The sequence below is a fragment of the Bos javanicus genome, chromosome 22 (assembly GCF_032452875.1).
Source record: "Bos javanicus breed banteng chromosome 22, ARS-OSU_banteng_1.0, whole genome shotgun sequence".
Classification (NCBI taxonomy): domain Eukaryota; kingdom Metazoa; phylum Chordata; class Mammalia; order Artiodactyla; family Bovidae; genus Bos; species Bos javanicus.
In genome coordinates, this window is record NC_083889.1 from 2,683,933 (window position 1) to 2,805,828 (window position 121,896).

A 121,896-nucleotide genomic window follows, 5' to 3' on the forward strand; every position below is an offset into this window, starting at 1 on the left:
AGAACCATTTAAAAAGGACTGCTCTAAGAAAGATAATAAAAAACCTCCAAAAATCTGCTCTCCCTGCCGTAGAGGAATGCATTGGGCCAAAGATTGTAAATCTAAATTTGACGTTGAAGGGAAACCTATTCTGGGAAACTCCAAGCAGGGGACCCCCCAGGTCCCCTTCAACAAAAACCAGGGGCAAATTCCATCTTCTCCCTCAAACCCTCAACATCCAGCAGTTCTGCTGTCGATATACCAGCCCTAGATGACCTTCGCCTTTACCCTCAAGCAGATCCCTCTAGAATACCTGCCGGACTTTTTGGACCCCTGCCCCCACAAACCTTGTCTTTTACTTGGCCAATCTAGTTTGACTTCTAAAGGAATTACTGTTCACCCTGGAGTAATTGATTCATATTATTCAAATTATGATGTCATCTCAGAATTTATGGCAATTCAAAAAGGTGGATAAAATCGCTCAATTACTTCTTGTACCTTACATTTCTATTAACTCCTCTAATGATGTACAGACAGGCGGATTTGGCAGTACAGATCAAAAACAGTCCTTTTGGACATCATTAGTATCTGGATTTGCCTGACTGACTATAAATATCAAAATTAATGGTAAAAGATTTTCTGGTCTCCTCAACACTGGATCTGATATTACTATTATTTCCAAACATTCATGGCCCAAATCCTGGCCTGCACAAAAAATTTATTACCAAGATGCAGGGATTTCTCAAATGAAAGTACAAGAGGTTTATCAGAGTACTCAAATTTATCCATGTGAGGGACCAGAAGGCCAACCTGCAGCATTAAGACCTTATATGAAAGATGCACCCTTTAATCTAATAGGAAAGGACTTACTTATGCAATGGCAAACTCAGATATACATTCCACATTTTTCCTAGGGGCCACTGCTCATTTAACAAACAATACAATTATTAAAATAATTTGGAAGAATGACGAGCCTTTGGACAGAGCAGTGGCCGTTCATGAAAGAGAAATTACAGGCGGCTAAGGAACTTATAGATAGAATTAAACTATATTGAGAATTAAAGCATTCTAGGATTAAAGCAACTAGAATTAAAGCATATTGAGAAAGCTTGTTCTCCCTGGAACTCTCCTATTTTTGTTATAAAAAACAAATCTAACAAATGGCATCTCCTAACAGACCTTAGAAAAGTTAATGCATCTATGAAACCTATGGGTGCATTACAACCAGGAATCCCATCACCTATCACTATTCCTCAAAATTGGCACATTATTATTATTGATTTACAAGATTGCTTTTTTAATATACCTTTACACCCTTTAGACTGAGAGAGATTCGCTTTCTCTCTCCCTTATCCTAATCATATTGAACCTCATAAACAGTATCAATGGACTGTACTGCCACAAAGGATGATGAATTCTCCCGCCATGTGTCAGTACTATGTAGCTAAAGCCTTTGGGCCTAACTTTCTTGTTATTTCCTAACTTTCTTGTTATTCACTATATGGATGATACATTGTTTTCAGCTCCATCTATCTTAGAAACTCAACATGTTTGATATAGCTCAACTATGCTTTAAAAACTCTGGATTAATCATTGCCCCTGAAAAAATTCAAATCTCTACACCTTACCATTACTTGGGGTTTGTTGTTAACAGACAACATATTACTCTCCAACTAACTCAGTTCCATACTGATAAATTATCAACCTTAAATGATTTTCAAAAGCATTTAGGTGATATAAATTGGTTTAGATCTTCTTTCAGTTCAGTTCAGTTCAGTCGTGCAGTCGTGTCCAACTCTTTGTGACCCCATGAATCGCAGCACACCAGGCCTCCCTGTCCATCACCAACTCCCAGAGTTCACTCAGACTCACGTCCATCGAGTCAGTGATGCCATCCAGCCATCTTATCCTGTCGTCCCCTTCCCCTCTTGCCCCCAATCCCTCCCAGCATCAGAGTCTTTTCCAATGAGTCAACTCTTTGCACAAGGTGGCCAAAGTACTGGAGTTTCAGCTTTAGCATCATTCCCTCCAAAGAAATCCCAGGGCTGATCTCCTTCAGAATGGACTGGTTGGATCTCCTTGCAGTCCAAGGGACTCTCAAGAGTCTTCTCCAACACCACAGTTCAAAAGCATCAATTCTTCAGTGCTCAGCTTTCTTCACAGTCCAACTCTCACATCCATACACGACCACTGGAAAAACCATAGCCTTGACTAGATGGACCTTTGTTGGCAAAGTAATGTCTCTGCTTTCAAATATGCTATCTAGGTTGGTCATAACTTTTCTTCCAAGGAGTAAGCGTCTTTTAATTTCATGGCTACAGTCACCATCTGCAGTGATTTTGGAGCCCCCAAAAATAAAGTCTGACACTGTTTCCACTGTTTCCCCATCTATTTCCCATGAAGTGATGGGACCAGATGCCATGATCTTCGTTTTCTGAATGTTGAGTTTTAAGCCAACTGGATAACCTATTTAATACTTTAAAAGAGATCCTGATTTAAATAGCCCTCGTTCACTTTCTCAAGAGGCACGAGAGGAATTCTATTTAGTGCAAAATAAATTACAAAAACAATTTCTTACTTGCATCAAACTAGATTTACCTCTAGAATTATTTATACTCCCCTCTCTTCATTCTCCCATGGACTTCTTGCTCAACAAGAAAACCCAGTAGAATGGATCTATACCCATTTTGGAGGAATAAAGTCACTTACACCCTACCTCGATTTAATTGCTCTAATCATTATCAATGGAAGAAATAGGATTAAAACTGTAATTGGCTCTTATCCTCATAAAATTGTAATACCTATCAATAAACCTCAATTTGAGAGCACATTACAAACTTCTACCAATTTCCAAATAGCTTTTCTGGAATATTTTGGAGAAATTTCACTTCATTATCCTTCTGGTAAGCTGTGGAATTTCTTCAAAAATACTAAATTTATTATTTCTCGCATTATCAGCTCACAGACTATACCACAAGCTGAGGTTTTTAGTATAGATGGGACTGAAAATGCCAAAGCTTCATTCTGGTCTCTTAATGAATATAAAGTCTTTTATACTAAATTTCATTCTGCGCAACAAAATGAATTATATGCTCTTATTCAAGTTATTTGCCTATATCCTTACCCCGTTAATATAGTCTCTGACTCTATATATTCAGTTTTTGTATTAAAAATATATAGAAACCTCCACCATAAATTCCAATCAACCTATTATTCAACAACTCTTTTTTCGAACTACAACCTGTTGTTAGAAACTGCAATTCTCCCATTTATATTACATATATTCGAACACATTCTTGCCTTCCCGGCCCCATGACTCATGGTAATGAGCAGGCTGATAAACTGGTTTCCTTTGCTACTCCGGAGGAACAGCATGCTCTGTTGCATAACAATGCTGGCTCCCTACACCAGCTATGGAAAATCCCATACCGCCAGGCTAAAGAAAGTATTAGTAATTGCTCTACTTGTAGACCTCTACATCTTCGACCCATTGCACAAGGTATTAATCCTCGCGGTTTGCAACCTAATGAACTATGGCATATGGATGTAACTCATTGCCCTGAACTTTCTCCGTTTTCTTTCTTGCATGTCTGTATCGACACTAATTCTTCTTTTATTTGGGCCACACCTTTTCGTGATGAGGCTACACAACACGTTATAACTCACTTATTAGCTTGTTTTGCTGTAATGGGGACTCCTAGTTCTATAAAAACAAACAATGGCCCTGCCTGTATTTCTAGACACCTTAAACAATTTTTACAATGTTTTTCTATTAAACATAGTACAGGTATTCCTTATAATCCACAGGCACAAGTCATAGTCGAACGAGGACATCACACACTAAAGTTGCAAATAAAAAAATTTAAAAAGGGAGAATACACAGGTACACTACTGTCTTCCTTATGTAAAGCAGACTTTACTAGATTCCAACATAAGATATTTTCTAAACCTATAACTATTGTTAATACAGCTTTATTTGTTTTAATTTTTTTTTAACATACCACAGGGAGATATCTTAATAAGAGCAGAAAAGCATTTCGAGGAATTGAAGGACACTTCTCTTTCTCTGCCCATTTGGTACCAAGACGGGTTAACAAAACAATGGAAATCTGGAAAACTAATCTTACAGGGAGAGGGGTATGCTTGTATTTCCCCAGATGGATCCAACGAACTCACATGGCTTCCTCTTCAGAAGATTCGACTCAAGGGGGCCCCCAGCCTTCAAAATAGAGAGGAAACAACAAAAACCCCAGGAGGAAGAAATTCCAATATGGGCCATGGTGACTCTAAAGATCTCCAGGAAGCACCACCCTCGGTGGCATCAACCTTATGATCTCCCCACTTGAGGACAAATAAAAACCCTTACTAATTGAGCTGAAAATTTGGTCTTTCAGCAGGGAATGCCTTGGAGTCCTGAATACATTTTCCTGGCAATGCTCAGTCTGCTTGCCTGTGCCTCCCCCGTTCGAGCTCCAACTAATCATACTTCCTGGGCTTACATACCCAACCCCCTCTACTACAGGTGGTCGAATGGAAGGAGAGAGGACCAACCATTTCAACTAATGACTCTATACATATGCCTTCTCCCTGGAGCATTAAAGGGCCCTCACATCCTGAAGAAGAAGGAAAACTAATTAATATTTCTCTAGGTTATGAAGTCCTTCCTTTGTGCATGGGCCCAGCAGAATTATAGCATAAACGTTAGCCAACAAACTTGGGCTTTCACCTTGCTTCCCAAAAAGGATTTTCGGACGTTGTTTGGATTATTTACTGCCCTTTCTTTTGTCTGTGAACCATGTTTATACTGCTGAGACTTTAGGGAAAGAACAAAGAACATTATGCAAAGGGTTTACTTATAAGAACTTTACATATACTCCTGTTCTTTGGGACAAAATGGCAAGCCAAATCAGGAAAATTAATGTTTGTGGCTAATCATATGATTGTCGATTGGGGACCCCATGGTATGTGGTTATCTAACTGCTCAGATGATGTTAACAGCACTGTGTGTGACTATGCTACTCAAGTGGCATGGAAGATTAATGACGCTATGATAGAGCATTACCATGCAAAGGACTTCTTGGGTGGCTTGACAGTGGATTAGCCCCCACCTCGTCCTAGGATAGTCCTCGATAAAAGAGTGGGCCTGAACAATGGGACATTTGGAAACTTCCTGCGAGCACCAAAGAACCTGGGAATTGTACCGGATACTTCACAGGGACCAGTCGTGGTCATATTAACTATTTCTTTCGCTATAATCAATCATATTTTATACAGGCTTGTGTCCCACTTCCTTTTGTTATAGCCATAGGAAATTTACAATTTAATAAGACTTTATGTTCTGTAACCTGTATTAATTGCAAACTATATACTTGTCTTAACTCCTCTGTTTATTTAAGAAATGATTCCCTTTTGATTCTTTGATCTCGATGCAATTTGTGGTTACCAATAAGTCGTTGTGGTTACCACCTACCCTGGGAAGCAGGTCCCGTGGCTGGACTTGCTTCCAGATTATTTACTAAACTGCTCCAATGACCTAAATGATTCGTCGGATGGCCGATTCTTGGCATTTTGGGGTTAATAGCTACTTGCACCACTGCTGCTGTTGCCAGCCCTGCTTTACATACCTCGATTCAAGCACATAATTTTATCCAAAATTGGATTGGAGATGCTCATGATATGTGGGCTACTCAGGCTCAGGTAGATGAGGATATTCAAGAGGAAATACAGGAACTAAAAACAGCCATCAAATGGGTCGGAGATCAATTAATAGATTTGCAAAAACAAGTGATACTAAAATGTGATTGGAATTCTACTCAATTTTGTGTTACTCCTGTTCATTTTAATCATAGTGCCTACAACTGGGAACAAATCAAATTTCATTTACAAAACATACATGATAATGCCTCTCTGAATGCACAATTACTGCAAAAGGAAATCTTTGAAACCTTTTCTAAACGTCTGCCCTCTTCTACTAACTTGGAAACTTTAGCTCAACAACTAGCTGGTCAATTATCTGGGCTAGACCCATGAGGATGGTTTCAAAGCATTACACACAGCATGGGGTCTGGAACTGTAACTCTGGTGATTGTCTTGGTAACTATATTTGTTGTTTATCATTGCCTTTCTATAAGGTTGATTAATACTAAACAAACTCAATTGGGCAGGACCTTTTTTACAAATATAATAAAATAGGGGGAATTGTCAGGAAGCATTTAACAGGAGGCTTCCTGTGTACAGTTTTGGACTTGTCATAAATCCTCTGTTCCTTATTAATTCCTGAATATTCAGGAATTAAGAGGAGTGGCAAACCGTTCCCAGGGCTGAGGAATGCATGCATTTCCTTCGTGAGTTTTTCCATGTGGTGATAAGTAACTATTTACGACCCTCTTCCTTTTTATGAACTATATGGTAAAAGTGATTGTTTACAACCCTCTCTCTTTGATATGGATTGCCTTATGTTTCCTTAGTAATTTATAAGTCTGGACTTTTGATCTTTATCTTTGCTGAATACATCCACACTATGTTGAATAAAACACCCTTGTTCCATCAGAGCTTGGGTCCCCGTGTCTTTCTTTTTCTCTCTCTTTCTTTCTCTCTCTCCCAGGCTAATTCTTTGGAGCACAGAAGCCCACTGAGCTCACTTTCTTGCCGGGACTTGCAAGACCCTCACGAGAGGGTGCTTTGTGCCCACGTGAAGCAGTGCAGGCCCCGTGTCAAGGGCTTTATTGGTTTTCTGCTTAAACCAAGGAATATCAGCCTTTCTCTCTCTCTTTTACATTCTTATCGTTGACTCTGGATGACCAGGTTCCAGTCTATTAAAGGACCTCAACAGCCCGTGACCTTGCCAATAAAATTGACAATATTGAACTTTAAATAAATCTCTCTTACAAAATACCATGAACAAAGTTCAAAGAGAAGTGACAGATTTGGAGAAAACATATATAGACACATATGTAAATACAACATGGATCAATATCCAAATTATACAGAGGATTTCTACAAATCAGTAAAGATAAACCACATAAGAAGATAATAGAAAAGAAATATAAGCAAGCCTTTTACAGAGGTGAAAACACGAATGACTAAGAAAAGATGCTAAGTGAAAAAGTGGAGTCGCTCAGTCGTGTCAGACTCTTGGTGACCCCATGGACTCTAGCCCACCAGGCTCCGCCGTCCATGGGATTTTCCAGGCAAGAGTACTGGAATGGGTTGCCATTTCCTTCTCCAGGGGATCTTCCCAACCCACAGATCGAATCCATATCTCCCGCATTGTAGGCAGACCCTTTACCATCTGAGCCACCAGGAAAGTCCTGTTGGGTTATCTTCTTGTGGTTTTAATGTTTATTTTCCAATATGTTTAAAGTATCTTTTCAAATGCTTATGGATTATTTGTTTATCCTTATTTGAAAAGATGCTAAAGCTCACTAGTAATCAGAGAATTTCAAATTACAATCAATTAAAGAGCATTCTTCACCTATCAGATTGATAAAATTTTAAAACCTGACAATATCAAGTGTCAGCGATAATGTGAAGGAGGGGAACTGAAATCTCTACAGACATTCTGAGGCCAACTCAGCAGAGTATATTGAAACAAAAAAAAAACACGTGCCTCTGTGACCCAGTAATTCCACTTCTCATTAACCTCCTTTGTTCCCGTGCAAAATGAAGCATTCTTTTTCACTTAGTGAAAGAGTGTTTTGTAACTCACGTAATCGACAAAGATTGCATCCACAATATACAAGTAAATCTTTCAAATCATTAAGAAAAATAAAGGCAACCCAATAAAAATATGCAGAAGACAACTGAACAGCATTTCACAAATAAGGATAAATAATCCATAAGCATACGAAAAGATACTTTAAAGATATTGGAAAATAAACATTAAAACCACAAGAAGATAACCCTACTTCCCAAGCAGAAAGCCAGAAATAAACTGACCCCAAATTTAATAATACCAGTGGTTGGAAAGAATGTGGAACAAAAAGTACTCTCATAAACCAAAAGGAATCATTTTGATATCATCAAAAGTATTGACAAAGTCACATGTTTTCCTACATTTTTTATCAGTTAAATAAAATTAAATACTATCACAAATAAAATTTGCTATCAGTTAAATACAATTTTTTATTAAATAATATCTTACCAGTTGAACTCCAGTCATAACCTAAAATTTTTGGTAGGCAGTTATTGTTTTTAATATATTAATAAATGTATATGTTTTGTGCAATTATTATATAAGGAACTACATTTAAAGTTACAAGAGTTATACACCATTATTGATAAGCATGAAAAAATATAAACAACCAAAACAGTTATTAATAACGGAGGTGCTAAGCAAAATGTGCACGCATGTGTGCTAAAGTGACTTCAGACATTTCCAATTCTTTGTGACCCCGTGGACTATAGCCTGTCAGGCTCCTCTGTCTATGGGATTGTCCAGGCAAGAACTCTGTAGTGGGTTGCCATGCCCACCTCCAGAGGATCTTCCTGATCCAGGGATCGAACCCGCATCTACTATGTCTCCTGCATTGGCAGGCAGGTCCTTTACATTATTAAAAGCATGGGGGTAGATTTGTGTGTATTCACATGAACAGGTCTCCAGATAAAGATGCAGAGTGAAAAAGAACAAGGTAGAACTTTATCTGCATGGAAGACTGAGTTAAATGAATATACCAAACAATAGTATAAATTGTTATGAATTCGTAGGTAATGGCACGTAAACACAAAGACTAAGGTCTGGAAGCACATTTTCAGAGCTGCTCACAGGGGCAACCCAGAGAGTGTTGAGGGTGGGACAGAAACCAAAGCATGATAAAAAGAGCTGCAGTCCCACCTGTAACATTTTAATTTTGATCATGAAAATACATTTTTGTAAAAAGTAAAAACAATTTTTAAAATAAACCACAAAATTTTTTACTCCAAAATTTTTGAAGAGATAAATTACAATGAGTGGGATTTCCTTGGTGATCCATTGGTTAAGACTTCACCTTTCAATGTAGGGGGTGTGGGTTCTAGCCCTAGCTGGGAAGCTAAGATCCCACTACATGCCTAGGGGTCAAAAAATCCAAAAGATAAAACAGAAGCAATATTGTAACAAATTCAATAAAGACTCAAAAAAAAAAAGATAAATTACCATTATTAATAAGATGAGATACCCACATTATACTTTTAAGTGAACAAAATACATTTTAGGTCAGTATGTCCAGCACAACTTTGTTTGGGTAAAGAGAAAAAGAAAACGTGTTGTGTACATACATGGAAAATACATGGAAAGGGAAAGACCCCTGCAAACTGATTGTGATTACTTTGTGAGGAAGGGGAGAAACATGTTTCTGCACGGTTTCAGTGTTTGTAATGAGTGTACATTTTTCTCACAATTAAAAATCTAATTTAAAAAGTTAATCAGGGTTGGCCTACATGATTATGAAACATCCTAAATTTCACACCTTAACCATGGCCTATTTCCAATCTCACTTTTGTTTAGAAGGTGGAAACATTTTTATCTAAGAGATTGGTTTAAAGTTCACACATTAAGTCAACAGAGGACAGCCTCCTTTCATGCAGTTACTCTTGTCTAGGGTTAAGGAAAATGTCCCAAAAGGAACACATCGTGTTTTATTATCATCATTGGTTTGTGATTCTTGGGGCAAAGGATGTTGAACTAAATAATCTGGACCAAATTTTAGGCAAGAATTTGTTGATTCAAACCAAATTATGTATGAGAACTGGAAGAGACTGTACTCATTGTTCAATGACATTTTTTATTAACAGAAGGATAAGTGTATAAATGGATGCTGTTACCATCCCACACCTTTGTGCACAAAAAGAAAAAGATTTTACAAAAAGTGTCTGCCTTGATGGTATCAACAAACATGGTAGGAAGAGCTTCTTCCTTCAATCACTTCCTGTCTGTCACTTTTCTTTCTAGGCGTCAGGTTTAAATTTGGAACATGCAAGAAGCAGTGAATTTATCTCAAGCTAAGGAGGAAAAAAGGGAAGAATGAAGCCAGACTACCCATCACAAAACAAAATATAATTTCATATACAAGGTAATATAACTTCTCCTAATGAAAAAAGCTATTACGCTATAAGGGGAGGTAATATACACCATGACAATGAGAGCCATAAACAATATGGTTCTGGTGGCATATGAATTGTTAGACTGTGATTTGAAGATGGATTTGAGACTTCCGTGGTGGCTCAGACGGTAAAGCATCTGCCTACAATGCAGGAGACCCGGGTTTGATCCCTGGTTGGGGAAGATCCTCTGGAGAAGGAAATGGCAACTCACTCCAGTACTCTTGCCTGGAAAATCCCATGGGAGGAGCCTGGTAGGCTGCAGTCCATGGGGTCCCAAAGAGTCGGACACGACTGAGCGACTTCACTTCACTTTGGGAACAACTGACACTGAAAGGCTATAAAACAAAAATGATGAAAAGTGATGAATTCCAAAATCAGGATAAGTCAAAGCGAAATGCCAAGAGCAAAATTAATGTAAGAACCTCCAGAGAGAAAGATGAAAAATGAAACAATATTCTAACAGAAAACAAGAAGTACAATAGCACTGATTAAATCATGATTAGTATAAAGATTCACTGATACTAAAATGAAGTTCCTTCTTCACTAATATTTGAAGGAAAGGAAAAAAACAGATGCCCTATTAAACCCTACTGATGACTGGCCCAGAGAGCAGTGCACTGCAAAAAGAATTCTCTCTTTGCATGTGTGTTTACTGCCCCTGGGTCTCCCAGCTGTGTTAGTCACTCAATCGTGCCCAACTCTTTGAGACTCTATGGACTGTAGCCCGCCAGACTCCACTGTCCATGGAATTCCCTGGCAAGAATACTGGAGTGGGTTGCCATTTCCTCCTCCAGAGCATCTTCCTGACCCAGAGATCAAACCTAGGTCTCCCTCATTGCAAGCAGATTCTTTACCATCTGAGCCACCAGGAAAGCCCAGATCTCCCAGGACAGAGCCAATATACTTAGCTTTAATTGTAATATAATTGCCACAGTAAAAATACACAAACCTTAATTGTACAGCACAATTTTTACATTTGTATCCAGCCATGTAACCATTACCCAGATCAAGCTTTACAATATTCCATCACCTTAGAAGATTTTCTTATGACCTTTTCCAGTCAATTCCTCTTTCCCTGGAGGAAGCCAGCCTCTCCTACAACTCCTATCATCATAGCCTAATTTGCATGTTCTTGAACTTAATATGGGCTTCCCAGGTAGCACTAGTGGTAAAGAACCCACCCGCCAATGCAGGTAGACGTAGAAGACACAGGTTCAATCCCTAGATCAGGAAGATCCCCAGGAGGAGAGCATGGCAACCCACTCCAGTGTTCTTGCCTGGATAATCTCATGGACAGAGGAGACTGGTGGGCTACAGTCCATAGGGCCGCAAAGAGTTGGACACAGCTGAAGTGACTTGGCATGAACTTAATATATATAGATGGAATAATACAGTATGTAGTTACATAATCAGTAGAAGGAGCCCGTTAGCATTTTCTTCATTCTGCCTAGAAATCTCCATAGTCAAGCCCATGACTATTTCAAGTACCCCTTCTATTTCTCAAGTCTCCATCACATCAGATCAGATCAGATCAGTCAGCTCAGTCATGTCCGACTCTTTGTGACCCCATGAATCGCAGCACACCAGGCCTCCCTGTCCATCACCAACTCATGGAGTTCACTCAGACTCACGTCCATCGAGTCAGTGATGCCATCCAGCCATCTTATCCTGTCGTCCCCTTCCCCTCTTGCCCCCAATCCCTCCCAGCATCAGAGTCTTTTCCAATGAGTCAACTCCTCGCATGAGGTGGCCAAAGTACTGGAGTCTCAGCTTTAGCATCATTCCTTCCAAAGAAATCCCAGGGCTGATCTCCTTCAGAATGGACTGGTTGGATCTCCTTGCAGTCCAAGGGACTCTCAAGAGTCTTCTCCAACACCACAGTTCAAAAGCATCTATTCTTTGGCACTCAGCCATCTTCACAGTCCAACTCTCACATCCATACATGACCACAGGAAAAACCATAGCCTTGACTAGACGAACCTTTGTTGGCAAAGTAATGTCTCTGCTTTTGTATATACTATCTAGGTTGGTCATAACTTTCCTTCTAAGGAGTAAGCATCTTTTAATTTCCTGGCTGCAGTCACCATCCGCAGTGATTTTGGAGCCCAGAAAAATAAAGTCTAACACTGTTTCCACTGTTTCCCCATCTATTTCCCATGAAGTGATGGGACTGGATGCCATGATCTTCATTTTCTGAATGTTGTGCTTTAAGCCAACTTTTTCACTCTCCACTTTCACTTTCATCAAGAGGCTTTTGAGTTCCTCTTCACTTTCTGCCATAAGGGTGGTGTCATCTGCATATCTGAGGTTATTGATATTTCTCCCCCAAATCTTGATTCCAGCTTGTGTTTCTTCCAGTCCAGTGTTTTTCATGATGTACTCTGCATATAAGTTAAATAAACAGGGTGACATACAGCCTTGACGAACTCCTTTTCCTATTTGGAACCAGTCTGTTGTTCCATGTCCAATTCTAACTGTTGCTTCCTGACCTGCATACAAATTTCTCAAGAGGCAGATCAGGTGGTCTGGTATTCCCATCTCTTTCAGAATTTTCCACAGTTGATTGTGATCCACACAGTCAAAGGCTTTGGCATAGTCAATAAAGCAGAAATAGATGTTTCTCTGGAACTCTCTTGCTTTTTCAATGACCCAGCGGATGTTGGCAATCTGATCTCTGGTTCCCCTGCCTTTTCTAAAACCAGCTTGAACATCAGGAAGTTCACGGTTCACATATTGCTGAAGCCTGGCTTGGAGAATTTTGAGCATTACTTTACTAGCGTGTAAGATGAGTGCAATTGTGCGGTAGTTTGAGCATTTGTTGGCATTGCCTTTCTTTGGGATTGGAATGAAAACTGACTTTTTCCAGTCCTGTAGCCACTGCTGAGTTTTCCAAATTTGCTGGCATATTGAGTGCAGCACTTTCACAGCATCATCTTTCAGGATTTGGAATAGCTCAACTGGAATTCCACCACCTCCACTAGCTTTGTTCGTAGTGATGCTTTCTAAGGCCCACTTGACTTCACATTCCAGGATGTCTGGCTCTAGGTGAGTGATCACACCATTGTGATTATCTGAGTCATGAAGATCTTTTTTGTACAGTTCTTCTGTGTATTCTTGCCATCTGTTCTTAATATCTTCTGCTTCTGTTAGGTCCATACAATTTCTGTCCTTTATCGAGCCCATCTTTGCATGAAATGTTCCTTTGGTATCTCTGATTTTCTTGAAGAGATCTCTAGTCTTTCCCATTCTGTTGTTTTCCTCTATTTCTTTGCATTGATCATTGAGGAAGGCTTTCTTATCTCTTCCTGCTATTCTTTGGAACTCTGCATTCAGATGTTTGTATCTTTCCTTTTCTCCTTTACTTTTCACTTCTCTTCTTTTCACAGCTATTTGTAAGGCCTCCCTAGACAGCCATTTTGCTTTTTTGCATTTCTTTTCTATGGGGATGGTCTTGATCCCTGTCTCGTGTACAATGTCACGAACCTCCTTCCATAGCTCATCAGGCACTCTATCTATCAGATCTAGGCCCTTAAATCTATTTCTCACTTCCACTGTATAATCATAAGGGATTTGATTTAGGTCATACCTGAATGGTCTAGTGGTTTTCCTACTTTCTTCAATTTCAGTCTGAATTTGGCAATAAGGAGTTCATGGTCTGAGCCACAGTCAGCTCTTGGTCTTGTTTTTGCTGACTGTATAGAGCATCTCCATCTTTGGCTGCAAAGAATATAATCAATCTAATTTTGCTGTTGACCATCTGGTCATGTCCATGTATAGAGTCCTCTTTTGTGTTGTTGGAAGAGAGTGTTTGTTATGACCAATGCATTTTCTTGGCAAAACTCTATTAGTCTTTGCCCTGCTTCATTCTGTATTCCAAGGCCAAATTTGCCTGTTACTCCAGGTGTTTCTTGACTTCCTACTTTTGCATTCCAGTCCCCTATAATGAAAAGGACACCTTTTTTGGGTGTTAGTTCTAAAAGGTCTTAAGTCTCCATAGGCAACAAAATTGCCCAACTGTGAGCCAATACAGAACAGGTTCCCTTCTTCCCCATATTTAAATAGCACTTCCTTTGTGGTCATAGGAATCCTCAGCAGTGGCCTCTTGAGGAGTTTGAATTTACATTTATAATACTCTTTTCTTGAATATTTATTCACTTATTTGGCTGCACTGGGTTTTTGTTGTGTTGTGAGAAACTCTAGTTTTGTCGAGAGGGCTCCAGAGCACACAGGCTTCAGGAGTTGTGGTGCTTGGGCTTAGTTGCTCTGCAACATATGGGATTTTAGTTCCACAGCCTGGGATCAAACCCATGCCCCCTGCATTACAAGGAAGATTCTTAAGCACTGGACCACAGGGAAGTTCCACATTTATAATATTCTTGAAACACTACCAGCATCCAGCCACTGCCCATCCCAAAACCAATGTCACATATTTAAGAGTTGGGTTATGGAGCACCCCCTTTCCAGATACCATTTGCACCAAATTGTAATGGCTTCAAATAATAGTTAGTAAGTACACTCATTTTGTTGGTGGGGCATTGGGCGGGGCTCTCCAGAATGACTCTTCTGCTCCCTGTGACACTGGCTGAGGTCACTCAGTGGTATTCAGTTGTGGCAAGTGGGTTGGTTTGGAGGGTCCAAGACAACGTCACTGGGTGTCTGAAGCATTCTAGTGGGATGGCTGGAAGTCTGGGCTTAACTGCAGGGCCCACACAGGATTTTTCCAGCATGATCTCAGGACATCACACTTCTGAGACAGCACATCAGCATTCCCAGAAAGTGTGTCCCATTACACACTAAGCTTCTTCTGACCTGACCTTGAAGTCAATGGCACACGGTGCCATTTCTGCCACATTCTCACAGCCCTGAGTGAGTGATAGGACCTGGGAGGTAAACAAGAGGTATGGTTCACTGTGGGATCATCTTTGGAGGCTTGGCAGCGTGTATGGAACAAAAGTAGGATGTCGCGTGAAGACTAAGGAGAATCGTCATAATGTCACTGTTCTTTATTCAACTAGCGAATAAGCATGTTCTATTTTTTAACTATTATGTGTCTTCTCTGTGTTTGTAGTCTTAAGTCATTATTCAACATTTCTGTATTTTATTTGCCATATTTGTTATACTTCATAAATTGTTGTGATGCTTTAATTGAGATTATCAAGTGCTTGGGGCTTCTTTCTGGTGGCTTGGTGGTAAAAGAATCCATCTTCAGTGCAGGAGATGCAGGTTCAATCCCTGGGTCAATAAGATTGCCTAGAGAAGGAAATGGCAGCCCGCTCCAGTATTCTTGCCTGGAGAATCCACAGACAAAGGAGTCTGGTGGGCTACAGTCTATGGGGTCACAAGAATAGGACATGACTCGGCAACTAAACCATCGTAAAATATTCAGCTGAGTGTCTAGCACATAGTAAATATTAGGCATAATAATATAACTATTTAATGTTAATAGTCTCTGTTCCTATAAGAATCCAACTGCAAAGGAATTGTTTATAACAAATGGTAAACACACACACACACAAACTAATGATCTATTAGCCAAGGTGATTTTATTTTATTGTTGAACCTCAGATATCTATAAATCCTTTTTGTTCCATGCCACACAGCTTGCAGGATCTTAGTTCTCTGACTAGGAATTGAATCCAGGCCCTCAGCAGTGAAAACACCCTGTCCTGACAATTGGAGTGCCAGGGAACTCCCTATGAATCCAATTTTTAAATGCCAAGCAGAAAACTGGAAGGGCATTGACACATGTCAATACTGACTTTTACTCCTAAATCTCTAGGTGGCTCTGTTATATCTTAAGATGATTCTGGAGCGTATCCCCAAAGCTAGGAATGATGAGGTGCGTATTATCTTCCACAAGAACCTCTCTTGCTTAGATTGCTCCAAAGAATGAGAGAGATCACCTGCTTCACGTCCCAGAGCATCATTCTGTCTCAGAACCAACTCTGAGTTTAAAAGAAACTTCAGAGTTACCATATATTTTTTTCCCAAATTAGAAGGACTATAGACATTAAGGCTGGCAAATGTATGGCTCTAGTGAACACACTTGGAGTTGGTGAAAACATTCCAAATCTTAAACGTGAAGATCTGAGGTTTCCCATACCCCAAACTCCCCCCGCTTTCAACCCGCTTGTGTTTTCTCTCAGTTAGGTCTGCAGACCGGCTGCAGCAGGGCTGATATAAGTCCCCGAGGACCGAGCGCTCTCCCTCTTCGGAAGGCAGGCCCAGCGAAGATGATGCTGACTTTGCTGGAATCTCATTTACAAGAACAAGTTTCTGGCCTTGGTCACATCTCACTTTCTTCTTTTCAACTGATTTTCTCCCAAATATTGCTGTTGGAAGGTTGCCAAATCACCGGTGATGCTGCCAGAGCTGAAGTTAGATGTTGCCTGGTTAACTCAGGCCTCCAAGAAGGTCAAAATCAGCTTGAGAACAAGAGTGTCCTGTATCTAAGGGGGACATGGTGATAAATGATGGCCATTCTGATTTTCACAATGGCAAGTGCGTTGGTGTGGGGTTGGGAACTTAGATCAGGGAAGAAGAATGAAATATGAAATTAACCATCCCACTTGTAGTGATGCAACACGGTATGCTACTAGTAGGCTGGTTGGAAATATTGAAATACTCTGCTACTTCATCCAAAGCCAATCAGTGGTATTTGGTTTTTAACTCATTTTCCTGCTACCTCAAACCCTCATGGCTTGACATTTGTTTGCATGGTATTATAAACAAGCCAAGAAAGAAGTAATTGGAGCTCTGTATTTACAGCGAAAGTGAAAGTCAGTCAGTAGGGTCCAATTATTTGTGACCCCATGGACTATACAGTCCACAGAATTCTCTAGGCCAGAATACTGGAGTGGGTAGCCTTTCCCTTCTCCAGGGGATCTTCCCAACCCAGGAATTGAATCCAGGTCTCCCACACTGCAGACAGATTCTTTACCAGCTGAGCCACCAGGGAAGCCCCAAAATACTGGAGTGGGTAGCCTATCCCTTCTCCAGCAGATCTTTCAGACTGAGGAATCAAACGAGGGTCTCCTGCATTGCAGGCAGATTCTTTACCAACTGAGCTACTAGAGAAGCCCACAGACACTTAGAAAAAGGTTGCTGATCTGAGGTCTGCAGGCTCATCTGAGTGTCCACACAGAACAGGCCTGAAGATGATTTCAACCACTCTTTGGAAGAAAGAAGAAAGCACAGGGGATGGAAGAGACAGCTTCTGAATGAGGAAAGTAAATTTGTGTTCATTTTCAGCACTTGGGTTTTTATAAGGTTTTTAGGTTGCTGCTGATGCTGCTAAGTCGCTTCAGTCGTGTCCAACTCTGTGCGACCCCATAGACGGCAGCCCACCAGGCTTCCCCGTCCCTGGGATTCTCCAGGCAAGAACACTGGAGTGGGTTGCCATTTCCTTCTCCAATGCATGAAAGTGAAAAGTGAAAGTGAAGTCACTCAGTCGTGTCCAACTCTAGCGACCCCATGGACTGCAGCCTACCAGGCTCCTCCGTCCATGGAATTTTCCAGGCAAAAGTACTGGAGTGGGGTGCCATTGCCTTTTCCAAAGGTTTTTAGGTTATTAATGATCAATTGTACCACTTTAGCATAGGGGCTAAAGCTAAGACTGCTCTAGGACTAAAGAACATTACCTCTCTTGATGACCTAAAATTTGAACATGTATTTATACTTCGTAAAGAATGAGGTTGAATGTCTCCGATGTTTCAGTGGTTAAGAATCTACCTGCCAGTGCACAGGACACAGGTTCATCCCTGTGTCAGCCACGATATTTACAGATCAAAACTAACACCTCACTAGGAGAGAAAAATTAAAACCCCAGAGAGACGGAGAGCCAGACTTTAAGTTAACAGATCTCATGATTAGGGTCAGAAAGCAGCAGTAAAATCAACTATGACAATTATAACCATGGTTATTGTTATTAGTTTAAGTTATTCCAATTCCAATCCCAAAGAAAGGCAATGCCAAAGAATGCGCAAACTACCGCACAATTGCACTCATCTCACACGCTAGAAAAGTAACGCACAAAATTCTCCAAGCCAGGCTTCAGCAATACGTGAACCGTGAACTTCCAGATGTTCAAGCTGGTTTTAGAAAAGGCAGAGGAACCAGAGATCAAATTGCCAACATCTCCTGGATCATCAAAAAAGCAAGAGAGTTCCAGAAAAACACCTATTTCTGCTTTACTGACTATGCCAAAGCCTTTGACTGTGTGGATCACAATAAACCATAGAAAATTCTGAAAGAGATGGGAATACCAGACCACCTGACCTGCCTCTTGAGAAATCTGTATGCAGGTCAGGAAGCAACAGTTAGAATTGGACATGGAACAACAGACTGGTTCCAAATAGGAAAAGGAGTACGTCAAGGCTCTATATTGTCACCCTGCTTATGTAACTTCTATGCAGAGTACATCATGAGAAATGCTGGACTGGATGAAGCAAAAGCTGGAATCAAGATTTGGGGGAGAAATATCAATAACTTCAGATATGCAGATGATACCACCCTTATGGCAGAAAGTGAAGAAGAACTAAAGAGTCTCTTGATGAAAGTGAAACAGGAGAGTGAAAAAGTTGGTTTAGGGCTCAACATTCAGAAAACTAAGACCATGGCATCCGGTCCCATCACTTCATGGCAAACAGATGGGGAAAGAGTGGAAACAGTATCAGACTTTATTTTTGGGGCTCCAAAATCACGGCAGATGGTGATTGCAGCCATGAAATTAAAAGACACTTACTCCTTGGAAGGAAAGTTATGACCAACCTAGACAGCATATTCAAAAGCAGAGACATTACTTTGCCAACAAAAGTACGTCTAGTCAAGGCTATGGTTTTTCCAGTGGTCATGTATAGATGTGAGAGTTGGACTATGAAGAAAGCTGAGCACCGAAGAATTGATGCTTCTGAACTGTGCTGTTGGAGAAGACTCTTGAGAGTCCCTTGGACTGCAAGGGGATCCAACCAGTCCATCCTAAAGGAAATCAGTCCTGAGTGTTTATTGGAAGGACTGATGTTGAAGCTGAAACTCTAATACTTTGGCCACCTGATGCGGACAACTGATTCATTGGAAAAGACTCATGCTGGGAAAAATTGAAGGCAGGAGAAGGGGATGATAGAGGATGAGATGGCTGGATGGCATTACTGACTCAATGGACATGAGTTTGAGTGAACTCTTGGAGTTGGTGATGGACAGGGAGGCCTGGCGTGCTGCAGTCCATGAGGTCGCAAAGAGTTGGACATGGCTGAGCGACTGAACTGAACTGAACCAGTGGGCTCAGAAGGCTCAATTTCAGAGGACAGATCTAAAATTTCCACTTTTGTCTTACTGAAGTTACAACCATCATTAAAATCTGATAAACAGTTCTGTTCCCTTTTCTAATTCCATGAAAGACTAATTCATGCATAAAAAGCTCTATTCCATTCACTCCTTTGTAAAGAAATAGATGCATCAATCCACTTAGGAAACAAATCTTGTTACACACGGAAGATCAATTGTTTTATGAAACAAAACTAAAAGTGTAAATGCGGTTAACATTTTAAAGATATGTCAATTGAAAGTATGCCTTGAACTCATTTGACCAAGTATTTTTTTCTGTCTTTTGAAATCACACCTGTTTCAAGACATGCACTCTCTTCCTCTATCTGGTAAGCACAAGGTGTGGGAACTTGTGCAATAGATAATTAATCTCTATTGCTATCTATAGTTTCATAGTTAACACTGTCTTAGCAGAAGTGTGAAAACACATTCACACCTTTGAAAATGGATGATTAACTAATCAAATGACAATATGAATGTTAGACAGAATTACAGAAATGACTGCAAGGCAGAGCTATTTATGATTGCAACCTTCTATTTGATTTTGAAGGGTGGATTGTGCAGTATAATCTGTGCTCCTCAAACATATAAACAGATTCTCAACTTTTCAATTGCATGACTCCTCAAAAAAGAAGGAAGAAAGTTGCAGATTCTTCCCTAATTAGGCATTTTTCCAGTTTTACAGAGAAATAATTGACGTATATCACTGTATAAGTTTGGGATTTCCCTGTAGCTCGGACAGTAAAGATTCTGCCTGCAATAGAGGAGAGCTAGGTTTGATTCCTCAGAGAAGGCAATGGCAACCCACTCCAGTATTCTTACCTGGAAAATCCCATGGACAGAGGAGCCTGGTAGGCTGCAATCCATAGGGTCGCTAAGAGTCGGACATGACTCGGTGACTTCACTTTCACTTTTCACTTTCATGCATTGGAGAAGGAAATGGCAACCTACTCCAGTGTTCTTGCCTGGAGAATCCCAGGGACGGGGGGCCTGGTGGGCTGCCGTCTATGGGGTCATACAGAGTTGGACATGACTGAAGCAACTTAGCAGCAGCAGCAGCAGGTTTGACCCCTGGGTCAGGAAGATCTCCTGGAGAAGGGAATGGCAACCCACTCCAGTATTCTTGCCTGGAGAATCCCATGGACAGAGGAGCCTGGCAGACTACAGACTGTGGGGTCGCAAAGAGTCAGAGACGACTGAGTGACTAACACTACCACTATTACGACTGGAAAAGTTAAAGGTGTACAGCAGGATGGTTTACATATATTGATTTACATATATTGTGATGACCACAATAGGCTCAGCTTAACATCCAACATCCATCTTCTCATATAGATACAATAAAAGAAAGGGAAAAAAATTCTCCTTGTGATGTGAATTCTTAGGATTTACTCTAAACAGTTTTCCTATATGTCATACAGCAGTGTAGCTTAGTCATCATATTGTATATTATGTCCCTAGTACTTACTTATATTGTAACTGGAGGTTTGCATATTTGACCACATTTATCCAATTCTCTCTCCTCTCACCCTCCACCTATGAAATCCATAAGCCTGATTCCTTTGCTATAATTTTGTTTCCTTGTCTTTTTCTGACTTATTTCACTTCGTATGATGTCTTCAAGTTCTGTCTGTGTTTCTGTGAATGGTAACATTTCTTCATTTTTAATAAATGAATAAAATTCCATTGCAAATATATGTCACAACATCTTTATCCATTAATCCATCGATGAATACTTGGGTGACTTCCATGTCTTAGCTATTGTAAATAATGTTGCTATGAATTTGGAAATTCAGATATCTTTCTGAGTTATTGCTTTCATTCCTTTTGAATATATTTTCAAAGTGGAATTGCTGATCCTATGGTTCAGTTCAGTTCAGTCTCTCAGTTGTGTCCAACTCTTTGCAGCCCCATGAACCACAGCATGCCAGGTCTTCCTGTCCATCACCAACTTCCAGAATCCACCCAAACCCATGTCCATCGAGTCCATGATGCAATCCAACCATCTCATCTTCTGTCATCCCCTTCTCCTCCTGCCCTCAACCTCTCCCAGCATCAGGGTCTTTTCAAATGAGTCAGCTCTTCTCATTAGGTTGCCAAAGTATTGGGGTTTCAGCTTCAACATCAGTCCTTCCAATAAAACACTCAGGACTGATCTCCTTTAGGATGGACTTGTTGGATCTCCTTGCAGTCCAAGGGACTCTCAAGAGTCTTCTCCAACAGCACAATTCAAAAGCATCAGTTCTTCGGTGCTCAGCTTTCTTTGTAGTCCAACTCTCACATCCATACATGACCACTGGAAAAACCATAGCCTTGACTAGATGGACCTTTGTTGGCAAAGTAATGTCTCTGTTTTTGAATATGCTATCTAGGCTGGTCATAACTTTCCTTCTAAGGAGTAAGTGTCTCTTAATTTCATGGCTGCAATCACCATCTGCCGTGATTTTGGAGCCCAGAAAAATAAAATCTGACACTGTTTCCACTGTTTCCCTGTCTATTTCCCATGAAATGATGGGACTGGATGCCATGATCTTCATTTTCTGAATGTTGAGCCCTAAACCAACTTTTTCACTCTCCTGTTTCACTTTCATCAAGAGACTCTTTAGTTCTTCTTCACTTTCTGCCATAAGGGTGGTGTCATCTGCATATCTGAGGTTATTGATATTTCTCCCGGCAATCTTGATTCCAGCTTGTGCTTCCTCCAGCCCAGCGTTTCTCATGATGTACTCTGCATAGAAATTAAATAAGCAGGGTGACAATATAGAGCCTTGACGTATTCCTTTTCCTATTTGGAACCAGTCTGTTGTTCCATGTCCAGTTCTAACTGTTGCTTCCTGACCTGCATACAGATTTCTCAAGAGGCAGGTCAGGTGGTCTGGTATTCCCATCTCTTCAGAATTTTCCACAGTTTATTGTGATCCATATAGTCAAAGACTTTGGCATAGTCAATGAAGCAGAAATAGGTGTTTTTCTGAAACTCTCTTGCTTTTTCGATGATCCAGTGGATGCTGGCAATTTGATCTCTGGTTCCTCTGCCTTTTCGAAATCCAGCTTGAACATCTGGAAGTTCATGGTTCAAGTATTGCTGAAGCCTGGCTTGGAGAATTTTGAGCATTACTTCACTAGCATGTGAGATGAGTGCAATTGTGTGGTAGTTTGAGCATTCGTTGGCATTGCCTTTCTTTGGGATTGGAATGAAAACTGACCTTTTCCAGTCCTGTTGCCACTGCTGAGTTTTCCAAATTTGTTGACATATTGAGTGCAGCACTTTCACAGCATCATCTTTCAGGATTTGAAAGAGCTCAACTGGAATTCCATCACCTCTCCTAGTTTTGTTCGTAGTGATGCTTCCTAAGGGCCACATGACTTCACATTCCAGGATGTCTGGCTCTAGGTGAGTGATCACACCATCATGATTATCTGAGTCATGAAGATCTTCATGCTCAGCAAATGACACTGAGATAATTGAGTAATCACATGTAAAATAATAAAATGAAGATTTTATTTTAACAGATTAAACGTTACACCACTCACAATAATTAGCTTGAAATGCATTAAAGACTTGAGTGTAAGATGTGAAACCATAAAACTCTTAGAAGAAAACAAAGATAAAGCCCCTTGACATGGGTTTTGGTTAGGAATTTTTAGATTTGACACCTAAAGTACAAGCAACAAGATAAAAAATAAACAAGTATAACTACACCAAAGTAAAAGGCTTCTGTGTAGCAAAAGAAACCATTATCAAAGTAAAAAGACAGCCTATAGACTGGGAAAAAATATCTGCAAAGCATATATCTGATAAAGTGTTAATATGCAAAATATTAATATATAAAGAACATAGAACTCAACAGCAAAAGACCCAAATGACCCAGTTTAAAAAATGGACAAAGAACCTGGAATAGACATTTCTCCAAAGAAGATACACAAAAGGTCATCAGGCAATACATGAAAAGATGTTTAATGTCACTAGTCGTTAGAAAAAAAGCAAGTTAAAGCCACAAGGATGTATTTCCTTATGCCTGTAAGAATGACTGTCATCAAAAATGCAAGTGGTAACAAATGCTGATGTGAAAGTGGAGAAAACCTCGTACACTGTTGGTGGGGATGTAAAATTGATACAGCCAACATGGAAAACAGCAGGGAGGATCTTGAAAGAATCAAAAGCAGAGCTACCATAAGCATTTTAAAATACAAGAGATCAAGAAGATTAGCTATAGTTCAGGATCATAAGCAGGGAAGAGCCAAGAAAGGAGAAGCACATTTTTCTCCTGTGGCCTTAGTCATTTCTATTTAAAATACAGACTACTCTGAATAAGCAATGCAACATCCAGTCTACCTCAGCAATTTCTTTTTTGATAGTCAGATGAATAGAAATCCAAATTGAGAGATAGGTTTCATGACTTCATTGTTTTGGTAATTTTCTAAGTGTGTCTGTGTTCTCTTTAAGAAATGATAGTTGGGAAAATGCTGTAACACTTTAGGAGGAATATGGATCTAATAATTGAAGCTTTAAGACCAGAATTTCATGTTCATCGTAGTAAAAGCGTCTAGATAAAAAGTATCTATCTATATTTACATTTAAAGCCAAAGTGCATATTTGGGGCACATGACACTTACTGATTCATAGTGTGGTGTTTGAAAAACACATTAACCCTCCTGAAATGCCTTAAAATCCGGCTGCATGACTCCACCCAAATTAGCCAAGTGCTGTATGATAAGCAGACATCCTTTTCTACAGAATCAATGCTAAACAGTAAACGATGAGACAAAAGGTATTATAAAAGTTTCATTTTCATAGAAACACTTCATTTTTTCAATTTATCTTATTGAAGTACAGTTGACTTACAATTTTGTGTTGATTTCTGCTGTACAGCAAAGTGACTCAGTTAGTCATACATGTATTCTGTTTCATATTCTTTCCCATTATGATAAAATAGTGAATATAGTTCCCTGTGCTGTACATAGGACCTTGTTAGTCATCCATCCTATATTTAATAGCTTGTGTCTGCTAATCATAAATACCCAGTCCTTCCCTCCTGCACACTAATCTCACATTGTAAATGTCAATTTCTCTCAGAAACTTTTCTGGGCTGCCCACCTCCAGCCTCTCTCCAAGCTAGGCTGGATCAGGCAGCCCTCTTGTGCACATACAACCCAGTCCCCATAAGGCCCCACCACCTCTCAAGAGCATCATGATTATTAAAAACTCACTTGCAGACATAAGCATCTTGAAAGTTACAAGCAATGTTTTATTCACCCTGGATCATCAACACCTGTGTTGATGCCCAGGGTATTAACAAGAGACTCAACAGAACTGAGAGAATTTACACTTTCAAATAAATCCTGACCTTTAACACGATTTCTTTAGCCAATGATCAGCTTACAGTGTGGCTACACAAACCAGGCATGCCTGTCATAAATGGACGGTTCTGGGCTGGACTTTCTCCATTGGGCAATCATGTAAGATCTACCTACCCCTCTGAAGTCCTGTATGTCTTCCCACTGCTTTGCTCTAATGACTACCGGAGCCAGACTCATCTATGGGCCATGAACAGAGACCGAGACACCTCATGTGTACAGTGAGGGGCTTCACTGGGCTGTTCTCCATTTGTAAGTAATTCAGTGAAATTCTTTTCCTTTCCTTTCTTTATTTTTTGAATTTGAGTCCTTGACTATCTTATCAAAATGATGAGAAAATGTGATAGATCTCCATCAGTTTTTTGCTTGTTTTTTAGTAGATCGGGTAAAAAGTTTGGTGTTGAAGAGAAGGTGGACAGTAAAATGAAACTGAAGCTTTCAGATCACTGTGGACTTCATGATAATTAGTCTTTGTTATCCTCTTTTAAAACAAATAACTATCAATGTCACATCTATGAGAAATGTGATTAAATTTGTGATGAAAAATTATATCTTAGAGTTCTCTGATGACTTTCATCAATATGTCACATTAGTATGTTGTGTTTTTTTTTAAATCCCCACATGTTCAATAAATGATTAAATTCATTTTTTAAAAACATGTAAATAAGATGATGAACAATTAAAAGCACAAAAAGCTGTTAAAGGAGAGGAGAATAACAGATGTATCAGGGACCTGAGAATGAGTTAATTTTTCAGACTTAGCAATTAAAATACTGCAAGTTTCCTGGCAGCTAAGACATGATGGGAAATTCACCAGGTAACTTACCTCTGGTCTCATAAAAGAATACCTACAGACTTGTTCTTTCCTAAACAGACTCTTTTCCCATTTCAACTAAGCCATAGACAAAATTTAACAAAAATATTATACAAATCTCAATATACTTTGTATCTTCTGAGTCATTGCCATAGTGTTAATTTATAGAGCTTCAGGTTAATGGGGAGTTTGGGTCATTGCTACTGCTACTGCTACTGCTGCTGCTAAGTCGCTTCAGTCGTGTCCGACTCTGTGCGACCCCATAGATGGCAGCCCACCAGGCTCTGCTGTCCCTGGGATTCTCCAGGCAAGAACACTGCAGTGGGTGGCCATTTCCTTCTCCAATGCATGAAAGTGAAAAGTGAAAGTGAGGTCACTCAGTCGTGTCCGACTCTTAGCGAACTCATGGACTGCAGCCTACCAGGCTCCTCCATCCATGGGATTTTCCAGGCAAGAGTGCTGGAGTGGGGTGCCATTGCCTTCTCTGAGTTTGGGTCACAGGACTCATTAAATCTTATGACCCTGAGACAATAGGAATAAATAGAAATAAATGCAAGTTTATTTTCTTCTTAATCAACAGATTAAACTTATAATATCCAATCATTAATAGATATCAATGAGGAAGCATTCACTAGTAGAATGTATCACAGTAAAAACCATTTTCTAAACTGACCTGTAATAAAAGTCTTTTGACATTTTCCATTTATTAAATATAATATAAAGAAAGCTGAGCACCAAAGAATTGATGCTTCCAAACTGTGCTGTTGGAGAAGACTCTTGAGAGTCCCTTGGACTGCAAGGAGATCAAACCAGTCAATCCTAAAGGAAATAAGTCCTGAATATTCATTGGAAGGAATGATGCTGAAGCTGAAACTCCAATACTTTGACCACCTCATGTGAAGAACTGACTCACTGGAAAAGACCCTGATGCTGGGAAAGATTGAAGGCAGGAGAAGAAGGGGATGACAGAGGATGAGATGGTTGGATGGCATCACCAACTCGATGGAGATGAGTTTGAGTAAACTCTGGGAGTTGGTGATGGACAGGGAAGCCTGGCGTGCTGCAATCCATGGGTTTGCAAAGAGTCGGACACAACTGAGTGACTGAACTGAATTTATTAAATCTGGTGATTGTAAAGGGTTTACATATTGTATTTTCTACTTATAACATGTTATAATAAAAATAAATGTAAAGTGATGAAAATACAAACATTGAAGGATCTTTTTTTTTATGATCTTTGTATGAGTGAAGAAAAAACTTGGGAAAATCGTCAGTTCTCAATGTTCAGATTACAGGGGAAGTGGCAAAAAGTGTTAATCAGGGATGACCTCTAGAACACTAGTGATACTTTGAATTTGTGGAGTCAAATTGGGTTTCTAAAGAAGGGGGTTTAATCATAAGAAAGTGTCTTACACAGAAAACAAAGTATCTCCGAATGGTTTAAGACAGAAAACAAATTATCTCTGAATGTTTCACCCTTTCTTTAAAGAGCAACTGCTTTTTTGAAATCGCCTATAAATAAAATAATCTGGGGCCCCAGAGGGACAGAGTTAAGTGGGAAGGAGTGGGATTATAAATTCAGATCAGGCCAGAGGTAGGCCTAGTGATTTGGAAATTATCCTGTGGAAAATCTAGGGTCATTAAACAGGTTGCAGGAAGCAGTGACGTGATGAGATAGAAGATGGTTTTACAAGGTATCATGTAGTTGAGGTGCACAGAATGATGGAGAAGAAAGCCTGCAGGTCTGAAGTAGTTGGGAGGATACAGAATAGTGTGGGTAGGAAGGGGTATGGATCTGCACAAAGACACTGACTGTGAAGAAAGAAAGACTCATGGTTTTACAGACAGTTACACAATGTAATTTGGATTTAGGGAGTGAAATGCAGAACACTGATTCAAAAGGACAGGCTGAGTTCTGAGAACATTGGTTGAAATAGGAATGACAGAAGGTAAGTCTTTTCTAAGGTGCTGAGTTAGAGGTATTTAAAAGACATCAAGACTGTTCTGTAGAGAGCTGAGGATACAAGCCTGAAACTTGAGAAATTAAAACTCAAGTAATATTTGGGACACTTCACAAAAAAATGCACCAGTTGCATCCTGAGAATGGATCAGTTTTCTAAGAGGAAGGCCACAGTGAAGGCTAGAGCTCTCAGATTGAACATAATGGGAAAGCCAAAGATTTTTAAATGGTAGGGGATTAGTCAAAGAACCAAAAAAGAGCAGAATTCATGGGAGAAGTAGGTGAGGATAGTATCAATCTTATTCTGAGAAAAGCTTTCTAAGAGAACAGATGGGCGTTGGAGTGTGGGCAATAGTGTTAGATGCTTGAGAGAGGTTGAAATTGCCTCCACACATTTTTGTGGAAGCAAAACTTTAATCATTTCCTATTTGTCTCATCCCTTGATGGTGAACTGCCTCTTAGGGAACATGATTCTGTTCTGCATGGTGGAAAATGCACCTCCACCCACCATGGTCAGAACTCCAGGGTCAGAACTCCCCCTGCTCACCTGGAATAGCCTTTCTAGAACACCTGCTGTGGCTAACTGGGTACTTATGAGTTTTGACATTCTTCTCTGACCACTACAAGAGCAACTCACTCTTTTGCTGAGAGAGTCAATTCCTAGGTAGGTTGATAAGAAGTTCAGGATCCCCGAGGAGGAGAAAGGGGTCCGGAGCCCTCGAGAAAGAGAAAGGGGTCAGGGGCTCTTAAGAAGAGAAGGACAAATGCTTTTTCTACATTGCTTTGTCTTAGTCAATATAACAGTGTATCTTGCTCGTGGACATGTTTCTCCTTCACAAAACCTTCTGACTAATCTTGTTATCTTAAGACATATATTGTGGGAGAAGGTCTGGTCAGACCTTTCTGTTGTTAGTTCTAATCTTGTAAATTTGAGATATATGTTGTGGGAGTGGGTCTGGTAGAAGTATATAAGGCCTTGATTAGAGTAGTGAGTCGGAGAAGGCAATGGCACCCCACTCCAGTACTCTTGCCGGGAAAATCCCATGGGCGGAGGAGCCTGGTGGGCTGCAGTCCATGGGGTCGCTAGGAGTCGGATATGACTCAGCGACTTCACTTTCACGCATTGGAGAAGGAAGTGGCCACCCACTGCAGTGTTCTTGCCTGGAGAATCCCAGGGATGGAGGAGCCTGGTGGGCTGCCGTCTATGGGGTCACACAGAGTCGGACATGACTGAAGCGACTTAGCAGCAGCAGCAGCAGACTAGTGAGTGGGGGCACTCTCTGTCCCCCTTCTCATGTCTATGTCAGAAGCTTTCTCTGGCCCTTTACATACTTAAAAAAAAAAAAAATCTCTACTACACAAAAGCTCTTAAGTGGTTAAGTCTGGTCCCTGGTCCCAAGGCTAAAATCTTTTTCTTTGGAGATCACGAATCAGACACTGTTCAATGTAAGCTATCACTGCCCAGAAAATATGATGACTTATGGCCATTTCTATTTCCTAAGAGTAAACTCTTTGATGCCCACAGTATTTCTGGGATTCAGAGAGTGTTAAAGTAATATTGTAGGACGCTTCAGTTCAGTTCAGTCGCTCAGTTGTGTGCGACTCTTTGCAACCCCATAGACTGCAGCATGCCAGGCCTTCCTGTCCATCACCAACTCCTGGAGTTTACTCAAACTCATGTCCATCAAGTCAGTGATGCCATCCAACCATCTCATCCTCTGTCATCCCCTTCTCAACTTGCCTTCAATCTTTCCCAGCATCAGGGTCTTTTCCAATGAGTCAGTTCTTCACATCAGGTGGCCAAAGGATTGGAGTTTCAGGTTCAGCATCAGTCCTTCCAATGAACAGCCAAGACTGATCTCCTTTAGGATGGACTCCTAAAGGTTGGTTCTCCCTGAAGTCCAAGGGACTCTCAGGAGTCTTCTCCAATACCACAGTTCAGAAGCGTCAATTCTTAGATGCTCAGCTTTCTTTATAGTCCACCTCTCACATCCATACATGACTACTGGAAAAACCATAGAATTGACTAGATGGTCTTTTGTTGGCAAAGTAATATCTCTGCTTTTTAATAAGCTGTCTAGGTTGGTCATAACTTTTCTTCCAAGCAGCAAGTGTCTTTTAATTTCATGGCTGCAATCACCATCTGCAGTGATTTTAGAGTTCAAAAAAATAAATAAATAAATAAAGTCAGACATTGTTTCCATTGTTTCCCCATCTATTTGCCATGAAGTGATGGGACCAGATGCCATGATCTCAGTTTTCTAAATATTGAGTTTTAAGCCAACTTTTTCACTCTCCTCTTTCACTTTCATCAAGAGACTCTTCAGTTCTTCTTCACTTTCTGCCATAAAGGTGGTGTCATCTGTATATCTGAGGTTATTGATATTTCTCCCGGAAATCTTGATTCCAGCTTTTGCTTCATCCAGTCCAGCATTTCTCATGATGTACTCTGCATAGAAGTTAAATAAGCAGGGTGACAATATACAGCTTTGACATACTCCTTTCCCGATTTGGAACCAGTCTGTTGTTCCATGTCCAGTTCTAACTGTTGCTTCTTGACCTGCATACAGATTTACCAGAAGGCAGGTAAGGTGGTCTGGTATTCACATCTCTTGAAGAATTTTCCACAGTTTGTTGTGATCCAGATAATCAAAGGCTTTGGTGTAGTCAATAAAGCAGAAGTAGATGTTTTTCTGGAACTCTCTTGCTTTTTCAATGATCCAGTGGTTGTTGGCAATTTGATCTCTGGTTTCTCTGCCTTTCTGAAATCCAGCTTAAACATCTAGAAGTTCACAGTTCATGTACTGTTGAAGCCTTGCTTGGAGAATTTTGAGCATTACTTTGCTAGCGTGTGAGATGAGTGCAATTGTGCAGTAGTTTGAGCATTCTTTGGCATTGCCTTTCTTTGGGATTGGAATGAAAACTGACCTTTTCCAGTCCTGTGGCCACTGCTGAGTTTTCCAAATTTGCTGGCATATTGAGTGTAGCACTTTCACAGCATCATCTTTTAGGATTTGAAAAAACTCAACTGGAATTCCATCACCTCCACTAGCTTTGTTCGTAGTGATGCTAAGGCCCACTTGACTTCACATTCCAGGATGTCTGGCTCTAGGTGAGTGATCACACCATTGTGATTATCTGGGTCATGAAGATCTTTTTTGTTTGATTCTTCTGTGTATTCTTGCCACCTCTTCTTAATATCTTCTGCTTCTGTTAGGTCCACAGCATTTCTGTCCTTTATTGTGACCATCTTTGCATGAAAAGTGCCCTTGGTATCTCTAATTTTCTTGAAAAGATCTCTAATCTCTATTGTAGAACATCTAACATTTACTGACCACCAAGTACATGCCATACATTGGCTAGTATTTCCATAATGGTTTCTTTATGTGATATTGACAATACTGCACATTGGACATTGTTGGGAATTATTGTTTCTCATTTTTCAGAGGAGCCTCCTAAGGTTGTTCTATACTCCTTGAAATGGAAGGCATTATCTCCATTCCTTTGAAACTGAAAAAATGGTCTACTCTTGGACCAAAAGATCAAAGAATGAAAGTCAGAAAAGCATCAACACTAGAGAATAATGCTAATCAGGCCGTATATCACCCATTGTTCTTGCTTGTTACCAATAATTATTTGAAACTACAAATTATATGAAATTTCATCTAGTTGCAATAAAAAATGACCTCATTATGTAGTACCATAATTTCTGAGAGTAAGGAATGTTTTGTGCTGTTAATTCCATTGTCCTGGTTAAAACTGTTAATTTGAAATTTGACATAGTGGCTTAGCTGTCATCTCTTGCATCTAGTTTACAAAAGTTCACAGTTTCCTGTTTTAAACCTATTTAGCTTATGGGAGAAATATACTATAATTTATATTTAAACTCAACCTACAAAACAAAATGAATCTACAAATTCAAGAAGTTGTTTTTGATCCTGAAAGTAAACAGGATATGCACTTTTTCATAATTAATATTTCCTATAATTGGGATTCTATGTACTTCCGGTATAATTAAGGAAGAGTTGGGTCATTCACATCTTCTGAAAATCTAGCTTATGTTGCCCTCTTAATGGTAAATTGAAGAGACTATCATTAGCAGTATTTCATAGGTAGGTTGTAATTGACTATTTTTTAAAATTTTTCAGCCCAGAGTTTTTCCCCTTTTATGATTTCTGAGTGTAATAAGAACGAGTTTGAAGCAGAAGTATAGTAGATGATGTCAAAGCCTTTGTCCCAGGCAAACTCAAAGAGTTTGAGTCAAAGAATGAATAGAAGAATGAGTTGCGAAATGGTTAAATAATGACTGAAGATCAGTGGGAAGCGTTGACTGGTGAGCACTAGGGAAAAGGGTAGTAGGAGAGGGAGATCAATCAGGATTACAGTCGCCACAGCTGGAAGCGCCTTTTGTCTAGGATTGTAGCCGGGTTCAAGGAGCCAAAAACCAGATTAAGGAAAGTGTCTGAGCTCTTCTGGCAGCAAGTAGAGGCAGCAAGTAGAGGCAGCAAGTAAGGAGACAGCTGGACAACCTAGTCTGAACTTCAAGAAAGAAGTGTGTGAGCCAGAGACTGATGGAGGGAGCCCCAGCCACAAGCACGATTTTCATTTTATTTAAAATTTTAAAATTTTTATTTGGCTGCTCTGGGTCTTCGTTGCTGCAGGCAGGCTTTTTCTGATTGCAGTGAGCAAGGGCTGCTCTCTAGTTGCAGTGGCTTTTCTTGTGGAGCACGAGATCTGAAGAGCAGGCTCAGTAGTTGTGGCGCTAGGGCTTGGTTGCCCCAAAGCAGATGAAATCTTCCCTGACCAGGGATCGAACACATGTCCTCTGCATTGGCAGACAGGCTCCCAACCACTGGACTACCAGGGAAGTCCTATACATTTCATTTTAAAATGCAAATAATGAGAATCGCCCCCTCATCATTTATTTATTCAGCAATTATTTATTGAGCACATGCCAGGTACTAAACAAAAAAATGCTAAGCTCAGAGGCTATAATAGATATTAAAAACAGACAGGGTCCTTCACATTTTGGACCTTATGATATACAGAGGGGTGGGCAATAATGAAGGAATTGCACATATTTGTGTTGATTTGCAATTACGATGAGTGCTTCTGCTTTTCCCCAAAGAGAGATGCCTCACCCCGCAATGCCCGGTCCCAGGGTAGTGAAAAGTGTGTGAAAGTGTGAGTCGCTCAGTCATGTCCGACTCTTTGCGATCCCATGGACTGTAGCCTGCCAGGCTCCTCTATCCATGGAATTGTCCAGTCAAGAATACTGGAGTGGGTTGCCATTCCCTTCTCCAGGAGGTCTTCCTGACCCAGGGATCGAACCCGTGTCTCCTGCATTGCTGGCTGATTCTTCACTAGCAAAGTTTGGTCCATGCAAAAGGACCCTGTCCCTCCAATTCAGGACAATCCAGAAGGGCCATCCCAGCTCAGACCTCATGGAGTTGGTTAAGTTCTTGTTATGCCTACACCTCAGCTCAGTTTCCCCCTCTGCCTAAATCTGTTTCTTTCTCTTCTGCTCCCAAAGTAATGACCACCAGAGCACTCCTGTGTGCTAATCTCCACCTCAGAAATTGCTTCCCAGGGACCCCAGCCATAGGAGCAGGTTGTATGAGATGAACATAAACATGCTCTGAAACCCAGGGTACTTTAGCTGAACCCGGAAACTGGCTACGAGCTCCACCGCTCATCTGCCTGCTCACACACTAGGAGAGAGCGGGCATAGAACCAGGATGGACGGCTGATTACCCTGCTCACTGTCCTGACATGGACCACTCACAGATCTCGTCTTGAGCCTTCAGTAAGTCCAGTGTTCAAATGTGCTGAGACATGGCCTGAAATTGGAAGAAATGAAAACATCATTTGCCCCTTTCAAGTTACTGATCCAGAGCTTGAGTCTGTTGAAAATAAGAAGACTATGACAGTCACAGAAATAGACAGAGATGGACAGGATAAATAGCCTAGAAATGGATTCTAGGTTGGAAAGAGCTGAAAAGGAAAAGAGAGATTCTGGGAAAATGGGTTAGTTATTTGGAAAAAGAAGTCAACTTAGATACTCAATTCCTACTGCAATAAGATGAAATAAAGAGGGAGAAAAGAAATAGATGTAAAATAAATATACATTTTTTAACATACAGAAAACAGAAGAAATATAGAGGAGTAAAAGAAAAACAAAAATTATAACAAACAAGTGCCAAAAACCAAACAGAACAAGTCTTTATATAGAAAGATGATAAAATCTATAGAAAAAATAGTAACACCCAACTTTTAAATGTGAAAGAATATGGATAATCCATAGTAAAAAGCCTATCAAGCATACATGTATTTATTATTGTTAATGAGAGTCAATAAGTTGTAACAATATACCTGTTTGTATCAATTTAGCAAATATATTTAAAATGACTATACCTATTGTTCATAATTTATCCATAGCAATTGGCACAACAATTCCCCTACTTTCTAGAAATTATCCTTCAGAAATAAGCAGAGCTAGAGATGAAAGCTTTATTTTTAGAGTGTTTACCTCCATGTTAATTTTAAAAGAAAAACGAGAAACAACCTAAAACTTTGACACTAGATAAGCAGTGAAATAAAGGACGGTATGCACATTCAAGTCATGTAGCGGTAAAAAATTCACATGCCAACGCAGGAGACGCAAGAGACACTGGGTTCCATCCCTGGGTTGGGAAGATCCCCAAGAGTAGGAAATGGCAAACTAGTATTCTTGCTTGGAGAATCCCGCGGACAGAGGAGCCTGGTGGGCTATAGTCCATGAGGTCACAAAGAGTTGGACACAACTGAGCGCATGTGTACACACACACACACGCACATGTACACACGTGCACACACACACGTGCGTGCACACACACACATAAATTCAGGTCACAACAGGAAAGAGCAGGCAAAGAGCGGGCTAATGACAGTAGTCTGTTTTTTCTGCTTGGATTTTTATGTATTTCTGGTGTCATTTTGCAGTGAGGGAGAATTTGATGGTTTGGGAGAGGGTGACAGACGTTCACACAACAGCAGAGAAGTTAAGAATGTAAACTCAGGGCCTTTCCTGGTGGTCCAATGGTTAAGAATCTGCCTTGCGATGCAGAGGATGTGGGTTTGATCCCTGGTCGGGGAACTAAGATCCCATATGCCTGGAGCAACTAAGCCTGCCTGAGACGATTAGAGAGTCCCTGAGCCGCATGGAACAGCCCCACGTGACACGATGAAGATCCCCTGTACCACGACTAAGACCTGCTGCAGCCAAATAAATATTTAATGAAGAATATTTTCTAAAAGAAGAATATTTAATATTTAGTAAACTCTGGGTTAGATTTCCATGGGTTCCCATTCAGTTCTGCTGCTTTACAATCTTATTCTGTGGGCAGTGAGGGAACCAATGCTGGCTTCTGTATTAATTAGGACAATGAACTTGAAATAGCTTTAAAAAAAAGTAGGAAGCAATCAGCAAGTGCTTCTGTAGCCTAGTGAAAAAGTGAAAGTAAAAGGCGCTCAGTTGTGTCCAACTCTTTGTGACCCCATGGACTACAGAGTCCATGGAATTCTCTAGGCCAGACTACTGGAGTGGGTAGCCTATACCTTTTCCAGTGGGTCTTCCTGACCAGGAATCAAACCAGGATCTCCTGCATTGCAGGCGGATTCTTTACCAGCTGAGCTATCAGGGAAGCCCTTTCCTAGCCTAGGTCACATGCAAGTGGATTGTCTTGGAGTATAATCCTAGAAGCAGGAATGAGAGGGAAGAATGGGGCTGGGAAGGATACTACATGGACCCACACTACAGGTCACTGGGACTGGATCCCTCAGGGCCTTCAGAACTGTCTGCCCAGGAAATAGGAAGCAGGACATATCACACACTAGATCCCACCGCTCTCGATCAAGCCGGCCCCCAAGCACTAACTCCTCCTGCACGTCAGGTGGTGTGTGTGACAGCTGAGGGAGCCCTCGGGTACCCACTCCAAGGTGTCAAAGGAGCACGTGAGTCACACCTGGTGCACTTAGGTTGCTCCTACGTGGTGATGGTTGAAACCTACAAAGCACTGGTGTCCACATGTAGGGGATAGGGCTCAGAGGGATACCAGACATGCCCCATACATGAGACTTTGGTGACTCAAAGAAGAGCGAGGACCCAGAAAGGCAGGAATAGAGCTGAATCCAATGAAACTAACCAGAAGTTCCAGTCCATCTGGACCTTCTCATTCTCGAATCTCTGTATCTCATTGGCTGAAGAGACATCACTTTTTCTCTGCATGATAGAAAACTTGTCTTTTAACGACTTCTACATTTTGCATCTTACAGTTTCATCCTCAGAAAATAAACTAATAGCATTAGACCCACATCTAAAATGTCCCAGGGCAAAGCATCACTGACCTACTTAAGGTCAGGCATCTTAAAGAAAGGTGTCATGTCAGGACATGAAAGTGAAAGTGTTAATTGCTCAGTCATGTCCAACTGTTTGCAACTCAATGGGCTATAGCCCACCAGGCTCCTCTGTCCATGGGATTCTCTAGGCAAGAATACTGGAGTGGGTTGCCATTTCTTCTCCAGGGAATCTTCCTAACCCAGGGATCAAACCTGGGTCTCCCACATTGCAGGCAGATTCTTTACCACCTGGGGCATAAAGTCCTCAAAATTAAAATTAATTTCTCCCTCCTCCTGGCTCCCACATTGTCTTCTCTCATGTTGGACTGTAATAATTTGCTTATGTGTTTGTCTCTCTCCCTCTGGACTTCAGAGTTCCTTGAGAGTAGGGACTTCATCTTCTTTCTGTTTGTTTTCCCAGGATCCAGCATGGTACATGGCACATAGTAGGTCCTCCGGTTTGGGGGAGAAGCAGATAATGAATTCAGCAAGTTTGTCCTCTGAAAGGCTAAAAGCACAGACATTTGTTGTAGGTCACGAAGGTTCTCACTGCTTATTCCTTGGAAATAAGCAAAGGATCCCAGAGATGTGTCCAGTGCAGCTAACTAGGATGCTGCTGACATTTCAGACTCACTGGACAACAACAAGCTCTACTCTTGTTTGCTTGTCAAGTTTGTCCACTCCTGTAAAAATCTCTATGGAGGATGATAGCATCTGTGGGAGATCGAGGTAAGAGATTTCCAGTGTAAGTCAAGTTGTAGTGTTATCTTTATTATGATCTTTATTATCATCATTTCTTTTAGGAAGAAGAGTCTCTGACCCCGGAGAAAACTGTGGTCTGTCTCATAGGAGGCCACCTGAAAAACAGTACACAGTAAAAACAAAACACAAAATACAGAAAGCCTTCTGCAGAGGTGAGAGGTGATTTTTTCACACTTTTTTTTCTCACCTGATAAGTGATAGGGCACACTGTTAAATCTCCTTTGAAGGGTGTTTCACATAATCTTGATTTAAACATACCATTACCTAGATTTCAGTCCCAAAGGCAGAGTAGTTCTGAGCTACTCTATCAAAAAACAAACAAACAAACAAAAACCAAAAACCAGAATATAGTGCAATAATAGTTCAAAAGAACAGTTTTTTAAAAACTACTTTTAATAGTAACAATAGCTAGAATTCGGGAACAGCCTACTTTGTGCCAGAAAGCATCAGTGACATTTGATACAGGTCATCTAACGTTCACATCAGTCATGTGGGGATGGTGTTATTGAGAAAACTGAGACTCAAGAGAAGAATTATTTATTAAATGGAGATTAGATACAGGAGGGGAGACAGGTAGGTCTTTTCAGCATATGAATGAGTCTCCCAGCTTTCAAGGTGAACAAGAGCCAGATATGAAAGACTTCACATTGTATTATGTCATTGATTAAAATTCAAAAGGCTTTCCCTGGTGCTAAGTTGGTAAAGAAACTGCCTGTAATGCAGGAGACGTGCATTTGATCCCTGGGTCAGGAAGATCCCCTGAAGAAGGAAATGGCAACCCACTCCAGTATTCTTGCCTGGGAAATCCCATGGACAGAGGAGCCTGGTGGGCTATAGCCCATGGGGTCACCGAGAGTCAGACATGACTTAGTGACTAAACAACAACAACAGAGTTCAAAAGCAGGCAAAACTAATAAATCCTCATAGAAGTCATGAGAGTAGTTAGCTTTGTGGGGTGAGTCTGGATACGAAGGGTTATCAGGGAACCCTCTAGATGACTACAAGTGTTTTATATCTTGACGTGGATGGTGGTTCAAAAGCATGGACACATGTTAAAAAGTCATTCATCTGCACAAGTATCTGTGCCCTTTTCTATATATAAGTTGTACCTCTTAAAACGTTAAAAAGAGAAGGGGGAAAGGAATTAGAGTTCAGCTCTGTTTAGTTCCAAAGGCTCTCTTTTTCCACTATACACTATTTCCACAATGTTTCAAAAGTTTATGTTCAACATAGACTGTGGGATATTGCACAGAAAAGTCTCACAGATACTTTAATAAACTATTGCAAATAAGCTTATGTGACAGAAATTGCAGAGTACAGGAGTGGTTGTGATAGGATAATACAGCAGCTAGGACTGGTTTAGAAAGAGTTTTGTGAGCCTTGTTCAAGCAAAGTGTTTTATTTATATGGGGAACCACTGAGGAATTTGATATGACAAGCTTTATGATCATATTGCCATTGATGGTGAGATGGATGAGAGACGAAGGATGGAAGGGTGCAGGAAAGGTCAGGGAGCAGAGAGTGGGTTGGAAAGCTATGGTCATTGTCTCTGTCGTTGGGCTGCGAATGGCAACGGTGTGGTTTAGAAGAAACAAACTTCCTTTTAGCGGACATTGTGAGTGACTGGATGTGGGCAATGAAGTTTCCCAATGGCTCAGTGGTAAAAAGTCCTCCTGCAATGCATGAGACACAGGAGACATGGGTTGGATCTGTGGCTTGGGAACATCCCCTGGAGGAAGGGCATGGCAACCCACTCCAGTATTCTTGCCTGGAGAATTCCATGGACAGAGGAGCCTGGTGGGCTACAGTCCCTTGAGTGGCAGAGTTGGTCATGACCGAAACAACTGAACAGAACACACAACACAAAGATGGGGTGGACAGGAGCTCTGGTATGACTTGGTGGGCTAATTCCAAGTAAAGGGGGCTCTACTCACCTAGAGCCAGACATCCTGGAATGTGAAGTCAAGTGGGCCTGAAAAAGCATCACTACAAACAAAACTAGGGGAGGTGATGGAATTCTAGCTGAGCTATTTCATATCCTAAAGATAATGCTGTGATAGTGCTTCACTCAATATGCCAGCAAATTTGGAAAGCTCAGCAGTGGCCACAGGACTGGAAAAGGTCAGTTTTCATTCCAATCCCAAAGAAAGGCAAAGCCAAAGAATGTCCAAACTACCACACAATTGCACTCATTCCACATGCTAGCAAAGTAATGCTCAAAACCCTTTAAGTTACGCTTCAATAGTACGTGAACTGAGAACTTCCAGATGTACAAGCTGGATTTAGAAAAGGCAGAGGAACCAGAGATCAAATTGCCAATATCCACTGGATCATAGAAAAAGCTAAAGAATTCCAGTAAAACATCTACTTCTGCTTCATTGACTATGCTTCATTGACTGTGTGAATCACAACAAACTGTGGAAAATTCTCAAAGAGATGGGAATACCAGACCACCTTAACCACCTCGCATGAAACCTGTATGTAGGTTAGGAACCGACAGTTAGAACTGGACATGGAACAGCGGACTGGTTCCCAATTGGGAAGGAAGTATACAAAGCTGTATATTATCATCCTGCTTATTTAACTTATATGCAGAGTACATCATAAGGAACACTGGGCTGGATGAAGCACAAGCTGGAATCAAGATTGCGGGGGAGAAATATCAATAACCTCAGATATGTAGATGACAAAACCCTTATGGCAGAAAGTGAAGAGGAACTAAAGAGCCTTTTGATGAAAGTGAAAGAAGAGAATGAAAAACCAGGCTTAAAACTCAACATTAAAAAAATGAAGATCATGGCATCCAGTCACATCACTGTATGGCAAATAGATGGGGAAATGGTGGAAACAGTGACAGACTATTTTTGGGGGGCTCCAAAATCACTGTGGATGGTGACTGCAGCCATGAAATTAAAAGACGCTTGCTCCTTGGAAGAAAAGGTATGACAAACCTAGAGAGAGTATTAAAAAGCAGAGACATTGCTTGGTTGACAAAGGTCTGTATGGTCAAAGCTATGGTTTTTCCAGTAGTCATGTATGGATGTGAGAGCCGGACAATAAAAAAGGCTGAAGAATTGATGCCTTCGAACTGTGGTATTGGAAAAGACTCTTGAGAGTCCCTTGGATAGCAAGGAGATCAAACCAGTCAGTTCTAAAGGAAATCAACCTGAATATTCACTGAAAGAACTTTTGCTGAAACTGAAGCTCCAATACTTTGGCCACCTCATGCAAAGAGCCAACACAGGAAAGACTGTGATGCTGGGAAAGACTGAAGGCAGGAGAAGGGGACAACAGAGTATAAAATGGTTGGATGGCATTACCAATTCAATGGACATGAGTTTGAACAAGTTTCAGATGATGAAGGTCAGGGAAGCCTGGCATGCTGCAGTCCATGGGGTCACAAAGGGTCGGACACAGCTGAGCGACTGAACACCAACAGTGACGAGCAACCATCAGGGAGACAGGGACAAAGTGCAGTCCTCTGGGCAGAGGCTGACGCTTGACAGCTCGTTGAGGCTCCAGGCAAGTAACTTGGGGTTCAGGGAAGAGCTAGAATGTTGTCATGGGCTTAATAGTGTATCCCCAATTCATATGTTGAAGTCCTGACCCCCAGGACCTCAGAATGTGACTTTATTTGGAGATAGGGTCTTTTAGAAGGTAATTAAGTTAAAAGAAGGTCATTAGGGTAGGCCCTAGCCCAGTACAACTGATCTTCTGATAAGAAAAGGAAACGTGGACACACATACACACTGCGAGAAGACCATGTGGAGAGATGGGGAGCAGACAGCATCAACATGCTCGGACAAGCAGCCCGGAAGACTTGCCAAAACCTTGGATGCTGATCCTGGACTGCTTGCCTCCAGTTGTAAGAACACAAGTGTCTGTGGTTTAAGCCACCCCGCATGTGGTACTTTGTAATGGCAACCCTGGCAAACAAGCACAGATGTCATCCTGGACTTCAGGCCATTAAAATCACAGAAGGCACAGCCGTGGGCACCGGGGGCTAAATCACAGTTCAGAACGCAGGCAGGGCTTCTAGCCAAGAAGTGGTTCCAAAGTCCATCTACTGGTAGGGATGGGGCTGTTAACATTCCCCTGAATTTAATTCTTGTTGGTACAAAGACTGGGCAGAGCAGAGCCACAGGTGGATTAAAGGTATGGTCTTTCATGGAATCAACCTAAATGTCCATCGATAGATGAATGAAAAAAGAAGATGAGGTACATATACACAGTGGAATATTACTCAGCCATTCAAAAAAAATGCCACTGGCAGCAACGTCGATGGACCAAGAGATAGATTATCATATTAAGTGAAGTCAGAATGTCACATGATATCACTAATATGTGGAGTCTAAAATAGGACACAAACAAACATATGCACAAAACAGGAACAGACTCACAGAAAGAACAGACTTGTGGTTGCCAAGAGGGAGAGGGCTGGGGGAGGAATAGAGTGGGAGGCTGGGGTTAGCAAAAGAAAACTATTACACATAGGATGGATATACAACAAGGTCCTACTGTATCCATCCATGGATCCTCAAGGCAAGAACACTGGAGTAGGTTGCCATTCCCTTTTCCAGGAGATCTTCCCGCCCCAGGGATTGAACCTGGGTCTACTGTATTGCAGGCAGATTTTTTACCATCTGAGCCACCAGGGAAGCCATTGTATAGCACAGGGAATATATTCAATATCCTATGATAAGTCAAAATGGAAAAGAATACAAATAAAGAAAACATTCACTTCACTGTACAGCAGAAATTAACACCACATTGTAAATCAACTATACTTCAGTAAAAAATAAATCACACACACAAAAACTGTAGAGTTTTTAATTTCAATGATAGGCAGAGTTAGAAGCAAGCTGGGGCTGACTAGCCATTTCAATTTCAAAAAATAATGAGATATCAACTCTGAGCAAAAAGGGATGCTAGATCCAGTCAGAACTGACTTGATAAACAAATATTTGTTTACATTTGCACATTCTTTGGATACTAGACCAAAAAATAAGTATACAGGGGCTTCCCTAGTGGTCCAGTGGTTAAGGATCTGCCTGCCAACACAGGGGACACGGGTTCGATCCCTAGTACATGGAGGATTCCACATACTGTGGAGCAACCAAGGCCCTGTGCCACAGCTACTGAGCCCGCCCACCATAGAGCCTGTGCTCTGCAACAAGAGAAGCCCCTGCAATGAGAAGCCTGCACCACAACCAAGAGAATAGTTTCCCCACTCGCTGCAACTACAGAAAGCTTGTGTGTAGCAACAAAGACTCAGCACAGCCAAAAAAAACACAAAACCCCAAATAAATATATGCATAGCATACCTACACACGTATTCCATCTACATACTACACATCTCACATGCTCTGTCGTGGGTCAGCCTGTCTTTGCTCCCTGGGGTCCTCCATCTTCCTCCTAACTTCCTCTCTGTCTCATTATGGCTCCCTAGTAATGAGGGTCAAGGGCAGATCACTTGAAGCATAAATCACCATGACTTTCTCATTGGTCTGTACACACCTAGAAAACCTTCTGGACTCCTTTCTGTTAAATACAATAGGAAGTCTAGATCCTCCCTTTATAATTACTCTCTGAGTCACCCTTTCTTGGTACATTTCACATATCCCAGTTTCAGTTATCTGATTCTGCCTCAACAGTTGCGATAGCTTCCTGACTCTTCTGCTCACCTCTTGGCTCTCTAAATCTGTCCTACAGAAAATCTTTGAAAAACAGCACTTTGACCACAATGCCATTTTCTATTATACTTGTTAGCCTTCAGCTGCTTATAGCAACACATTCAGCACCCTCTGTCTAATGCTTAAGGCTTTGGGAATCTGTTTTGTTTTTTCCCGTCTTATTTATACCCATCCTCACTTCCCCACATTCATCGAGGTGGTTTCAGGCATTGCCCACCCTGATGCCCGCAGAGCATTCATGAGTATCCCTGTGCTTTTGCTCCTGTGTGTCTCTCCCTTCCCCGTCTTTTCCACGTCACACTGTCCTTCAAGAACATCTCGAACCCCAGAGGTGTCTGCTCCTTCTTCTCCTAGCATGATAAGCCTTCTTCTCTGCTTACCTGTGTTACCCATCTTTCAAAGTCAACCTTAATTTATCCTCATCTTTGACATCTTTCCTAACCACCCCGACACTCAGACCTTGGTGACAGCAACCGTGGGGCCATTAGGGTCTGATGTCTGAAACCCACTGATCAGTGATCCGTGGCTGACCGGTGGCTGAACCCCACTGATCGGTGGCTGACAGTTGCAGCTCATTCCCAGGACGATGGGCCCTCCTCCCTCTTCTACTCCTGGGGCAGAGAGCCCCTCAGTCCCAAATTGTGTATTCATAGTGTGATTGCTTACAAAGTTCCTTCGGTTTTGAATTGTCAATTACATTTCTATGATTTAACTTAAAAAAAAAAAATGACTTCTCTTTCCCAGGCAGACTGTAAAGACTTTGTCCCCAGACGACCTAGTTTCATGTGAGGGAGGAGATGGAATATACTGTCTGGTACCAGGCAGTGAGGTGCTGTTTTTGCCAGTACTTCTCATAGTGTAATGGTCCAGCTGTCTGCTGCAGAACTACAAGCCTTATATTGCCCAGCTTTAAGCCCTAAGAAAGAGCCTGGAGTTGGTAACAGAGGCATCAATGGTTTAATGGACAGGGGGGTCTTACACGTCTGAAGAAGGGCCCTGGACCAACGTCCCACTGTCTGGACAGTGGGCAGGATGTGGTGGCAGTCTTCGCTCCCCAGGGACAGGGGGATATTGTCAGTTCTAGAAATAATGGATGTCAAGCTGGCTCTTGGTTACCATGGAAACTAGCAGAGGGGCACGCCCTTCACCGTTCCTTGTATTAGAACAATTACAAGCTGGGGCAGGAGCAAGTACATAGCAAGGTCAGAGTAGCTGCAGGTGAAGCTGGTGCTGGTTGGGCAGGGGATGTAGAGAGCAAGAGAACAGTCATTTTGTGTGGCCTGACCATACACTGTTTTATGGGGCACACAAAAACCATGATTTTACAGATATTCTTGCTTCAGTTCAGTTCAGTCTCTCAGTTGTGTCCAACTCTTTGCAACTCCATGAATCACAAGCACGCCAGGCCTCCCTGTCCATCACCAACTCCCGGAGTTCACTCAAACTCATGTCCATCGAGTGGGTGATGCCATCCAGCCATCTCATCCTCTGTCATCCCCTTCTCCTCCTGCCCCCAATCCCTCCCAGCACTACGGTCTTTTCCAATGAGTCAACTCTTCACGTGAGGTGGCCAAAGTATTGGAATTTCAGCTTCAGCATCAGTCCTTCCAAGGGACTCTCAAGAGTCTTCTCCAACACCACAGTTCAAAAGCATCATTTCTTTGGCACTCAGCTTTCTTCACAGTCCAACTCTCACATCCATACATGACCACTGGAAAAACAATAGCCTTGACTAGACGGACCTTTGTTGGCAAAGTAATATCTCTGCTTTTCAATATGCTATCTAGGTTGGTCATAACTTTCCTTCCAAGGAGTAAGTGTCTTTTAATATCAGGGCTACAATCACCATCTGCAGTGATTTTGGAGCCCCAAAAAATAAAGTCTGACACTGTTCTTGCTTAGCATAAGGCTAAAGTAGGGAGTGTCCATTTAAGGTATTTTTAAAAATTCACTTTATTTAAATAAAAAATTAATAATGGTTCAAGTGATAGTTATGGCAAAAACTATGGAAGTGGGACACGAATGACTGAAAGAGTGTTAGATGGTATATTTATTTCTCACAACAACCTTGCAAATTAGAAACAAAAGTCCGGAGAAACGTTGGGACTTAGCCAACCTAGAAAGCGAATAGGTCATGAAACAGGATTCAGGTGAAGGTACTTATGTCTCTGACTAATGCTCTCCAAGGTTCCCCCTTTACCAGGATGCTTTTTTTTGTATAAGGAATTTTTCGTTCAACTACTGACGTGTGTGACTGACTCATATTGTTTTTTACCCCACCTCATCTCCTCAAAAATATTTACTTCCTAAATTAAATCCTTCCCCTCCAGAATGAATTTGGTGTGTTTTTAAACACACTTATAAAACATACAGGGAACAGGGCCCGATTTCCTGCCTGGCTGAGTAAAACAGTAATTCTCCAGCTTGGCACCTCACCCTGCAGCTGTGATAAGGGCCGTTATGCCCAAATAGGCCCTTAAACGGAAGACCTGCTGAGCAGAGACCCACTTTCCCAGCCCTGCTCCACCTCGTCAGCTTCTCTGCCAACTGACCAGGCGGAAACAGCAGCAGGGGAGGAGGGCCTGCAGGTAGGTGGGGAGGGGATCGTTTTTTTTGAAAGCCTTAAATCCCTCACAGGGAAGAAGCAGCTGCTCCTCGTTTTTCCAACATCTGTCCCATCTGTCCCCCTGCGCACCCCACCCTTCGGGGGCTGGAGTTAGCTACATGTAAGCATAAGAAGGGGGCCTTTCTGAAGGCTGCTTGGTGAATGGGTATGGGCATCATTGTTACCCTGAAAGTTTCTACTGAGAAGGGGGCAGTTGGGGTTCTTGAGGACGATGGCTATCACCTTCCTTCATTTTTCTCACACATTTAACAGCTTCAGTCGACAGAGTGGGGATTTGTAGCATCATCCAAGGGTATCATTTCACAGGACAGAAGTGCCCCTTGAGCCCACTTCCTACTTGTAACCTCCAGGAGAGGCATAGGCTTCCGATGGGGGCGGGGGCGGGAGCAAGATGCTGCATATAGTACAGTTGCTGCACCGCCTCGAAGAACTGCTCGCCGCATTTCGCAGCGCACTGCTCCTCACCAACACTGTGCTTTTTCAGAATTAGAGATTTCATTTTTATCCAGTTGTTTCCCCCTAGAATTCAGAACCGAGGCTGGAACCTGGCAGGCCTGACACAGACACTTCTGAATCAACGAACGTTAACGAAGTGCAAACAAAGGAGCAGGCTGGCTTCTCAGGTTCGAAGGCAGGAATGCAGAGAAAGGGTTGGGATTGAATGGAGTCGTCCGGGGGTGTGGATGCCCGCCCGCAACCTCAAAGACCCAGGCGGGCAGCCGGCTCACAGGCTCGCGCCCCGCGCGCCTGCGGGGTCCAGGCGGCCACGCCCTCTCCCGGGGCTTCCCTCGGGAGAGCCCCTCCGCTCCGGTCACGCGGCTAGGGACGGGTCGGGAGTGCGCAGGCGCGGCGGGCGGCGGAAGTCGCGACCGGGAAGTAAGAGGCGCCGGAGCCGCCTCGCTTTGCGCAGGGCGCCGCGCCCCTCCTCTCGCCCCCGTGGGCCGCCACGCCCCGCCTCCCGTGCGGCCCCGCCCCACACACTCTCGCAGGCGGCCGCGCGGCTGCCGCCTCCCGCGCGTGGACATGGCGCTCGACCCCTCAGGTAAGGCGCGGGAGGCGGGGGCGCGGAGCCGGGGGGCGTGCAGGGGGCGGGGCGGGCTGGGAGGCGCGACGCCGAGGCCGCCCCGCCCTCCCGGCCCTCGGGCGCTCGGCGCTGGGGTGGGGGCAGCCGTCTGACGGGGCTTGCGGGTGTTCACCTTCCTAGCGCCTGCCGCCTCGCCGCCATTCTCTTTGGGCCCTTGGGGTCACAGGCTCCTTTAAGTATCTGTGGTCCGACTCGAACGCACTGACCAGGACGGGGCCGTTCCGCTGGAAAGTGTCCCCAGAGAGCCGGTGGCTCGCCGTGACTTCCGCGCGCCCGCCGCTACGCGACGCCGCCGCAGGGCTCCCCTCGGTACCCGGCGCTGGGATGCTCGCTGAACGGCGGGAGCGCTGGGGGGATTTGGGACATGCCCTTCGTATCAATATTATACGTGTGAAAACTCAAGGCGTTGGGAGGAGGACTGGCTTCCAACCTTTGGAGAGCCAGAAGGGAGACAGCCTCTCTGTGGGCCCGAGGAGAAAGAAGTAGACGAGTCTCGTGGCTGGGGGAGCGGAGTCCGGCTGGGACTCAGAGAACCCCATGTCCAGGCCTCATGGAGTAAACAGATAGTTGTTGCGAACTCACTGTCTCTTCTAGGCCTTGGGAAACTGGTCTGTAGGACAGAAAGACCCCACTCTGTCTAGATCTTGTGTTCTAAGGGTGCAAGAAAAGACATCCCCCCCCCCCCCCACACACACACACACACACTTTACAGATAGTGGTAAACGTTATGAGGAAGATAAGCGGTGTCAGAGGTCCGGAGTATGGAGGAGATGCATAAGTAGAGATGCTGGGAAAGTAGATAGAACCTACATGTTGCAGTTCCGGAAGGCCCTGATAAGTGCGCATTTGGGCTTTTCTTGATGTTAACAAAAACCTATGGAGGCTTTTAAAGAGGGCAGTGACATGATGGCGATTTATACCTTTACCGCTCTGGTAGCGGTGCTAGCCTTGTAGAGGGGCCACGAGTGGAATGTTAAGACACACTGGCAGCGGTTCAGGCCAAATGTGTTGGTATGTGTTGGCCTGGGATAGTATTAGGGAAAAAATGGGGAGAAATACAAACCTTCAGAAGATGTTTTGGAGGAGAAATTGACAGGACTCGCTGTTTCATTGAGTAAGGGTGGTGAGCAAAAGGGAGGCACAGAGAATTCCTAGGCTCTGCAACTGGATAACTGATAATAGATCCAACAACACGCTAACCATTGGAAACTCAGACGAGCAGACTCGGAAGCAAGATTGGAATGGAAAGTTAGAGACCGGACTCAGCTAGTACGACTATTTTTGAAAAATTTCTTTGTTTAGACTCCAGAATACAAATATACTGAGGTCCACTCTTTTAATTTGTGTTTGGTTCATAGATTGAAGCATATAAAATGTTTTGATATTTGTTTTGCTTCTTACAGTACACAGTGGTATGTTTCTTGCTAAATGAGTAGTATGCCAAATGAACCTTATGTAGGAGCATCTATTTTCCCATTGGTTTATGTTAGATTTTTAAAAATCTTTATACAAGTTTGATCTTCATTTGGCAGTAGCCTTTAAACTAACTTTGTACGGTCCATTTTTCTCAAAAAACTCTCAACCCAACAATGCATACTTTTAAATGTAGTTTTATTTAAGCAATTTCCCTTTTTCTTAACGTTGAGGTAATAACAACACTCTTTGGAAGTTTATCAGCCGTAATTCTGTCCACTATTTTCTCTTACTATTTGAATGCAGAGAGAAAAAGCTGGAGAATGCAAAACACCCAGAGAAGGTGACTGAGGAGAGAGGGGAAAAAAAAAAAAAAAATACTAGTAGCTGTTTGCACTAGCAGATGTTCAGACTTACTTTGCCCAAGCCTCTGGTGATTTAAAATAGTCCACAGGGAGTTCTAACCTGCAGAGTATTGCCAGGGCTCTGAACTCTCCTGGGTTGGGTTTATTGACTTGACCTTCAGCTTTGTTTTCTTAGCAGCCAGGGAAGTTTGCCTGAATCCTTAGCCCTAAGTGGGACCTTTGATAACACAGTAATGACTCAAGAAATACACAGTATAGGTCATTCTCCTATGAAAGGACTTAAGCAGTTTAAGTATATAGTATGTATATTGTATGTACTGTATATATTTAAAAATCCAGTCAAACTGAGGAGACTGAAATTTTAGAGGTTGTTTATTGATCATCTGTAGAAACAGTGTTACAGGTGACACCTATTTTTTTTTTAAAAGATCTTATAAACATTGTATTGAGCAAAAAGGGAAATCACCAAATCAAATCTGTAGCACACCATTTATGTAGATTACAAACCATGCACACAAACAGCACAATCTGTTTTCTAAGGATGTGTGTGCTCAGTCATGCCTGACTCTTTGCAGCCCCGTGGACTGTAGCTCATGTGGTACTTGTTAAAGTAGGATTTCCAGAAATATAAAATGATTATTTATGGTAATACAAAGTGGATATTTGTTCAAGATTTTCTCCAACTCAGTAGTGAGGGAACCAGTAAAATGTAAAAAACTACTTGAAAAACATTGGAATGGTAGATACATAGAAAATGTCATAGATCATTGGCTTAGGTAAAAGCTGATTAATTTCAATAGGGCTATGAAGTGTTACTTGGGGGGTTGTCTTTCCACTGGTTAGAAATTATTTCTGTCTCGATTGGACAGAATTCTAGAACTTAACCTCTGCCCCTAACAAGTTGTAAACTAGCCCAGTCACGGGAAGCCCAGCCCAATCTGTCCTGAAAGGACATCCGTGAAGCCTTTGTTGCTTCCAGAGTTCAGAGAAATCATCTGACATAATTAGTCCTGGGTGACAACTCACAGGAACCTGGGCCTGAGAAGCTTCTTACTTTTCCTAATAACTAGGAGAGAGTTCTTTCTGCCCCATTTGTTCTTCTACTCTTTCCCCTTTGAGCTGAGTAGAGGGTTTCTCTTCCCATCTGTTGCTCAGTCTGCAGCGGGCAGCAGGGGAGACGTTTCTTTAAGCGCATGCGTGGTCTTTTGTGGCTCCCTCCGTGGGTGTTTTCTTCCAGAAACCTACTTGGGAGGAATGGGTAGTGAGCAGGCTCAGGGTGGGAAGTGGGCTCAGGAATTTCATGACATCCCATGAGTACAGGTTTTGAGTGTGTGTATCCTGGGAGGATGGCATCTTGTCACTCTGGGAATACTTAGGTTGCACGGGTTCTTTCGGTGGTTCCCATGGAGATGGAGGGAGATGGGCTGTAGGTATACCAGCGCTCAGTCACTAGAAAAGGCCACTCTTGGAGTTAGACAGTTAAACAGGTTGGGAGGATCTGTTGCTGTTTTTTTCCTGAGCATTGTGTGATTAATATGTAAAAAAAAGAACAAATACTATAATGTAGCTGATTAGAAATTTTTTTATTTTGTAACTGCTTCTGTGTTTTTACAGTATCCTGTTAGATACAAATTACATTCATGGTTCAGAGGTAAACGTCTGACTTACATGTTTTATAAATTTTTAAGGTCAAAGCATGTTTGCACTACTGCAAAATACATTGTTTTTGTTTGCCTCAATTGATTAATTTCACAACCTGAAATTGTTCTCCGAAATTGAAAAGCCCTGGCATGAGCAGGGAGCACAAGGGAGAGAGAAGCTTTGAGGCCATAGCGGCACGTGTGTGGAGGCCCTGGGGTTTGGGCTGTGGGTTACAAAATGGCTCTTAAACCCATTTGTGGGGGTTGGATTTTATCCAGGAAGAGCAGGGTGACTTAGGGAAGGGAGTGACAGTAGACTTCTTCTTCACTGTGCTTTGCTCTGACTTTTGATCAGACGGCGATCGAGATCTCAGCTGAACCCTCTGCATCGAGGTGTCAGACCTGGAGGCAGCGGCGAGGTCTGCTGCTAGTGGGTGGCTCTAACTTTGACCACCCAGCCAGTGTCTTGCCCAGTGTCTTTGCTGTCTTTTTCCTTTCCTATAATTAATAAGCACTCTGTGGGCTTCGCAGGTGGCTCAGTGGTTAAGAATCTGCCTAGAGTGCGGAAGTCACAGGAGACAAGGGTTCGGTCCCAGGATTGGGATGATCCCCTGGAGGAGGGCATGGCAACCCACTCTAGTCTTCTTGCCTGGAGAATCCCCATGGACAGAGGAGCCTGGTGGGCGACAGTCCATGGGGTCGCAGGGCCAGACACGATTGAAGTGACTTAGCATGGCATGGTTCGGGGAGACCACTGAAGACTATGTGGATGTTCATTCCTCATCAGAAAACTCGTTTTGATGGAGCCTCTGTTGATGATTTTTGCAGGATTCAGTCTTTGCTGTGATGGTTGCAAAATGATTTTCTACCTCCAACATTCTTTCCACTTAGATGGTTATCTCTCCATTAGACAGTTGTTGACACTTTGCTGTAAACAAGAAAACACTTTGTTTCTTATTGATATTATTGGCATGGATTCAGGAATTTGTTTTCTCAATGGTGTATCATTCGTCAGTGTAAATATTTCAGTGCTCACATTTCCCCAGATTTGGCCACCTAGAGTTCCTTCAGACCAGCTTCTGGGTCCTTGTGACGTGCTCCCATCTTTTTTTGAGCGTTTCCTTCACTTCTCACACAGAAAGTCCTGGCCCCTCTGGGACCTCCCCAGCCCAGCCACAGGATTACTCATGTTTCGGACAAGCCCTGGTTCCTTTGTTTGGGTGGTCTTGGAGGACAATATGTGGGCCCCTGGGCGCCACATGAGTTTTCCATGTGCAGGGATTGATCTTGGAGTGCACACGTTTGGGGGAGAGAAGGGAGTAGGAGCTGAAGGGAGGAGGCTGAGTAAGGGTGTGGTATGGGGGATTGTCTAGCTTCCGAAGCAAAAGAATCGGCCTTTGTGACCCCCTGTCAGCCCTTGCCCACTGCAGGACGAGGGAGAGGGGCCTGGAGAAGGAAAAGTTCCAGGTGCTACCACCCACGGCCCAGGCGGGGTGCTGGGAAGGTTGCAGGCGGGGTGAGCAGGCTCTCATTCTCCTCCGTCTCTGCTACAGGGAGAGACACCAGCAGTTCAGTTCCATTCAGTCACTCAGTTGTGTCCGACTCTTTGTGACCCCATGGACTGCAGCACGCCAGGCCTCCCTGTCCATTACCAACTCCCGGAGTTTACTCAAACTCATGTCCTTTGAGTCAGTGATGCCATCCAGCCATCTCATCCTCTGTCACCCCCTTCTCCTCCCACCTTCAATCTTTCCCAGCATCAGGGTCTTTTGAAGTGAAGTGAAGTCGCTCAGTCGTGTCTGACTCTTTTCGACCCCATGGACTGCAGCCTACTACGCTCCTCTGTCCATGGGATTTTCCAGGCAAGAGTACTGGAGTGGGTTGCCATTTCCTTCTCCAGAGGATCTTCCTGACCCAGGGATCGAACCCAGGTCTTCCGCACTGTAGGCAGATGCTTTATCATCTGAGCCACCAGGGAAGTCCACAGTGAGTCAATTCTTCACATCAGGTGGCCAAAGGATTGGAGTTTCAGCTTCAGCATCAGTCCTTCCAATGAATATTCAGGACTGATCTCCCTTAGGATGGACTGGTTGGATCTTCTTGCAGTCTAAGGAGTCTCAAGAGTCTTCTCCAACACCACAGTTCAGAAGTATCAATTCTTCGGTGCTCAGCTTTCTTTGTAGTCCAACTCTCACATCTATACATGACTACTGGCAAAGCCATGGCTCTGACTAGACGAACCTTTGTTGGCAAAGTAATGTCTCTGCTTTTTAATAAGCTGTCTGGATTGGTTATAACTTTCCTTCCAAGGAGTAAGCGTTTTTTAATTTCATGGCTGCAGTCACCATCTTCAGTGATTTTGGAGCCCCCAAAAATAAAGTCTGACACTGTTTCCACTGTTTCCCCATCTATTTCCCAGGAAGTGATGGGACCAGATGCCATGATCTTAGTTTTCTGAATATTGAGTTTTAAGCCAACTTTTTCACTCTCCTCTTTCACTTTCATCGAGAGGCTCTTTGATTCTTCTTTGCTTTCTGCCATAAGGGTGGTGTCATCTGCATATCTGAGGTTATTGATATTTCTCCCAGCAATCTTGATTCCAGCTTGTGCTTCTTCCAGCCCAGCGTTTCTCATGATGTACTCTGCATATAAGTTAAATAAGCAGGGTGACAATATACAGCCTTGACGTACTCCTTTCCTGATTTGGAACCAGTTTGTTGTTTCAGCCTGTAAATAACTGATCTGAGACTGTTAGGAATTTTAGTATGTGCAATGAGAGTTTGAATCAGGTGGGCAAGTCAGGTAGGAAGGAGGACCCCTGCACACATATGAAAATACACGTGTGTGTACTGTGTACAGGAGTATCATGGGGTTGTGATAAAGAAGTGTAGGTAACACCGCCCTAAGATATACTTTGTTGTTTAGTTGCAAAGTTGTGTCTGACTCTTTTGCAACCCCGTGGACGGTGGCTCCTCTATCCGTAGGATAACAGATGCCAAATTGTGCGCGCGCTCTCCCCTATTTTTCCTTTTTGCCTCTAGGCCTTTGACATGCTGTTCCTTCTCTTTGGAGTGTTTCCCTTTCTGTCCCACCCTCACATCTAAGTCTTATTCTTTTTTGAAATCAATTTCATAGAAGGCCTTCCTTGATATCACTGCCTCCGGTCTTTATTTTATTTTAATATTTTAACAAAAATTTATTTTAATATATGGGATTTTAAAAACCACCAAAATGTCAAATAACCAGTGTGTGGAGTTTCTTTCATTCTAGATCTAGAATTTTTTCTTTGAGAAATAAAATGAAAGCTGCATGTATCAGCTATCATCAAATTATCATCAGATAATTTGAGAGATGAAGGAAGATCGGATGTGAAGGAATATTTACTTCTGTGGTGAACAGTATCTTTCATATGGTTCTGTGTCTTTAACTTTATTAGCATAGGGATAGGATAGGCCAGTTAATTACACCTAGATAGTAAGAGATTCTCCACTAGCCTGAGTAGGCTCTGCAAACAGCGCCGAATTGAATTTGGGAATGAGTAGGACTGAGGTGTTTCAGACTTTGCTAGTAACCTCAGGCCCTTCAGGAATTCTAAATGGCATGTTGTGATATTTGAGGATGACGGGGAGGGAGAGTAAGATGTATCAGATGCTAAGGCTGCTTCAAGCCTTAAACTTGTGTGTGTTTAAATACTTGCAGGTGTTCTCAAGGGGTTCTAGACTCAGCACAGAAAGCTCATGTTTCATTGACTGGATTAGTATGGTTATTTATCTCTAGGAATGTTATTGATGCTCAAGCTGAAGTTCCAATACTTTGGCCACCTGATGGGAAGAACTGACTCACTAGAAAAGACCCTGATGCTGGAAAAGACTGAAGGCTGGAGGAGAACGGAGCAACAGAGAATGAGATAGTTGGATGGCATCACCAACTCGATGCACATGTGTTTGAGCAAGCTCTGGGAGTTGGTGATGGACAGGGAGGCCTGGCGTGCTGCAGTCCATCGGGTCACAAAGAGTTGGACACGACTGAGCGACTGAACTGAACTGAGGGGTGTTATTACCTTATATGTAGAAATCTCCTAGACTTGATATAAGTGGGCCACACAAAATGTGCCCAAATGAAAACACTGATTCCCAAGTTAACCTTCTCCCCGCATCAGCCAGCTCCTTTTACATTTTTAGGTAAAGAGATTGAGGGAAAACATTTTTAAGAACAATCCTGTGTTGTGTTTTTGCTGGAGAACTCTTACTGATTTTCCATATTTTAATTAACTGTGTGTTCATCACTCAGTTGTGTCCGACTCTTTGTGACCCCATGGACTGTAGCCCACCAGGCTCCTCTGTCCATGGGATTCTCCAGGCAAGAATAATTCTCCAGGCAAAAGGGTAGCCATTTCTTTCTCCAGGGTGTCTTGCCAACTTAGGGATTGAACTGGGTCACCTGCGTTGCAGGCCTTTTTACCATCTGAGCCAGCAGGGAAGCCCTAAGCATGACTAATTTAAAGATGATTTTAAATGTTTATATTGCAGAATAGGGCACATCAGTGTATCAACAATCCCTAGCCTGATAATTGGTAGATAGTGGGCACCTAATAAATGTTTCTTAACAGAATGAATATCAAATGAATAAATATATTTTTAACTATTTGTTTGTATAATGATTATCAAATATGGAAATTTTACACATATTTGTCATTTATTACATGGTTTATTGAATTTTTACCGTGTTCTAGGAGTAGGAGGGAATTATGGAGGTTAACAAGACGTGGTCTCAGACCTCATTACAGTTATATTTCATGCAGTGGTTCTTAATCTAGAATCTAATATAATTATTTGGGAAGCTTTTAAAAATACCAGTTCCTGGATGTTACCCAGCGTCTCTGATTTGACTGGTCTGGAGTGGGGCCGAGACATCAGGTGTGGTTGTTAGTTGCAGCCAGAATCGACAGCTTCTGTTACCAAATTCTATCTGCATCCTCTTGCGTTGCCATAATAACGTTCTATAGACTGGATGGCTTAAACAGTGCACGTTTATTTTCTCGCAGTTTGGAAGGCTGGCAGCCTGAGATCAAGGTGCTGGCCGATTCAGCTACTGTTTTTTCCTGTTCTTAGCAGGGCCACCTATCTGATTAGGGCTCTACCCATGTGAGCTCTCCTGGTGACTCGGATGATAAAGAATCTGCCGGTAATACAGGAGACCCAGGTTTAGTCCCTGGGTCAGGAAGATCCTGTGGAGGAGGAAATGGCAACCCAGTCCAGTATTCTTGCCTGGAGAATCTCATGGACAGAGGAGCCTGGCGGGCTACAGTCCATCACATCGCAAAGAGTTGGACACGACTGAGCGACTAACACACTTTCATACACATAGCGTACATACGTGTCAACTCATTTAACCTTAATCACCTCTCCAATGAGAGTCATTTCGAGTTTAGGGCTTCCGTGAATTCTGCGGTAGTGGGAACACAGTTTGGTCCTTGGCAACCATTGATCAAGAGAAGGAAGTTTTTGTAGGAAGTGTGCTACTCTGAGTTCTAAGTCCACGTGTGATTAGAGCCGTAGTGTTTGTGCGTGAAACACGTTGGGGTTAGTGGAAGGAGAAATCACTTTCAGGTGCTGGGGTTAGGGAGCATTTTGGATGGTGTTGAGTGAGTGAGCCTTGATAAAGAAAATGAAGGGTGGAAGATGGAGAATGAAGGCAGCAGACTGAGGCGGAGTCTGACTCGACGGGCTGCTCGCTGCCCGGCGCTGCAGGATCCATCTGTGCTCTCTGAGCCTCGGGTTCCAAACCCCCGCCCCTGCCTGTGATGGTGCTCGTAAAATGACCCCTTCACCTCCACTTCGTCCTTCTTTCTGTAAGTAAGATCTAAGCTGATTGCCTGGTGGGTTGATTGATTTTTAGCCAAGGAGGATAATACAACCACTGGGATGGCAGAATAAGGATTTAAACAATAGAAATTTTAAGCTGAACTTCTGATCCTGGTGGGACTTTGGAATTACTAACAGATTCTTGAAAACGTGGGTCAAGTAGATTTGGTGATAGAGCAGCACTGAGAACACAGCATAAAAAGTGCCTATTTAAAGACAGAACCTGTAGGATTGCCTGGGCAGGAACGGGAGCGGAGCTTGCTTTGGGTGTTTATACGGCTTTTAGTGTTACCATTGTTCAGAGTATTTTCAAGACTCTTTTAGAATTTGCCTTCAGCTTCTACAGTACATTTATCTTAATATCTCATTATCTTAATATTCTCATTTTGGTAAATTTTTGTTTTGAAGATGAACTTGAATTTCAGCCACAGTTAGCCAGAGGCAGTCTGATGAAGGGAGTAGATGACCCTCCTTGGGCAACACTGCTCCCCAAGAAGGTTGCATTGTAGTTTTAACTGAGCCTGGCTCTAAAGGCCATCCTGAGAAGGATGTCGTTGAGTCTCTACAAATGAACCAATTTCATTGCTTTTTATGGCTGAGTAATACTCCTTTGTATGTATGTACCACATCTTCTTTATCCTGTTGTTTTTCAGTAGACATCTAGGTTGCTTCCATGTCCTGGCTGTTGTAAATAGTGTTTCAGTGAAGGACCTAGAGGCTGTCATACAGAGTGAAGTAAGTCAGAAAGAGAAAAACAAATACTGTTTATTAACATGTGTATGTGGAATCTAGAAGAGTGGTACAGATGACCCTATTTGCAGGGCCGGAATTGAGACGCAGACATACGGAATGGATGTGTGGCCCCGTTTGTGTGTCTCAGTTGCTCAGTCGTATCTGACTCTTTGCAACCTCATGGACTGTAGCCTTCCAGGCTTCTCTGTCCGTTGGGTTCTCCAGGCAAGAATACTGGAGTGGGTTGCCATTTCCTCCTCCAGGGGATCTTCCCAACCCAGGGGTGGAACCCACGTCTCTGGCATTGGCAGGCACATTCTTTACCACTACACCACCTGGGAAGTCACGGGGAGGTGAAGGGTGGGGACAGATTGAGAGATTAGCGTTGGCATGTGTATAGTCAGTGGGAAGCTCAGCCTGATGCTCTGTGATGACCGGGAGGGGTGGGATGAGGCGTTGGGAGGAAGGTTTAGGAAGGAGGGGATGTTCGTATGCATATGCCTGATTCACGCTCCTGTACAGCAGAAACAACGCAGCACGGTAAAGCACTTACACCCCATTTTAAAGACTGAATGATTTGAACACAGCACGGTAAAGCACTTACACCCCATTTTAAAGAATGAATGATTTGAGCAAGCATTGAATCTTTGAAATAAGTGAATAAGCTCTCGATATAAAAATAATTTCCCTACTCTATTATCAAAATGGTCCATGTGTTTTGTTAAATTTTACGGACTGTTGAGAGATGGAGGAGAAGGACCAGGAGAGCTCAGACAGCCAGAAGCCATTGAGGAGCACCCGTCAGTGTGGGGGTAGCCCCCCGTGTCCCAGACGGGCATCGGAGGGAAGGCACGTGAGTGAGGGATGTGTTGCTGGGAGGCCCAGGCGTGCTGTCGTATATTCCTTTCTCAAATGTCTACTTACGTAGACATGTCTCCTATAGTGACATGACTGATTTCCTATTAGCTGTCAATGGGAAATTGTGCCCGTAGCAAAAGACAGCCTTGAAGTTTTACCAAATAAAGTAAATGTGAAACCTCTTCACTGAAGGCATTATGGCCCAGCGGAGATCGCTGCGCTTTTCTAAAATTGGCAGGTCTTCTTGCATAAGCCGATTTCCTGCTTCGGTATGCTTTGAGACTAGTTGTCCCTTTCTGGCCTCATCTTGGTTAAAACAACGTGGGTGGAAGAGGAAGTTTTCACACCTCACAATCTGCAGAATCTGAGGTCCAAGAAATAGGTGCTTTTGGGAACCGGGCACATGTGGTGTGAACGCAGTGGTTACTACCAGTGGGAGCTGATAGCACGGAGGAGCTCAGATGTGGCACAGCGATGGCGGGACGCTGGCGTGTGTGACCCAGAAGCTGAGCAGAAATAGGCACTTCTACCTCATTGATGTGCTTTCCGGGTCTTGTGAGTTCGAGATTGTAAAAAGTTCTATGGTCACCGACTGACCTAATATTTGATGTTTACTCTCCGCGAAGGTACTTTCTCAGCCAGCTGACAAATCAGGCCTTTTGCCTTTTCTAAAATAGTTTTCTTCATGGTTGGAATCATTGAGCTCCTTTCTGATCAAGAAATATGAACTGTGACGTTTTGAATTTTGCTTGTTCAAAACGATGCTTCTGAAACCAGCACTCTTCTTGTCCAAGAGTTCCTGCAGGCTTCACAAGCTCTGGGACCTAGTTTACTGAAGTCCCCTGAAATAGAACACCGCCCTAGGGGAGGGCGTGGGTCATGGAAGAACTTTGGAACCTGCCCCTGGGTTATTCCTCTCTGTTAGAGTCTCCACATTTTTTTGTGCAAAATGGAATCCAGGTACTGAACTTGAGGGGCTTTTAGAAGACTGAAGGGCATTCCTGGCCTTCCTCTTGAGGTTTCATAACCAGAGGCAGCTGGACCGTTGGAAGGAGAATCTTTCCTGCTCTGTAGTTGCTTTTTTGTTTTGTCAATTCAAGTGTTGCTTAAAGGAAAGAGGATGGGACACAGGTCTTCCCTGTCTTTGTCTTCCCGGTCTTGGTCCCCCTGCCTCCCACGCCGTCCTCATCTTACGCTGTCATTGTAGAAGAGGGTGTGAGTGAGCTGGAGGGGACAGGAGGTCTGCTTGGGGCAAGAGTGTCTTGAGCACTGAGACCAGAGTCCTCGAAGGCTCGGGTGTGAAGCGCACAGGGTGAAGGGGCCTTTGGCCAGCCCCGGTCCTGCTGAATGCCATCTACCTGGGCCCTTCAGTACAGAAGACGGACCCAAAGGAGAAACCATTGCTAATAAGAACACCTTGGCACATTTCCTACAAGCATTTTTCTGATTTTTCCTACAGAGTAAACAACGTCACGGTAATGTCTACAGGAACAAATAAAGGGGCAGCTAGGAGGTTCCAGAAAACAAAAAAGTAGCGTTATATAAAAAGCAGTTACGTTAGTTGTGTTAGAACATTTTCAGTGCTGAAAGGTGTTCCTTACCCTGCTGAGGCCACCTGTTTCTGGGGGAAGGTTCTGTGATGCTCTGAGTCGTGTCACTGCTGCCCTGTGGATTCAGGGCAAGTACTGCTGTCGGTGGTTTCCTGTGATCCCGGGCGGCTGTGCTGCAGGAGCATGTGAGCCCCAGAGCAGAGTCTGCACTAACAGAGTCAGCCAGGGAAAAAGGTAAAAATTGACTTGTATGTGGGTGGTGATAGAATGTCGAGGAGTTAGAGCTTTGAAAATTTGCCCTGGTGGTATTACCCTGATTCTTCATTTCAATATAAATTCATGTGATTGTAGAGTAGCAAATTCTCAAAATTTGATTTTTTTTTTTTTTTTTGCCAGCTTTAGTGCAGATGTATAACATCTATGTAGCATATTGACACTGAGGGAATCACCCTGCAATTTTGTGAATAAAAAGTGCCATATCTATATTTGTAGTATCAAAGGAAACTTTGAAATACGTACAGAATCATAATTAATTAAAAATTGACTTTTAATGATTCGTATGCTACCAAGTGTTAGCAGAATTTATTTATATATATATATATTTTAAGCCTTTTATTTTTTGACTGCTCAGCACGCAGGATCATAGTTCCCCAACCAGAGATAGAACCTGTGTCTCCTGCAGTGTCAGTAGAGTCTTAACCCTGCCAGAGATTTAACACTAAGAGTGTAGAAAATCGAAATCAACATTCACATGATTCATATGATTTTCTTTGCCTTAGGAGGTTTTAGACGAATCATCAGAAGGACTTCTTATAATACATTTAAAAAATGTTTCAGGAAGACTGCAAGTTGTGGAGAGAAAGAATGGATTCATGAGGCCGCATTGTAGATAAGCCGTCTGTCTAGGTTATAGGTGTGTAAGTGAAGGGAGGAGCTCAGATGCTGAAGCTGATTGTATAAACTAGATCAGCACGTCACGGTGTTTGTTCTCATCTCTTCAGTAGTTGCACTGTTAATTGTGCGTGTGTGTGTGCATGCTCAATCGTGTCCAACTCTTTCGTGATCCCACGGACTGTAGCCCACCAGACTCCTCTGTCCATGGAATTTTCCAGGCAAGAATACTGGAGCAGGTTGCTATTTCCTCCTCCAGGGGAATTTTCCATGTAAATCCATGTCTCCTGCATTGCAGGTGGATTCTTTACCCTGATGACTATGGTTTGCACTATAGACAAGGAGAAAGAGTGTGTGGAGGTGGCTCCAGTTTTATTATTTTTCTTCCAGTAGTTACCAGCTCTCCACTCACAGGGTGTCTCGTAGGAATCTCATATTCAGTTTATCGAGTCAGAATTGGCGTACCCCCTGCAGTTCTTTTGTCTCCCTGCCTTGGTGAGTGGTCACCTTATTTCACTGTGAGATGAGACCCTGGGAGCCCGCCTTGCCACATCCTGGCCCCTCTGTCCGCGCAGCCCCGCCACGCCTCTGGGGCCGCCCTCTCAGTCCTCCCCTCTCTCCACCCATACTTGACAGTCCTTCTGTGGGCTAGTGTTCTTTTTCTCATCTTACAGCAGCTCTGGCGAAAGTAAGGAAGACGAGAAGGCATGAATCAGTAGTGTAGGCCAGACCTTGACCGTCTATGGCCTGGGCAGAATCTGGTAAGGCTGGTAGGCTGTGAATGGTTAGTAATATTTTCAAAGAGTTGTTTGAAAAAAAAAAAAAAACAAGGAGCATGCATGACAGAGGTGGTGTGTAGCCCACACAGCTTGAAATATTTACACTCTGGTTCTTAACAGAAAGTTTGTTGACCCCCTGGCAGGCAGTAAAAACTGGGATAAAGGTATAAGTGCAGTAAAGAGGAAAAAGTCACGTGAACATTTCCATATCATTATTTTGAACTTTTAGATGAAATGGATAGTTTCCTTGAGAAATAGCAACTTACTGAAAACTGCAGTTGACTCAAGAATGAATAAAAAAACTTCGGAAAATTTGATCAATAGATAAAAGTCTTTCTGTGATTACCTTGGGGCTTTCCTTGGTGGCGTAGAGGGTAAAGAATCTGCCTGCAATGCAGGAGACCTGGGTTCGATCCCTGGGTCAGGAATATCCCCTGGAGAAGTGAACGGCCACCTACTCCAGTATTCTTGCCTGTAGAATCCCATGGAGAGAGGAGCATGGTGGCCTATGGTCCATGAGGTTGCAAAGTGTCAGGCACGACTGAGCGACTAACCCTTTCCAACGCACACGTACTCACAAAGCCTGACTAAACCTGGTACACACACATAAACTCAGTTCAGTTCAGTTGCTCAGTTCTGTCCAACTCTTTGCTGCCCCATGGACTGCAGCACACCAGGCTTCCCTGCCCATCACCAACTCCCTGAGCTTACTCAAGCTCATGTCCTTCGAGTCATTGATGCCATCCAACAGTCTCATCCTCTGTTGTCCCTTCTCCTCCTGCCTTCAATCTTTCCCAGCATCAGGGTCTTTACCAGTGAGTTGCCTCTTCTCATCAGGTGGCCAAAGTATTGGAATTTCAGCTTCAGCATCAGTCCTTCCAATGAATATTCAGGACTGATTTCCTTTAGGATTGACTAGTTTGATTTTCTTGGAGTCCAAGGGAGCCTTGAGAGTCTTTTCCAACACCACAGTTGGACTTGCAAAGAGTTGGACATGACTGAGCGACTTTTACTTCACTTTGATCAATGATTTAACTCTAACTGGATCTCAGAAATGTCAAGAGTGACCTCAGCGACTGAGCAACTTTACTTTCTTTCTTTTCTTTCTTCTTAAAGTCAACTGATTATAGCCTTCAATCACATCTGCAAAATATCTTCACAGCAAGAGCTGGATTAGTGTTTGTTTGAGTAACTGGGGACTAGCACCTAGGCTTGGAGAGGGCAATGGCAGCCCACTCCAGTACTCTTGCCTGGAAGATCCCATGGGCAGAGGAGCCTGGTGGGCTGCAGTCCATGGGGTCGTGAAGAGTCGGACACGGCTGAGCGACTTCACTTTCACTTCTCACTTTCATGCATTGGAGAAGGAAATGGCGACCCACTCCAGTGTTCTTGCCTGGAGAATCCCAGGGACGGGGGAGCCTGGTAGGCTGCCGTCTATGGGGTCACACAGAGTCAGACATGACTGAAGCGACTTAGCAGCAGCAGCACCTAGCCAAATTGACCATAAAGCTGGCCATCACAGGTGGTTTCTGTCAGACTTTCACAGAACTGGTAATAATCTTTATCTTGTAGAGTGTTTCAGAGAATACAAAGAAAAGTCCCTAATTTATTGTTTAAATCTTGTAACTTTGATACCAGAACAACACAAAGGTAAGAGAGGAAAGTCATGGGCAGGTCTCAGAATCAAGACAACTGCAAAAAGTCTAAACAGAATTGGAGTAGCCAAGGTGCAGGTGCTGCTGGCTGCTGCTCAGTGCTTTTCTAAAAGGTGTTGACAGTAAGAATTAAAAAAGGAAAATGCAGAGCTATCCTTATGCTTGTCTGCATGGAAATCGGAGCAGAATCTGTTGGCAGAGGATTAGAGTTAGAGTTCAGTCAGGTTGTATTGGGTTTCTGTGGTGGCTCCCATGATAAAGAATCTGCCTACAATGTAGGAGACCTGGGTTTGATCGGAGTCAGGAAGATCCCCTGGAGAAGGGAATGGCAGGCCACTCCAGTATTCTTTCCTGGAGAATTTGATGGACAGAGGAGCCTGGCAGGGTACAGTCCATGGGGTTGCAAGGAGTCAGACACGACTGAGCCACTGACACTTTTACTTTCAAGGTTGCATTGATTCAGTCAAGCCTGTATGTGTGTGTGCTCACTTGTGTCGTTGTGACCCCAAGGACTACAGCCCAGCAGGCTCCTCTGTCTGTGGGATTTCCCAGGCAGGAATACTGGAATAGGTTGCTATTTCCTTCTCCAGGGGATCTTCCCGACCCAGGGATCGAATCCGCATCTCTTACTTCCCCTGCATTGCATTGGCAGGCAGGTTCTTTACCACTAGCACCACCTGAGAAGCCTACGTACCAGAAATAAATAATTACGTTATTTATAAAAAGATACCTTTACCAACAGAAATGAGTCTAATGAAAGATGAACAGTATCTTGAAGGATGCTTTAAAAAAAATGTTTTTACTTTTGCTATCTGAATAATGCTGTCCTAATAAAATGTAGTGGGTCCAACCAACTGCCACTGTGTAATACCACATTACCTGTGTGTTGGGAAAAGTCTCCTTGTAAGTGGACCTTCACAGTTCAAACCCATGTTCACGGGTCAACTGTGTTGGTTTGAGACTTTAAACATGAACATTTATGGTGTAAATTTCCTTATAAGCCCTGCTTCAGCTTTGTCTTACACATTTTGATATGTTGTGCTTTCATTTTCATTCAGGTCAGTGTCTTCTTTTAATTCCTCTTCTGCCTTATGAATTATTTAGCAGCAGGGTATTGTTTAATTTCCAGGTATCAGGAGATTTTACTGCTATCTTTCTGTTATTACTGTCTGGTTGACTCCATTCCATTTGGTTTTTCTATAGTGTTTTTGAATGTATTTCTTTGTCTTTTTTTAGTGGTGGTTCCGAAGATTACCGTATGCATACATAGCTTATCACAGTCTAGTCAAATCAACATTTTATCTTTCAAGTAGAAGGTAGATATCTTACTACCAAAGTTGCTTTATCCTATTCCCTTTACAATGAAGTCATCTTTAATAGTACCTCTGTGTATACTGAGAATGCTATATTTTTTGCTTCTGTCAAAAATAAATTTTAAAACTCAAGAAAAAAATAGTTTACTGAGTTTACCATTTTTGTTGCCCTTTCTTCATTCCTGTTGTTCTGAGTTTCCTTTTGTTAGTATTTCCTTCCTGTATGAATAGCTTCCTCTAGCCCTTCTTTTAGAATAGGTCTGCTGGCAGGAAATTACCTTAGCTTCTCTTCATGTGAGTTGTCTTTATCTTCATTCCTGAAGAATATTTTCACTGGTTATAGAATTCTTGATCGACAGTGCTTTTCTTTTAATACTTGAAAATACTATGCCACTTCCTTCTGGCTTCTGTGGTTTCTGATGAGAAATCCTTTGTCTTTTGAATTTTTCTTCCCCTATATTTCTGATACTTTGATGATTTTTCTTTCTCATTTTCAGAAGTATTAGTATGGTTTGTCTGGGTGTGTATTTCTTTGGGTTTTCAACTGTTTCATTGAATTGATAGGGTTCTGTCTTTTCACTAATTTGGAAAACTTTCAGTCATTGTTTCTTCAAATATTTTTTCAGCCTTGCGATTCTTCTTTCCTCTTTTTGAGACTGTGGTAAAATCAATGTTAATTTTTTTTTTTTTTTTGGTCTTCCAGGTTCCTGAGCTTCAGTTCATTTTTTAAAAAGCCATTTTCTATTTTATAGCTTGGGAAATTATTATTGAATTATCTTCTGGTTCTCTGACTTTTATGTCATTTCTATTAGATTTTTGTATGTTAATGTTGTGTCTGGAAACCTTGCTAAACTCATTTACTAGTTCTAGTAACTTTTTATAGATTCCATTGGATTTTCTGTATAGATGATCATATGACCTTCAATTAACTATGGTTTTCTTTCTTTCTTTTCAGTCTAGAAGCCTTTTATTTTTCTTGCCTTGTTACACTGACTAGAACACCCAGTGTAATGCTTAATAGAAGTGGTAAGAACAGCCTTCTTTAGCACACTCTGTTATAGGGGGAGCCATTCCAGCATTAAATGTGATGTCAGCAGTAGGTTTTTCTATAAATGCCATTTATCATGTTGAGAAAGTTTCCTTTGGTTCCTACTTTATGGAGGTTTAAATTAGGAATGGATATTGGATTTTTGTCAAATATATTTTCTGTGTCTGTTGTGATAACCATGTTTTTTAATATGATGAATTACACGTTTTCATTTTTTGAATATTAAATAAATCTTGCAATCCTGGGATAAAGCCCACCTGGTCATGAAGTATTATCCTTTTTTATTGCTGGATTCAGTTTGCTCATCTTTGTTAAGATTTTTACATGAGTATTCATGATGGCATATTGGGCGGTAGGTTTCTTGTAATATCTTTGTCTGATTTTGGTATCACGGTAATGCTGGCTTCAGAGCAGTTTTCTGAAGGAGTTTATGTGGAATTGATGTTATTCCTTCCTTAAATGTTTGATCACATTCACCAGTAAGGGCTCTCTGGATCTGGAATTCTTTTGTGAAAAAACTTTTGATTACAGATTCAATTTCTTTAATAGATATGGGGCTATACTGATTATATGTCCTTATGAGTTAGGTTTGGTTATTTGTGTTTTTCAAGGAATTCGTCTACTTCATCTTTGTTGTCAAATTTATTGGCCTACATTTACAAATTAAGTACATTATTATTATATAAAAGGTGTATAATTTCTGATGTTTATGACCTCTCTTTTCCTGGCTAGGTTGTTTATCAGTTTTGAAAATCTTTTCAAAGAACCAGTTTTGGTTTCTTTGCTTTTCTCCATCATTTTGCTTGTTTGATCATTTTGTTTTCCATTTCATTGATTTATGCTTTGATCTTTATTATTTCTTTTCTTGTGTTTCTTTTCCTCTTTTTCTGATTTCTCAAGGCAGGAGCTGAAGTCATTGACTTAAAGACCATCCTTTTTTCCAGTGTAGACTTTGAGTGCTGCAAGTTTCTCTATCAGTACTATTTTAGCTGCATTACACAAATTTTGATGTGTTACATTTTCTTTCATTTACAAAAACTTTCTAATTTCCCTTTTCATTTCTGCTTAGACCCATGGATTGTTTAGAAGTGTGTTGTTTATTTTCCAGATGCTTGGAGATTTTCAAGAGATCTTTCTGTTACTGATTTCTACTTTAATCACACTGGTGTCAGGACACATACTTTGTATGATTTGAATTCTCTTACTTATTAAGATCTGTTTCATAGCCCATTCTGTAGTTTATCTTGCTAAATATTCAGCTGCTTTGAGTGGGATACTCTATAAATGTTACTTGGGTCAAGTTAGTTGTTGATGTTACAGGTTTACATGTATATTTAAATGTGTGTTTTCTAACATGGTTTGTATATTTCACATTTGTACATAACGGATTTGTTTCTTTTGATCCAAGTGTGTTCTCTGTTACTTCTTGGGGCAAATTTTGTTTTACAAAGAAGGTTACGCCAGTATCTTCCATCTGTCAAGATCTGTTTGATGTAGCCCTCTCTCCGCTGGGTATAGGCTGAGCTGAGCCCAGTGACTTGAAACCCACAGAAGGTAGCAGAAATGCGGCTGATGGCCCCCACAACAGGCGCAGAGAGAAGGCTGCTCTGCTTTCCCTTGGTTTTATTGGGCTGCTTGCTTCTGCTCATTACCTCCCTGCTGTGCCCTGTGGAGGTGATTTGGTTTCTCTTCCTCATTGAACTTGCCGTCAGTCTTCCCAGTCCTCGTGTCAAGATATATATGTGAAGAAAGAAGTCTTGGAGTAAACCCTCCAGGCCCAGCTTTTGTGGGTTTTGAAGTCAGAGCCTGTGGCTGGAGTCTCCCAGGTGAGCGCCAAACACAGAGGCAGAGAAGAATCAGTCCTGCTCCACCTACCTGAACGCCTTCCTGTGGGCTCCCTGTGCACACAGAAGGGTGTTTGTTCTGTATTCACATTGGATTAGCAGCTTGGCGTGTCTCACTGTTACAAAGATCATTTCTTTTTCAGTAAGGTTGAAAGAGATAAACTTTTCAGTTCCTACATATCTGAAAATACATATTTTCCTCCCATTTTTAAAGTCTTTGTTGAATTTGTTACAGCATTGCGTCTGTTTCATGTTTTGGTTTTTTGGTCACAAAGCATGTAGGATCTTAGCTCCCCAACCAGGGATCGAACTCTCACCTTTCACATTGGAAGGCAAAGTCTTAACCACTGGACCACCAGGGAAGTCACTGAGAATATTTTTAATTTCACTCTTGATTGGCTCTGGAATTCTTGGATATAAAGTAATTCCTTCTCAGAGCCTTGAAGTTACTTCACCATCATTTTCTTGCATCCACATCTTGCCTGTGAAACATGATGTAAATCTGGTTCTTGTTTCTCTGTGTGTGGGGTGATTTTTTTTCCCTTTTGAAGCTTTTAGGATTTTTGAGCTTCAGACTTTCATCAGTTAGGTGATCTATGGTTTGTTTCTGTCTGAGGGCTCATATCTTTTTATTTGCCTCAGTACATTGATTATATTTATTTGAAAGTCTTATTTTCTGTACTCTTTAACTGTCTTAGGAGTTGTTTACTTCTTGATTCATTGTGGTGGGCTTCTCCCTTTCACTGTGTTGTCCTTATCAAATTTAGGTGATTCTTGGCTGTTTGGTTGTTGCTGATTTTATTTGCTTTTTGAGACGATGCCCCCTTACCCTAACTGCAAATGCTATATCACTTCATAGCTACATCCAGAGGATGTTGGGGATCAGGAAAAGTTCAGGAGTTCCTGGTCTTAAGTGTCACTAGATACATACTGAGAAACTTCCTCATCTTTTGGAGATAAGTGCCTGTATTTGCTTATTTTACCCAGTCTGAAGGCAGCAAAAGAGTGACCTACTTTGACTTCTGCTGTGGTTATTTCGACCACTGATGCTTTGGCTTCCTCCAGGGAAGTCTCCTCTCTGTTTCTGTTGCTTCAGAGTGTGGGGCATGCTTCCCACTTTTGGGATCATAAGATTGCCTGCTTTAATCTGATCCCATCCACCTTTTGCTTTTTGGAATTTCTGATTATTTGGATTCTGGGAGAATACTCACCTCTTTGGGTTTTAGGGCTCTCTGGGAATTTGAGGAGCATGCTGGGGGTAGTCTGGAGCAGGAGCCCAGGCCTCCGTGTTCATCTGACTATGCTAGTTGTGTTTGAGACACACAGAAACCTCCTGTGCTTTGTTTTTCTTTGCCAAGGTAGTTCCACTTTTTCTTCTGCCAGCTCTTTCTTAAGCTACTCATTGTCAGGTGGAGAAACTACGTACATATGTGTCTTAATCTTGGATCTCTTCATCTATCCGTGGGTCTCGGTGTTGATAAAAATTCTCTTCTTATGGATTATACGAATTAAAAAATGATAATGCTTTAGTCTATGACTTTAATTTTGTCAAGACTACATGGAATATGTCACCAAATAAAAGTGTTACAATGTAGTTTGCAGAAAGTTTTAGGAAGATGTTACCTATACCTCTCATGTTTTTTTCTGTTGTATTTAAAACAATGTTTAATGATTTTCAGTGACTTAATTACAGCTTCATGAGGTTATAGAAGAGTTACGTTTTAGTATATTTGCATAGGCTTTTATTTTAAGTAAACCAGAGTGCTTATTTTTCACCTAAACAGGTGGTTTACTTGAGACTTGAGACTTTATTAAATGAAGATTTTTTTTTTTTCAGAGCAGCATCTCAGACACGTCGAAAAAGATGTTTTGATCCCTAAAATAATGAGAGAAAAGGCCCGAGAGAGATGTTCTGAACAAGTTCAAGGTAAGATTCAAATATTCATATAAAAATCAAATACGTTTTTTATAATATGATCTGAATTTAATCCTTAGCCTCAGAATGAAGTAGTCACTGAATTAATATGTATGAATTGGTTCTCACCCTTTCACTAAGATACCAGTATTTCAGCTTTCAGAACTTACAAGCAGCATTCATTTACAATTTAAAAATATTCTCCCAAATTCCCAGTAAAGAACATTTTTTCCCCCAGATGTACAGTTATAGAGAAAAAACTTGCATTTGTATTTTGGAGAAACAAGTTAATCTGGTGATTTTGATAGGGAAAGAAGAAACGTCAAATGTAATGTATACCTGTGTGTCCTCTGTCAACATATTAATAGAGGAATAAATTCTAAGATGATTTCCTTGGCAATGTTGCTATTATTGAATTATGAATGGAATCGCAGTGGTAAATACAGTGAGTCTGTTTTTTAAAAATTTTTCTATATTTTACAATTTTAAGTGGAAGGTATTTATGTAAATGCATGTACTAGGCACCCACATATGTCTGTGTTCTTTGGAAAATAGTTTTTAACATGAAGTATTCCTGTATTCTATAAATTTGGATATATTGTTGATTAATATGTAATATTACAGTGAAAAATATAAACAAAGGCATGGAAGGTGAAAAATGAGACCTTAAATGATGGGTAATTAGAAAAGCAGATGGCGGTATTACTGTAGAAATGTCTTGTGTTAACAGTCTACCTCTTGGACTGGCCACGTCAGAGAAGCAGTGGCAAAGCCTTGCAGACGTGGACTTTCCCCCGGCTTCCCGTTTTCCCTCTCCCTGTGGCCTTTGCTGACGGACCGTAGTTAGGCCAGGCGGGGCTGGCTGACTGCAGTTCCCCACACGTTTGTCAGCAGGAAGCCAGGTTGTATCAGCTATTGTTTGGGGACTATGTCAGGAGCAGTTGGTATCAGGCACATTCTTGTCCCTTAGATGCTGTCTCCTTAGAGAATAACCTCTGGGACTGATGGATAAAGACAATAAAAGAGAAGTTCCTCAGAATCAACACTGTGTGATGATCATTTCTTTTTCTTAAATGACTTATTATGAGCTACTCCCATTTTAAATCCATCTATAAATTAGGTTTGAATTAAATCCATCTGTAAATAAGTTTATTATAAATTATCAGGAATTTATCAGTATCATTTGATGGTCTTGCTTTCGTTATGACTTAGCTGTCTGATTGGAGCCCCTTCCCTGCCCCCCACGCCCAGATTCAGGAGAAGTTGCTCCGTTGGCACCTGCAGTGCGATTCAGTACATCCCTGGCGGTGGGTGGTCACGCTCATGGCCTCAGGAAGAGATCTTCCATCCGCCTCACAGAACTTTAAAAAATATAGATCCTGGTTCTGGTGATGGAGGAGAAAACTTAAAAATGGATAATAAAATTATAGGGTTAACTTTCACTACCAGAAAATTATTTACTTATTACTGATGTATTGGTTCAAAATTATAAACATTAGTTATTACTTATTCTGTTTTGTGAGTTTGCCCTGGTCTTCAGCTGGAGAAGAATTTGCCTGCAATGCAGGAGACCCCAGTTTGATCCCTGGGTCAGGAAGATCCCCTGGAGAGGGCATGGCAACCCACTCCCATATTCTTGCCTGGAGAACACCCATGGACAGAGGAGCCTGGCAGGTCCCACTTCATGGGGTTGCAAAGAATCAGACAGGACTGAGTGACTTTCACTTTATTCTCTTTTGTAACATGTTATTCTGATACTTAGAATGAAAGAAAGCTAGGCAACTCAGTTACAGACTGTTTACTCTCATGATTCAGATGAAAATGCAAAATGGTCCAGTGTGGGGTTCAGAACTACCTTTGCTTTGCTCTTGGACAATGAAACTTTGTTTTTGGCCTTTGAAATGAAAGAACTAGAGTGTAACTCTAAAAGGTTTATTTGTGTTACACACCTACTACTTTGTAATGGTACAGAAAAAATATTTAATTTTGCTTATTTATCAAAACTTAAGTTGCTTACAGTGTTAATGTTAAGGTTTTCTTTCTTTATTTAAAATCCTTTGAAGACTGAAAGCACCTTGAAATTTGAGGTTCATTTGAGTTATTTAAATGCATTTATCCCTAATAGAACATGTTGTAACAAATGATCTTTGAGTATTTGGACTTTTATAATCCTATATTGATTTTTTTTTTTCCTTTTAGACCATATGGTCCAAAACGGTATTTTAGAATCTAAAATTGATTATTTTATTAAGAATGATCTTGCTGTTTAACCAGGTGAATTAGGAGAGCACATACACTGGCATTGCTCAGACAGGAGTAGAACAACTCCATTTAAACTGAACAAAAAGGCATAATGTAGAATCAGGAGACTTCCATTGTGATTTATTTACTGTTTATAGCCTTTGCTTTATTACATAATCATAGGATTCTATATAAAAGCATTATGCATCCTAATTGTATAGTTCTCAGATAAAGATATAGGAATTCTAATAAATGATCTGACTTTGTGCTAAATGCCTGAAACAAGATTATGTCAGAAAGCTTTTCTGTTTGATTTTTTTTTTTCCCCTATGTCATTTCAACCCTGATCATAAGAATTGGGTCAGGCTGCCAGCAACTTAGGTTTGTGAAGGGAATGGAACAGCTTTTCCAGTGACAAAGAGAAATGAAATCACTTTCAATGAAAAAAAAAGAGATGCCTCATTATAGTCAGCAACAGCAGTTATTGACAGCTACACTTCCTATTAACAAGGAGCATTTAACTAAGAGTTTGGCTGTTGGATCTTTGGACTTGATCTAATTTGCCAGCATTAATTAGTTTCTTTTGAGCACAGACACTTGGTGCTCACAGCTATAGATTTGCAGGGCTAATTAGGATAGAAAATTGAACAGAATGGGGTAAGGCATTAACCTTCAACCATTACCAGCTGGGACACTGATAAAGACCACAGGGTCCAAATGCTCCTATTGATGTGAAGAGCACCCTAATGAATATCAATTTCAGCCAGGTTGCTATATTCTTACTAGTTCTGTCTTCATTATAAGTTTTAACCCGCTTTCCCGATCCCTTCATTATCTATGTCTGCACTACTGGGTTTTACTCTACACGGGTTCAGTCTGTGTTGCACACTTCACCTTCTGTTTAAACACAATTAAAATTTGTCTTAAGTAGTGGATAATGTTTAGAATGTTCCATGGTTACATCCCCTATTGCTTCTAAAATTTGACTTTTACCTATAATTACATGATTCTAATTCTATAGTTCATTATTTATAAAGTCATGGTAACTTCACCATTGCCATGTAATGAAAATTATAACCTGAAACAAGAAAATCTCAGCTTCAGGGTAACAATTAAGCAGTGTTTGTATTAAACTTGGGTCAACCTGAGAATCTTTTGTCTTTGTAAAATAGATATACTTCGTTGTTTCTTTTTGAAGAGAAAAAGAATGTACATCACTTTTTCCCTTAGAACTTAGTTTTGATTTGATGAATAAAGATGGCTTGACTTGATGATTAAATACAGAATTGAGAATCCCAGTCCTACTATTATCATTTCACAAGATGATAGACTCTATTGGTAGAGCATACATCAAATGAAAGGCATTTGTACAGTTCATTTAAATAGAAAACTCAGCTTTATAATGTTCTTCTTTTGCCAATGGCAAAGCATGAGTAGCAGTGAACAGAACCACTAAAATAAATGAACAAAGTAACGATGAGGGCTGAGTGTACTGGGGATGAACAGGAGGAAAACTCTTGAATGATGGCTAGACTCTGCCTTTCTGCCCACTGTGTCCCCAACTCCCAAAGGCCAAAACAGAAATCCCCTTCTACCAAGTGTGGCGGTGGAATCACTGCTTTTTCTTGAATCTGCGACATACCAGCAGACGTCAGGAGGATGGTTTGATGACCTCTGGGGGTTACTTTTCACTGTGACTTTTTCCACACGTTTGACTCTTCACTGATTTCATGATTTATATTTTCTATGTTAGTAATATTTTTAAGAATATTATTTGTCATATGTATTGGTAAAGTATGCATTCTGTTGTTATATTTTTTAGAATAAAGCCTTCATAAGAGGAAGAGTAACTGAAGTGCTATGTTTTGTAAAAATTCTTTGTATTTCTTTGCTTTTTTGAAATGCATAATTAGCAGTTTATAATGTCTCTGTTGACTAGGGAAGTTTGCCTTAAAAATAGTGCGTGCGTGTACTAAGTTGCTTCAGTCATGTCTGACTCTTTGTGATTTTGTGGACTGTAGCCTGCCAGGCTCCTCTGTCCATAGAATTCTCCAGGCAAGAATACTGGAGTGGGTAGCCATGCCTTCCTCCAGAGGATCTTCCTGATCCAGGAGTCAAACCTGTGTCTCTTATGTCTCCTGCGTTGGCAGGAGGGTTTTTTTTTTTTTTTTTTTTTTACCACTAGTGCCACCTGGGAAGCAAGAACTTTTTCTGTTTTTGGTGTGACAGATCAAGGCCAGTAAGGGACTTTGACATCAGCAGTGGCCTGGAACTTTCTTTAAACTGGATATGTTCTCCTCCTCTCTGACTCCTTTCATCCCTTGCACCTTCTTTTACAGTGTTTCAGTGTTTCTTTTGAATCAGTGTTTTTTGTGGCTGTCTTTTTCATTTGTTTGGAGAAGGCGATGGCACACCACTCCAGTACTCTTGCCTGGAAAATCCCATGGATGGAGGAGCCTGGTAGGCTGCAGTCCATGAGGTCGCTAAGAGTCGGACACAACTGAGAGACTTCACTTTCACTTTTCACTTTCATGCATTGGAGAAGGAAATGGCCACCCACTGCAGAGTTCTTGCCTGGAGAATCCCAGGGACAGGGAAGCTTGGTGGGCTGCTGTCTATGGGGTCGCACAGAGTCGGACATGACTGAGTGACTTCACTTTCACTTTTTCATTTGTTGGCCAATAGGTAGCATTGGTTCTAAAGGAACTGTAACAAGTTTAAGGGCGTGGATTGTTTATTTGACACATCATGGAACTGTTGTTAAATAACACAGAACCTTGATAAAAATGCCTGTCCTCTTTATCAGTCACATCATGAGAAATGCTGGACTGGAAGAAGCACAAGCTGGAGTCAAGATTGCCGGGAGAAATGTCAATAACTTCAGATATGCGGATGACACCACCCTTATGGCAGAAAGTGAAGAAGAACTAAAGAGCCTCTTGATGAAAGTGAAAGAGGAGAGTGAAAAAGTTGGCCTAAAGCTCAACATTCAGGAAACGAAGATCATGGCATCCGGTCCCATCACTTCATGGGAAATGGATGGGGAAACAGTGCAAACAGTGTCAGACTTTATTTTTGGGGGCTCCAAAATCACTGCAGATGGTGACTGCAGCCATGAAATTAAGAGACGCTTACTCCTTGGAAGGAAAGTTATGACCAACCTAAATAGCATATTCAAAAGCAGAGACATTACTTTGCCAACAAAGGTCCGTCTAGTCAAGGCTATGGTTTTTCTAGTGGTCATGTGTGGATGTGAGAGTTGGACTGTGAAGAAGGCTGAGCACCGAAGAATTGATGCTTTTGAACTGTGGTGTTGGAGAAGACTCTTGAGAGTCCCTTGGACTGCAAGGAGATCCAGCCAGTCCATTCTGAAGGAGATCAGCCCTGGGATTTCTTTGGAAGGAATGATGCTAAAGCTGAAACTGCAGTACTTTGGCCACCTCATGCGAAGAGTTGACTCATTGGAAAAGACTCTGATGCTGGGAGGGATTGGGGGCAGGAGGAGAAGGGAACAACAGATGATGAGATGACTGGATGGCATCACTGACTCGATGGACGTGAGTCTGAGTGAACTCCGGGAGTTTGTGATGGACAGGGAGGCCTGGCGTGCTGTGATTCATGTGGTCGCAAAGAGTTGGACACGACTGAGCGACTGAACTGAACTGAACAACTGAAATATGTTGTGTTTTATTAAATTCCAAAGGTAGATGAATTAACAAAAGAGGAACTTCAAATTAAGAATGCTTAGGATATCCTGGCAGAGAACTACCAAGGCATCATTAAAACTGATCTGAGGCCTACAGACTATGAATGGTCAAAGTAATCAGTCTTTCCAACTCTGTTACTTGAACCTGCCCCACATTTCCTACTGGTTGTTTGAATTGTACCTGTATCATCACATAATGTTTTTGCCGTATAACTAGTTCACCAATGTTGACTCACACTGAAATGGAGATGCAGCACATCTTTAGGCAAGTTTGGATCAATTAGGAGGACGAGATATAAAATCATCAAATATGATGAATGTCTGTTATGTGTAAGAGTATGTTATGTAGTCCAAGGAGCATAAAGGGATTTAAGGCACAAGTCCTCTCTTTTGGACCTTCCCTGGATGTGTCAGGTTCCCTGGGCTTAGTACTTTCCTACAAAGGCTTATTGTCCTCAGTGCACAATCATGCTCACAGCTAAGGTTTATTACAGCAAAACCAGGCAAGGGAAAAGGCACGTTGGGTGAAGGTTAGAGGAGACCAGGCGTGAGCTTCCTTGAGTTCTTACTCAGTAAAGTCAGTCAACTTGAGCATAACTCTTCTGTGGTCAAATTGTGGGGACATGTGAAGTGCTGTCTCTGGGGAGACTCAGTAGAGGCTCAGGGAGTTGGTGATGTGGCAGTTTCTGCATAGCATGTACCAACATTTCAGACTCCCAGAAGGAAAGCCCGTGTGGAGCACAAACCACATGCTTTACCCAGCTGGTCGAAGCACAGGGAGCGGCTCTTACCAATTAGGGAATAGTGAGAGTGCTCCCCAAATCCAGGTTCTGACACAGCTAAGGGTCAGCCTCGGAAGCACTTCTTTCTAAGGAGTGCAGTGTCAGGCCTGCCATGGTAACTCTTTCTTGCACACAGACACAGTAAAAGTTATTATGTTTAATAACTGTATTATTATTATTTTTTTGGTCATACCCTGTGGCATGCGGGATCTTTAGTTTCCCAACCATGGATGGAAACCACACCCCTTGCTGTGGAAGTGCAGAGTCTTAACCACTGGGCCACCAGAGAAGTCCCTGTATTTAGTAACTTTCTAATAGTTAAACAATTATGTTTAATTAAAGTTATTATGTATGCCTATTGGGCCTGATGTCATGTCAGTGGAATCATGGGTAGTAGACCTCTGTCAGTCACAAATCCAGCTGAATGATTTTTAAAACAACTGAGCACAGTGTTTGATGGTCATGACTCATTGACTGTGTAATTCTTGGTCACACACATTAATTCACACTTCTGCTGTAGGACTCATGATTGTCTTGACTTACAATGGTTTCTGAATAATGGCAATTTTATAATAAAATTATGTATACTTGGACATCAGTACTCTTGAATAATATGGCCAGTTCTTATTTCACAAAGAAAGATGCAGTGTATTTGTTTTAGGAGTTAAGCTAAATCTTTAAATGACTCAATTAGCAGGGAATATTGTTAGGGCATATAAATTTAGTATTTTTTTCTTTTTCTTTGGCTGCACCCTGCAACATGTAGGATATTAGTTTCCCTACCAGGTATCAAACCTGCACTCCTCAGTGGAGGGGAAGATTCTTAACCACTGGATCGCCAGGGAAGTGCTGAATTTAGTATTTTAACAACTGATTTATGCAACTCATCTCCGAAGGTTTAAGAGTGAAAAGTCTATGTTTTGAACACAAAGCCAAAAAATTACATTGCTTGGAACTTAGAAATGTTGTTAAAATGAGTAAATATTATTAATATAAAGTATGAGTTACAGCTGCTTCTATCAGTACTTCATTAACAAGTTTGTGTTATTTTCCTAGATTTCTTAGCTGTTCAACTTTCAAATATTTTGCCATAATAGACTTAAATCTTGTCATCTTATGTGCAATTAATCCAGACTTAACTGTAGTCTTTAAACAGTTCCATGCCTTGTTTATAAAATCTGAATATGAGATCACACTTCATTAAAGCTACCTGATGATTTTGAGTTGTGATTGCGATTCTTTCCAGATAATCAGGGACTGATACTCACAGCCAGTTGTATTTTGGCTAGATACATTCTCATTAGAATCTTATATGTCCATGGAAAAATTTTTGGCTTGTACAAAACTCTGGAATATGTTAAATTGATAGATGTAGAACTATTTAAGATATAACCAGTTTTGGGGGGGGATGGTCTAGAATTTGCAGCCCATCCTAAAGGAAATCAGTCCTGAATATTCATTGGAAGGACTGATGCTGAAGCTGAAATTCCAGTCCTTTGGCCACCTGATGCAAAGAACTGGCTCATTTGAAAAGACACTGATGCTGGGAAAGATTGAAGGCAGAGGAGAAGGGGACGACACAGGATGAAATGGTTGGATGGCATCACTGACTAGAAGGACATGAGTTTGAGTAAGCTCTGGGAGTTGGTGATGGACAGGGAAGCCTAGCGTGCTGCAGTCCATGGGGTTGCAAAGAGTTGGACATGACTAAGTGACTGAACTGAACTGAACTAATAATATATAAAACAGACAAACACAGTACTTTTTGGTTTTATTACAAGTTATTAATTTCATTACATTTAAGGAGTCAGTACGTGAAAACAATGTTGTATTTCCATGAAGCAAATCTGAACTCAGATGTTATGGAATACAGTTGTAGCCTAGTGGGTATTTCCCAGTTCATTTTTGTGGTTTACTCTTTTGGGGGATGCAAATGTAGAGTAAATCCTAAATCACATAAAGAAGAAGTTCTAAACAGAAATGATTTCTTATAATTTACTCAAAGAATTGTTCAATTAAGTAGATATAATAGAAATTTTGTTCTGAGGCTCAGAAACAAGTTTATCTGGCATCATATTTTAATATATTGGTTGTCTCCAAAGTGTTATATACTATTTGCATATATTTTAGTGTTTGTCAGCTTTTACATGACTAAGATATATTTTGACAAAGCAAAACAGAATTTTCAGATGCCCTTAAGCACTTGAATGGGCCCTTAGGTAACTGGAACATAGTCATTCAAAAGTATTTACTGAGTATTTCCAATGTGCTCCTCACCATTATATGAACAGTCAGTAAAACAGACAAAAATATTTGCCCTTATAATTCTTAGATTTCAGTGAAGGAAGGTGGTGAATACCTTAAGTTATTGTAAGAAAATATAAGTGATGTAGAGAGTAATGAAGTTGGGTCAGAGCAGTGAGGATGCTGGAGTTAGATGAGGCTGCAGTTTTTAGTAGGTGGTCAGTGTAGGTCGCACCAAGGAGGTGACATTTGGACAGAATTCTCGTAGGAGGTGAAAAGGTGAGACATACAGACATCTCTGGGAGGAGCGCTGTGAACAGAGGAGTAGCACTTGGGAAGGGGCAGATGCAGTGGGCGTGGCTGGCATGTTGGAGGGGCGCTAGAAAGGTCCTTGTGGTTAGGGTGGGAAGTGAGAGTTCAGAGGGTGATGAGTGCAGGATCAGGGTCTTGAGAGCACCGAGGAGCCAAATGAAAGGACGTGATGGCTTAGAGCAGTGGAGGGAGGTGAGTCTGATGCACGAAGCGCCGCACCACTCCCTGCTGTATTCGGAGTAGATGGGTCAGGGCGAGGGCTAAGCGGGGGCCAGGTGAGGGATGTGCGTGTGATGGTCCAGCTGACGAGGTGGAGGAGCAGCGGGTGGTGCCAGGGAGCAGACCTGGGGTGTCTTTGCAGACAGGGTTGAGAGAGACCTGTGGTTAACAGAGATGGGAAACCTGCATGTCTAGAAATTTTATGATTTTATTTTAGCTTCTGGCAATTGATAGACTGGGAGTTTGGACACGTGAACTCTGAGGTGTCTGGTAGACATCTCAGTTTGAAGCCACTATATTGGACAGTGGTAAAAATTCATCACTCTTTTTAAGGGAAATGAATATTTACCCAGTTGTGGTGGGTCTGGTATGTTTCTAATGTTTTTGTGTAAGTTCTTTTAGTATATGTTTGACACATGGTGTTGACTTAGTGATAAAAACTGACACTTTTATTCCTTGGTTTTAAGATGCCACCTGGACCACTTTCCTTCCAGAGTAAATCGTGACTACATGATGTGTTTATTCAGCACACTGTCTGTAGTACTGCTGGCTGGGGACCTGGACTCACTGCACTGAAGAAGCTGAATTGGCCATTGGTGTCACATGACAGGTTGCCAAGGGTAGCGGTTATGGCTCCTCGGTGCTGACTCTGATGGTTTGTAAGTGTGCCGGCATGGTGGTGCTGTGGCTGCCGGGCGTGGTGGGTTTTTTAGGCGATGATGCACTTTGTCTAGTACGTGTCCTTTCAGCCTATGTGCTGAGTTTATCTGTGGTTACTGCTTTTTAGTTCTGGATCGTGTTGGCTTTGCTGTAAACTATTTATCTCAGACTTCACCTAGATTGAAAAGTCATTTTCTTCCAATAGCGTAAGTAATTGTTATTATTCACTTCACTTTGTGCACTTCCAATGCTGTTTTCTGTAGCACTCTTTTTGGGGGCTGTAGCCCTATGTATGTAAACTGTAGACCATGTATTTACTCATTAAAAATGCGGTCGTACTCACATGGTGTGCTAATTTGGATTATGTGTTGAACTTAAATGTTTTAGTTTTATAATTTAATAGTTTCTACTATTATAGTTTAATAGTTTCTACTACTATAATAGTTTCTACTTTTTTGATGTTTAGTTTTTACTAAAATTGAAAGTCTTCTTGATTTTCATTACCCTAGTAATCTTATGAAAAATACACTCAAAATATTATGTGCTAATTAATGGTTGATTTTAGGAAGGATTGCTAGCAAATCTGAACATGTTTATTTATCATGCTAACTTTAAAAAAACATGATGTGAAATTGTGTACATAATTTAAGCCTAATGATAACAAAATGATAGATGCATATAGAAAAACATACGTTCAAAGTTTAATAAGTATCTGGAAATGTGGGAAGGAAGAAGGTGGATCGTAAGTTATTTCTTCTCCTATGTATAGTTTTTTTCATATTTTCCAAAGCTTTATGTTTTTATATTACTTTCTTGAAATAAACTTATGCCCTGTATGTGCAAATTACAAGTATGTAGCTTGATGAATTAAGATGTAGTAAACATGCCTGTGTCACCACTGTTGAAGCCAAGAGACAGAAGTGACCAGAAGTCACTTTCTCTGTGTTCCCTCCCGATCACTGTCCTTTTCCTCTTCCCAGAAGGGAGCGTAGATTAGTTCGCATGTGTTTTAATGTAAATGGAGTCGTATGGTATGTGTTCCTTTGCGCCTCGCTTCTTCCACTGAACTTTGTGAGGCTCACCCGTGTCTTGCATGTAGTAACAGTCCTTCCCTGTCGTCGTCACGTGGCACCGTGCTGTGAACGTGCTGTTCCTCCGTTCTGCTGTGGTAGAGATTGAGGTCATTCTTGGTTTTATGCAGATAACTCTCCTGTAAACAGTTTTGTTCACGTTCTTTGGTACCTGTGTACGTGTATTTCTATTATTTATATGCTTAGTAGTGGTATTTCTGGGCCCTGTAATGTGCATGATAGACTTCCAGATAACTGAACGCACATACACTCAACTTTGAAAAACAACCCATGAAGTAATATGGGAGGAAGAGAGTGGATTATGGGTGATTTTTAAATTTTCATAGGTTGTTCTCCATAATGAACATATATTTCTTAAAAAATAAATCTATAAAAACTCACCATATATTTTATAATACAGTAAAGCTATAAATACATAAAGAGTAAAATTTTCCATATGTTCTATAAACGTATAGAAAGATCATAAACTAGGAAAATATTTCTAACATATGTGACAAATATTTGATATCCTTAGTATATAAAGATGTACTGTCCATGAAGAATCAGTGAATATCCAGTTTAAAAAAAAAGTGCAAAGGACACAAAGCTTCTTTCTGATAAAGTACATATTATTAAACATATTCTCACTTTCAGTGGGTTAATTGAAAACCACATCCAATATGTAATTTGTGAACTTGATATGATTTAAAATTTCACAAGGGAGACTTTATGCTTCTGGCCTGGCCTAATAGCTGTATCACACACATCCTTCTGTAGAAAACAATATAAACTATGAACAAAATTTAAAGAGAACCACCTGAAGGCCTTGGAGGATAAACAAGAACAGATGGAATTCAAAGGAAGTCAAACATTGATGTTTGACTGAGAGGAAGCTGCTGCTGCTCCTGTTGCTAAGTCGCTTCAGTCGTGTCCGACTCTGTGCAACCCCACAGACGGCAGCCCACCAGGCTCCCCGTCCCTGGGATTCTCTAGGCAAGAACACTGGAGTGGGTTGCCATTTCCTTCTCCAGTGCATGAAAGTGAAAAGTGAAAGTGAAGTCACTCAGTCGTGTCTGACTCTTAGCGACCCCATGGACTGCAGCCCACCAGGCTCCTCCATTCACGGGATTTTCCAAGCAAGAGTACTGGAGTGGGGTGCCATTGCCTTCTCCGGAGGGGAGGCTGAGACTGACCAAAACAAAAACACATTGGTCTTACTGGCTTGAAGAAACAAACACAGGGTTTGGTATAACTGCAAGCCCTGAAAAGTTTGTGTTTGTACGTGGAGGAGAGGGGAGGAGCATAAATCCCAAGGATTGAGCCAGGGAAGAGGAGCTTCGTACTCTGTGCATGAACTGTGGTCAGTCCTGAACTTCATGTGGGGCACATTCCAAGCAGCTCAGTTAAGGCTAAAAGAACTGAGCCAAAATTTGAGCTCTACTCACTGTACATTGTTGGGGAGACAGGCTTTTGCAGTTTGAGTTCAGTGAAGAAAATTGATTGTTTAAAGGAAAAAGAAAAAAAAATTCTTGAGAGAGACAGAACAGGATCCACACTTTTTACATGATATTCACAGTATTCATGATCAATGTGAAATTATTCAGTGTACACAGAAACAGGAAAATATGACGGATTCTTAAGTCAGCAGAGTCGAACTTTAGGATTAGTAAAATGATGGAATTAGCAGACAAGGATTTTATCTCAGCTGTTGTAATTGTTTAAGAATGTAATGGAAAATATGGTTGCAATGAATAAAAGGAAAATCTTAACAGAATCTGAAACGAGAAAGACCCAAATCAAAATTCTGGAACTGAAATATCTGGTATAGAAAACCGTAGAATAAAAATGACAGAAGGAGTGATGAATATAGTGATAGATCAGTAGGAATATTCAATCTTAAGAACAGAGAAAAGATTAAAAATGAACAGACTCTCAGGGACCTGTAGGAGCATAAGGTTGATAACCTTTATAGTAATAGGAATTGCCTACGTATCAGAATGACTACAATGAAAACACTGACAGCATTCACTAAACATAGACCTGCCCGCTGACCCAGCAATGCTACCCAGAAGAAATGAAACACCTTTCATCCCTGTGCAGTTAGTACATACAGTAGCTCATCAGATAGCCCCAAACTGCAAACAACCCAGGGGTCTCTCAAAAGGAGAAAGGGTACACTCTGGAGGACTTATGCAGTAGATACTGTTCAACAGTAAAATGGAACATACTAGTGTTATGCGCAGTAGCACAGACGAATCTCAGACTGTCATTCTGAATGGCACTCTTTAAAAATATTGTGTTCTAGAACAGGCAGCATTTGTATGGTGTTCTGGAACAAGTCCCACTAATCTAAATGATGAATAGCCAGTTTAAAAAATGAGCAAAGGACACAAAATTTCTTTCTGATAAATCACATATAAATTTCCGATAAAGTACATATTCAGTTCAGTCGCTCAGTCCTGTCTGACTCTTTGCAACCCCATGGACTGCAGCATGCCAGGCTTCCCTGTCCATCACCAACTCCTGGAGTTTACTCAAACTCATGTCCATTGAGTCGGTGATGCCATGCAACCATCTCATCCTCTGTCGTCCCCTTCTTCCGCCTTCAGTCTTTCCCAGCATCAGGGGCTTTTCCAGTGAGTCAGTTCTTCACATCAGGTAGCCAAAGTATTGGAGTTTCAACTTCAGCATCAGTCCTTCCAATGAATATTCAGGACTGATTTCCTTTAGGATGGACTGGTTTGGTCTCCTTGCAGTCCAAGGGACTCTCACGAGTCTTCTCCAGCACCACAGTTCAAAAGCATCAATTCTTTGGCGCTCAGCTTTCTTAATAGTCCAATTCTCACCATACATGACTGTAGGAAAAACTGTAGCTTTGACTAGATGGACCTTTGTCAGCAAAGTAATGTCTCTACTTTTTAATATGCTGTCTGTTGGTCATAGCTTTTCTTCCAAGGAGCAAGCGTCTTTTAATTTTGTGGCTGCAGTCACCATCTACAGTGATTTTGGAGGCCCCCCCCAAAAAAAAAAATAAAGTCTGTCACTGTTTCCTTTGTTTCCTCATCTATTTGCCATGAAGTGATGGGCCGGATGCCATGATCTTCGTTTTCTAAATGTTCAGTTCTAAGCCAAGTTTATTATTCTCCTTTTTCACTTTCATCAAGAGGCTCTTTAGTTCTTCTTTGCTTTTTGCTATAAGGGTGGTGTCATCTGCATCTATTTGAGATTATTGATATTTCTCCTGGCAATCTTGATTCCAGCTTGTGCTTCATCCAGCTCGGCATTTTGCATGATGTAGTCTGCATATAAGTTATATAAGCAGGGTGACAATATACAGCCCTGATGCACTCCTTTCCCGATTTGGAACCAGTCTGTTGTTCCATGTCCGGTTCTACCTGTTGCTTCTTGGCCTGCGTACAGATTTCTCAGAGGGCAGATCAGGTGGTCTGGTATTCCCATCTCTTGAAGAATTTTCCACAGTTTGTTGTGATCCACACAGTAAAAGGCTTTGGTGTAGTCAATAAAGCAGAAGTAGATGTTTTTCTGGAACTCTCTTGCTTTTTTAATGATCCAGTGGATGTTGGCAATTTGATCTCTGATTCCTCTGCCTTTTCGAAATCCGGCTTGAACATCTGGAAGTTCACGGTTCACGTACTGTTGAAGCCTGGCTTGGAGAATTTTGAGCATTACTTTGCTAGTGTGTGAGATGAGTGCAATTGTGCAGTAGTTTGAACAGTCTTTGGCATTGCCTTTCTTTGGGATTGGAATGAAAACTGACCTTTTCCAGTCCTGTGGCCACAGTTGAGTTTTCCAAATTTGCTGGCATATTGAGTGCAACACTTTCACAGCATCATCTTTTAGGATTTGAAAAAGCTCCACTGGAATTCCATCACCTCCACTAGCTTTGTTCGTAGTGATGCTTCCTAAGGCCCATTTGACTTCGGACTCCAGTATGTCTGGCTCTAGGTGAGTGATCACACCATTGTGATTATCTGGGTCATGAAGATCTTTTTGTATAGTTCTTCTGTGTATTTTTGCCACCTTTTCTTCATGTCTTCTGCTTCTGTTAGATCCATACCATTTCTGTCCTTTATTTTGCCCTTTATGCTAATAGCTGAGAAAAAAGAAGCTAAAGGCAAAAGAGATAGCAAAAGATATACCCATTTGAATGCAGAGTTCCAAAGAATAGCAAGGGGAGAGGGATAAGAAAGCCTTCCTCAGTGATCAATGCAAAGAAATAGAGGAAAACAATGGAATGCGAAAGACTAGAGATCTCCTTAAGAAAATTAGAGATACCAGGGAAAATTTCATGCGAAGATGGGCACAGTAAAGTACATATTATTAACAATAGTATTAAGTATGCTCTCATTTTGAGTGTGTTAATTGCAAACCACACCCAGTATGTAACTAATAAACTTGATATGACTTCCAAATTCATAACACACACCTGACTGCTAGGGGACGGGTTCTGATTAGAAAGGGACATTAAAGCAACTTTCTGGAGTGATTTTGATGTTTTGTGCTTTGATTTGTGTTGCACAGGTGTGTGCTTTTGTTGAGTATTGTATTTAAGATTTGTTTATTTCACTGTATATACATGTCATCTACTAGTAAAAATATAGAACTCTGATCATGCCCATCATGAAGTAAGTGGTGAGAAAATGTATATGAGCTATAACGTTGCTGAGGCTTTGGAGAAGCAGTTTCTACACTGCTGGCTTAGAATATAGATCAGCATGATGTCAGCAAAAGAGTTGGTAAATATTTAAAAAAATTAACAAAGATTCCTAAATATGGCTTCCCTGTGTGTGTGAAGGCAGTGATTAGAGATGTGCCATAGTGTTGGGTGTAATATAAAAGTCTGTCAAAAACTTTGACGTCAAGAGTTGATTGGTTATAAAGATTACGTTATCAGAAGTGATAATATACATATCGTGATCTTGTGACCGTAATGATTCGTTTTCAATATAAGAGACTGGCATACTATGTAATTTTCACCCAGGGTTGCTGGTCTGCAGTGGTCAGCTCCTGCCCTCTGCCTGTGTCTCTCACTGGAGCCCAGCTGTGCGCATTTTCTTAGGTATTACCTGTGGCCCCTCTCACGCTGCTATAGTAGATTGGAGTAGTTGCAGCAGAGACAATACAGCTCACAAAGCCTAAAATATTTACCATAAACTTCTTTTGAAAAAATTTCCTAATCCCTTGTTTGCGTGCATACATGCAATTGTGTCCAACTCTCTTTGACCCCATGGACTATAGCCTGCTAGGCTCCTCTGTCCATGGGATCATCCTCAGCAGGAACAGTGGAGTGGGTTGCCATTTCCTGCTCCGGGAGAGTCTTCCCAACCCAAGGATTGAACCTGCATCTCCTGCATTGTGAGGTGGATTCTTTACCACTGCGTCACCTGGGAAGTACAATCCCTAGTTTAATTAGATAAAATTTTTAAAAATATAGAAGGCCTTGCCAAAAGTAACTAATTCATAAGCACAACACTGTGTGCATAAGTGTGACTGAGACCAAGTTGGTCTTTATCCTTAAGTTAAGTATGGGAGGTGGGAGTTAGACTGGCAATGTGTGTGTAATCAACATCCATAGTTTTATTCTGCACTGGAATATCATATACAAGTCCTTACTTTCAAAATGCATAAATGCATAGTCTGTTTATATTGAGTTTTTTAATCCCCTTGATTCTACATCATAACCTTATAACTGGTTTTAGTGATGACCAGACTCAAAAAACATAGCACCAATTTAACCCTGAATTTATGGTATTAGACATCTTTCCCTATTTTTTGTATTAACTATGAATGTTTTGGTTGCTCTGTGATTGTAGCTGTTCTTAGTTTTCATGCGTCTCTTTTCCTGAACCTTAATTTCATTTGCTTCCATCATGGAGGCTCAGCCCCAAATTATGTAGGCAAGCCTTCCAGTTCTTTTCCAGAGCCTCAAAGATTCTTGGTAAACTCCTCTTGGGAAATGATAAATCCAAGTATATTTTTGCAGTCTTCATTCTCAACCCCCTTTTATCCTGTAAATTACACGATTACCCCTTTCCCTCTTTCCCGTTAGGAAAATCGCTCCCCTTGTGGCACACAAACTTTCCCTTCCACGGTGGTCTTTCCTCTGTGTTCCATCAGCACGACCTTTGATTGTCAGATTTCAAATCTTGACTCTAATCTCCATGAGCAGAGATTGATTTGTGGTCGTCTTAGATCCCTGAGTTCACAGGATGATGTCATGTGAGTGATTAGCTTACAGTTTTAGGGAAGACAGTTGCCCTGACATGAAGCTGTGGTCCTTACCCAGCCTGTGCCTGTGTGCTCGGTCCTCCCCACCCTGGTGGTGCTCCCCGTGCACAGAGCTGAGGAGACACCCTCGATGCCCTGTTTGAGAGGAAGGCCCTGCGTCACGACACATTTACACTCAAAAACTGTCTACAGATGGAGTTACAATGTTGTTCTAGTTAGCGAGTATGTATTATAGAGTATATATACAAGCATGAGAATTGGTCCTTTAAAAATCTTAATATGGATTAAAGAACATACACATACATGACTCATCGAGTTATTACTCTAATCCTGCATATCAGCCAGGGAAATTCTCAGCTCATTTTTGTTATGTTGCTGCTGCTGCTGCTGCTAAGTCACTTCAGTCGTGTCCAACTCTGTGAGACCCCATAGACGGCAGCCCACCAGGCTCCCCTGTCCCTGGGATTCTCCAGGCAAGAACACTGGAGTGGGTTGCCATTTCCTTCTCCAGTGCATGAAAGTGAAAAGTGAAAGTGAAGTCGTGTCTGACTCTTAGCGACCCCATGGACTGCAGCCCACCAGGCTCCTCCGTCCATGGGATTTTCCAGGCAAGAGTACTGTTTGTATGTTAACTCTCATCATATGTGTATATTAGACTCATATATGCTCCGTTTTTGAGTTTCACTAAAAGAAAAGGCTGAGTCAAAGATTCCACTGTTAAGTGTATAGGTTAGTGTCCTTGATAGCTAATACACCTTTCACATTGGTATACAATAACTCTTTTTTTCCATGCCGATATTTTGAGTGGCCCTATTTGAATATCAAGACTTCTGCCTCACTGATGCAGAGTCAGCTTAGATCGGCAGTCAGGAAACCCCTTTATGTTTTTGATCTTGAAGGAACATTGGTTTTCCTATAGTGGGTTATACTGGGACCTTTTTAGGGTTAATTGTCATTGGGTTGGATTCTTCACCTTTTTTCCCTATACATTTTAACATACCATTTAATGAATGTAAAGTTATGCAGAACATTTATATTGAATAGACTTGTTAAGTATGTCTTTCCTATCTGCTGCATGGTTCCTGCTGAGAGTGTTAATATTCAAATATCCATATATGATGTGAGTCATTCCGGAAGATGCCTAATAAGAATATACCATGTTCTTCATCTTTGAATTATCACTGTTCAAGAATATATTCCATAATGATATTTTTCAGCAGTGGGTGGAATATCTCTGTTTTCTTCTATTTCCTTTTTGTTTTAAAGGAGAAGTTCCAAGGTTTAAGGAAATAGGTCATGGCATCTATAAACTGGTCAGGAACTGAAGTATATTATGAAATAAAAAATGAAGCTGAGTTGCCCTCTAGGGGTTCAGTTTTAACACAGCACATGTGGAAACAAGGTAATGAGATCTTGGGGGGAAGGGTCTGCCAAACAGGGAAGCTCTGTTCATTTTCTGTGGGGTGTGACCAGTCAAAGCAAGCTGACTTTGTAATTAAAAATGAGAACATCCCAATTTTGTAACCTACAGGCAGTTTAACTGAACATCCTTTTTGGGGCTTCTTGGTTGGTTTTACAGTTAGAGCATGTGTGCCAGACTAATTCAAACATCAACGTATTTTCAAGAATCCGACCCACGACCCACGATGCTCCTCTGTCACCTCAGTGTCAGCTCACTAGCACTTGCCAGTCAGCTGCCTCCCCTCTGCTGCTCAAACCCAGCAGAGACCTCAGCGAAGTGGGTTCCTCATGAATCTTAGTGCAGTCAGGCTGCGGTGGTGGGTCTCTAGTGGCATCTTTGTGGACTGGGTCTTCTGGCCTGAATGGTGTCCAGCTTGGCATCACTTAAGGTCCAGTTGTTCTCTTCAGACTCTGTCTCTGACACAAAGTGCTCTACTTTGTAATTATAGAATTAGGCTCCTCACCATTTAGTCACTAAGTCATGTCCAACTCTTCTGTGACCCCACAGACTAGCCCATCAGGCCCCTCTGTCCATGGGATTCTCCAGGCAAGTATACTGGAGTGGGCTGCCATTTCCTTCTCTGGGGGATCTTCCTGATCCAGAATCAAACCCACATCTCCTGCACACGACTCCTGCATTGCAGGCGGATTCTTACTGCCGAGCTACCAGGGAAGTCCCTTACTGTTTAGTAAGAGGGAGCAATTTCTTTCACATTATTGAAAATGTTAACTGGACTTAGACTTGAAAGTGAAAGTTGCTCAGTTGTGTCCAACTCTTTGTGACTCCATGGACTGTAGCCTGCCAGGCTCCTCTGTCCATGGAATTCTCCAGGCCAAAATATTGGAGTGTGTAGCTGTTCCCTTTTCCATGGGATCTTCCCAACTCAGGTATTGAACTCAGGTCTCCTGCATCGCAAGTGGATTCTTCACCATCTGAGCCACCAGGGAAGCCCAGGAATACTGGAGTGGGTAGCCTATCCCTTCTCCAGCAGATCTTCCTGACCCAGAAATCGAACTGGCGTCTCTTGCATTGCAAGAGGATTCTTTACCAGCTGAGCTACCAGGACTTGAGTAAATGGCAAATATGGGGTTCGTGTGCGGAGATTTAAATGTTTTGTGTGTTTCAGCACATTTCTATATCAAATGTAAAAATTCACATGGTTATTGACATATTTTTAAAAGATTAGTATGTACTGTATGTGTGTGCATGTGTTTTAATAATGCTCTTTGTTATTCCCTTTGAGAGGTGCTATAAAACTTTACTCCTTTTAATTTATATTTTCACTTCTGTAGTTGTATTGAGCTTTTCCCGTCTTTTTCTCATGGTTATGGAAAAACCTTGATTATTAATGTCAGAACCTGTTTTTTATCATTACTTGTTTCTTTTAAAGTTCAGGTTTTATTTAAATGCTTTAATACCTGAAACTCATTGGATTTTGATATATATGGTGAAGATTTGTGCTGTCTAGTTTGGTAGTCACTGGTCACAGAAGCGACTTCATTTTTCCTAGCACTGCCCAAACTTGCAGTGCTCACTGGCTCCATGTGGCCTGTGGCTGCCATACTGGACAATCCAGTCACTGATCATCTCTACCACTGCAGAACTTTTTTGGGACAGCAGTGGTATAGACATATGAATCATCCTTGTCAGTGTATTTTTAAAAACATCTTAATACTGGTAGTTTCCTGTGTAAAATGAATTGAAATATGTAAACATATGCTTTTGTATTTTCTTCTCTTTTAGCAAAAGAATATTTTGGAAATAACTGTAATTGAAACTCATCACATATGAAATAGTTTTACATATCTATATATTTAAAGATCAGCCTGTATTTCTGATCACAAGCTAAATGATATCAACTGTTATAGTAAAAATTATATATATTTGAAATATGTAAATATATCTCCTTTATCTCCATCTTATGGAAATATATGTAAATCCTGTTCTTAAGAATGTTGTTAAAATGTGTTCATCTTTACATTGACTTTCTCTGCTCTTTCCCGTTACTGTAAATGAAGTGTTTATTAACAAAATTTTAGGTCTTGTTCCAGGAGCCAACTAAAAATAATTTTAGATTTTATAATTACTATAAAGGGGGAAATATAGAACTACAAGCCATTTGAGTATGTTGGAATATTAAAACAAGGAATACAAACATTTTAGTCATGGTTGAGAGAAAAACACATCCGACAGCTGTAGCTTCTTACGTGGAGATACAGTTTGTTGTCATTAAAGAGGATTATGGTAAATATGTTTCTGTGATAAATCTATGAAGTTTCATAAATTGTCTCTTGCTGACACAATTTTTTTGGTAAATAATTTTTAGTTTTTATAGTTTCTAGTTTTTGAATGTACTCAGCCTTTTTGAAGATAATTATCATTATAAAATTATTTTTGGAAGTAAATTTTAAAATGGGCATTAAAATAATTTGTAAACTATAACATTCTATATAAATGCATAAAATTATCTTCTTAAATTCTAATATGAAATATCAAAGATTTAAGAACAAACTTCAAATCAGATTTATCAGAATCAGATTTATTTAAAATTTTTTTAATTAAAATAATTTTTTTAAACTTTCTTAAGGATTTTTAACAGATTGTATTTAACTTAATATTTTGGCTTTTATATTTTAGCTTGGTAAGTTTTGTTTTTTTTTAGTTGACTAATATAATTTACAAAGTAGTATTAATTTAGAGTTTAGTTTTTATATGGAAAAGTCTATGAATGCTGTAGGAATTCTGAAAGAATATTTTAGTTAAATTCCAAGAGCTTAGGAAGAATTTTATGCATCAGATAGACTTTTTAGCTAGGTTAGATTTAGATTAACTTAAAAAAAAAATCCATTTATGTTATCAATAATTAGGGAAGAAATGGCCTAAAAATGGGCAATGTTTCAATTACCTATTTAGAAGATATCCCAAATAGGAGTTAGAACATGAAAGCTGAATATAATGCAAGTTATCTGTGGTACAGTGAATAGAAATCAGCCTAAAAATAAACCTAATTATAAGACTAGTTTAGGACCCTGTTTTGGTGCTTCTTGAAAGCCTAGCAAAAAAAGCCTAGACCTAATATAATAGAAAACAGGGATTTCCTTGCAGGTAAGTTTTATTTAGGGAAATTCTGGGATCTTAGAAATTTGCATTAGATGGATGTTTTGAGGTTACTGGTCCCAGTTCAGGAATCTTTCCGACTATATATGAGACCTTCCATTTTTGATACCTCTGCCCCAATTCAGACTTTTATTATTTATGCCCTCCTATATCTGATTGTTAGTTTTTTAGAAAACACCATTCTTGAAATAAAAATTATAAATACTATATAAAACTATAAAATTCATATAATTATATAAAATTATGAGTTATATAAATTTATATAAGAAATATAGAAAATATGAAATCCCTTCCACAAAATTATCCTGAATGTCAACATTCACACATACAGATCTCTCTGTGATTAAGGTATTACTTAAAATACATCATATTTTAAAACTGAATTTAGTAAACCTAAAGTAAAGTTTAGAACTTTACTTTAAAGTTTACTTTAAAGTTCTAAAGTAAAATTTAGAACTAAACTAAACTGAAAGATTTGCTGACATTCAGGTAAAATTTTTTGATTAAAAAGTGTATTACTTCTAAGTTTGCCTCAAATCTTAAGATTATATAAAAGCCATTAATAAACTTGAGTCATTGTTTTTTTTTTTTTAATTTCATGATCTAGTTTGGCACAGTATTGAAAATATTGTACTCCCTGCACATCCTGTCTCCTAGGGTCCCAGTTTTTGTCAGTTGTATTTCCACATGGTCACAATGTATAATACTTGCTTTCTATAACTGAAAATTCAGTGCTCACCACATCTCCTCATTCCATTTTTTGTTCTATCCATTGTTTCATGGGCTAGATTTCATTGTCACGTAGCTTATTTGAGAAGAATCTTTGGACCCTAGAACCCTTACTGTCTGTCATGTTTGGAAGTGACTGCTTGTTGCCCTGCGCATGTATGAGATAGAGGGTGGGTATAAAATTATGGTGTTCTTTCCCTCAGAACTTGGGACGTGTTGCATTCGTGATTTGTGAACCTGGATGTTGCTCTGGGAAGGCAGAGGCCAGCCTGACTTTCATCCCCTCCTCACCTCGCACCCACCTTGCTCAGATGATGTGATTTTTCTGCTTGGATAGTAGAAACATTCTTCCTTTATCCCTGCGTTTGGCATCTTGGGTGTTGATTAGTCTGTATCAGTTCTTTCTATACTATGTCCCTTAATTTGTAGATTCAGTTCTTCATCTCAGAAAACGTTTCTTAAATTGTCACTGAAAATGTCTTTTTTCTTTGCCTGTTTTGAATTCTGTGCTCAAAGATGCCAGTCATCCTGGGAACTTGGACATGGGATTAACTCTTGGTGTCATTTTGGCTGCATCACAAATTACCCCAAACCGGGTGCCCCCAGCTTCGCACACTGGCCATCTCACAGTGTCTGCGGGTCAGCGCTGCACACGGCTGCCTCAGTCGCTCACAGGCGGCAGGGGTCTCAGCTCACCTGTGACCTCAACCGGGGGTCTGCCAACAGTGCCCCAGCTGCTCTCCTCCTTCCTGGTCGCGGGAGCCGCTCCCATGGGTGGTTTTCCTCAAAGCACGTGAGCTGGGAAGGCAGCTGTGTGTGCGCACAGGGGAGGAGTCCTGATCCTTTCTCAGGGCGCGCCCTCTACCCGGAAGGGGGTGGCTGGTTCAGCCTGCCCTCCAGGCCTGGGCCCCAGGGGGCTGGCATCTGTCCAGGCCTCCTTAGAACCTGCCTCCTGCAGTAACCACCTGCCACACCTTGGCCTTCTCTACCTCTGTGGGACCTTTTTGGTTTTCCTCTGAATTTACCATGATTATCCCAAGTCATTTCTATTAAAATCCCCCACTTGAATTTTAGCTGTGTCTACTTTATTATTTATTAGCACTGTAATGGATTTGTCTTGGTCTTCAGTTTATATTTTTATCTCCTCCTTCATCTCGCTCTGTTTTATCAGCCATTCCTTGAAGTCTGGCTTTCTTGAACTTAGGTTTTTGTGAAGTTCTTATGTAGTTTGACATCTGAGATGAATCTTCTTTTCCTTCGGGCGTGTTTGCAGAGTTGCCCTGCTGCTTCTCTGAGAAGTTGTGGGTTAATCCTAACACTCTTGCCACCTTTTTCTGAGGTCTCTCATCGCTTGTGGGAGCCTGGAGGAAGGCCGGGCAGTGCCTGGTTTCTGTTAAATAGCTTTCAGGGCCGTGTCCTCTTTCCCGTGGGGTGGCCTTTGGGTGCCCCTCTCTGTTAAGTTTGGAGCTTGGGTGGGGAGCAGCAGCCCTGGGGGGTCTTCTTCCCTTGTTGGGTCCTCTGCAGGGGCTGGAGGCTTTTGTTCTAGATGCTTTATTTTGCTTTTGCTTTTTCCTTAGGATTTCTGTATGTGCCTTGTCTGCTGCTCTCGAGGTTAAGAGGCTGGCAGTGGAGATTCCAGGACTTTCTCAGCTCTTTCTCTGTGACTCCAGGGTTCTGCGGGTGGAGCAAGAATGGGATCTGAGCTGAGCTTTGTCAGAATCTTCTCTTTCTTTCCTTACTGCTCCTTTGTAAAGCTTAGGGTATAAGACCAGAGATACACCTTTTTTCTTGTGTTGTGAGAGCTAGCCAATGTTCCCTTTTCTTAAACTCCTTTTCGTTTATTTTTCTTTTTTTTTTTTTTCGTTTATTTTTCTGAACAAGCAGAGCAGGAGTTCATACTCTTCCTGGTTGAGAACTCCTGGAAGGCAGCAGAGGCAGAATACACTTACCCAGGGAACAGGTGTTGCTACAAACCAGCTCTCTGGGCTCTTGAGTGAGTTCTTTCAGCACCATTCTCCTTCCTATAGATTCAAGAGGTAGATTTAGAGACTTCACGTGAGCTTTTACCCAGGACCGTCCTCAGTATCTGTTGCTTGAATTGTTTTCTTATTGTGTAGACTGGCTTTCCCTGTCTGGAAGATTTCCCCTTTCCTAACTTCACCCTGAGTGTAACTGCTCGGGAGAGCTTGCTGAGGTGCATAGTCTGGTCCATGTCATTCCCGCTGCCTCTAGGGTCCATGCTATACTCTTAGGTTCAGCATCTTCCAGGATGTCCGTGGAACTTCCCGGTGGCTCTAGTGGTAAGGAACACGCCTGCCAGCACAGGAGATGTAAGAGATGTGGGCTTGATTCCTGAGTTGGGAAGATCTCCTGGAGGAGGAAATGCAACCCACTCCAATATTCTTGCCTGGAGTATCCCATGGATAGAAGAGCCTGGCGGGCTACAGTCCATGGGGTCGCAAAGAGTCAGACATGACTGAAGTGACTTAACACACACATACATAAGATGTCACTTTAGTCTGCCTTGCTAGTCATGGTCTCTTTCTCTTTCTTGAGCTTCAGCTCTGGCTAAATTTAAATATTTTCAGTTTCCCATTGGTTTCTCTGGTGGCTCAGTGGTGAAGAATCTATCTGCAGTGTAGGAGATGTAGGTTTGATCTCTGTGTCTGGAAGATCCCCTGGATGAGTGCATGGCAACCCACTCTAGTCCTCTTGCCTGGAGAATCCCATGGACAGAGGAGCCTGGTGGGCTACGTCCAAAGGGTTGCAGAGTCAGACACGCCTGAGATGACTGAGCATGCATACCCCAGGTGGGTTTCCAGGATGTAGCTGGACCATAACATGGCTGTGCATCCCTCGTGGTTCCTGACCTCCCAGGTTCCTGCTCCCTTTCTCTAGGAACGCGATGATTTGTCCAGACCCATCTCAGACAAGAGCACAGAGTCTGTGAGCTGCCACTGCGATCGTGACACTGACGTCCTGTCGTACATTGGCTTTATAGTCATTCTCTTCTAAAAATTTTTTTTAATGTAATAAATGCAGAAATTTGTATTTATTCCTGAGAAATTTCACCTTTAATCAAAGGAGACCTTAGCAGGACTTGGTGATTGAAGAGATCACTGAGGAGAAGCCTGATGATGCCAGGGAGTCTGGTTGCAGAGGATTTGCCAGAAGCAGAGAACCTGGATGCCTTGGTCTGAGGCCAGCGGTTGTGAGATGTCCAGGAAGAGACTCAGTGTTCAGCAGAAGCTTTTCAGTCTTAGGTTTCTAATTACATTACAGCAAAACATACATGTTTTCAGAGTATTCTTATTGTTTTTGTGATATATTTTTAGATTTTTTTAATGTGGACCATTTCTAAAGTCTTTATTGAATTTGTTACAGTATTTTTTCTGTTGTTTATATTTTGTGTTTTTTTTCTTGTTGTTGTTGGCTGCGGGAATCTTAGCTGACCGGGAAGCAAACCCATACCCTCTAAATTGGAAGGTGGAGTCTTAACCATGGGACCTCCAGGGAAGTCCCCAAAGTATTTTTTTTAACTCAAAATCTTGTTTTGAGTCCCGTAAAGTCTGTGTTCATTTTCTTCCTAAGACCTTCCTAAGATATTTCGCTGTGTGATTAAATTTGAACTGTATTGATTTCAAATAAGGGAAGAGGATAATTATTTTTTTAAGAACTTATTTTGATAAGGGGTTAAAGTATGTGTGTACAAAAGTACTTATTGCCACACTGTTTTTAATAGCGAAGATTGTGAGCAGTCTAAATGTCCAAACAGACATATGCCCATATATCTGTATAAGTAGATTAAATAAATGCTGTTATATCTAAAATAACAAAATAATTCGAATTTTCCTGAAATGAAATAAAATATTGTTGCCAACATCTTTTTAAAAAAATGGATTAAAATGTAAGGTTAGTGATTTTTTTTTTTTTTTATCTTCATGATAGTCATGTACAGTGATGTAGAAAGGGCTGCTCCAGGGCCCTCTGTTTACCATAACATGATGTATGGCCTGTGAGTGGTTCCTGTCTATGGGGTAGTTACATAAATGAATTCCATCAAAAAAGTTATAGAACTGGCACTACAATTTTGAGAGCTTCATCAAGTATTCCAGTTCCAGTTCAGTTGCTCAGGGAAGTGGGACATGAGGAAAAGTTAATGTCCCATTTTCCTCATATCCTGTGAGGAAAATGGACTTTCCTCATGTCCCATTTTCCTTGTATTTTTTGGATCTCTTAGGTGTAGAATCACAAACTAAAATGTCTGGGACTTCCCTGGTGGTCCAGGGGTTAAGACTTTGCACTTCCACTCCTGGGGGTGTGGGGTCGATCCTTGTTTGGGAAACTAAGATCTCACATGCCTTGAGGCCTAGACAAAAAATCAGTTCAGTTCTGTTCAGTTGCTCAGCTGTGTCCAACTCTTTGCGACCCCATGGACTGCAGCACACCAGGCTTCCCTGTTCATCACCAACTCCTGGAGTTTACTCAAAGTCATGTCCATCAAGTCAGTGATGCCATCCAATCATCTCATCCTCTATCGTCCCCTTCTCCTCTGCCTTCAGTCTTCCCCAGCATCAGGGTCTCTTCAAATGAGTTGGTTCTTCGCATCAGGTGGGCAAAATATTGGAGTTTTCAGCTTCAGCATCAGTCCTTCCAATGAATATTCAAGATTGATTTCCTTTAGGAGGGACTGCTTGGATCTCCTTACTGTCCAAGGGACTCTCAAGAATTTTCTCCACCACCACAGTTCAAAAGCATCAATTCTTCAGCCTTCAGCTTCCTTTACAGTCCAACTCTCACATCCATACATGACCACTGGAAAAACCATAGCTTGACTAGATGGACCTTTCTTGGCAAAGTAATGTCTCTACTTTTTAATAAGCTGTCTAGGTTGGGCATAGCTTTTCTTCCAGGTAGCAAGCTTCTTTTAATATCATGGCTGCAGTCACCATCTGCAGTGATTTTGGAGCCCCAAAAAATAAAGTCTGTCACTATTTTCATTGTTTCCCCATCTATTTGCCATGAAGTGGTGGGACCAGGTGCCATGATCTTAGTTTTCTAAATGTTGAGTTTTTTTGTTGTTGTTGTTGTTTTTGCATTTTATTTTATTATTATTTTTTTTTAATTTTATTTTATTTAACTTTACAATATTGTATTGGTTTTGCCATATATCAAAATGAATCTGCCACAGGTATACACGTGTTCCCCATCCTGAACCCTCCTCCCTCCTCCCTCCCCGTACCATCCCTCTGGGTCGTCTGAGTGCACCAGCTCCAAGCATCCAGTATCGTGCATCAAACCTGGACTGGCAATTCATTTCATATATGATATTATACATGTTTCAATGCCATTCTCCCAAATCATCCCACCCTTTCCCTCTCCCACAGAGTCCATAAGACTGTTCTATACATCAGTGTCTCTTTTGCTGTCTCGTATACAGGGTTATTGTTACCATCTTTCTAAATTCCATATATATGCGTTAGTATACTGTATTGGTGTTTTTCTTTCTGGCTTACTTCACTTTGTATAATAGGCTCCAGTTTCATCCACCTCATTAGAACTGATTCAAATGTATTCTTTTTAATGGCTGAGTAATACTCCATTGTGTATATGTACCACAGCTTTCTTTATCCATTCATCTGCTGATGGACATCCAGGTTTGCTTCCATGTCCTGGCTATTATAAACAGTGCTGCGATGAACATTGGGGTACACGTGTCTTTCAGTTCTGGTTTCCTCCGTGTGTATGCCCATAAGCCAACTTTTTCACTCTCCTCTTTCACTTTCATCAAGAGGCTCTTCAGTTTTTCTTTGCTTTCTGCCGTATGGGTGGTGTCCTGTGCATATCTGAGGTTATTGATATTTCTCCTGGCAATCTTGATTCTAGCTTGTGCTTCATCCAGTCTAGCATTTCTCATGATGTACTGTGCATAAAAGTTAAATAAGTGGGGTGACAATATACAGCCTTGACGTACTCCTTTCCCAATTTGGAACCAGTCTGTTGTTCCATGTCCAGTTCTAATTGTTGCTTCTTGACCTGCATACACATTTCTCAGGAGGCAGGTCAGGTAGTCTGGTATTCCCATCAAAAAGTAAAAATTACATTAAAAAAGAAAAAGAAACTAAAATATTTGTATTATGCTACCATTGTGTATACAAATGATATTATTAATTCCTTACTTCAGGTTTTCCCTCCACATTCTCAGCAGGTCCAACCTTAGCAGCCCTGCAAAAAATAGGACCCACTGCGTCTACCCTCCCGTAATCCCCTTACCTCTCTCTGCTTTTTTCCTATAATTGTGCCCACATTCTGACCCACCTTACAATACTGTATTTCTTGTCTGGTTCTGTTGAGGACAGGGAGCCTGGTTTGTTTTGCTCACTTTTTCCAAGTGCCTACAGTAGGTACATATAGAAATGTTAGGTATTTAACAGAAGAATAAAGTTGGAATATGTTTCAGTTGTTTTCCTACTGTTGTGGAGGATAAGAATTAGCATGCGCTAGGCCAGTGGCTTTCAAAAATTGTTTTCATCAGGCTTAACGTAAGAAATGTAGTTTAAAGTCAACCCAGTGTCTACATAAATAAATAGGCACTTTTGTATGTATGTATGTGTTTATATAGATGAAATGCATATCTGCTATTTCCTCTTTCATTTTCAAAAACAAGTGTTATTTGCCATCTGCTAAATTTTCAGGATCCATTAAAGGGGTTCATACTGCAATTTGCATTGGGCAGTAGATAAACCAAGAAACTTTTTTATGTAAGTGGTACCCAGTTCTCCCTTTGTCTTATGTGACTGTTTGGAGATGTTTTGTTTTCATTTCAAATTGATCTTTGAGAGTATTTTTCGGGTTTCTGCATTAGCTGCTGTTTTGAGAAACTGATTCTTACAAAAACTATGGATACCTTATTTAGTAAAAATGTACTTAATTTATAATTTGTGCAGTTCCTCTCAAGTGTGTGTGTTTTTTAAAGTTTGGATTCATTTCTTTTTGAAGGAGGAAGAGAGGCAGTAGTTGGGAGACAGAAATGAAACTGCAGTGGAGTGAAAGGCAGCCATTGATTAATTTTGAGATCTGAATCACTCAGGACCAAGTGGATTGGGAACAGATTGTTAGAAATCTGAATTCCTATCTCCCCCAGCTGTTCTAGGATTTAACAAGCCAGGAATTATGCACATATTCAGTTAGCTAGAATGTGACAGATATTCCCCATGAAAAATGTAACGTGGAGACTCCTTTAAATGGTTGGTCGATTACCTTTGAAACTATGTAATATTTTACACTAGAACCAGAAGACCCAGGAAATAACTCTGACATTTAAAAATATGATGATTCTCTAGTTGTAAAGTTTGTACATTTTGAGAAAGCTCTTTTTAGCTTAATGTTAGCAAAGCAGCTGCTGTTTGAATTTACTTTGTAAAACACTGAATTATTCATTTCCATAAACAAAACTTCCTTAGTAATTATTTAGCATTAATTTATTTCTCTTTATTTCAGTCAACCCTGTTGACATTCTATTTTAAAATTAAAAATATTCTTTGTGGAGTCTAACGAATGTGACTCTGTGACAGCTACTTTCTCTACTTTCTTCTCTTTCCTATGACAAAAAATTTCCAAATCCTTTTTTATTTTTATACTTAGAATATTTTATATTTTAATTTAATTTTTATTGTTTATTTTTATTATTTTAATGAAAGTTACTAATAAGGTACAGGTCAGAAGTAAAATTATTATTTAGCATTGTTTTCTGTAAAGTGGCTTCTTAAGACCAAGCCTGATGTGTTTGACTTGTTAAATTTTACCACTCATATTATGCATGAGTATAACAAACAGTATTATATTGGATTCTGAAAATGTAAAATTATTAGAAGTATTTTAGATAATTATTCACTTGAGCAATTGTACTCACAGACTGACTAAAGTAGGAGAGGAAAGGTACAGAATGTAGTGTTGCATTTCTTGGGACTCTTCCATCTCTCTCTGCACATGCGGGGCCGGTCCTTCCCGTGCCCCGCTCCCTCTCTGTGGCACGGGGAGCCCCGGTACCTCACTGAAGTCTGCACGCTTGCCCCCCGGGTGGCACTGCCGCCTAGTGATGTTCGCTGTATTTTTCTGTAACTGCTGTTCCGTTTTCTGTGTCATTGCTCTGCTGCTCCATTGGAAGCTTCAGGAGGGCAGCACACACACTGCTTTTAAGGTCACTAAACGCCTGATAATGTCATAGAGGTGGGATGGAGTGGTGCAGTGGTAAAGAATCTGCCTGTCAAGGCAGGAGATGCAGGAGACATATCGATCCCCTGGAATAGGAAATGGCTACCCTCTCTAGTATTCTTGACTGGGAAATCCCATGGACAGAGAGCCTGGTGGGCTGTAGCCCATGGGCTGCAGAGCTGACATGACTGAGCAGCTGAGCACATGCACACAGTGTCACAGAGGAGGAAAAGAACCTCCTTATTCATGTCATAAAGCAGCACCCCTCTGAGTGAAGCACCCCTCTTAACTCGGGTGCGTCTTGGAGCTCACGGTCAGGGAGGTTAGCCCACACGGTATCCACCCAGCGAGGTCTTGAAGGAAACGTAGACTCAGTGAAGAGTGCATTTTGATGCCCTGTCGTTGATTCCCAGAAGGAGTATTCTCCATCCATCCCAGCCTTGTAGGACTGTGAAAAGGCTGAGGCCTGTGGAGTAGGAGGTTGAGGAGTTAGGGATGGGAACACCCTCATTGCATTCCTCTGCTTCTAGGGCGGCGATGCTAATTTGGCATCTGTAGGAGGCTTCTGCTTTAGTGGTTGTCCAGTGAGTGATGGTAGGACTCAAGAGGATTGCCACATGTGCGTATTACTCTGACCTGTCCATGAGACCCATGAAGCCAGTGACACAGACCGTCCGCCTTCAGCCAGAAGCCACTGTTCAGGCGCGGGTGCTGTGTGTTTCGTGTTTCCTCTGCATGGTGTCCTAAAAACAAAGTTAAATGAGCTACTTAAAATTGTGAGATTTTACATAAAACAAAAATTCCAGGAAACCAGAAGGGAAAGAGACACATGTACCCCAATGTTCATCGCAGCACTGTTTATAATAGCCAGGACATGGAAGCAACCTAGATGTCCATCAGCAGATGAATGGATAAGAAAGCTGTGGTACATATACACAATGGAGTATTACTCAGCCATTAAAAAGAATACATTTGAATCAGTTCTAATAAGGTGGATGAAACTGGAGCCTATTATACAGAGTGAAGTAAGCCAGAAGGAAAAACACCAATACAGTATACTAACGCATATATATGGAATTTAGAAAGATGGTAACAATAACCCTGTATACGAGACAGCAAAAGAGACACTGATGTATAGAACAGTCTTATGGACTCTGTGGGAGAGGGAGAGGGTGGGAAGATCTGGGAGAATGGCATTGAAACACGTAAAATATCATGTATGAAACGAGATGCCAGTCCAGGTTCGATGCACGATACTGGATGCTTGGGGCTAGTGCGCTGGGATGACCCAGAGGGATGGTACGGGGAGGGAGGAGGGAGGAGGGTTCAGGATGGGGAACACATGTGTACCTGTGGTGGATTCATTTTGATATTTGGCAAAACTAATACAATTATGTAAAGTTTAAAAATAAAATTTAAAAAAAAGGAATTAAAAAAAAAAAGAAGCAGCATGAATCCGTGGGTCTGGCAATGCTCTTTCCATTCCTGCAAGGTAGACAGTATCTGGGATAAAGCAACAGCTCCACTTTTAAACATGGGGCATGTGCACTGGCTTAGTAGTCTCAGTGCTTGCACTGTGATTCTTATATACACGTGAAATATTTTATATTATAAATATTTATACACGTATACTACATAATATGTACATACTGCTTATATTAGACAGTTATTTCTCTGAAAATACGTTTCAGTTATAAGAAAATCAAACAGATGTCTATATGGTTCAAGAAAAATAGGAAAGAGTCTTCCATGAAAGTCAAGAATATTCTTTGAGTCTGATGTGCAAATAGCCCGACTTCATGTCACATAGGTAGCCCCAGCTTCAAATTCTACAAGTTTCTGGAGAGTGGCATATCTTATAAATTCTGGGTTTCATGCCCCTAGTTTGGGTCTCTAAGTAACTTCTTTGGCTGTTTCTCATGGGATATGAATTTTGGAAATCTACATTTCTAGGTTAATTTACTTAATTTTTTGGTTCTTCACATTCTTTTCTGGGACATGATAGGTAAGACATGAGAAAAGGTGCACCTAAGGTAAGTAACACCTATGAATTATTCAGTATATAGGAATAACCTCTATTGTGAGGTTTAAAAATAATAGATAATAAATGCTTCATATATTTTTATGTAAAATACATCTTTACAATAGACTATTTTACATATTATATATAATACATAATATATATAACGAGCAATATTTGGCATGCATTAAATACTCTAAATTTTATTACTATTTTCAGTTCTAATAATTAGTATATTTAACAGTGATTTTGCTTTCTTAAATGTATTGTTTAAAATTTGACATTTTTCTGTCATTTTCATATGAGTTGAGTTTGCTAACAAGACAAACAATACTTCTGTTCAGTTGACCCAGTGAATAATTTGACTTTCCCCTTCTCCGTCTTGGATCTAAAGAGTGCTCAGGAGTGAGAAGGGAGGGAGATGTGTCTCATCTTCTCTTTAGAAGTGTAGGTTACAAGGGTGTAAGCATTTTATCACTTCAAGATTCACTAATTTTTATCCTGCTCAGCACGTCCAGCTTTTTTGGGGAGAGTCAAGCAGTGACTTGATTGTTTCTGGGTGTGTGCATGCTTTGTGCAGTGGTGATCACAGAAGGAGGATGACCTGAACAGAACTGTTTCTTTTCTTTGGCTACCTCGTAAATATCTGCGCCTGAAACGAGACCCCTCCAAGAGCAGTCAGTCTATAATAAAGCACGTTCCTAACTACTTGAGCTGATAAATAGTGAAGTTTGTTTTAAAGAAGTCAAGTTTATTTTATGTCAATTTTCTATTTGCCCTGTATAAGATATATTTAATTACTTTATTCCATCTCCGTGTTCAGATTAATCAGATTCTGACTACATATTGGTGCTCAAATTAGAATAATTCTTTAATCAACTGTGTCATCCCCGCCATGGTAGACTAGAATGGAAAAGCTACTCTTGGCATATTGAAGACGTGTGCATTTTATTTTCTATTGTAATTTAAAAGTAAAATCAGAAATATTGATTTCTACTTGACTGGAGAGATGATTTAGTTTGAATATCAGTCTGATCTTAATCAGGTGAGAATTAATTGAGTTGGAGGTATTAGATATTCAGTGATGTTAAGTGAACCATGGTCAATCTAGAGAGAAGCTTTCTTTTGTACTATGTTAGAATTATCAAATAGCCTATGCACCACCATGTAAAATCATCTTTTCATGTTCATCTTTCTTGTCTCATTAAATGCACCACTAAATTCATTCTGTACCCAGTCTAATCTTTAAAGTAGCAAGCTAATAAACCACAATTTAATAGAAAATTAAAAGCATAATAATTTTGTCATAAAATGCTATTGTGGTCAGAATTTTCTAGTGATATATTTTCTAGTACCTAATTTTAAAAACCAAGTGACAAAACCTCTGTTTTTCAAGTATACCTGGGACTTAAAAAAATTAGTTTTACTTTTTTTCTAATATTCAACACTGCAAGAATCAAGTGAACAATACAGAATGATTTTAATGTTTATTTCCAGAAATAGTGTATGTAGCATTATATTGGTCCACCACACGGCATGGGCTTTTTATTTATTTTAAGAGTGTGATAGCAATATCATAAGTGTTGTGAAAATATAAATGGTGAGATAACACCTCCATAGGACTTGCCCTTAAGTAGTAAAATTGTAAAGTCTTTAAATAACCTGCAGCCTGAACGGAAAGGATGGATTTGCCTTGTTAACTAGGGACACTACACTTATTAAATGTCTAATTAAATTTAGCATCACATGTCTTCTATTCTCTTTTTTTTTTTCCTCTTTAAAACCGAGAATTGGGACCAGTTTATGAGCAAGGGAGCACGCGTTACCAGTGTTGGGTTTCTTGCATTTTGGCAGTTGGTGTGACCGTGTTAAATTAAAAGAAAGCCAGGAGTGTGGGTTTTGACGGTGTCTTTTTACCTTGGCTTAGGGCTCCACGTGGCATTGGTGGGGTGGGAATCGTAGGATCTCTGCAGCTCTGTAATTTGTGAAAAGGAATGCCCACATTTTTATTTGAGAACAGTCAGCATTTAATGAAATGAAGCCATCCAGGCAGAAGTGTCCATTGACTGTGAAGAGTGGGGTGTTCTGTTGCAAGAAAGACAGGTCCCTGCCCTTTGTCACTAACAGGCAGTTCTGAGGAAATGGAAGAGGATTGTTTAAAAAAAAAAAATTGAGAGAGATGACCTCTCACTCTGCTTCAAAGCCAGACCTCCTCTCTCCCCCTCCTCTGCACAAAGGTATTACTTTATTCACTTTCCTTTTTTAAAATTGCATTTTGTAAGGTTGGCACAGGGACAGACTACCACAACACAATAGAAACCTGCTTCTTCCGTTCCCCCCGCAGACTCCAGGTTTTCTTCTGAGACCATGACGGCCACCCATCCCTTCCTGGTCCCCCGCCCCCAGCCCTTCTGTACTGTCTGTATAGGTGTGTGTGTGTGTGTGTGTGTGTATACGTGTGTCCTTGCTGTTTTCACTTTGAGTCTTGGAGATCATCCCCAATTGTGCACTTTCTTTAGTGGCCGGATAGAGCTTTGTGGTTTAGTATTTCTACTTAGGCTGTTGGTGTGACTCTGTTAGATTAAAAGAAAGCTGCTAAGTGGCTTTGCAGGGTGCCAAGGCTTTTTTTTACTTACATAAAGATATTTTTTGCTTCAGCTAAGAGAAGACAGGATGAGGAATGGCTTGTGATACGCCATTCTCTTAATGATTCTCTACAAATGACTTTTATTATAAGAAAGGAGTAGTCATAGTTATGTTTGTATTTGAATTGTCCCCTGTGTTTGGATATGAAGAACATAACTGTCTTTTCTAATGCTGTCTCTTGAAGGGAAATGCCAAACTGTGTCAACTCCTCTTTTGGAGCAAAGCAAGGTGTCCGATACATAAGAAAAGTTGACAGACCAGCAGATTAGAAAGAGGGTGAGCAGGTTTTGTCCACAGTCTGGAAACCACATCCGGCAAGGAGGAGGGAGCCACGTTCATGCTGGTTCTCACCAGGAGGAGGCACAGCAGGACTGTTACTGCCAGCGGGGTTTGACGGGGGTTGGCAGGAGCCTGAACTCTGGTTTCTTCGAGTCTCAAACCTCCCCCACGCCCCTCAGCACACGCGCACACACACACCTACGTGCACAGACATCCCCCAACCCCACATTACCCCCTCCCCCACGACGGAACTGGCTCCCTTGTTCCGTAAGGTGTTTCTGTTCCCACAGGGTTTGCACACTGAGGTGAATTAGGACTTTCTGAATTGAGGAAGGGTCTAGGCTTTGGGTTGGGCTTCCCTTGTAGCTCACTCGGTAAAGAATCTGCCTGCAGTGCAGGAGACAGGGTTCGATCCCTGGGTTGGGAAGATGCCCTGGAGAAGGAAATGGCAACCCACTCCAGTATCCTTGCCTGGAAAATCTCATGGACAGAGGAGCTTGGTGGGCTGCAGTCCATGGGGTCACAAAGAGTCGGGCACGACTGAGTGACTAACACTTACTTACTAGGGTTTGGGTTAATGACATCTAAGTCCTTCCTTCTCTGGCCATTTCCACCTGAGGTGTTGAGAACAAGGTCCTTTCCTGGCCCCTCGTGGGAGGCAGTGAACGGTCACCACTGGCCCACCCTGGCCCGCAGAGCAGACTGTGAAGCCGCTGGCAAGCATGGAAAGGTGCCGCAGGCTGGTGTGTTGCTCGCGTTGCTTGTGTTGTTTACAGCGTTGATCCTGCTTCGTGTCAGGGGATGTGCAGAAACATGGTGCCTTTGTTGGCTGCTCTGATGGGCATGTGTTCATGAATAGATCTTTTAACTTCAGAGGCTGGGGCGGGGGTGGGGGACCAAAGGGGGAGCATGTAGCCAGCATGTGTGGCATGAACCAGATTGACTCACTTAGCGTTTCTCTGGCTTTGTCACTGTCTAAGTCCTCCCCCTCTGTCACTGCTAGTGATACTCACGGGTTCTCCTGCTTGGGGAGGCTGACGGCCTCTTTTGTGTGCATCTCATTTGGGAGATGGGGTGAGTTGGTGCTCTCCTCAGCCACTGCTCAGCTATGCTGACGTCTCCCTTTCCTATTCTGAAGGCTCTTAGAACCCCAAGCACAGAACTTAGCAGTTTCTTGTAAACTGCTTGGAAAAGTCACTTTCTAATGTGTAAAATCCTTGTTTTAAATATTTAAATATATTTTATAGGCATTCTGGAAAAGGAGGTGTGGAGCCAGAGGGCAAGGTATCTGGCGTCATTTTATTTTAGATGATTGCTCAGGAGCAGAGCATCAGAGCTCTAAGCTGTAGCTTTTCTTCCCCCGGAGGTGGGGACCGGAAGGACTGAGCCATCCCACCAGCTTCCTGGGCCCGGTGCTGGCCCTGTGTGTGGTGACGGCAGGGCTTACGGCTCTGCTATGACCATGAGAACTTCTGCCCAGTGTGGAGGAGTCTCCCCTGTTCTCCCTGTGAAGAAGAGTCAGTGTCATTCCATAGGAGTTACGGAGTTTTTCAGGAACTAAAGGCCCGGTTCCAGGCTAATCCTTGCCGCACTGTCCGTCTTGGAAATGCATGATGTCGCCTACTGAAAGCTCGGTGTCCTTGTCTGGCAAATGCAGATGATGACAGTGCTTCTCTGTTAGGTTTTTGTAAAATTCAAGTGAGCTAATGAAGTGCTCATCGTGTCTGGTACATAGTAAACACCCAGTATATGTCCATTATTAATTTGATTTTGTTGCTGTTATTATTAACATCTTTAAATACGTTGCAAGAAAAAAAAAATTATGAAATCACATAGGAAAATGGAAAAACAAAAACTCCACCGGAAATAAGATAGTTTATTCTATGGAGATATAGATCCTGTTGAGCAGTTAATGTATTGTTAGCCTTTGTTAGAAATCATCTCTGCTCCAAGAGCTACATGCTAAGGGCTCCTGGTCAGAATCACAGTTTGTGCCCACTGAGCTTCATTCCAGTCCGTGGAGATGAGCAATCTGAGGCTCTCATCACCAGCCTCCTGTCTACATCTGACCTGAAGTGCGGGGAAGAAAACACACTCAGGGCCGCCTCTTTCACTATGGCAGCCACTGCACACACGCCACTCTTTACCTTAATTAATTACAGAGACACATTCAGTCCCTCAGTTGCACTCAGCCACACTTGGAGCGCTGAGTCGTCCTTCATGGCTTACGGGGGCACTACAGGAAAGTGCAGAGAGCGTCTCTGTCATTGCAGAAAGTTCCACTGGGTCATAGAGAATAACATGACGATATTCATAATTTTAAAATATACTAAATTAAAAGTCGCCCAGTCGTGTCCGACTCTTTGCGACCCCATAGACTATACAGCCCATGGAATTCTCCAGGCCAGAATCCTGGAGTGGGTAGCCTTTTCCTTCTCTTTAAACTATAGTAGCCACGTATTTTTTAATGGGACATTAGTTTTGAAAGGTAAGCTTAATTTTAATATTTACTGAACTTATGTATTAAATAAATAGTATCTATCTTATTAGGGCTTCCCTTGTGGCTCAGACAGTAAAGAATCTGCCTGTAATGCGGGAAACCTGGGTTCAATCCCTGGGCTGGGAAGATCCCCTGGAGGAGAGCATGGCAACTGACTCCAGTGTTCTTTCCTGGAGAATCCCCACAGGCAGAGAAGCCTGGCAGGCTATAGTCCATGTGGTCACAGAGTCAGACATGCTGAGCAAGAAGCACAGCACAGCACATCTATCTTATTAGCATGCAATCAGTATAAAAACGGTGAACAAGATAGTTTGTTACATTTTTCATCCTCAGTTCAGTTCAGTTCAGTCGCTCAGTCATGTCCAACTCTTTGCGACCACATGAACCACATCATGCCAGGCCTCCCTGTCCATCACCAACTCCCGAAGTTTACCCAAACTCATGTCCATCAAGTCGGTGATGCCATCCAGCCATCTCATTCTCTGTCATCCACTTCTCCTCCTGCCCCCAATCACTCTCAGCATCAGAGTGTTTTCCAATGAGTCAACTCTTCACATGAGGTGGCCAAAGTACTGGAGTTTGAGCTTTAGCATCATTCCTTCCAAACAACACCCAGGACTGATCTCCTTTAGAATGGACTGTCTGGATCTCCTTGCAGTCCAAGGAGTCTTCTCCAACACCACAGTTCAAAAGCATCAATTCTTCAGTGCTCAGCTTTCTTCACAGTCCAACTCACATCCATACATGACCACTGGAAAAACCATAGCTTTGACTAGACGGACCTTTGTTGGCAAATTAATGTCTCTGCTTTTGAATATGCTATCTAGGTTGGCCATGGATGTCTGGGGAGGCCTTACAAATAGCTGTGAAAAGAAGAGAAGCGAAAAGCAAAGAAGAAAAGGAAAGATATAAACATTTGAATGCAGAGTTCCAAAGAACAGCAAGAAGAGATAAGAAAGCCTTCTTCAGCGATCAATGCAAAGAAATAGAGGAAAACAACGGAATGGGAAAGACTAGAGATCTCTTCAAGAAAATCAGAGATAGCAAAGGAACATTTCATGCAAAGATAGGCTCAATAAAGGACAGAAATGGCATGGACCTAACAGAAGCAGAAGATATTAAGAAGAGGTGGCAAGAATACACAGAAGAATTGTACAAAAAAGATCTTCATGTCCCAGATAATCAAGATGGTGTGATCACTCACCTAGAGCCAGACATCCTGGAATGTGAAGTCAAGTGGGCCTTAGAAAGCATCACTAGGAACAAAGCTAGTGGAGGTGATGGAATTCCAGTGGAGCTATTTCAAATCCTGAAAGATGATGCTGTGCAAGTGCTGCACTCAATATGCCAGCAAATATGGAAAACTCGGCAGAGGCCACGGCCACAAGACTGGAAAAGGTCAGTTTTCCTTCTAATCCCAAAGAAAGGCAATGCCAAAGAATGTGCAAACTACCGCACAATTGCACTCATCTCACACACTAGTAAAGTAATGCTCCAAATTCTCCAAGCCAGGCTTCAACAATACGTGAACTGTGAACTTCCAGATATTCAAGCTGGTTTTAGAAAAGGCAGAGGCACCAGAGATCAAATTGCCAACATCTGCTGGATCATCAAAAAAGCAAGAGAATTCCAGAAAAACTCTATTTCTGCTTTATTGACTATGGCAAAATCTTTGACTGTGTGGATCACAATAAACTGGAAAATTCTGAAAGAGATGGGAATACCAGACCACCTGACCTGCCTCTTGAGAAACCTATATGCAGGTCAGGAAGCAACAGTTAGAACTGGACATGGAACAACAGACTGGTTCCAAATAGGAAAAGGAGTACATCAAGGCTATATATTATCACCCTGCTTATTATTTTTCATCCTAAGCTCCCACAAATCAGTGTGTCTTTTTTTTTTTTTTAAGATGTTTTTGAAGTCTGTATCGAATTAGTTACAATATTGCTTCTGTGTCTTGGTTCTGGCCACAAGGCATGTGGGATCTTAGCTCCCCAAACCAGCTTAACCCTTGTACCCCCAGGGGAATCCCTCCAGTGTGCCTTTTATACTCACAGTACATGGAGATTCAGACTAGGTGCATTTCAGACCTTGCTTGGTAGCCTTGTGTGTACAGTTTCAGTTCAGTTCAGTTCAGTCACTCAGTCGTGTCTGACTCTTTGCAACCCCATGAATCACAGCACGCCAGGCCTCCCTGTCCATCACCAACTCCTGGAGTTCACTCAGACTCACATCCATTGAGTCAGTGATGCCATCCAGCCATCTCATCCTCTGTCGTCCCCTTCTCCTCCTGCCCCCAATCCCTCCCAGCGTCAGAGTCTTTTCCAGTGAGTCAACTCTTCGCATGAGGTGGCCAAAGGTACTAAGTTTCAGCTTTAGCATCATTCCTTCCAAAGAAATCCCAGGGCTGATCTCCTTCAGAATGGACTGGTTGGATCTCCTTGCAGTCCAAGGGACTCTCAAGAGTCTTCTCCAACACCACAGTTCAAAAGCATCAATTCTTCGGTGCTCAGCTTTCTTCACAGTCCAACTCTCACATCCATACATGACCACTGGAAAAACCATAGCCTTGACTAGACAGACCTTTGTTGGCAAAGTAATGTCTCTGCTTTTTAATATGCTATGTGTAGGTTTTAGAGGGCTATAAACCTAAGCTGACCAAATGGAGATAACTGTTTGGTATTGAATTCCTTTGTGCATCTGCCACTATATTATAAGTACATTGAAGTTAGGAACCATATTTTGTATTTAATGAATGCTTGATTAAAGAAATAAGTGTCCTGGAAATAACGTGAAGTGAAGTCGCTCAGTCGTGTCCGACTCTTTGCGACCCCTTGGAGTGCAGCCTATCAGGCTCCTCCATCCATGGGATTTTCCAGGCAAGAGTACTGGAGTGGGGTGCCATTGCCTTCTCCCTGGAAATAAAAGCTATGTTTAATTCATCTGTGATAAGGAGCAAGGATTTTTGTTTGTTCTAATTCTTTCCCTGACCTTACGTGAATCAAAGATATTCCTAGACAGCAGAATGTCACAAAGTCTTAACATAAAAACTAACAGGTGACTTTCTCTCCTCATCTTAGCATTCGACAATCATGACCATGCCTTCTTTAGTCCATACTGTCCTAGAAAAGGTAGTCATCTGTGGATACCTTTTATTTATTAATTTTTCTATTTAAAAATCATATTCAAAAAATTTTTGAAAGAACAAAGGAAGAGTGATCTTAAAATTTTAATAATAATTAAATATAGCTGTACCAGTTTTTATTCTGTATTTCCCGGTTATAAAAGTTTTATACTTGAAATGGTCAGTGTTGCCTGAATGAAGCTAAGTGTTGGTTGTGAGCCTGAACACACCTGTCTTGTCAGTACTGCACCAGGTTCCAGCACACCTCCAGCTGGCCCTCCGCACTAGCAGTCCTGGGTCTTCTTGTGCTTGCTTTCATAAAATACAATGCTTTTGTAAACATCGCTGGCTACTAATTTTTTTTTTTTTTTTGTAGAGAAGATAGTCATCTTTTTTGCTCCTTAATTTTTAAAAATTTTAGTTTTTTGACTTATACATCCCGTCCCACAAATGCTAGTTCCTTGTGATCATCTTTGCTTATAAGCCAGGCCTGAGTATTTGGGTCACATACACACCAGCACGGAAGATGGGAGAACGCCACCGTGGGTCCCTACCACGTGGGATGTGCCGGTTCCTGTTACAGGACACCAGGTGCCTCTTGTTAGGTGACTGATCGGATGAGGAGGCCTCGTTTCCTTTTTGTCCTGCAGAGTTTGTTATTTACTCATCAGTTCCTGATTTTTGAGAAGGTCATCTGGGATACTGTCATCTGAAGATAGTAGTTGGTGGTTGTATTCATAGTAGGTAGTTTTGTCGTCGTCAGCAGAATCTGGAGCTCTGCTTTCAGGTCTTAGCATGCATTTTCTGATTCATCTAATAAGTGAGAATCATCTTTTTGTTAGTTTTCCTTCTTCTGCTACAGGCAGTGCAGTTAGTTCATTATGGCGGCTATCACAAATTACACACAGTTAGTACCATAAAACAACACAGATGTGTGACATTACAGTCTTAACTCAGAGGTATGACACAGGTCTTTCTGGGTTAATATCCACATGTTGGCAGAGCTGCGTTCCCTTCTGGAAGCTCAATGAGAGAGTCCGTTTCTTTGCTTTTTCAGTTTCTAGAAACTATCTTAGCATGAGCTGCTTAACAAAAATAACATAAACTGATGATCCATAAACAACAAAACTTCATTCCCACAGGTTTAGATGCTGGAAGTCCTAGCATCCGTGCCTCCCTTTTCCCTTTCTCAGGACCCTGGTGATTCCTCTGGGACCCCCTGGATAATCCAGGATAATCTCCTTATTTGGTTGTAGCTGATTAGTAACTGTAATTCCCCTTTGCCATATAACCTGACATTCATTGGGTTCTGGGAGCAGGATTTGGAAATCTTTGGGGTCTCTTATTCTACCTAACATAATCAGGAAGTGGAAAAAAAAAAGATCTTAACTGTGTTCAAGGAAAGCAAACATTAAAAAGACTCCTTTTCTATATTGATAAATTATAATGTAATATGCCAGATGATCCAGTAAGAAAACTGATAAAATAGTGGTTTATTTCACTGTTGAATCATTCTTCTAGCTGATTCTGGGCTTCCCTGGTGGCTGAGAGGTTAAAGCATCGCCTGCAATGAGGGAGACCCGAGTTTGATCCCTGGGTCAGGAAGATCTCCTGGAGAAGGAAATGGCAACCCACTCCAGTATTCTTGCCTAGAGAATCCCATGGGCGGAGGAGCCTGGTGGGCTACAGTCCACGGACGCAAAGAGTCGGACACGACTGAGCGATTTCACTTTCTTTCTAGCTGATTCCATCATTATGTTTTCTTATTTTAGTCAGTTTTAGCATAGTTGAAAATAATTGATGAGTCATGATGAAAGAAGTCCTAGGATGATCTAGTAAAAAGTTTCAAAATGTAGGAAAAAGATCATTGAGTCTATGTTGTATCTTATCTTTACACAAAGTTCTAGTGAGTCCATATGATAATTGCAAGATAGAAATGAGTTTTATTATATTACAAAGTATCTGTTTTCTTTGGTTTTTTGGAAGGCCTCAGAAAAAATGAAAATCAAAATATCTTTAAAATAGTTAGAAGTTAAAATTGGGTCCAGTGGACCCTGATCTCTACTCAGAGGGTCAGCCTCTTGGTCCCCTTACCTTCTGTGATGCCCCGAGGTCCTCCCGTCTTTCAGGTGCCCGTGTTTCCACTGACCCTTGAATATTGGCAGCCTAGTGGTTACCTGGGCCCTCTTTACTTTTCCTTATTTTTCATAAGTGACTGATGCCACACCAGTGTCTTCCACTTGCCTCAGCCCGACAATCCACTTGGGTGTTTCACGGGCTCCTCCCAGCTGGACGTGTCTGAAGCACGCGCTGATCTTTTCCCCCATCGCGTGCGTTCCTTTTCTAGTGTCTCTGAGACATCGGACCCGCCGGCTGCGCCCAGCGGAGGCGTCGGCGTCATCCGCGACCCCCGTCTGTCACCCTGTGTCTTGACGGTGTCCCCGTGTCCGTCACGGCCCCCTGGTAGCTGTCCGCGCCTCTCCAGAGCCGCTCCCTGCCTCGCCCCCTTGCCGTCTCTCAGTCTGACTACTGTGCTCAGTTCCTCACCGGTTTCCCTGTTGCCCCCACCTCTCTGCCTTCCAGCTCGCGTAGTTCTCTGCAGAAGAAAGCCTGATCATGCTGTTCCGCTGTGCGGAGCCCCTCTGAGGGCTTCCACTGCCTCAGGACGGAGCCCGACGCGGAACGCCGCCTGCGGTCGTGGCTGGCACACGCCCGCCCTGCCCCACCTCCCGTCCCCAAGCGGAGTGAACGAGTGGCGTTTTTATGAGCCTGTGTATAAGTACTGAAAGAATGCATGAAAAAAACTTTAATCAGTTAATGCCTGTGAAAGCCTGTCCTAACTCATTGGCTAGTGCCTGGTACACAGTAAAGAGAAGTGTTAGCTATTGTTGTTACTATTACGAGGCAGGAATGTAAGTGACTTTTTATTTTCATTCTACTCCGATAATTTAAGAAATAAATGATATGAGATTAACATATACATATTACTGTATATAAAGTAGATAATTAAAAAGGACCTACTTACTGTGTAGCACAGGCAACTCTTCTCAATACTCTGTAATGACCTATGTGGGAAAAGAATCTGAAAGAGAGCAGGTATGCCTATACGGATGACTGACTCTGCTGCACGCCTGAGACTGACAACGCTATTTGTCAACTCTAGGCCAGTATAAAGTAAAAACTAAAAAAGGAACAGATAAATGAGGTATTTGCAGCTGGATCCTCTGCTGAGCGTTGACGTGATGGCATTTTGGTGATTTCCCCGTCTGCAGTGTTTTCGACTCACCTTTGGAATCGGAAACGTTTTGAAGGCGTGAGTTCAGTTAGGAAGTCACTGTTTTGGTGACTGAGCCTCGAGAAAGATGAGGTGGCTTCTGCGTGTTATGTTTTCCATTGAGTGATTAATTTTATGGATCTCTCGAAAAACTGTCTCTGAAATTTTGTTGTTGTCAGAATGTTTGCTGGCAGATCATTTATCCAACGTTTCAAGTACATTTCTGTTTTTATTTTTATCTAGTTTCCTATAAGGAAGCAGTTTTATGCTTAAGATTTCCTGTTGTGCAGTTGATGAAATGTTTTGAATTGAGGGTGATTTAAAAATCTTCTTGCTACATTTCTTCAGTAAGCAAGACCTCCTAAATGTCTTTCTTTTCGATTAGATTGAAGTTCCAGATTTAAAAGTGAGACCATCAAGATGGTGGTTTAGTCATAGAAATATTACACAGAACTTACATGTCAAAAATTCTAAATTACAGTGGTACCTAAATAGAGCTCTGCTTTTTATAATGCCTGAAACAAAATAGGTACTTTATTAAGTACTTCACTTATTGAGGAAATAAAAGTACTAGAAAGTTAGAAATAAGTGCTATGTCTAAAGATGGTTGTGTAAAAATTCATAAGCTCAGGATTGTTTAGAAAATATAAATTGTTTGAATTATAAAAGGAGTGGTTCAGAAATAATGAAACATTGGAATTACTTCTTTTAATCTGGTATGTTTTTAAATTGATATCTCTCATTGAATGCTATCGTCCTACCTGGATGACTGTGTCTGCCAAATTGTATGTTGCTTGAAACTGATGACGTGTGGAAGGTCAGTCTTCCTGCTCCCATCCACACTTTGTTGCTCATCCTCAGCTTAATCAGGAAACGTAATTATGGCAGTTATTTAAATATTAACATATATTCCAAAGTTCATAAATTAAATGAGTGAAAAGCAATGAATTCCAAACCATTTCTCTCTTACTGCTTTTATATGGAGTTTCCCTAAGTTTTTCTTATATAAACTGGAAATTATGTATTCTTGTACTTAATTACAGTATGGTTCTTTTGCCGATTATCTTAGACTAAAGTTGGGAGAAGACTTTATCTCTGTTTTCTCTAGCTTCACTTGATGCAGATTTTATCCTGCTCACAGAATATGTTTCCCATCGTTTATTTTATATGACATTCAGTGGTTTCTTTCAGAGAAAGGAATTTCAAAAGAAAGAATTTCATGTTCTTGATATTTTAAAGAAAAAAGTCTTGAATGCTGTCTTTAAGCCCAAACTTCTTTAAAGTTTGGAATAACTTTTAATCCTCTCTTTACTCTCACTCTTTACTGATATTTATTTGCATTACATTAAGGTATATGTAAGTGAATGACAGTTCATTTTCATAGTGGTTAAAGGTGAATATTTATTTACAGGTGTACAAACTTTTTAACACTTAATATTGAGAGACAGAAGTGATTTAAATTGGGCTTGTTTCAGAATACCATTGTAGAAATCAGCTGGCGACATCACCATTATATGAAGGTTTGCTAATGTGGTTTGAAAGATGGATCCTCATTAAAATAGTGTTGCTAAACAAGTGACAGAAACCTTACAAACAGCTTGAGGCTTCGGGCCAGTCACAGTTACTCCTGAGGAGATCTGGACAAGTGTGAAAACGCAGAGACTGTGCCTTTATGGCCATCGGAACACACACGTGCTATCTGGAGCCACTTCCCTACTTGAGGACATTTTTAGTCACGTTAGAGAAAACAGGTCTTAACGTAAGTCAGTGCCTGAGCGTTTGCTTGTAAATTTGTCAAGTGTTAGAGTACTGAGTGTTGAATTCAGAGAATATACTGTTGGTAGGAGCCCTTGCATTCGTGTTTTCTGGAAAGGGACTGGGGTTTGGTCAATGCGCACGTGTTTACGAGGGGAGGTCCCTGATGCCCACGATCTTTCTGTGGATGCTATCGTCCGAGTGAGCCGGTCCAGGTCTCCGAATGACAGTGGGGCTGCGAGGAGCCAGCCCACGGCCCGTCACCACCGTTGAACATTCGTCACCTCTGGATTAACTTTGTTCACGCTCCCATTGAGGGTAGCTCATGCTTTAATTCTTGCTTAGGATAGTAACCCTTGCCTCTGGAAAGGCAGGTCTTCGCATCAGGCTGTGTGGAGAACAGTACCGTGGAAGGATGCTAATGACTTCCAGAGTGCAGGCTAGTGGGCTTTCCAGTGGGCTTGCTGCCTCTCTTCAGGACCTCTGATGAGAAGGACCTGATCCTGCATTGGCTTTGCCTTTTTTTAAAAGAGAAATGTTTTTTCCCTTTTTTTAGAAAAAAATAGTTTTACGTGTTTATTCTTGGCTGTGCAGGGCCTTTGTTGCTGTGCAGGCTTTTCTCCAGCTCTGGTGAGCGGGGGCTCCTCTCTGGTTGCGGTGTGTGGCTTTTCCCTGCGGTGGCTCTCTGGTTGCGGAGCACAGGCTCTAGGGCACACAGGCTTCAGTAGCGGTGGCACCCAGGCTCTAGAGCGCAGGCTCACAGCAGTTGTGTTGCACAAGGCTTAATTGGTCCACGGCATGTGAGATCCTCCCAGCTCAAGCATCGAGGTCGTGTCTCCTGCGCTGACAGGCAGGTTTCTTTTCCACTGAGTCACCAGGGAAGCCCCTGCTTTGCCTTTTTGCGTCGCAGAGGACACAGGAAGTCCCCTTTGCTCTGATTTGGCCACATGCCCAGCTCATCGGCACAGAGACCACAAGAGCGTGTGTCGATGAGTGTAAAAGATGCCTGATTCAGTTCAGGACTCAGAGCAAATGGTCGCAGTCCTGAGACTGGTGAACATCTAGTTCACGGAGCCCGTGACCCGCACTGGAGCATCACTGCCCCACGGCTGTGACCAGACGTGCCCTCCGTCTGGAGTCAGGCCCCTCCCGCACCAGCAGGCCTGGTTTCCACCCGTCCACACCCCGCAGACTGCGCTGATGCTGCAGACAGACGGACGTCTGTGCCCGAGGCCTCTCGGTCCAGCACAGCCCCTCAAATTTCTTGTGCATTTACAAATGTCCGTCGTTTTCAGTTTGCTTGTGTTCAAAGCCACTTGTTACACGTTATGTGTCTTCATGGGGACTCCTGAAGTTACCTGCTTGTTTTAAGATGATTATAAATCATATTCCATAGTAGCTGGAAGGGTAAGAAGAGAATCCAGATAATTTTATACTAAATGATGATACAAGCTTCTTGGTAAGGGTGGTGTCGTATTTTAAAGTCTGACATGGACATGGCTGGTTACAGATGAGGTGGCCGAGGCTGGGACTAGAGACCACCGGGGAGGGGGAGGACCGAGACAGCTGGGGAGAGTCGCTGCTAGAGAAGGGGCGCCCCGTGCCCGACCCAAGGAGGGGCTGAGGAGCAAGCTGGTCTGCCCCAGCGCAGGCCAGGTTGAGCAGCGAGTGCTGTGACTGGACTCCGGCACCAGGGTTCTGTGGGTCGGGGCTCCTGAGAAGGCAGGACCCCGAGGGGGCCAGTAGGATTTGAGGGGCAAACTGCCAGAATGGAAATGTGATAGAAAGCCATTTAGATTCTGGGTCACCTCAGAGTTGACTCAGGAATGGGTTGGGAACCCTGGGGTCAAAGTAAAGGACCATGGCAGGTTGTCTGAAGGAAACGGGGTTGAAGGATGCCATCAGTAGTCATAGAAACTGGACCCCAGGAGGGGCTGTGTCTGATACAACCCCCTTCACTCTCCCTACTCATCTCTTCTGGAATATACTCTTTTATTTTAAAAAATTGGGAGTATAGTTGATTTACAATTACAGCAAAGTGACTCCGTTATATATATATATATGTTTATGGGTGTATATGTGTGTGTGTGTGTGTGTGTGTATACACATATGTTTATGGGTTTCCCTGGTGGCTCAGTGGTAAAGAACCTGCCTGCAATGCAAGAGACACAGGAGACGCGGGTTCGATCCCTGTGTCAGGAAGATCCCCTGGGGGAGGGCATGGCGACCCACTCCAGTATTATTGCCTAGAGAATCCCATGCACAGAGGAGCCTGGCGGGCTACAGTCTATGGGGTTGCAAAGAGTCATACATGACTAAAGTGACTGAGCACGCACACACGTATCTGTGTGTGTGTGTGTGTATTCTTTTTAAAATCTTTTCCATGGTGGTTATCACAGGACACTGACTGTAGTTCCCTGTGCTGCACAGTGGGATCTGTTGTTCATCCATGGAGTACATGCTTCCTCTCTGTAGACAGACCTTGGGGATGCTGTGGTTTGCTTCCAGACCAATGCAAAACACTCAGCATCACAGTAGAGCGAGTCACACGCAGTCTTTGGCTTCCTAGTGCATATAAAAGTTATATCCACACTGCATTGTAGACTATGAAGTGTGTAATAGTGTTACATCTAAAAAAACACTGTACATGCCTTCAGTAAGGATACTTTATTGCTGAAAAATGCTAACGCTCCTCTGAGCCCTGATCCTTGAGTGAGTCGTAATCTTTTTGCAGGAAGCGGGTCTTGCCTTGATGTCGGTGGCTGCTGACTGATCAGGGTGGGGTTGCTGAAGGTTGATGTGGGTTTCTTAGAATAAGAGAGCAGTAATAAAGTTTGCTGCACAGGACTCTTCGTTTTAGGAACGATTTCTCTTCTGCCTGCAGTGTGCCAGTTGGTGGCATTTGATTTGGTGGAGAACTTTCAAAACTGGAGTCAGTCCTCTCAAACTCTGCTGCTGCTGCTTTCTCAACTAAGTTTCTGTAATATTCTAAACCCTCGGTTGTCATTTCAGCAAGGTTTATAGCATCTTCACCAGAAGTAGACTCCATTTCAGGACCCCACAGTCTTTGTTCATTCTTAAGCAACTTCTCTGGTCAGGTGTGATCAGGAGACGAAGCAGTCCATCCCATTTTTAGGCTCCACTTCTAATTCTAGCTCTCCTGCTGTTTTCTCCGTGTCTGCAGTTACAGTAGTAACATCAAAGATCACTGATCACAGGTCAACATAACAATTATAATACTGATAGAGTCTGAAATACTGCAAGAATTACCAAAGTATGACACAGAGACATGAATGCAAAGCGGTAAATGAAGTATGTCTGAGTTAGAAATCCTGCTTCATCTCTGCATTCCGTGTGTCACTGTGAAGCAACTCCTTCTTTACCTCAGGGGTCCCCTCCCTCCTTTCAGATCTACCACCTTTTATTCACGTTCACGTCTTTTGTGGAACATGTACTGTGTGAGTGCCGAGCACAATCTAGGCCAGAGATGTTAAATGAATGAAGATTTTAGAGCTGTTTAAACTTACAGAGATGTAATTACAGATCATTTTTTCTCTTCCAAATTTTTTATTTCAGATTTCACTAAGTGTTGCAAGGACTCTGGAGTCCTTATGGTAGTAAAATGCCGGAAAGAGAATTCTGCACTGAAAGACTGTCTAACATCTTAGTAAGTAGTAGCCTTGGTGTTTGTGTTCCTGCGTGTATGTGTGTAATATGTTGGAGGTGAGAGTGTTATTTAACTCACTCTGTGTCATATATTCTGTACTTCTCCCCCACCAGATTCATCGTATTGTTGGCTGAGTCTAAAATTTTAATTTGGTAAAGATGCTTCTACAAGGGGCACAACATATTTATGAAGGGTCTTTTCAAGTTATGTGTGTTTGTCAGCATTTTATCTGATTAAAATATTAGGTCAGCCATAAAAATACATGATTTTTCATAGGATTTAATAAATGCCTTTTCATGAACAGGTTAATCTATTGAATATATTATGCTTATGTTTATCTTTTAATGAAAAGGTAATTTTACCAGCCTTAGGATCTTTTGGATGAATATATTTAACTTCTAGGAGAGTTGTAATAAATCAAACAAAGGAAACAAAGGTATATTTAGATTTCTGAAGTTAAATTACTTTAAAAAATAGTTCTCAAATGTGCTCACTGATACTTCATTGTAGTTTGTTGAGTCTTAAAGTAAAAGTGTGTGGAGTTCTTTGAATGCAGGTGCTTTCTGCTCGTCGCCCCAGATTTCATCATCACCCACGTTTCTGACGGGGGGTGTGGCGGGTGCAGCGCTTTCGTGAGCAGGGAGCTGGCAGTCGTTGTGAGATCAGACGACTGTGAGGTCAGAACAGATCAGTACCTTCTGTACTCGGCTCCCCTGGCCTGCGAGCATCTATGTCAGATACTTCTTAGATGATTACATAAAAAGAAAGTGGTGATTATCTGAATCTTAAATTGTTTACTTTTTTGATAACAAATAAGGTACACATGGATTTACGTGCTCTTAGAATACTGATTATCTGCATTTATAGATACGGAAACATACTCCAAGTCCACTCTTTTCTCAAGTTAATCATAAATAAAAACAATTCTAATAGCTGCTCTTTTTTATGAGCCCAGACCTGCACTGAGCATTTAACTGTGGAGAAATAAGAGTTCTGGTCCCTGGAGCCCCCAGGAGACACTGGATGCATGTGGGCCTCTTGCACGTCTGTGTGACTGTTAACTTCCCTGGGCACCTGACTCATGGCTTTTGACAGCTCAGTTTCAGTCTCCGTTGTGCCTGTTGCTCTCGGTTGGGATAGGGTGGCCCTGAACTGGGAGCAGGACTGTGGGGAGGGCAGCAGGCTGGTCTCCCAGGCCCCCTGGGGTTCAGCTCTGCTGTGCCCTGGGCAGGGTCCTTGCGCTCCAGCAGGAGATTATTCCTTACGTGGAAACACGTCACTCCAGCAATGGGGACGTAGAGGGTATCGATACCAGGTACTCAGAAGATGTCGGCTCTTGTTAAAAGTTCGTCTGTGTTATTTTCAGCTTTTGCTATGTGAATATTAATCATTGGAATATCCCTCTGTCTCTCGCCCTTGAGAGGGGGAAGAGAGGTCCTAGACCATCCGGGGGGCTGGGGGTTGGGGGGAGGCTGCCGCTGCTTGGAAGAGAGAGGAGCAGAGAGGAAACCGAGAGGAGGGACGGGAATGTGGGAAGGGAATGAGAGCTGCTGAGGAAGAATTCTACTTGACCACGAGTCTCCACCAGGTGGCTCAGTGGTAAAGAACCTGTCTGCCAGTGCAGATCTCAACCTGCCAGTGAGATGCGGATTTGCTCCCTGGGTCAGAAAGATCCCCTGGAGAAGGAAATGGCAACCCATTCCAGTGTTCTTGCCTGGAGAATCCCTTGGACAGAGGAGCCTGGAAGGCTATGGTCCATAGGGTCACAAAGAGTTGGATACGATTAAAACGACTTAGCACTAGCACAACAAGTCTCAGCATACTTGAAGAAATACTGTGTTTTCGTCTTTGCACAAGAGGCGCCTTTGCCCTACCTGCTGCTTTGCCCTACCTGCTTTGCACAAGAGGTGCCTTTGCCCTACCACAAGAGACACTTTGTGGGTGGAAGCACCACCCTCTGGCATCTCTGCCCAGTGACACGGGAAGCATCGATGGTTCGTGTTCTTTCATTTCCCCCATCTCATCTCGCTCGTCCCTCAGTAACCATGTCTGGCTTCTGCCCTCACCACCTGGAGCTGTGTTTCCAAAGGTTCCAGCATGTGTCTTTTACATTCTTTCTCTGTTACTAGACCCCCTTTCATCCTGTCTGCCCAGTGTCTCTGCCTACTTCTTCTCCATCTTTTCCTCCTGAACCTCTTCCTGAAAGCTACTTCCCCAGGGTCTCCTCTCCGTCTTCAATCTGAGAAAGCTCAGTCTGCACCCCGTGAAAGTCAGTGCTTCCTGTGGTCACAGCATTTCTCTGCTTTCTCCTGTGGGTCCCATACTGAACGCAGCTCCTCTGACTCCTGCCTTGTGTCTTTGGGAGTTCTGATCATCTGGGATTCAGGATCTTCCTGATTGCATTTCCCCAATCTCTCCCAGCTCCACTGCATCCTTTTCACCAGAAAGTTGACTCCTTTAGATCATTGGGCCTTGTCATTTCCTGTCTGGATTATTGGAGTATTTATTGGGCATTTGGCCTGTAACCTTGCTGGCCCCTGGCGCTCCTTGGCCTGTGTGTGGTCCACAGTGCCCGGGAGGGCAGATTGGGCTTCTCATGGGGCAGGAATGGATTGCCATGATGTGGCCCTCGCCTTTCCAGCTGCCCCTCAGGCCCTTTGTCCAGCCCGTGACCTGTCGTCGTACCAGCTACACGTAGCTCTCCACACATCTCGGCTTCCCTCGTCTGTGGGTTCTTCCTCGGGGGCCTTCTGTGCGGATTGCTGTTGGTCCTTCAGAACGCAGCTCACACGTCTCCCGACAGCTGCCCGTTCTCCTCTTTACTCTGTCCTCCCTGGTGCCCCGGGCCACACGGCGTGCTGTGTGCATGTCATGGTGACGTCTGCTCACAGGGGGCCCTGCTCCCCACTGTCCTATCCTGGGACATTGCTATTCAAGAAAGAACCGTTATTTTTTTTTTCCTTTCATTTGGTAGCCTCATCTTTACAATGAATTTATGACTATGACTAAAACAACCAGCTTGTAAAGATTGTGCTTGATGAACTGGATGTCTGAATTTATTATTAAAGCAGGCTTATCTTACATGCTTGCAAAGTGATTTGCTTTAAAAGATTTTTGTTTTCCTTCTCGCAGCTATAAAGATCCAGCCTTTTATGAAGAATGCAAAATGGAATACCTGAAGGAAAGGGAGGAATTCAGAAGAACTGGAATTCCTACCAAGAAAAGGCTACAGAAGCTTCCCACAAGTATGTAGGCAAATATTCAAGATGATGCTCAGGAACGCCAGTGTTCATGGAAATCAGTCACCTGAAATAATGGACTCAGGGAAGTGCGTTTCCTTTATCCTTAATTATGGAAATAACTTTATCTGAAATAAAGTTTTTTTTTTTTTAACCTCAAAGTTATTGACTGATAAGAGCAAGCAGGGAACTGGGACATGGTTTGCCTGGTCATAATAGATTTTAAATAGATGGTCTCACAACTATAGTTCTCTAATAGTGACAATGAATTTTAGGTTTCCACACAAATATTACTCGTCAGTGTATGGACTCATCATGGAGCCAGAAGTGACGAAAGGAGAGCAGGAGCCGACAGTCTCCAGAGGAGTCAGTACCTGGGCAGTGTAGCAGGACGGTCACGAGCCCGGCTTGACCACTGTATTAATAACTAAGCAGTTGGGATGCAAGTAGTCTCCACAGTTACC

At 41.8% G+C, this 121,896-nt stretch overlaps 1 protein-coding gene across 1 annotated transcript; it reads left to right on the forward strand.

Annotated features, from left to right (window-relative positions):
- Positions 1 to 45,180: 45,180 nt before the first annotated feature.
- Positions 45,181 to 121,593, forward strand: CMC1 (C-X9-C motif containing 1). The gene is made up of 5 exons (XM_061397355.1): positions 45,181 to 45,245; positions 45,563 to 46,011; positions 67,843 to 67,932; positions 118,103 to 118,193; positions 121,326 to 121,593. Exons 1-5 carry the CDS (start codon positions 45,181 to 45,183, stop codon positions 121,444 to 121,446), a joined length of 816 nt encoding a protein of 271 aa, XP_061253339.1. The 3' UTR covers positions 121,447 to 121,593.
- Positions 121,594 to 121,896: the final 303 nt, after the last annotated feature.

Excerpts from the sequence above, each read along its gene's own strand:
- CMC1 (XM_061397355.1), top strand. The coding sequence starts at position 45,181 with ATGGCTATCACCTTCCTTCATTTTTCTCACACATTTAACAGCTTCAGT. Across the intron at positions 45,246-45,562 it reads AGTCGACAGAGTGGGGATTT|TGCAAACAAAGGAGCAGGCT; the intron begins GTAGCATCATCC and ends ACGTTAACGAAG. Across the intron at positions 118,194-121,325 it reads AAAGACTGTCTAACATCTTA|CTATAAAGATCCAGCCTTTT; the intron begins GTAAGTAGTAGC and ends TCCTTCTCGCAG.